Source organism: Mauremys mutica, chromosome 23, assembly GCF_020497125.1.
Source record: "Mauremys mutica isolate MM-2020 ecotype Southern chromosome 23, ASM2049712v1, whole genome shotgun sequence".
Classification (NCBI taxonomy): domain Eukaryota; kingdom Metazoa; phylum Chordata; order Testudines; family Geoemydidae; genus Mauremys; species Mauremys mutica.
In genome coordinates this window covers 20283245-20425821 of record NC_059094.1, presented here as the reverse complement: position 1 = coordinate 20425821, position 142577 = coordinate 20283245, and the positions used below count along the sequence as shown (strand labels likewise).

The 142577-nt window shown below is 49.7% G+C and overlaps 1 protein-coding gene across 7 annotated transcripts; it reads left to right on the top strand.

The window, feature by feature from the left end:
- Positions 1-28560: 28560 nt before the first annotated feature.
- EPHA10 (EPH receptor A10) lies at positions 28561-129836 on the top strand. 7 transcript variants are annotated; one of them, XM_044997823.1, is made up of 19 exons: positions 28561-28701; positions 44303-44367; positions 46473-47142; positions 74715-74870; positions 76391-76732; positions 94686-94810; positions 100159-100321; positions 102230-102338; positions 104961-105016; positions 107671-107796; positions 111890-112075; positions 118421-118482; positions 118635-118838; positions 121550-121699; positions 122341-122534; positions 124142-124306; positions 125070-125178; positions 125660-126013; positions 127641-129836. In XM_044997823.1, exons 1-18 carry the CDS (start codon positions 28614-28616, stop codon positions 125681-125683), a joined length of 2994 nt encoding a protein of 997 aa, XP_044853758.1. In that variant the 5' UTR covers positions 28561-28613; the 3' UTR covers positions 125684-126013; positions 127641-129836. The 7 variants fall into 7 exon arrangements, with proteins under 7 accessions (XP_044853758.1, XP_044853759.1, XP_044853757.1 ...); XM_044997824.1 differs by having other exon boundaries at positions 125070-125318; XM_044997825.1 differs by lacking the exon at positions 125660-126013 and adding an exon at positions 44813-44944 and having other exon boundaries at positions 28682-28701.
- The last annotated feature ends 12741 nt before the right edge of the window (positions 129837-142577 follow it).

Below are 142577 nucleotides of genomic sequence, written 5' to 3'. Positions count from 1 at the left end.
GGTTTGCACCATTATACTTGAGGTGGGTCAGCTTTTCCATCACAGACCTCTGGACTCAAAGGATCAGACATGAGTTCTCAGTCTGAAATGTAATATTTTAACCAAAGTGGGGGAAAAATTAATGTCCTTGTTTTAGAACCAAGTACAAAAAAGCCTGTAGCAGTGACTCGGGATGAGATGCTATTTTGCCCATGTCTAGGTAAAGGGTGAGATTGGGCAAGTGACTTCATGCAACCTCAAAGCCATTGGGGCGAACTGTGCACAGAAAAGAATGCCAAAGTCCTGGCCAAAAATGCAGCACCATGGACAGCAACCGAGAGGCAGCCACTTTTGCCTTGTGGGCTGGGACTGTCCATGATTGCGGTAGCTGCTGGGAAGTTCATGGAACAACCCTCCGGGGAGAATCTGGGGCCTTTGTGAAATGCAGTTTCCTATGATCAGCCTTTGGTGGAAAATTGCAGCTTACCTTTTCCCTGTGAACGTGCTCCGAGTTCAGTGTGCTGGCACACGGCATGCTCCTCATGGCCTTCATGCCACACCAGGGACATTGCTTAGGGCACGAGGTGGTGCAAATGACCAGGTATCTTTCCTTAGGAGGAGGTGGCTCACAAGCTGCCTTGCTGTGCTGAGCAATAGAACCAGTTGGGAATTTCCACTGTAAAGTGTTGAGAACCAACAGACCTCCAGCCGTGCTGGGATTCGGAGAGCTCAGCTTGATCATGCTGGGCCAGCCTGAGCATCAGATCACAGGTGACCATTCTCTGCCTTGGTACCTTTATGCCAGTGCCACACGCCCCAGAACTGATCTTTCCAGACTCCAGTGGCTGGTGCTGTGAACGTCCTCTCCCCACGTTAATGATAAGCCTCTGTTTGTGCTGAGCCCCGGCGCTGATTCCCTGCCCATCTGCCACTCAGCAGAGCAGACTCTAGTTGGCAGTGGATTTGGGCTGCTCCAGATTCCAGCCTCACAATGTCTGAGCAGCCACCCTGCGTGGTGGGGCAAAACATGGACCAGTCAGCAGGGGCCAGGAGGCGCTGGCTGGTGGAGCTGAGGCCTTCGTCTGGTTACACTGGTGCAGTTGCCTGAGAAGCTGCTTAGGGTCAGCCCTGATGTCCTTAGTACTTAGGCCAAACTCCCTTTGCCTCCAGCAGCAGCAGCCCCTGACCCTGGAGTGACGGGGCCCTTCTGACACTCCGGGTCACACTGAACAGCCGGTTAGGGATTCCCAGACTGGAGTCCCTGTGCTGAGAGCACCTAAGGGCCCCTGCTAATCTCACAGTCATTGACTGCCAGGGTGACTGTGTCCAGCGCAGCAGGGTCCTTTTACGCCACCCTTCTCCTCAGAGTGCACTTGGGAGTGAAAAGGAGGCTTGAAATGAGCCTAGCGATGCTGAAAGCTCGAGGCACTTGAACTTGCCTGGATGGAAAAAACCCAATGTGGCTCTTGCTCATCCTCGCACAGCCCTGGAAAAGCTGCTGTTAAAACAGGCAACAATCTCCTCCCCTGGGAGTTTGCATCCCGAATTTACTGGCTGCTTTCAACACCATTGATCACTCCGTTTGGCTGGTATCGCAAGAACACGATTGGTCCCTCTGAACTGGTTCCACTGTGGCAAGCAGCTGGTCTCTGTGTGTGCTCCTGCTCCTTGTCTGGTGTTGGGTCCCGGTCTGCCCGGCTCCCAGCACGGGCACCGTCAGCCGCAGGGGAGTGGTTTCTGCTCTTGCTTGGCTGGGGTGCCGCAGTCATTATCCCCCAAGAAGCCAGCAGCTGATGGCAGAGAGGGCGATGCTCATGCTTTGCAGAGGGCTGCAGGCTCTGAGCTCGCCCCATGAGGCAGACTAGGATGGGCCATTTCATGTGCGGCTACTTATTCTATCAGGCCAAACCTACCCATTTCCTCTCCCCGAGGGGCCAAAAGCCCACAGGCTCCCTCCTCTGCTAGCCCGTGGGAGCCCAGCAGGAGAGAGGAGAGGGAACAGGCACCCTTGGGCCGTTTCTCCTGCCCACCCCTGGGAAGACCTCACTCTGGGTGACTGGGTGCATCTGGTGGGGGCTGAAGGGAGCCAAGCTACTCTTGATCCCCACTGGACAACCTGGCATATGATGCTCCTGGGTTGTGTTAACGTGCGTGAGGCTCCAGTCTGCCCTGTGATGCTGGTGCCCAGCTAGGGATCCGTGGCAGCATAGCTCCTGGGGATCAGCCTGCACAGGGCTGGCAGGCCCCAGCAATGGGGTTCTACTCACATGCAGCGTGTCCTTCAGTAACGCTCCAACAGCAGCCCCCTACAGAGGGCTGGGGTGGGGGCAACATAGTCAGCCCCTCACCCTGTGCAGCTGCACTGACTCTCCAAGCTCCTCCCACAGCAAGAGTCAGAAACCTGCTACCCCAGGGAAAAGCCCTCGGGAGGTGATCCCTGAAGCCCTGCTCCGGACCCAGGGGGATTGGCAAGAAAATCTCTGAAATACAAAGGGAAATCGATGAGGTTTCTGAAAGCAACGGAGTGCTCTGGATACCCCATCTCTTGGCCACATTCACTGTTATTTTCCTTATACCAAACTACCCATAGGCAGTGGCTTTGGGTAAATTGCTAAGTCTCCTTCCTCTCTAATGTCATCTGCTGCCAAATTTGGGAACTGACTGGTGGCTGCACCTGCTGCTTGGTGGATATCGACATTATCCGTTGCATTAGTTGCTGGAGCTCTTGCTATAAGGAAGTGAAATTTGGCCCTCTGCATGGGGCCAGCACAAGGCGTGTGCATTACTTCTCTTCCATGAGCTGTATTTGGAGATGATTTGTGGGAGGTGCCAGGGCCATGTGCTGTCTGTCTGCATGGGGACGACTCTCCCAGGCTGCACGGAAGTCTCTGTGTGGCTGAGGGGGTGCCTGGCTTTGCAGAGCTCTATGGGATGAAGGCAGGAGTTTTGCCAGCTCCAGAAGGAGCAGCTATGCAAGTAGCAGGAGCAGAGGTGAGACAAACTCTGCAGCACCTCCCTTGTGCTCCCTTCTGTTCCTGTCAGAGGCCTTCTCCACCCCTCAGCATACACGCTGGGCCGCGGGAGCAGGGAAGGCTTCTTATTTCAAGGAAACGTCGCTCCCTTGCTGGTTTAGAGACAGCAGTTCCGAAAGAGAGAACGGGAACAAGGCGTTTGTCAGCCACAGGGATCTGGGCTGTTCAAAGCCCTGTGGCTTCATGAATTGAAAGCCACTGAATTTGCTCCTTCTGGGTTTGCTCTGTGTTTCTATCAGTGAATTCATTGTAAAGCCGACAGGAGCCTTTTGAAAAATAGAGCTCTAATTTCCTCGTTTGCAGACTGTCCGTCTCAGGCCTTATTGTTTATGTGTATGTCGATGACCCTGCTCAGCCATTTGCATGTGCCAGTTCTGCCTGACTGGAGCCAGCCCTCTTCTCTACCCAGGGACCTGGCAATGGCTCTTCTGGGAGCACGGCTTTCAGGCTCTTCTATGCAGAAGGGGAGAGGAAGCCCTTGCAGAGGGCTGTTGATATTTGCGATGCTTCTGCAGTTTGAAGTGATAGTTTAACTCCAGGAAATTGTTTAACTCTATGGGACTGACCCCTATGTTGGTCTGGGCTGTGATTCTCTGGCCCCACTGAGATCCCTGGACAGATGTGAAGGCAGGTGGCTGAGCAGCTGCTCAGATCTCTGGACTGTGTGTTTCTCGGGCCTGGGTTTGCTTTGGCCAAAATTTCCGGTTTTCTCCCCTTGGCCTGTTCACCTTTTGTTCTTTGTGAATTTTTCAGAGAAACATCAAGTCAAATCTCAGCCTCTCTCTTTTTTTCAAAAGCCGACATTTCCATTTCCACGCACACTCAGTTATTCTCTGGTGCTCTCGAATCCAACAGTGCTTAGCATTTCTTTGATAGACCTCTGTGTGCAGTCACCAATCACAGGCACCCAGGTTCAGTGTTTACAGGCAAAGAAGGGTTTCCTTTGAAATGTTCAATGTGAACGTCCTGTAATAAGGATGGAGTAAAATGTGATTCATCCCAGCAGCCCTGCACAGTCGCACTAAACCTTTGTTTTGCTTCAGGCCCTGGAGGCTTCCTTTGCATAAGTCTAAACAGCTAATCCTCGTCTCCAGCTATTATTATTTATTTAGTGCTAACAGCGCTAGACACTCTACAGACATGCAGGAGAGAAGGCCCCTGATCCAAACAGCTCAGCAATGGAACAGCCAATGTGCCCGGGGAGGAGCCTGGTGGGGAGTCACAACAAGACAGAGACTGAGCAGGGAAGGGCTATGCTAGTGCCAGGACAGGAGTATTTTTAATTTCATTTATTTATTCTCTTGCCGGGAGCTCTAGGGTTACACTCTCCTCTCTTTAGGGATTGCTGGTCCTTGTATTGGATTCTTCTCTCTATATCACAGAGACTGGACTGTGGTTTTTTTTCATAAAACTAGAAGATTTTATGATCTGTAATAACTTTTGCAGCTGTGTGTCTTCCTGGGACATCAAAAATTCTGGTTCTTGTTCCTCCCATTCCCAGGCGTGTGGCCTGCCTTTCCTTCCGGGTTTCCCCTTTGTACAAGGGGCCACCCTTGGCTTCGTCCCCTGCCAAGTCTGTGCCCTGGGGGCTGGAGGGAACAGGGTGGGGCGCTGCTGCCTGTGCAGGGAGCCAGGGCTGAGGAGACCTGGGCATTCCCCTCAGGCCTGGGGCCCATCGAGGCTCAGCGGGGGAAAGTAGGGCCAGGCCCAGGTACATAGGTCCCATCACTGGCTCGGCGCTTTCTCCTCACACTTCTCCATGTGTTGCCATTTTAAAGGGTAGAACGTGGGGGGCGTGGCGGGAGCAAGCGGCACTGAGCCGAGCCTTCCCCCATCCAGTCCAGCCTGTCTACCCTCATGTCCTGTGTTTTGTACCTCAGAGCTGGACGCCCTTTGCCTCTGCCTAGGAAAGTGCCTGGAAAGGCCGCCACAGTTACCCAGTTCTGCCTCGAAAGCCTCGCAGCCCAAGTGACTGGCAGAGCAGTGCGCTTCCTGTCGCCTTCTGACCCCACAGGTCACTCACCTCCTCGGCTCTGTCGCCACCAAACTCAGGCTCTGCTCCCCCCGGGCGTGCCAGGTCCTTCCCGTGCCAGCGCACGCTTGGGGCCAGAGTCGATCCCCCCACCCGTGCCAAGTAGTGTCTCACAGGGCCTGCAAGCGGCTGCCTTGATTCCACTGCCTGGGCAAGGAGGCGGAGGTGCTGCTCAGTCTGACAGAGCTTGTCAGGCACATTATCTTGGTTGGGTCCCAGGATTCCTGTGGAGTCTGATTGTCTCACGGGTTAGGGAGCAGGTTGTTGTACCCAGGTGTATCCTATCACTCTAGGAAACAAGAGAATAACACCCCTGCCCTGCCCCCAGCCCCTGCCACACTACCAGTCTGAACGTAACAAGCTGGACTTTGCATTTCGCTGACCTGCACACCTCGTATTCGCACAGCACCACTGAATGCAGATACCTCTGCAGGCTGGCAGCCAGGAGCACAACAGAGAGGAGAGGGACGTTTGGTAAAAGCCCTGCTCCTATGAAAAGTGCCCAGGATCTTTGTTGTCCATGCTGGGGAAACGGGGACTTGAATTTTAAGGTCTTATCTGAGGGATCCATTCTCTGCCCGCAAGTCAATTCATCCGCATGAAGGGCAGAGTCCACCCGCCTCAGATTTGAATTGTGGCCTTCTGGACTCTAACCCTAAAGCCACAAGCTACCCTGAATCGCTGCTATGAGGGTACCTCCAGGGCTTAGACGTGCAGGCATTGCCTCTACCCTGGTATGGGGACCACAAATCCTAGACTGCTTTGGTCACAATATACGATGCTACCATTGACCCATTTGTAACCGGTGCCTAGAGCAGGTGTGTTCCTCTTTCAGGGTCTGATTTGTTTTGTGTGCCCCCAAGTTTCACCTCACTTTAAAATGACTTGCTTACAAAATCAGACATGAAAATACAGACGTGTCACAGCACACTAGTACTGAACAACATTCTTATTTTTCCCATATAATTATAAAATAATCCCATTGGGCTATAAATATTGTACTTACATTTCAGTGGATAGTACATAGAGCAGTATAAACAAGTCATTGTCTGTAAGAAATTTTAGTTTGTACTGACTTTGCTAGTGCTTTTTAGGTAGCCTGTTGTAAAACTAGGCAAATATCTAGATGAGCTGGAAGACCTCTGCGTATCCCTAGGGGTCTGCGTACCCCTGGTTGAGAACCACTGGCCTAGGGTGTATCTGCTCATCTGATTGTCTCTTGGGTGACAAGCTGTGATGGCCTCATGTTAAAATGCAAAGCAACAAATCAGTGATGGTTTGGATTCGCCCCAGATTATTGCTGGGTTTCGTCACTGAAGCACCGGGGGTGGTGGGGAGGTGGCTGCAGGGAAGGCCCCAGTTGCTGACTATTGAAGTGCAGTTGCCAGGAGCAGGAGCAGGAGCGGCCTCAGACCAGCAGTCACTGCTCTGCCCAAGCCTCTCTCGTAGGGGGCTGAACTTGCTGCCAGGGCACCCAAGTGGCGCGTTTCTCCCTGCTAATGCGATTTAGCAGTGGGGTGGCACAGAGCCAGGGCTCCTTTGGAGTCCACTTGCTTTTCATCCTGCATGTCAGAGAGGACAGTAGCCCGTGGCCAACGGCTTGAACCCTGAGCTCTGGCATCCCAAGGACTGAGCACAGACAGGGAGGAGAACAGGCTGAGCAAACCAGGAAGAGGAATGTACAGTCAGGTAAAATCTCACCCTCCCACCCTGACTGCCAGAGCAGAGAAAGGACTTGGGCCCTGCGCTGCTGCTGTGTGCGGAGGGGAGGGGGCACAGTGGCTCCTAGGCAAACAGAGCTCTCAGTGATGAGTGCCCTGGACAGATCGCTGTGGCCAAGCAGTGTAGCACCATGCCCACCCAGGGCATGCTCGCTGGGCTCTGTTTAAGCCTGCTGGGGGCCGGGGTGGAACAAAGGGACATGAGGCGTGTCATGAATAGTTAGTAAAGGGTTAAAGCATAGTACCTGGTGGGCATCTGACCTGAGGACCAATCAGGGAAGAGAATTTGAAACTCCTAGGAGGGAACTTTTCCCTCTGTTTGGGGGGGTCTTGGTCTTTGGCCGTTTGGAGTTCAAGAGACCAGACGAGTTAATCAAGTCCCTACAAGTTCCTCCTTTCTGAACTAATTTCTTCTAGTCAAGATAGTGAGTATTAGAAAGATACTTTGTGTCCTTATCTAATAATCCTATGTTTGCAATTCTGTGTGTTTGTTATTGATTATTCTTAATTCTGCTTGTACTGGTTGTACTGAGAAAGAGAGAGGATTCTCTCCAGAACTTAGCAAGGTTATACCCTATGAGTGCCCTGACATGGTGGCAGCGGTGGGATCATGTCAGGAGTCTACCCTCACTTGAAACTGGGCGGTTTCAAAGTGAGGACCCGCATGTCTTCCCCCACCCCAAAATCCTAGGGTAGGTCTCCCCTTCGGCTGCCACCACCCGGTCAATTCCGTGGGCCGGGACACCCCTGTTTCCCCCCTTGGGAACACAGATCAATTCACAGAGGAGGAACCTCCCCCCTCCTCCCTCTCTCCAGCCTGCTCTGGAGACAGAGGTGCCTGGATTCAAACGCCTTGAATCTCACACACACAGGGAAGCAGCCCACTTCCCCCTCCCCTTCCCCTGAATTTCCCCAAGGGAAGGAATTAACCAAGTCCAAAGAAAAGAAAAGAATTTATTAAGAGAACAAAAGAAAATATAGAATCTCTATGAATCCAAGCTGGGCACTCATAGGGTATAACCTTGCTAAGTTCTGGAGAGAATCCTCTCTCTTTCTCAGTACAACCAGTACAAGCAGAATTAAGAATAATCAATAACAAACACACAGAATTGCAAACATAGGATTATTAGATAAGGACACAAAGTATCTTTCTAATACTCACTATCTTGACTAGAAGAAATTAGTTCAGAAAGGAGGAACTTGTAGGGACTTGATTAACTCGTCTGGTCTCTTGAACTCCAAACGGCCAAAGACCAAGACCCCCCCAAACAGAGGGAAAAGTTCCCTCCTAGGAGTTTCAAATTCTCTTCCCTGATTGGTCCTCAGGTCAGATGCCCACCAGGTACTATGCTTTAACCCTTTACTAACTATTCATGACAAGGCGAGAGAGACCCCCAGCCCTGAGTGCTGAAAGGCAGGAGCTGACATTGCCTGCTCAGGCCCAGCATAGACATAAATTCCCACACAAAACTCTTTGCTGAGGAACAGCTGAATTCACCCAAGGGAGCTTCCCACTCATGCAAAACCTTCAACTACAGAGAACGAGGGGATAGACAGCAGATGCCACCTAAACACACAGACCTGTTCCTACCCACCAACAGGCGTAGACCCGAGCACACCTCCTCCAGCAAATGCAACAACGAAAGAGCAGCCTCAACCCAGAGCCATGGGGGTGTATTGTGGCTTGGTCTATGGGAGCTACATGGCATGGGGTGTGTTGTATCCAACAGGGCTTGGGGCATGTTGTATCCAACAGGGCTTGGGGTGTGTTGTATCCGACAGGGCATGGGGTGTGTTGTATCCAACAGGGCTTGGGGCATGTTGTATCCAACAGGGCATGGGGTGTGTTGTATCCGACAGGGCATGGGGTGTGTTGTATCCAACAGGGCTTGGGGTGTGTTGTATCCGACAGGGCATGGGGTGTGTTGTATCCAACAGGGCTTGGGGTGTGTTGTATCCGACAGGGCTTGGGGTGTGTTGTATCCGACAGGGCATGGGGCGTGTTGTATTCAATAGGGCTTGGGGCGTGTTGTATTCAACAGGGTATGGGGCTTGTTGTATCCGACAGGGCTTGGGGCGTGTTGTATTCAACAGGGCTTGGGGCGTGTTGTATTCGACAGGGCTTGGGGCGTGTTGTATTCAACAGGGCTTGGGGTGTGTTGTATTCGACAGGGTATGGGGCTTGTTGTATCCAACATGGCTTTGGGGCAAAGGGTTGGAGGTGGAGGCTGGCAGGTATGTGGCTCTGCTGAGGACGATGGAAGGAAAATAAGGGTCAAGATTTTCAAAAATGACCAATGTTTTCAGGTGCCTGGATTTTTGGGGCCCAGCTGAGGGCTCCTTATATTCAGAGGTTTTGTGGCCAGTCTGACCACCTGGGCAAGCCAAGCCAAAGAATCTCACGCTGCATCAAGCTCAATAGTTCTGTTTGGGCTACCATGTAGCATTTACACACACACGTTGATTTAAAGAGGTCAAGTGACGGAGAGGCCACCACATTCCTAGGTAAGTTGTTCTTTGAAGTGCCCTGATTTTCAGAGAGCAGGTGCTCAGCACTTTCTGAAAATCAGGCCCGTTTAAGGTGTGTGAATTCAGGCTTCCAAAAATCATGAGTTACTTTTGACAGTCCAGACGGTGGCAATGGGCTGGTGTTTCAGGATCAGTGAAGGAGCTTGAGGAGTCTGGGCTATGAAAGCAGCTACAGTAACTTCCCCTCCGTGTTGCTGGCTGACAGACTCCTTATGGCTGACAGGTTTCAGAGGGGCAGCCGTGTTAGTCTGTATCAGCAAAAACAACAAGGAGTCCTTGTGACACCTTAGAGACTAACACATTTATTTGTTAGTCTCTAAGATGCCACAAGGACTCCTCCTTGTTTTTCCTTATGGCTGGAGACACACCCACGTCTGGGGGCTTGTGGCTTTCAGGCTCTGGGAATACAGGAATTTGATAGTCATGACAGTGTTAGTTCAGAAACTATTTAAATGCGTAGAAAATAATTCAGTCCCAAATTCAATCTGTTTACTTTAAGTAACTGGACATTAATTAGCACTAAATTACAAGCGGGTTCCCCTGGAGTGCTAAATTACATTTCTATTAGCACCCAACGATTTCCCCTTGAGTAATATCATCACAGTGAATATCAGAGCTGTTATTAATGGCTGAGCAGTTGTCACTGCAGGGGCACGTAAGAGGGAATGGGCTAAAACCCTCCTTGGGATAAATCCATTGGCTTCAGCTGGCCTGTGTTCTCTGCAAAGTCTTCAGAGGCCTGGCAGGGATGGGCAGCTCTGTTTGTCTAGCAAGGTGGCAGGTTCCAAGCATGGTATAGGCTGTGCAGTGTGAATGGGAGTGGAAGATGGCAGGGAACCAGTATGTTCAGTAAATGAAATTCCCAGAATCTCCCCCGCACTGGAGGGCTGGTAAGTGTCCTGCCCAGTGCAGGGAGGATGAGCAGACTCCATCTGTAATGCCCAAGCCCTGGCCCTGTCACATTTAATTGCCTCCTCTACTGTCTGCCACAGTGGCTGTGTCCACACGCCGTGCTTACAGTTAGTCCTTGCTAGTGACGGGTGTTAGCGAGCGACATTACTGCTCCGCAAACAGGTAGGGCTGTTCCATAGCTCAGCCCTCCCCCAGCTCCTCTTCCAGCCCCCTTCTTCATTGCTCCTCTCTTGTGTTTAATGTCAGTGGCACTGAGATTACATCCCTGCCTGTGTCCGTCCCTGAGTGGGGCACACTCTGAGGCCCCGGAGCGCTAGTGACACTGCATCGGTCCGTGCTGTAATGATGCTGGCTGGCCAGGTCCACTCAAAGCTGCAGCTGATTCATAGCAATGCTTTCGTTTTAGCCTTCCCCAGTATTTACAGCCCCAGGCTGGTCCTGAGCCAGGGGCTGCAGGTCCATTATGAGCTGGGATGGAATTGGATTTGTCTTGCTTTGTTGCTATCTGGACTCCATCAGCTCTCCGGAGTCAGTAATTTATATCCCATTGTGTGACTCTGACTGAAACCTCCTATCAGATAATTGATTCCCTGTGTTTATTCTTAATCCTGTAAAATCTCCCTTCTGATACTAATTACCTGTCGGGGTCTCTATTGTCCAGCCAGCTCTACACAGCTCCAGGGGCTCAGGACTTATTCACCAGCATCTCACACCCGCTTTCCTCCCACGCCCTGTCCTCAGAAAGGCAAAGCCGGGGCAGCTCGGTGCTTTGGCCAGCAGCACTATAGAGAAGTGTGAGCATGAGCCAGTGCATCCTTCGGCCCATGCTGCTTCCCACAGCCCCCCTTGGGCTGGAACGGCGAACCGCGGCCAGTGGGAGCTGCGATTGTCTGAACCTCGGACGCGGCTCGTAAACAAACTGGCCTGGCCCACCAGCGGCTTTCCCTGATGGGCCGCATGCCGAAGGTTGCCGATCCCTGTTGAGGGTGTCATTAAAGTGACTGAGAAATGCATCTTGGTGGAGCACAGTGAGAGTGGGGGGTGCTTTTGCCACCCCTCTTCCTCCCTGCGGAGCCTGTGTTCGGCCAGTCCCTGGGGCTGCTGGGAAGAGTGTGTCCCCTAGGGCAGGACTCTAACATGCGTCTCTGAACAGGCCAGCCAGGGAAATGGCATGAGCCAGAGAAACTCGCAGAGGCCTCTCTGCTGTGAAGATGAGAATGGACAGGAGGAATGAGGCCTAGAGGAGGAGGTGTGGGGGCTCGCGCTCTCACTCAGCCTCCACAGACTCTCTTTACCATTCGTGCCTGGAGGGCCACGGCCCCAGGTTTGAATTTGAGCCACGTATCCAGGCCTCCAGGCCACACTGGAGCATTCATAAGGTTTTCCCCCTTTCCTTCCTTTCTCCTTTTTTCCCCGTCCATTTTTATTTCCTTCTCACTTTGTAACTGCAGGGGGCTTGCATCCCAGGGCAGCAGTGCCCCGTTTGCTCCCTTGGCTCCCCCCAGAGCTCTCTGCTTTTCCTCCCCAATCTGCTTCTCCAACAGCCTGATTTTCAGGGGCGCCAAGTACCTACACGTCCCAGTGAAGTCAACGGCCTGGGCTCAGCACCTCAGAAATTAAGGCCAAAAATCGGTCTGAACACCCCTCTGAGAGAAATGACCCAGCAGCAGGTGCTGGCGGCCATGACCACCAGCCGAAATCTTTGGGTCCCAGTGAGGCAAGCTCAAGCTCAATCATATGGATCCTGATGCCGGGGAAGGGTGGCGGGATGTAAACAGGCTACGGGTATTTCTCCCCTCGGAGGAAGTTGCCCCATGTTGTGTTACTGTCATGGCAGTGAGTTAAAGCAAGTGCACTGCCATAAAGCAGGGACATCCGGATCCTTCCTTTCTCTCTCTGCTCCCCAGCAATGGACCCTGCCTGATGGCCAGGGCCAGCAGGGCACAGGAGGGTTTATTTCTGCAGGCTACCCAGAAAGGGCTGCTGCATTGCCCATCTCAGGCCCCTCTGCTCTTCTTAAGGAGATGTGGCTCCAGCCTTGAACTGCTCTGCAGACCTGAACTCTAACCTGCATTTCTGGAACGCTGCCTGCATTCAACGAGTTACCTGCTGGGCCGAGTCCCTCAGGACCTGGACCAGAGAGTCTAATTATTTTATATATACTAAATCGGCAGAATTAGATGCCCAGTCCACACTAAGGCTTCCTAAGTCCCTCCTTTGAAGAGATAATTACAGCGGACAGCTCAAGAGACAGGGAGCTTTTTCATTTAAAGGGATTTTGTGATTCGAGTTTAAAGCGAGAAGCAACAATAGAGCAGACAGAAAAGGAGAAATGCCACCAGAGACTCCCCAGCTCTCCAGTGAGCCAGCTCCCCTCTTACAACCCTGCCTTGGCTCAGGCAGGCCTCTCCTCCACTCTAAACATGGGGCAAAAAAATCCAGCAAAGCCACCTACTCCCCAGTCTCTCCCCGTCCCTCTCTCCAGATGCTCCTGGGGGTTTCAGTTGGAAAGCAAACACAGTGAGCTAAGACCTTGTCTACACAGAGCCCCCACCCAGTGCTGTAGCTGAAAACCCGGAGTGTTGGCATGACTTACACTCATGCAACATGTTTTGAAAGTGGAGTTAGCTGCTGCTGCACCAGTGCGAACATGTCCACACAAGAGGCACACTGTGGTGCAGCTGAACCCCAGTGCATGCTAAGCTCCATGGTGATCTGGCTCTCCCTGCAGAGCTCTCCGGGATGTGAGAAGCTGCTGTACATTGGCTGAAGTGAAGCCACTACAGGAGCCTGTCTTAATGAGCTGCTAAGGGAGAGGCAGGAACACAAAGGGTATGGCAGAGGCTTGGCATAGAGCAGTGCTTCTCAGCCTTTTCCATACCAGGACTTCTCCACACCTAGCCAGGACCCCCCTTCCGTTTAGCAACACAGGAAGGACAGGGGACTCCTAAATCCAACTCAGGAACCCCTGCCACAGAGGACTGAGCAGTTTATAACCCAAATGCACCTGTTTCCCCTGGAGTCCCCCCATGATGCCCAGCTGAGAATGCGTGAAATAGCCCCAACACCCAAAGACTCAGCTATGCCAAGTGGAGGCCTTCTATCTCCTTCACATGAATGTTGGCCTCACAGGAGTAGAGCTGCTAAGTCTTGGTATGGATCCAAGGAGACGCCTGCTCCAGCCACATCATCCTTCAACCAGACCCAGCAGCCCAGAGGCAGGCGACACACACAAGCAGGCTGAACAGAGTTTGCTTTTCTCCTCAAAGATTCACCCAGGCACTTCATGCAGCAGCAAATCAGGTACCGGCAGGGGAGTCTCATAAACTCACAGACTTTAAGGTCAGAAGGGATTATCATGATCATCTAGTCTGACCTCCTGGACATCACAGGTCACAGAACCTCAACACCCACCCCTGTAATCGACCTCGAATGTCTGGCTGGTTACTGAAGGCCTCAAATCATGGTTTAAAGATGTCAAGTGACAGAGAATCCACCATTTACACTAGTTTAAACCTGCAAGTGACCCGTGCTCCATGCTGCAGAGGAAGGCAACCCCTACTCCCCCAGCCTCTGCCAAATTGAACCCAGGAGAAAATTCCTTCCCAACCCCAAATATGGTGATCAGTTAGACCCTGAGCATGTGGGCAAGACCCACCAGGCAGATACTTGGGAAGAATTTTCTGTAGTAACTCAGAGCCCTCCCTATCTAGTGTCCCATCACCAGCCATTGGAGATATTTGCTGCTAGCAGTCAACGATCGGCTACATGCCATTGTCGGCAATCTCATCATACCATCCCCTCCATAAACTTATCAAGCTCAGTCGTGAAGCCAGGTAGGTTTTTTGCCCCCACTACTCCCCTTGGAAGGCTGATCCAGAACTTCACTCCTCTGATGGGTTAGAAACCTTCACCTAATTTCAAGCCTAAACTTGTTGATGGCCAGTTTATATCCATTTGTTCTTGTGTCCACATTGGCGCTTAACTTAAATAACATCCCTCTGATGTATTTATAGAGAGCAATCATATCTCCCCTCAGCCTGCATTTGGTTAGGCTAAACAAGCCAAGCTCTTTGAGTCTCCTCTCATAAGGTAGGTTTTCCATTCCTCAGATCATCCTAGTAGCCCTTCTCTGCATCTGTTCCAGTTTGAATTCATCTTTCTTACACATGGGAGTCACACTGGACTTGCCTACAGCTGGGACATTTCACCAACCCCCCAGTGCTGCTAACACGATCGGTTCCTCCAGTGTCAGTGACATGGGGAGTCCATTTCTCCCCACTGCTGCCCAGGCCAACATGGGGTCATGTCACCCAGCTCCGAGCAGGCCCAATGCGTGCACAGACAGCAGCCGTACCACCCTCAGCCATTGGTCACACCCCTCAGGGAACACAAGAGTCTGATTTGTTCCTTGGCATTCCTGTAGCGTCTGTCACGAGAATGACTTGTTCAGGGTTACACAACGAGCAAGTGGCAGAGGTGGGGATAGAAGCCAGGCATCTTGATGCCCATCCCAACTGTAACCGTCACACACCCTGACCCCACGACAAGGAACGTGTGGGCTGGGACACTGTGGGTCTCCTGGTTCTTTTCAAAGAGGGAGGTTTAAATTCCTCATGGGCAGCAGCTTCCAGAGATGGGCTGGATGGAGTCCTGTTTGCTGTCTCACTGCTAGCAGCGCTGCACCGGGGAGCCAGCCCCGAATCAGGGAATGAGTCCTGGAGGCTTATGGCCACCTGCAGCTGGGGCCGTGCAGACACGCGTTCCACTTGGCTAGTCATTGTGGTTTCTTTCCTAGGCGGGAGGGCTGGGATGCTATTCGGAGAAGAACCCCTGAAAGTCAGATTAATGTGAATCGGGCCCTTGGGGTCAACAGACCTGCTCTACTGAGATCCTTATTTTATCTATAGCCCCTCTTTTATTTTGATGTTTAAGGGGATGTTAGACTTCACTGAAGACAAATTGCCTCTTTGCCACAGCCGCTTATAGCATTTCCCTCTTGTGAATATGGGCCGCGTTCAGGCAATGTGGCTGCTGGGACAGGCCATATGTCAGATAAAGTGGAAAGAGAATGAGTTAATGTATTGTATTCTAGACAAAGCAGTGGGACATTTTGCATATTAACATGTAAGAGTCTAAATGCAGAACAAGAGTGTTTGCCTCTCTGAGATCTACTGCCCCACAGGAGAAAGATTCCAGCTGGTATCTAGCTATCTCACACACACACGGCGAATACACCAAGTGTCCTCAGTATCTTTACATGCCCCTATACGTACCACAACATCACATAGCCAGTGTGTGTGCTAAGCGAAGAACTGAGATACTATGAATCAGTCTCTCTTTCTCCCCCAAGTTTTTGCCCTGGTGATGCAGTTTAAATGGTGGTTTTTCCTTTTTCAAAATTTTCTCAGCAAAGGTTTATTTAAACATTTAAAAGAGGCACTAAAAATGCAGGAGACCGTCTCACCGGATCCTAACCAGTAAGGTAGGGTCTGAGGATTAACCCATGCAGGCAAGGAATTGACTGATCGGTATTAGAGCTACCGTACTGTTCCGTGTTGCCCTGCCCTTCCCTCCAGGGTTCTGGGGGACTGCGGCTTTACCCTGCCATGTGTTCTCTCCTACTCCAGGAGATTTGTCTCAGGACCGTAATGTTCTTTCAATGAGCTTTGTGCTGGGTGAACTGTCTCAGTGAATCACACTGCCAGGAGGTCACAGGTGGGATTGTGTCCTGGAGCTGCAGGCAGAAGTGGAGTGATAGCCATGTGTCAGCACGGAATGGACAGAGCACAGAAGTTCGTCATTGTGCTTTCACCTCGTTATCTGGTTAACTCACTAGCTCCCTGTTATGAAATCCAGAGTTGAGAAAAGGACCATAGGCTGAACACCAGGAATATTACTATCCAGAAGGGTGCTCAGACTATGAGACATGCATTGTAGAGATGGTGCAAATCCACCCCTGGGTTTGTCTACACAGCACCCCGGGACTGTTCTTTAGGGAACAGGGACAGGCTAAGTGATCTCCTAGGTCTTTCCCATTTCGGAAACCTCTTCAGTCCCCTTTCACGCTCCAGCTGTCACTGAGTCAGGGAAGCCAGTCACAACCCACTGCAGAAGGGGTTGTGGATTGGCCAGAAAGTCTTGGACTGTCTAAGTTTTTTACCTAGTTACGAAACACAGGTAGGGCCTGAGTACAGCACCGGTTTTAACCTCGGTACCACAGGTCCCCTGGTGGGGTTACAGCTGTAGTGTAGATGGGGCCACAGCCTACCACCAGCTTTTGTTACAAAATGGCAGTTCTTCTAGCATGGCTGTTACCTGCAGAACCTGCCCGCCACCCTTTGCTAATTGGCTGCTTATCTGTCTCCAAGCTTCCCTAGACACTCTCCTCCTGCAGTGCTGTCACCCTTCAGACACCTTGAAGCCAGGAATTGTGGGAAACTCAAGGCCCAAACCTGTCCCTGGGCGACACGTCCCGAGAGCACAGGGGCTGACTGAGATTTTCAAAAGTGGCTAGTGATTGTTACCCCAGAGATGTATTTGGCTCAACAACAACCTCTCTTGTCCTGACCCCACTCTCATTTGGTGTCTCTCTCAGCTCCTCCAGCAAAGCGAAGTCTGGGTGACCTTTGCATCATGCACCAGACACATCCCTTGCCATCGCATGGTAGCAGTGCATCGTGTTGGGATGGAGTTGGGATTCAGAAAGGGAGAGATGGTTATTTCTTTTGCACCTGCTTTAATTAACTCCAGTTTGTGCCTGGATTCAGAGCTTTGTCCAAGCTGCTGCAATGAGTTCACCACTCCTCAGAAAACACCCCTTGAGGTAACAGGAGTTGCAGTATTTCCTTATGGACAACCCAAGTGGGCTTTTTGTGATTCCTGCTTTTCCCTACATTCCCCTTTAAAACTCACCCCAGTGTAACCGGAGACAAATACATCCAGATGGGACAGAGCCCAGCAGGACCAGTTGCTAATGCAGCGGAACAATCCATCTGCCAGAGGTTACTCAGACGGTCTCTCTCCAGCCTGCCTTTCAAGGGCAGCCGATGAGAGAAACAGAGGTGACTTGGAGAGCTGGGCTCCCTGTCTGACTCTCAGGCATAGACACAAAGTGACAGGGGCAATAAAGCAGGTTAGTTTAACCCATGGGTGACGTGTGAACAGCCAGTTGGGGGAGGCTAGACCCCTACCCCGCCCCTTCTGCACCCCTCCCCGCACTGGAGGCCAGAGCCCCCCCCCACCGTGGCTGCCTGCGGCGGCCCCTGCCCCAGGCTAGCAGCACCCCCAGCCCCGGAGCGCCAGGAGGGCGGGCAGCATGGCCCCAGCCCAAACTGGGACCCCCGCACAGGGAGACTGGAGCCAGAGAGTGGAAAGCAGGAGGGGGAGCTAGGGGTGGAGTGTGGGCGGGGCCACACCTGGCTCTTTGGAGAAGCACAGACCCCCCCCCCCCCCAGCCTATGATACCTGTCGCCCATGGTGATCTTGCAGGCCATGATGTTTCCTGGGAGACCTCCCCACTGCTAGAGCTGCTGGGAGGGTGAAATCTGAAAAGGCCCTGGGCCTGGATACATTGCTTCTGAAAAGTGCCTATATCTGGATACTCTGCATACACAGCTCACCACCAGCACAATGTGCTGGGACGCCATGTGCATAAACACACACAGTCATCTGTACTTGGCTTCAGAACCCCTGACAGGAGCAGCTGGACCCACCTGAAATGAGAAGTCTGCCCGAGGTCACCAGAAGCCAGCCTGGCTCAGGAGAAGGCTGCCAAGCCTAGGTTACCTTCTGCAAATGTGGCCCAAATTTTGGTTGGTATTGAGACCTGAAACTTCATGATGAGACTCAGCAGATCAACTTCCAGAAACATCGACATTCTTTCAGACATGGGCTATGGGTGTGATTGTTTCCTGGCTCATAAGGGCTGTGAGTAGCAGAGCCTGCATCAAAGTCAATAACTACCCTTGTGAAATTCCACCTATAGGCCATTAGAACTGATCTTTCTTCAGAGGAGAAACCTCCTGTACACTGGCCTTGGGTCAGACCCTCTGTTGTGTCTAATTTTTCTGATTAAAACTTGCTTGGCCCATGTCTCTATTTTCTCAGCTGCCAGTGCACTTGCTTTGGCTTCCCTCTGCTGCTTTAGAAGAACATGTCGTAGAGTTGTGAACGTATCCATCACAATGGGAATGGGGTGCAACATATTTTGCTATGAACATTTGTTAGGCTGTGGAAGCCCTGCTGTAAACTGCAGATGCCAAGGAGGATAAGTCCTAGCGCAAGACTCTCAGGGCAGCAGGACCACGCAGGGGATGCTCTGGGGTTTAGCACAGGTAGCAGGGACTGCACCAGCCAAAGTAGCCATATGGTCACATTGTGCTATGACCATTTATGGGAACTGCTTCGCTCTGGGACGTCCTGCCATGCATCATCTTTATATTACAGCCAATTAGAGAGACAAGGTGTGGGAGGTGATATCTTTTATTGGACCAACTTCTGTTGGTGAGAGGGACAAGCTTGAGAGCTACACAGAGCTCTTCTGCAGGCCTGGACAACGTGCTCACAGAGGCACAGCTAAATACCAGGTGGAATGGATTGTTCAGCACAAGGAGCTAAAGGATCTATGAAGGGACCATTCAAGGTGAAGTGGCCCATTAACCTCTCTCCAATAATAGGGGAGAACGGAGGAAAGAAAGCAGGTTGGTGAGGAGTTTAGTGGGTTACAGATGGTCGTAATAAGATATAAATCCAGCGTCTCTATTCAGTCGGTGATTGTTAGTGTCTAGCAAAGTTCTGAATTTGAGCGATCAGGCTCGCCTTTTGTAGGTGTTGGGCAGGTTTCCTTTGAGGATGAAGACTGAGAGGTCGGAATGGAGCGATCGCTTTTGTGAGACGTGTTCACCCACGGGTGACAGGGTGTTTTTCTCTTTTATCATTTGTCTGTGTGAGTTCATAGGGAGTTCAAGAGCATAGTGATTGTCTGGTTTCACCCTCCTTGTTGTTACTGAGTATTTAGTGCCCTGGATGAGGTGCACCACATGTTGTGACAGGTGTGCGTAAGACTCATGGATTTAGAAAGGTGTGTTGTGGGGGGTGCAGCTCTGCCAATACATGTTTGTAGTGTAGACCTGCCCTGAGTACCTTTCCCAGACCTGAAGAAGAGCTCTGTGTAAGCTTGCAAGCTTGTCTCTCTCGCCAACAGAAGTTGGTCCAATGCAAGATATTACCTCACCCACCTTGTCTCTCTAATCTCCTTAGATCGACACAACTACAACAACACCGCATATCACAGCCAATGTCATCTGGAGGAAAGAAGAGAGATTGCTGCATGACTGATGAAGAAAACCCTTTGCTGTCAGGGTGCATATCCTCGAGACTAGGATCTCCTCCTCTGCAGGAGCATGTGCCCTCTGCTCTTCCCCTCTCACCCACTTTGGGTGGCACAGCATGGAAGCCAGGGCAGAATTATACTTTGTTCATATTCTTATACTGTGCCCATCACCTGGGTATCTGGCTGCATGGACGGATGCACCAGACTAGCTGTGGTTGCTATATTGATGAATGAAGTCTCTGTAGGAAGGTATGGACCTCATGGCAGGTGGCCAGAGAGCATGCAGAGTGATGGGAGCACTGCTTTTGTTTACATGGAGAGAAGGACAAGGTCAGACGGGCCTCTCGCCTTCACAATGCGCGGAACAAATGGATCCATTCTCTGTATGGGGATTTGCCTTTGACTCTGAATCACTGTGAAAGTCATTGAATTAGTGGAACAAAATAAAGAGTATGTGGTGTGTTGTTCTTATATTTAAATGGTCTGTGCAGAGCCCTGAGAGCCCTGCTGGGATGGAGGAGGTGGGGAGAGGGAGGGGAAGGAAGGGCAGAGGCTTAATAAATAAGATGATTATTATACAAGTCAATCTGGAATTTCTGAGTCCTGGACTTGTGCCTGGTTCGAACTAGGTCACCGGGCAGCTGCCCTGAGTTAGTGCTGGCCTGCCATTCGGTGCTGATATTGCTCTGCACTGATTATCCTTCTACCCAGATTTGATAAGTGAGTCTGAAAAGGAGGAAGGAAAACAAATAGAGATGCTTGGAAGGATACAAGGTCTCACGAGCTACAGAAATGGTTTGTACTGACCCCTCACCTGAGCCAGCTGTGGTTGGCTGACTGGCTCTGCTGGCTTCCCAGCCAGGATAAATGATAGCAACAGCATTATTCTCTCCAAGCCAGCATGCTGATCCTAAAACACAGTCGATAAAGGGAGTGGAGGTTGTCATTTTCTTTCTGTGCAGGGCTCTGGAGCGGTGCGAAGTGCTGGGAGCCTGCACTTCAGATTCAAACACCAGATTGCAAAACCCAGAGCCCCACCTGGCTGGCTCTAATTAATAGCATGTGATAATCTGTCTCTGACTGAGTTGGAACGTAGCACTGGGTGGATCCCTGCCCCCAATGAAAGTCCGGATTTCATATAGACAATGATAAAAAGGCATATACATTCTAGGAATATAATGGTTTTACGCTGCCTACAGCTGTGGATTTTCTCATTTTATGACAAATGTGAGGCACTTCAAAAAAACACAAGACACTCACTATATTTTACATTATTTTCTGGTACATGGGTCCCTGTGGGCTGCCTAGAAATCCATTAGCAAGAAATGTAAAGATGCTTAAAGGCATTTACCCAGATTAGCTGCCTTTATTTAGTCAAGGATCTTTCCTATGATTACATTAAAAGCTGAAGGGCTGCCGTGAAACATTTATACTACAGAGATTCCATAGAGTGCAAGAAGAGCCTACATCTGACAGCAAAGTAGGTCATTAAAAACAAACGGATTGCACTGATTGCTTTTATTTCCAGTTCAACACCACAGAAGGTACAAAGAGTTAATCCTTGTTATGAGCATTTTCCTTTTGGAGCCTGCAATCAGGAGCTCTACTGCCTTTATCATGGGATTTATGAGCTAGTTTGACATTAATTTTTATTTTAGCTATGACTTCTGTCACTGAACTGTGAGAAAAGAATGCCAGTAATTAGCTGGCATTGCCACCTGCCCCTGTGGGGGCATTTATTGAGGTACCCTCTTGGAGACCTCAGAACATGTCTTGGGGTTGTGTATTCGGAAGATTTGCAGATGGTACAGTGTATGTAGGCTGATTGTTTAAACCCTCCTAATTTTTCATCATTCCAAGTTGACATATTTACTTCATGCCAAATAAATTAATAGATTATTCCTGTCCCCTGGCAGCTTTGCTGATGCCCTTCAATCCAGATGTGCCTCACCTCTGGCTACTCCCATCCTGGCCCATGCCCACACAGCCCTAAGAGTTCCCCTGAATCTAGACCTGCAGTGCCCCCTACTCTTTTAGCACAAGCCCTCCCATCCCACAGCTCTGCCAATACACCTGACCTGACCTGCTTGCAGCACCCTCGGCTTTTCCAGATTCCAGCTCTTTGCAGCAGAGACACGGGAATCTGTGCTGGAGTCTGTTGATTGTGTGACATGCACAAAAGAGCACTAAGACGACATGCGACTAATTAATTTACACTTGTGACTAAAACCTTTTGAGTCCACAAGGAAAAGTGCAGGTGCAAAACTACCATAACATCAAGACTTCAGTTTCTCTGTAGTCTCTCTCTCTCTCTCTCTCCAAGGGCATCTCCTGCCACCACACATCAAAGCCTATGTCCTCCCAGTTCCCTTACCCTTTATCCTAAAAACTCATTTGTCAGCAAAAGAAAAAAGTTCTGTTTCTTGGTCCAGCTGTGCCCATTCTCCCACCAAGACTTCCAGCTCTTTATCTCAGGAATTGATGGGCACGGAGTCTGATCCTTTGTCCTTGGTGTTTCTATCGATTTTTTTGTCATGAGGGTTATTTTCACTGCAGTTTCAAAACGATCTTTCTGTCTCCAACTACAGCAGCTAATATCTCATCTCAGGGAATTATAGAAGTGCGGGTCCTGCCAGCCTCATGTCTGCTGAGTTTCAGGGTAGTCCTTTGCTGTTCTGGAGTTTGAAGCAGGGATCATCAATGACAACTCAAAACTCTTCCATTGCTGTCACCTGGGGGTCTCCTAGTGCTGGGCAGTGGAAATCAGAAAGGTGGCAGAGCTGTGTGTTTGTATGACAGGAGTGAGCAGAAAACCCAGGAATTCTTTTCTAAGAGCTTTCCCCACTCAAACCTAAGAGTCTCTGTTTATAAAAGCATCTCTGTGCTCCCATCAGCCCAGCAGCACCTTTATTCCCTCCATCTGGCCAAAGAAAAACTCATGAGCTCAATTCCTCAGCACACCATGATGCTCCAGAAACATAATTAAAACACCTCTGGCTGTTCTAACATTAAGTCTTTACAGATGCCTGGAATAATGTTGTAGCCAAATGGAAAAGTTTGTATTTGATTAGTACGATGTGAGTGTGACTGGAAAAAACAATACCCCGAACATCAAAACCTTCCCACACATTTGAAATACACTCCACTGGTTAGGCTGTGAAATGAAATAAATGCATATGGCTCCCCTGGGTCTTCTTGTTGTGAATGAAACTATCCCAGTGGTCTGTATTGATTTGGTACATGACATTAATACCTTTCATTGTACCAGAAGCTTGAGCCTGTGCATGAATATTAAATGGCAGGCTGTTGTGCCCCAGAGGCTGCTAAGTGAGATCCTATATATTACAGCATGTGAGTCATGTGTCATATTAGAGCAATCTCATTTTAAAGGGCATCTTTCAAGCACAAACTAGCTTTTTCCCACACTTGACTGATCACACAAATAACTACGATTAAAGGTCAAGTGCCTGGGTTTTTCTATTTTACTCCTTAAAAATTTATATGCGAAAGAAAACCTAGAAGTTAACATAGCATGAAATTGTTATGCAGTTATGAGTCTTTAACGACAACTAAATATCACTTTGTTCCTGGGTGGCTTGAAAAATCTCCTGTAGTGATGGGTCACTTTTGCTGGTTTCCACTTGAGGAAGGTTATAAATAAATGCTGTCTTTTGCGTCCCTGAGCAGCAGTGTGATAGGACCAGAGTTCTCCCTCTATGAACTCCATGCCCTTCATCATCTGATAAAGGCCTTACACCTTCAGACACGGCTGGGATTTTTTAAAGACTTTTTGCTTTTCCCTTTGTGGTTCAGGACCTAGGCATGCTCCTGAAGTGGGGTAAATTGCAAGCACCACCAGAGTTCTGCCCAAACTGTGAAAAGAAAAGCAACGATTTTCTTGTGGCTTAACCTCAGCATAGAAAAAAGGTAGCAACAATAGTTGCAGAGAGGCTGAGGGATGAGGGGAGATACCATAACTGCCTATTTGGGCCTGAAATATCCTACAGGGCCATTTTTTACTCAGCTGGGTGTGTGAAGTATCACATTACAGCATTCCCCCTCCTCAGATCTGTCAAACTAACATTCAACTCGATGTCTGGACAGAAATGTTTAAGGCTGAATGGAGGGATTGGTAGGGGACTCTGGTGCTTTGGAGATGGAGGTTAGAGCTGACAGGTGTGGAAATCAAATGGAAACACTAGAGAGATTTATACTCCTCGAATCTAATGGCTAATCCTCTTTGTGCTTGAAAAATGTTTCCTTCATTTCAGTAGAATGGTCATGACGGCAGTGGACTTGTTAGCTGACCAGGCGCCTCAGGCTGCTGGCGGATTTATACTGGGTGCAACGCGTCCGACACCCTTCACGAGCAAACGTGCTTTGGTTTTTAATTTGTTTTGGAGACTGAGGGTCTTACTGATCATGTTACAGAAATAATGGGCTTGCAGTTTTAAACCTGCAGACAGACTCCGTTCAGGATTTAGGCCCCAGTCCTGCAAAGATGCACCCACAGGGTTAGCTCCATTCACATGAGCAGTCCCATTCATTTCAGGAACAGGGTGCCCAGTAACGGGACCGCAAGGCATGCACGTAGCTGCAATTACCAGATCCGATTTATCTTGCTATAGGATGTGTACCTTTGAGTCTGACTGGCAGCAGGCTTCACTGTGGGAGTCATTGCAGGATCTAGGCTTCAGTGCCTAACATTTTAGAAATATTTACACTGAGTGAATTGTTGTTGGCACAGAACGCTGCCCCTCACCCCCACCTGCCTCCTTCCCCATCGGCTTTTGACTGGGCATTTTTATTTTTCTCTGAACCCAGTTTAGGCAAAGTTCTGCTGCTGCTTCACCACCTGCCTCACATCTGGGCTTCAGCTGAGCCAAGTCTCTATCACAGGCACAGAGGTACAATGTAGTGAATCAGCACTGGCTTTCAGCCTGTTGTACCCAGAGACAGTGGCTGGTGGGGTGTCTCACTACTACTTCCCCTCGCACCTGCCAAGCCAGGCTTGGGTCCCTCACTTCCTCTTTGCTGGTTAAATCCTCGCTTTGAAAGGACTGATCTAATCAGAGAAGATGAAGGTTGATGGGCTTCCTATCTACAAGCAGCAGGGAGTCAGAACAGCAGAGTTCAGCCCACTATCTAGCTACACATCTCTGCCTTGTGAAGGGCTGCTCAGGAAGCAGCATCTCCCAGCCACACTGCGTCACTCAGGGACTCAACATTTGCATCCCAAACTAGCTGTCAGGGAGGTTACATTTGACTGTACAAATCCACAAGGAAGTAAGTAAATGTTGCTGAGGAATTAAGGACATAAACACCTTAGTCTTTATATTATGCAGGTCTCAGATTAAAGGGTTCCTGGGCTTGGGAGGGTTACATCAATCTCATATAAAACACAGCAATAGCAAACAAACAGTCTGTAGCCCTGGTGTGCGTGAGCTCCACTTAGGGTGACCAGACAGCAAGTGTGAAAAATCGGGGTGGGGGGTAATAGGTGCCTATTGTAAGAAAAAGATCCAAATATCAGGACTGTCCCTATAAAATCAGGACATCTGGTCACCCGAGCTCCATTGAGCGTCCTCAAATCATAAACAAACAAGGCAACAGACCTTCCAAAGCCACGCTCTGAGCTGGCCCTTTCCCCCAAGGGAAGCGAACACCGAGGAACAAGCAGAGCTAGCGCCGCACTTCCCTTTTGTAATGTGCTGGGGGAAGGCTCTAATTCTCCACAGCTGAGAGTCCTGCGACCCTCCCAATCAGGGTGCTCAGTGCATGCAGTCCTGCTCTTTCCCCGGCTCAGAGAGTGTTAACCCTTTCCTTGCCGGCCCCAGTAGGTCCATGTAATACTTGTGTTGCATTTCAAATTTCCTTCAGCAGCACCCACTAGAACGGTCACTCTCGCTGTTAGAAGTGCCCTTTCAGTAGAGAAGCCCAGTACATGAGCAAACTTTACACTCAAATCTACGTGTTTTCCTTTTACATCATGATTTCAATTCACCTGAAATATGTTGTAATTTAGTCTAGAATGTCCTCCAGGGGAAAAAAAAATCTCAAATTATACTGCAAAGAAATTAATAGGAAACAATGCAATGCAGTCACTGTTTCTACAGAGCCTCTGAAGTTGTGTGCTTCAGTGCTAGTGAGCCAGGACTCAGAAAGGGACCCATCACTCACTCAAATCATCAGAAACTACTGCTTCCTGTAGAGTCACCATGAGAATTTGCAACATGCTCATAGAAAATGTGTGCATTTTCTTTTGGGATCAGGAGACAGTGAAAAGATTTATGTGATTATAATAGAAAAATACTAGGAAAAATAGCCTTGAATGTTTTTGTCTTTGTGGGGGATGAGTGAAACAAATCCATTGTTTCCCACTTTTGAAAGCCGAGTTCCCCCTTCAAGAAAATCCTAGTCACAACCCCCTTTAAACTCACCATGTTAGAGGGGCAGCATGGAGGAAACTAGCTCTACTACTGTACTACATCCCCCCAGCTACTCCTTTGTGCCTCACCACCCCTGACATGCACCACACTGGTCCAGTCTATTCAGACAGCACAGAGAGCTTTTCTACTTGCATAGTCTTGGTGGAACTGTAAATTGAGCATAATCCAAAACACCTGTAACTCACCCTCTTAATTTAGCTATACATACATTTTCAAAAAACACTGTTTGGGTTGAAAGAGGACTGATTTCAATCAAGGAAAGTATAACATGAGGATTTGTCATAAGATTTTGCACATTTAGGTGCTGATCTTGCAATGAGCTGTGCACCGTCAGACCCCCTTTCTTGCATGAAGGCTTATTGACTTAAAATAAATATTCAAATACTTGCACTGCTTATTAGCAGGGTTACATAAAGAGCAGCTCCACATTTACACACCAGCACTAACAACACAGATTTCATTAGGCATATTTATTAATAATATTAGGAATACAGTGTTCTGTAACTAGGCCTCAAGGCATATTTTAATATGACTGCAATAACCGTATCAAATGAATCCAATTTATTATGACACGCAGAACTGAGTCTGACTGGTAACAGGCTGAGAAGCCAATCAACATTCTGTCTGATATCTGGGGATTTTAGTGAGTATCACTCTAGGATGATACAAGAGTAGTGTTCTCTTTATGGCTTACTATTGGAAACCTAAGAGACTTACTATTTATTAACAAATATTGCCTAGTTAGACCTGCTTCTGTTTATTGTTCAAAAGCAAAGATAGACAAAAACTGGAGCTACTCTGGGTTTTGGATGAATGGAGAAAAGATTTAACTCTCCTCCCCTGCTTCTGGGTTTGATTTTGCAAAATAAAATCCTGACACAGCACTTTTTGCAGATTACCCATTTACTAATTTTTCATTAACTGCACTAGGGGACTGAGCTCATTCAGTGGAGAGGGCCAAATTACATTTTTAATTAGGGTCGATGCACTTTGACTACAAGGACATATAGTACCCTCCACAGTAGATTTCCCCATGAGATTGAGGGCAAACTATGACCCTGACATAGTAATTAGATTTTTAAGACCACTGATATTTCTGCCCTTTGTTTAAGTGTCCATTTATGTGTGGGACTGAAGTAACTGTGCATATGAATTAGGCAGGCAGCTGCAAGCCTGTTCTGTATGCACAATTCTCCAGCTGTGTTTCTAGGACCCTGAGATGTACCCATTAGGCTTCAGAATCACAAACTCATCAGCATGAATAGGAGGAGCTCACATTTTTCAGAGATGTTGCAGTTGTATCACTCTGAACAGCACAATGACACCACCCCCAACTTACAGCAAGGGCTGTGGACTTGGCATTGAGCTGCTGTGAGCTGCTCCCCCTGCCCAGAACCTGGCAGCCTAGAGCCCCCTAAATTCCCAGCCCTATGGAGTGGCTACACCCCCCCAGGAACTGAGCCCCAGGCTCCAAAGTCCACTACAGATCCCTGAGCCCCCCCCAGCTCCCTCAACCCAATCCCAGAGCCTCCCCTCAACACACCCAGCTCCCCCAATCCCAGAGCCCCCTCAACACACCCAGCTCCCCCCATCCCAGAGCCCCCCAACACACCCAGCACCCACCAAACCCAGAGCCCCCCCCAGCAGCCCCCAAACCCAGAGCTGTCCCCCCCAAGGGATAGTTCACTGGTTTGAGCATTGGCCTGCTAAACCCAGAGTTGTGAGTTCAATCCTTGAGGGGGCCACCTAGGGATCTGGGGGGAAAATCAGTACTTGGTTCTTCTAGTGAACGCAGGGGGCTGGACTCAATGACCTGTCAAGGTCCCTTCCAGTTCTAGGAGATTGGTATATCTCCAGTTGTTGTTATTATTATTAACACACCCAGAGCCCCCCAATCCCAGAGCCCCCCCCAACACTCCCAGCTCCCCCCAATCCCAGAGCTCCCCAGAGCTGGCCCCAACCAATCCAAGTCCACCTGCACTCAACTCTGTTGATCCCAGAGCCCCCAGCTCCCCCATCCCAGAACCCCCCAACACCAGCTACGCTCCCCCAGTCCCCGCGGCCTCCCAACCCCAGGGCCAGCCCCCAGCCGAGGCGGCCCCGCATATAGACAAGACCCCAACTGAAGCTTAACCCAGACCGCCTGTGCCGCACCCTCAGCTCCGCCCCCTCCCTTGTAATTGGCTGGCAGGGACACCCGCCCCCGCACGCTGAGTCGCTGCTCCTCGCCCCGCCCCCTTCATGCTCCCTTGGCCACGCCCATCCCTTGTGCTCCTCTCCCCGCCCCTCCCCTCCCTGGCGTGAGGCCGCGCCCCCAATCGCTTTGCCGCTGACGCGCCCCCCGTCGTGAGTGGCTGCTCCCCATCCTCGCCCCGCCCTTCCAGCGCACTTGTCGCTGTGATTGGCCGGTGCCTCTCCTCGCCCCGCCCCCTCCCGCTCCGCGCTCCTCTCGCGGCGAGTGGCCGCGCCTGACCCCGCCCCTGGCTCCGATTGGCCCGGCTGCCGGGTGGGCGGGGCGGATTCTGACGGGCGCGGGCTCGGTGGCCGGGCCCAGGGAGGGCGGGGGAGCGGCCGGGATGAGGGAGGTGGCAGCGGCAGCCGGAGCCGCGCGGAGTCGCCAGCACCATGGAGACGGGCGGAGGCGGCGGCGGCTTCCTCGTGCCGCTGTTGCTGCTGCTGCCGCTGCTGGTGCCCGGGGCCGCCGCCGAGGAGGGTGAGTCCGGCCGGGGGATCAGAGACACGGGCAGAGGGGCGCGCAGGAGCTGTGTGGGGTGTGTGGGGGCAGGGGGGGTCGGGGGCAGTGGCAGGGGGGAGGGGGCAGTGGGACTGGGTAGGGGGCCTGGGGGACGGAGGATGGGGCAGTGGGGGGGGGGCTGGGGCAGGGTGGATGTGGGGCAGTGGGGGGATGGGGGCAGTGGGTCTGGGGCAGTGGTGAGGGGTCTGGGGCAGGGGGAATCGGGGGCAGTGGCAGGGGGGATGGGGCAGTGGGACTGGGTAGGGGGCCTGGGGCACGGGGGATGGGGCAGTGGGGGGGCTGGGGCACGGGGGATGGGGCAGTGGGGGGGGCTGGGGCAGGGTGGATGGGGCAGCGGGGGTTGGACAGTGGCAATGTGGAGGGGCGGCTGAGTGGGGGCAGCGTGCAGGCTAGGTGGGGAAGGGGCCATGGGAGGAAGTAGGGACATGGCAGCAAGTATCTCGGTGGGAGGATTGATGGGGGGAGGGGGTCTGATTGTCATTGAGCCATGAGCCGGGCACTGACAGGAACATCTTTAAGCTCCCTGTGCCCCATGTGGTTCCTCCCAGCTCGGGTGACCAGATGTCCCGATTTTATAGGGACAGTCCTGATATTTGGGGCTTTTTCTGATATAGATGTCTATTACCCCCCCACACCCCTGTCCTGATTTTTCACCCTTGTTATCTGGTCACCCTACTTCCAGCCTCCCTAGGAGGGTCCTTTGCCAAAACAGGTGCATTGAAGAGAGGGGAACAGTTTGGGGATCAGGAGATGGGGATGTGATGAATTAAAGAGTTTCTGCCATCTGCATATAAATAGTGTTTCCCGCATGTTTATAAATAGTTGTTATTGTAAATTGCATTTCCTGAGTGTCCCTTTAAACAGCAGCTAGTCCTCATCCTCCTTTCCCTTCCCCTTCCCCTCAGCAGAGAGGAGGGTAGCTGGAGGCTGAGATCAGGGGAGTGAAGTCTGCAGGAAGTCTTCCCTTCTGTGGGGCATCTGTCCTGGACTCTGGTTGCTCACCCCTTCCCTCTAGTCTCGGTGCCTGGTCCCTTTCTATCTTGTGCCTGGAGATTCCTTGCACAGATAATTCTCTTTGGCCCGTGCAGCTTTACAAGGAGCCCCTGGTTCTTTGTGCTAGTTTTGTCTGCTATGTGAAGAAAAAAGGCAGAATGGGGAAAAGCAAGCAGATTGCTCAAAAAGTCAACAGCTGGGAGGGTGCACATGTTTCCCAGTCTGCCTCCAAGATCCAAAACCTCCACAGATTATTATTCTGGCTATGTGAACTCCTCTTGGTTCATAATTTATGGGAGAATAGATCAGTATCTAGAGAGAACATCTATAATGCGAAATCATGGTAGAGCTGTCAATTTGTGGTTGTAAAGATGTGAATTTTTAGTATTGTACTTGTGGGGACAATAGAACATGCAAAGGTAGATGAGTTTCATTAGGCTGTGCAGTTATCATTCCTTTCTTAATTGACTGAATAACACAGAGAGACAAGGTGGGTGAGGTAGTACCTTTTATTGGACCGACTTCTATTGGTGAGAGAGACAAGGTTTTGCACCTACACAGAGCTCTTCCTCAAGTCTGGCCTGAAGAACAGAATAACATAGAGGCAGCTTAGATATTCCCTACAGCCAGAGATCGGAAAAGGTTATGGTGTAGTCTGGCCAAATCAGTGGATTTTCACTTCCTCTGTCCCTGAACCTATAAGTGTCTAATTTAGCTGAGAGAAGTGTGTAGCTTAAAGATTTGGACAGCAGTTTTATGGTTTCCAGGACCAAAGAATTGAAAGCTTCCATCCTTGTCTGATTAATTCTTACTGTGTTTGCTGGGTTGTAATCCCATGATTTAAGGAGAGAGTAGAAGATGGACAACTGGTGATGTGAACAGCAGAGTCACTACTAACTCTAAATTCCAAGGCAGACTGGCTGACATTGTGGGTAATCTGGTAAACTAAACCATGTAGATTGTGTACCTTAGGCACAATTGTCATCCAGGTGAACTAACATGAGGTACTGGTATAGAGCTTGTAATTAGTGCTGTAACCAGTGCATCCCTGTAGTATTGGTGAATAATGCACTAAGTGAGAACACGATTTATGATTTAGGCCCTATGTGATAAAAGTTCATAATTCAGGTAGCTAATGCAAGTTCCCCAATATGTTGTTGCTTGACTGGAGTTTTTTCCCTCTATGCTATGCACGTGTGTAGTTGGAAAACAGTTCTGCTTTTCTGTGGTATGCAGAAGTTAATTTAGAGTCCCGAAATTCTCCTGGTTACATGACTAGAATATTCTCTGGAATGGAAACTCTAGATTCAATTCCTTTTCCTTTCTTGAATTAACCCAGAGGAGATCCTGGTAATAAAGTCTGGTCAAGTGTAGTTTGTTTTGGCTTGAAATACTGTTTGTGGCTGCTAATTTCCTGTATGTCTAGGTGCCACATGCCTGCTGTTGCATTAACTGCATGACACTGTTTTGTTTTGTGCTGAAAAGTATGAACTGCTGCTTCTGTTTCCATTGCCAGTGCAGTGTGGGTACTCTGGAGTCCTACACTTCAGAGCATCCTTCATGATGGGTCGCCTGGAAGCTACCTGACTTTTGGCTTACAAAAAATGCCCCATGGATATTGTGTGCGGGTCCCCATCTGGTCACTTACCCAGGTGTGTATTTATCTGTAGACAGACACACAAGCTTGTCAACACTGTCTACCTCCTCCAGATGTTGAATAGATTACCAAGAGCAATGCTACAGACAGTGGATCTCACTGGAACTCTGCCTAGAGACTGAGTGTGCCCACCTCTGGGATGGGACAGTATCTGATCTAAATACACAACCCTGAGATTGGAAAGGGGGAAGGAAAGTGAACTCCTGGAGCTTGGGACTGTGCTTGCTGCTCTAAATGTATCCTGAGGCTTCAGCCTCCTCTCTAATCCCTCTGCCCTTAGGTCTTCCCTGTCACTGCCCACCTCAGCTACTGCCCCTTTTCAGACTTTTAGATCATGATGCTCCCTATGCCTGGAAAGACCCTCGCTCCCCCCATGCTCTTCATCACTGACCTCCCCTCCTGGACTTCTCCTCCTCCTCCTAGCTCAGTCTCTGCTTCAAAGCTGTGAGCAGATCAGATTTGCTTACCTCAGTTCCGTCTCTATAAAGAGTGATGAGAATCCTTCCTTTTGTCTGCTTCAATGGTAAACTCTTCAGGGCAGGGGCTGTCCCACTCTACGCTTGTGCAGTGCCCTGCACAGCAGGGCCTCTTACCGCTATCGTAATACCAATAACTGGCTTATATTTTAAGCTTCTTACCTTCTCCCTGTATCTATCACTGCTGTGTTCTATGCTTATCTCCTTGGGGCATGACCCTCTCTGGCAATCCCAGGAAAATGCTGTGCAAAGCTCTGATGCTGCATTAATGGTTAACAATATAAATAACAGGATGCATGTTGAAGCTATATTGAAAAGTGTGGTTCTGTCTAAGTGCTGTGATCACCTGGAAATTCTTGCTGGCAAGTTCCCTTTCTTTTCAGTTGGTTACACAGCAGCTCTCTGAACTTGCCCTCTGGAGGTACTTAAAAATGTCCTAGGAGGAAAACTCAGGCTGACTTTGTTCTAGTCTCATGTCTCTCACCCCTCTACCACCTTCCTGCTTTGCTTTCACACTCAAAACCATTGAATTCAATCTGGCTGTAGCATATTGATCGGCTTTCTGCAATAGTTTTCATTCAAATAAAGCAGGCAAATAAATGGCTAGGAGTTCACCTGCTTTTTTCCAGATGAGCCCAGTGAAGCTTAATTTAACAGCCTTTGAATTTCTGAAGAGCTGTAGTTAAAATACACCAGGGTCACCAGTGTTGCTGACATTCCCATTCACACCATGAAGATGGTGCTCAGTGTTGCACTGTGGTGTGAAGTGGCCCAAGTCCTAGAGGATGCTGAGTGTTGTAGTCAATGTTCTGTCTAGAAATGGCATGGCAAGCTTGGGTTCTTTCCCCATTCTGCCTCTTGCTTTCTGGTTACGTTGGACTCTGCTTTTCCCCTAACATAGAGCTCTTTGCTCATGTTGGCCTGTGCTTTCCACTTGCATGGTTTTAGTGATGGGTAGTGGTTTGATTTATCACTGATTGATCTCTCTGTTCCATCTCGCATGAGCTCGCTGCATTTACAGACTCCCGTGGGGGAGAGGAGCCTGGACTCTTCTGAGTGTCTGTGCCATTCCCTTCACAGCAGAGGGCCCTAGCGTGGGTGGCTGGACAGTGAATCTGAGATCTGACACTCTAGGCAAGATAACACTTAGGACTAAGTTATATGCAACCATTTGGATCCGAGAGCTGTTGCTTTTAAAGGCACGACCTGGTCTGCTGTGCAATAGTCTTCAGACTGCTACTTATTCTGTGGCATTCAGATTTGACTCAAAAATCTTGTGCAATCTGTGCCTATAGTGTGGTTTGCTTGAAAGGAAATGTTGAGTTCTTACTGTAAGAGCAACCTGGGCTCTCCTGCCGTTGTAGGTGAAATACACTCCTTTTGTAACTAAGAAGCAGTGGGACTTACACATGCAGGAGTTGAATCCTAATCCTGGGCTCTGTAGAAGTTTCTCAGACTGAGAAGCAGTCCCTACATTATTGAGAATGTTCCTGCATTGGGTTGCTCTATTTCTTCTAGGACCATAGAGGATAGAATTGGCCGCAACTTCTCTCGTTCAGTGGATGAAAACAAAATTGAGCCCTGGTCTGACCCCCTTTCTGTTCTGTGCAGTAAACCTTGATCCTGGCTGCATGGTAGAATCTGCCCATGGTGAATTCTTCCTCTTTGAAGTTAAAAATATCCTGGTGGTTTCAGTGCATCACAATGTCTCTATTATAGCCCTCTCTCTTTCCTCTTGCCCCTTTCACAATTCATCCATGCCCAAAACACTATATTGGTGCCCCAAATCTTACAGAGTGGTCCTTGCCACCATATCCCTCTGGGAGTGCGGTGGAAGCATCAGAGTCTGAACACTGTCCACCAAAAAAGGTTACGGTACGTGGATGGAAACGTGCTGAAAGCCCAGCTGGATCTGGTGGTCGTGTGGGGTTGCAATGTTCATATTAACAAAGCCTGATTTCAGCCTCGATCTGCAATTAAAACGACCCCCAACATCAAGTTGCAGCACTGGTGTTCAGCCAAGATCATTTGACTGAACAATCTGGCTCATTTGAGAAGGCTCCTCTGCCTGTCTTCCTCTCTCGGTAATTAGGGCAGGTGGAATAACGCAGTTTACTGTCCCCCAGCCTTGCATGTTTTTAGCTCTGCTTCACTCTAGTGACACCCTCTGGTGGCTGCAGCTTTTTCATTCCAAGTAATCCCACTGATTGCACCTATTTACGGTATTTCCTGACATGGGTTGCATTAACCTCGCCTGTTAGTCGGCTCCAGCCTTTTGCTTTTCCTATAGGAGCCTGAGGAATTTGAAACTTTGTTTACACTTCTCAGCCTTATGGGTAGGGAGACCAAAGAATGACTGAAATGCAGTGGTGGTGTAGCTTTGTCGGTCCCAGTATATTACAGAGACGGGAGGCGGAGGGAATAGCTTTTACTGGACCAACCTCTGTTGGTGAGAGAGACAAGCTTGCGAGCTTATGCAGAGCTCCTCTTCAGGTCTGGGAAGCTCGCTGATGAATTGATCATAATGCTCCTTTCTTGCCTTAGAGTCTATAAATCAAGGATTCCTACGCTGACTGTGCTGTGGGATTGCTTTCATATTGAATGCAATAAATACCATGTTTAACTCATCTGCAGAACTTGGCACCACAGTGCCATGGAGCCTAGGGAGCTTTGCTGCAGGATTTCGACCCTAGTGTGCCATAGTGTACACGGGGCCATGTATGTTATATAGTGGTATCCCTGCACTCCCGCCCATTGTTGGAAAGCTACTGAACTTTCACAATGAACTGAAAGATGAAAGAATTTTGCCCAATGTCCTAATTTAATTTCTAGACACCTGACTGTCTTTCTGGGTGTCCTCTGTCTCTTTTCTGGGGTGATATGTACTTGGTGGGAATCAGTATTCGCTTCTTGGCTTGCCCTATCATTTTGCCACACTCCTTAGAAGTCCAGGAGACAGAACCACTTGCCTTGAGGGGAAAGAGCTTGAATGAATGTTGTAAGCAAGGGATGAGTGGAATCCAACAGAATAAACTGATTCTTAGTCTCTGGACGATGATTATCAAGAGAGTTTGTATGCCAGTGTCTTCAAGATGTGTGTTTCAACGAGAGCCTCCTTATTACCCAGATATATAAGGAATGTACAGACACTGAAAGGCAGAAGAGAAAAATATAGAGAGAAGAGTGACACTCAAGTGTCTAACTGTAACATGCAAGAATTCTAAGGAACCTCTGTAGCACTTCAATCATCAGATTCCTAAGAACTGCCAGGAACTCGGCCAGAGTTCAGGTGTGCTCTGTATAATGCTGCACAGAGCTCTCCCAGATATGGGTAGAGCTAAGCTGACTGTGACTACGTATTTTGCCTATTTTTTTAGATGCATTGGAACAGATATGTACATGATGTCCTAAGTATAAAACTGCCTGGCAATCCAGAAATGGTCAGTGTTAACCCTTTACACACTCTGTCCCAAGCCCACGCCTTCAAGCATAGCTGTACTCTGGACCAATAGCTCCATCTCAGCCAAGACAATGAGATTTTGTGTATGAATCCTGAGCCGTGACAGCTTCATGGCACCAGAGACCCAGGGGCCCGTCTGATAAAGGAGGTTTCATTATTCTGTTCAGATGTCTCACAGCCATTGCTATTACACTGTGATAAAGTGCCCTCCTCCAGCAGGTGCAAATCCTTCCTAGAGTAAGTTAGTGGGAGCAGACACAGTTTTACAGCAAGGCTGACGATTTAAAATGATAGACCATCATAAACATAGTTTATTACACCAATATGGAGGTTTTCACACACTCCGGTTTTTGCAGAGTAGGAGCTCTGGCTATTCAGCTCCACTGATTTCACAAATTAAACAGAGTCGCCATCCCATGTGCTGCCTCAGAGAGCAGGGTTATTTTTATTCAATCTAATACAGCTTGTAGGTCAACTCAAGCTCCCTCTTGGCAGGAGAGAGTTAGTATTGTACAGCAGTAGTGGGGGAGAATCACTGTCCTCAGCAAAACACAAGGAAGATGAAAACCTGTATTGCAGCTAACCCCACGAATGAGCCACCCACCCAATGGACTGTGCTCCCACGAGACTGACTGGAAACTCAAGAAGTTGGGACAACAGTCTTCCTGTGTAAACCTACTTTATCGGCCTTCCAGTAGGAATATTGCAGCACTTTTCTCTCAAGGTGGGTTGTCATTAGATGGTTTGAGCTCCTGGGCCCGGCTCTCCCCAAACGGAATTCCTGCAGCTGCCACTGGAGCCAACCTCCTAGTGACCAGGGGAGCTGAGCCCTGTGGTGCATTAGGTGAATAGGGTTCTGTGAGTACAGAGCACACCTGAACTCTGCCTTGGCTGACCAAATTGATGCTAATGCACGGTTACAGGAGTTGTGGAGGGATGAGAATCCCTGGCAATCCTTAGGGGTCTGATGACTGAAGTCTTGCTTCATGCGTTCCTAAAATTCTTGCATGTCATAGTTAGAAACTTGAGTGTCACTCTTCTCTCTGGATTTTTCTCTTTCACCTTTCGATGTCTCAGACGTCTGCCTGTAGATTCCTTATGTATCGGGGTCATAAGGAAGCTCTTGTTCAAGCACACATCTTGAAGACACTGGTGTATAAACTTTCTCCTCAGGAGGCTGCCCAACATGTTAAGGGGCTTGATTATCATCATTGAGAGACTAAGAGTCAGTTTATTCTATTGGATTCCACTAGTCTCCTGCTAACAATGTTCGTTCAAGCTCTCTTGCTCTGGAGATGAGGGCGTCTGTTTCCTGGCCTCCGAAGGAGTGCGAGTCTACGAGAGGGAGTGCCAAGCCAATAAGTTAGCAAGTATTCAACAACTCTGCTGCTCAATTAAATGTAGGAGTTGGTGCCATAGCAACTGTAACACTGTGGCGTAGCCTTCTCTGTGCTGAGCTGGTCAGAGACTTTGAGGCCAGAAGGGACCCAAAATCATTTAGTCTGACCTCGTGCGTGGCTCAGGCCACCAGTACCACCCAGCGCCCACAAGCTAAACTCAACAACCAAAATTAGGCCAAATTATCACAGCCCACAGGAGACTAGACTGTTACATGCCGCAGGCAGAGAATAGGAGGGACTGAGGTGCACCAGAGCCCGAGACCTGTGCAATTAGCAGGGAATTGATTAAGTGAGAGATACCTGGATAATCCTGGCAAGTGACCCTCACCCCATGCTGCAGAGGAAAGAATAAAAAAACAAAAACCCAGATCACAACCAATCTGACCTGGGGAAAACTCCTTCTGGAGCAATCCGTTAGACCCTGAGCATGTGAGCAAGAACCAGCCAGGCAAGCACCTGAGAGCGAATGCTCACCTGCCCACCTGTCCAGTGTTCTACCTCCAGCCAGGGCCATCTCTGAAGAAGAAGAAGAACAAAAAGCTTGGCGCAGAATACATTTTGGGGTGTGTGTGGTTGGGGGGAATCCCTTCCTGACCCTTGCAGGTAACCAGCTAAGTCCTGAAGCATGAGATTTTACGAACACGAGGCATGAACCAGAAGAGTCCCCGAGGACAGCTGAGCCCTGCTCTCCCCACAGTCACAAGCAACCCTGCCATCAGGGCCGGATTAACGCAGGGGCTTTAGGGTCTGCAGCCCAGGGCCTCAGGCTAAGAGGTGAACTATCAGGTTCTAAGTGCTGGGGAAGATGCTGCTTGTGTGTAGGTTCTGCAAAGTACATAACACAGCCAAAGTGTGGGGTGGAATTGGTCTAGAGTTCTCGCATGCTGCGTGCTTTACCTGGCAAACTAGGTAAAGTAGGTTGGTCAGAAATACCTGGAGCTCTTGGGGAACCCAGCTGGCCAGTCCCTCGAACAACCAGCTTGAAGATACCGTTAGAGTCCCCTTTATAAAATTACCTGGTGGATGTGCTGCACCCTGGGATACATGAATTAGCTAGCAGAGCATGCTGAACGACACTGCCATCAACTGGTATACAGAGAGCATTCAGTCTTCAGCAGACCGTTCTGAGGGCCCGTTGCCCTGTGGGGAGGCCAGGAAGAAGGAATGAATATGGATACTTCTAACCTTCCGCTCTGCCAAACACGTGCAGTCAGTGCTCCCCACGGGGCTCAGTTACTAAGGCAGGTAATCGTGGTGGCACAGGCCCCTGTGCTGCACTGGAATCCTTGCACACTGACAGGCCATAATAAACTCTCCTGAAAATGAGAAATCCAAGAATTCAGCATCTAACCATTTATAAATCACGTGATTTTTCCAAAACATCCCTTTGTGTTTTTCCAAATATTACAACACTGGACATCTCCGTCTCACTAGGTTCATGTTCTATGACAAGCTAAATGTTCTCTGAAAGAAAGCAGAGATTTTCTGCACCTTGGGGTATTCTGTAGCCCATGGACGAGTGGGAAGAGTGGAGCTGCAGCCAAATGCGAGGGGAAGGATGGGCAGGCTAGAGCATGTGGGATGCTGGCTTCTGGGACCCCCACCCTGTCTCTTTGTGTCAGTGCCTATGGGACAGGGATGCATCTGGGTGAAAGGTAGATCGTATTGTTTGAGAGGGGAAAGAGGGTCAGAGGGCAGCTAAAGCAACAGTGTGGGATGCTGGGGTCTGAGAAAGCTCCTGCTTGTTCCTGTCCCGAGCCCCAGGGCTCCTAATGACACGGAGGTGTGGTGTGTAAGAGAAGATGGAGCCAAGGAGCACAGAGGACTGTACCCAGAGGGGCCCCACAGATATTTCTGGGACTTAAATTTACTGTACTTGTTACTCCACTGCAGCTCTGAAGGCTGATTTGCATGTGCCTGCTTTCTTAGCTGCTGTGCAGTGGTAGTGCGAAAGCGAGATCTGAAATCTCAATACTTTCCTGTCAGGTTGTGGTGCTGGCAAGGTGCAAATGAGTGCTTTGCTGTGCTTTGAGAAACATGCTTTATTGCCACTGCACCAGGAAACAATATTTGAACATCTCATTACCTTTTAAGGCCTCTCTTTTATGTGTTTTTATTCTGTTATCCAGATGTGCATATATTTGCTTAATTTCTCTATTAAGCTTCAGTAGCAGAAACATCTGTCTCTTTGGTCTTTGGAGATGGTCTGTCCCAGGGGATCTCTCTTCAAAATGGCAGCACGAGTGGATTTTATAAATATAATGTAAAAGGGCAAATAATTAATTTTGTAAAATATTGATTGCTCCTTTGAGAGCTCCCAAATACAATCATGGCATTCTGTTACCTGATATCAGATCTGATCAATCAGTGGGTCCCTTGGAGAGGGGATTACATATTCCATTACATTTCAGTTACAATACAGCCAAATGGACTGCATACAAATTTGCCTAGCAGGTACGATGGTGTGTTGCAAATATGGGAACTCAGCAGCATTGCTTATTGGTTGAAGCATGCGGTGGAGGAAGGAGAGAATCTAGCTTCTGTTCCTGGCTCTAGAACAAACACGATGTGCCTAGGAGAAGTCTCTTCCCGTTGTCGGCTGAGCATGACACCCACTGAGGTCTGACACACTCAGGTTTATTAATTCAGACCTTTGTTTGAACAGAAGCATGCCTTGGGATTGCGATTACTATTAAAGTAATGAATGACATATATACACAAAAAGACAATGGCCAGCTATTTTCTCCTGGGGCATCAATGGGGCACAATGGGTTTCTCCTACAAAGCTCTGACTGTCTCTGATAATCTATCCTGTATTATATGCATCCAAATTGCTTATTCATTAGTTCTCTTCCAATAACCGTTAAGTATCATGAATATTGCACATCTTATGTAACTCATACAGTACATGTGTAAACTTGAATTGGCATAACTTCTGCTTATCTTTGCTATTTTCCTGTTATTTCTCTTCTCTAATTGCTTTATTGCCATTGATCATGCAAATTTGGCCAGGTCACTTTGACCCTTTACTCTGTGTAGGGACTTTTTACCTGTTTTTCTCTAATTGTATCTCGGCAGTACGTTTTGCGTATCTGTTGTTCCAATAACTCCCTTCAGTTTATGTAATATCTGTGGTCAAAACATCCCCTTTGTCCTGTGCAGCCTCTGCTGTAAGCAAGTTTGCTGACTAAGAAGCTCGCTAAGAATACACTCGGGTCAAACAAAGCTGAAGCCAGCCAGTCAGTACAAACATCACCTCGGTCTGTCCAAAAATACTCATCAGACACAACTTATAGCACTTCTCACAACCTTCTTTGCCTCTGTTTCTTCGTCTGTAAGGTGAGGACAATGTGCTCCTCCCAGGGATGATGTGTGGCTTCATTCATTACTGCTTGTAGAGTGCTTTTGAGGTCTTTAGTAGAAAGGTGCTAGAGGACAATGAGTTGTTAGTGTAAATTGTGTAACGTTCCGCATTATTGACTGTTTTCCTTGTTAGCCCCTGTGTCTGTCAAACTTTGTTGCAATTAAATCCAAAGCAGCCCAGAGTAACACGGTTGAGGCAGGGAAGGAGACCCGGTGGGGCTCCCTCTTCATCCTCCACCCACCTCTCTCCACACCCATTTTACTTCTAATACTATAAGACTCCCTTATGGGCATGTCATGAAGCTGCTGGCTGGGTCGTTTGTGGGGCATGAACCCAAGATCTGTGGATTTAAAAGCATGAGCAGGTACTGCCTGAGCTCCAGGTCTGTGTCTATTAGCTGGAGGTAACAGGAGCCTCGTACCTGCCCTTGTCTAACCACGAGAGGGACACCCGCAGCCAAAATGTGTTAACATGGGTTATGAGCAGATGAAATCTAGATCTTTTGCCTAATACTCCCCCTGGAATTGTGGGTATGGTGAGATAGCTAGAGTATGTCCTGCCGACATTTTTAACCACAAAGAGCTCTGTCTGGAGAGGGCAGAAGAGTGTCTAAAAAAGTGATGTGAAAACTGAGTACTCCTCCTTCCCCCCACCTCCCCGAATCAGAAACCCCTGAGCCTAGAGGAAGAAACTGGCTGCCAGTGACTTGCTCTTGCGGTCTGTTTTTTAAATGGTCATTCTTTTGTTGAGGGTTTTTATTCATCGCTCTAGATTTTCAAATAACGAATGCCCCATCACTGGGCTATTTGGTGATTATGTAAATAGTCCCACGAGTGTGGTTAATAATAATTCCTCTAAACTCAGTCGTGATGTGGAAGTATAGGTGCTTCATTTGAACATTCACAGTGCGAAATGAAAGCTGCAGACCATGACATGCAGGGAGGGAGGTTATTTGTCAGAATTTGTTGCTGTAAATAATATCAGCATCGCTGTAATCCGCTCTCCTATAATGTAGGAAAAGAGCATTAGCTGAACTGTGCCCAGTGGATGGTGGCCAATTTGATTGGGCTTTGGAGTCAAATGTAGGGTCTGCAGTGTAACCAACACCCCTCTGCAAATGAATGATTCCAGGCTGGAGAGAGCCAAGGTTTGTTTTCAGTTCACTCTGAACTTCACTTCATTCACGTTATGGTTTTTTAAAGTATTGCTCGTTGTGCTGTCCAGAAACAGCCCTTTCTCTCAATTTGCTGCTCAGATACTGAGAAGCCTAATGCCGCTGAGGACTGTTGGTGGTGATCAGCGGAATTTATGAAGTGGTACAATATGGTGGGTCTGGCAGGGGGCATAGCAAATGGCCAAATCAGCAGTAATATCATTTGATGGAAGAACTAGCATCTGCTAGGAATGCACAGCAGAGGCTGGCAATGTAACTAAACTTGATGGGGGGGGAATTCTGCATGTGAATTAAAACTTCTTTGATTCTATGGAAACGGAAGGTAGAGATGAGACTAGTTATTCTCTGCTGTTGAGAGGCAAGCAGGTCATGGGCTGTGTTTTGTCTGAATCTCTGCTCCCCCCCCCCCATCCTCAGGTTGGCTTGGGAATCCCTTATTCTCTGGGGAAAACTTTATACCAAGCTCACAGTTTGCAAAATCATGAGTAAGTCTACGTTTTAGTCACGGGTATTTCACGGGCGGTAAACCGGTCCATGACTTTTACTATATACCCCTAACTAAAACTTGGGCTGGGGGACCACAGATGCTTGGGGGTGTGTGTGTGCTGGGGGTGCTTGGGGGGGGAGGGGTTGGCCCACAATCCCCACTGGTGCTGGGAGTGGGGAAGGGTTGATGGGGCTGGCAGGCTACCTACCCGGCCCCAACCGGCATGCCCCTGTAGCAACTAGGGGGAGGGGTCGCCGGGGGTCTCCGCGTGCTGCTCCCGCTACAAGCGCCAACTCCGCGGCTCCCATTGGCTGGGAACCGCAGCCAATGGGAGCTACAGAGGTGGTGCCTGCGGGCACGGGCAGGGCATGGAGCCGCCTGGGCCACTCTGTCTAGGAGCTTCAGGGACATGCCGGTGGGAGCCAGGGAGCCCCTCCCAGGTAAGCGCCGCCACACACCCCAACCACCTGCCCCAGCCCTGAGCACCCTCCCACACACCCAAACTGCTGCTGCTGGAGCCAGCACCGGCTGCTGCGAAAGTCACGCAGGTCATGGAATCCATGACCTCCATGACAGACACGCAGCCTTACTCATGAGGGAATCAGTAATTTAATTTTTTTTTAATTATTGTCCATTAACTGAATAAACCAGCTACTCTCTGTTTGTCTGTGACTGAAGTTATAGCCACAAATTCCTGAGAGCTAGCAGTTATCCGTAATATCTTCATTGTATCGGTTTAAATGTTTGACAGTCTTTATATTCTAAAGTGGATATTAAAAATGAACATTTTTATTATTATTGGTGATAGTTTCTTCCAATAAAAGGCCCATGTGCAACACTTACACCAGTGAAATGTTTATCACTGTGATAAAAATACAGATGGTTCCAGCCTACTATTTTTGGCATGGGCCTGTGGAGATGAGCCTTTATATCCTGTTAGTTTTAGAGAGAATCCCACTACAGAGAGATGGTGTGTTTATGACTTTCAGAGGGGTGGGTGAATTTGATCCTGCCTCTCTTGGGGTACGCTGCCAAGATACTTGGTTCATTTCTACACTAGAATCAATGAATGACTTGGTAATGCCCCAACAAGGAAATTACAGCTACTGAGAGTAGAAAAGACCTGTTGGGTCATCTTGACCATTCCAGGATCTGTCCCTGCTGGGGACCTGTGATGTTTGGCCATTACATATGGGAATCAAAGTGGGCGTTTATATTTAGTGTAAATGATATCTAGTGTCTCAGGCCCGGTGGTGGCAACAGTGCATTTGAAAAGGGCAGCACCGCTTTCCAAAGTGTTGGAAACTGACCTCGCCCAACCCCTTTTGAGTAACTTGGATCAGAAAATGGGGGAATTTCCAGCAATTCTGCCGTTGTAAAGGTTTTGATGTTTGTAAAGTGGAACACTGCTTTGCTCCAAGGAGCCGGGTGAGCTAACCTGACCTAATCTCGAGCATTAAAGTCAATTTCAATGTGGTATTTAATGTCAAGTGGTTGTCATGGGATTAGTACTGAAAATCACTTATTCTAATGTCATGGTATTTCTAGACCAGACTTACACACGTGAGTCATGTCCCTTTGCTGATATTTTGATTGTAGTATGAAGAGCTGTGTTGCAAGACACTACTCAGAGCCCAGTGCTTAGCTGTCTTTAGCTAGCTAAAGATTTTTCTACTAGTACCATCGCCATGGTATCTGAGCATTTTAATCCTCTGGGATGAAGGCTGTGCCACACTGAAGTTAGTGGGGGTTTTGCCATGACCCTCCGTGACACCAGCATTTCATCACTCAGGTGCAGTTGTGCGCTATAATGTGTATCCTGGAATTCTTGCCACTGTAAAATAGACGTCGCTCATAGATCCAATCCCAGTGTAGCTGGGTCAGTCTGCCGAAGCTGGGTGAGGTGGCTCTACCACAGCTGGTTAGTCAGCGGTACACAGGGAAGTTTTAGAAATGAGATTAAAGACTCCACATTAGCAGCAGTAAGTTATTGAATTTAACAGTTCTCAATTCACTTACACGTTTGTAACAAAATATTGGATGGTCTGTTTCCCCCCCTCTTTCTCACCCCACCTGCCCCATTTCAGGGCTCTGTGGTTACCCTGAGATAGGTGCTGAGCTTCCAGACCCCCAAAGCAGCATGTTCTCTGGCAGTTTTGCTGCTGTTGTTGGCACAGTAGAAGTGGGCAAATGCAGAACCTGGAACTCTGCTCTCAGCTGGTCAGGGAAGGCAAAATGGCCTTTGAAATAGTTTGCAGATGTGACAGTTGTCATCATTACGTTTCTAGTGTCAGCTGGTGACAAACTGGGATTTTAAGCTGTTTCAGGGTTTCCTTTAGAGCAGGGCAGTGTCACTCCTGTGAAACTGCTCAGTGGGGTGTATGTCTGAGGCACACTGTGCCCTTTTAAAAGTGCGAAGTGATCTGAATACTGTCTCCAAATGGTCGAGCCAGTTCAGAGGCTGGATGTTCAGTGTAGTTCGTCAGGGTGGCTGAGATGGGTATGAGTTCTATAAATTCACTTTTTAACACCTCTGTCTCCCATGCAGTTGTTTTGCTGGATTCTAAGGAGTCCCAGGCCGAATTGGGCTGGACGTCGCACCCATCGAATGGGGTAAGTGAAAACATATGCAAATAAGTTTTGTCACTATAATACAGCTCCAGCATCTCACCCGTCCCAGCCCTGGGCAGCCTGGTTAACTCTGCTTTAGAGCAATGGTGTGCGTCCAGCAGTACTCGCCACTTACACGTGTCACGAATCTCTCCTGATTCTGCATGGTGATTCCAGGCTATCTGGATTTATGGGAATGGCTTCGTGGCTTGAGCAAACTAGCTTCAGCAGCTGAGTAATGCCACCTGTGGAAGTGCATTTGCTGGTGCTCTCCCTTCAAGGAGATGAAGACGGAACTCTTGATCCCGATGATCTCCTCAGGGGTGTCAAATGCTCTATACTGTGGAGGGCCTTTGCTTTTGGCCATTGCTTGTCTAGATCGGTATCTGCCTTCAGCCACTAAACAGTGTTAGAATGATGGGTAGACAAAATTCTGCTTAAAATCCAGATCCCAGAGGTGAGCTGAGAAGCAGCGACATGTCTCTGTGATGTGAACAGCAGGCTTGACAAGCTGACACAATGCTGCCTTGACGTGAACGGTGATGTTTGTCAATCCCAGACAGCCGGAGAGAGGAGCTGAGTGAGTGTATTGATTATGTCAGAGGAACACTGCAAATTGAGCATAGCTCATGACAATGCGCTTTGCATTCTTGTACTAAGAAAAGGAACTCAAGTCAATTAAAGCTTTTCTCTCTAGTTCACTTTCCAGGCCAGTTGCCTTAGGGGATTCACTCTGTTCCCTGATGAGCAAAAAGGGCAGGATCTCTGGAATTCTTGGGGAACTTGACCCCAGACTCCTGCATGATTTGTAGTTTGTTTAAGTGAATGGCTGCGTTGCCGCCTCTGTCTGTAGCTGTGCCCACTTTCACCTGAAAGGGCAAATCAGTGAAATCAGGTGTTTCCTGCTGCTCTTAACTCCCTCTTCAGAAGTGACACTGCATGTTTGGAGCTTGGCTCAGGGGTCAGCTGGACTGGAGCCTGTGGAAGGAACTCCATGAGGGGATTTCTTTGGTTATCTCACTACAAACTCTGCCACCTGTGGAAGGACTTGCTGTGAGCAGCCCTCAGATCACTTCCTTCTCAGGGCTGATGGTCTAATCACCATCTCATCAATCAACACTTCCCTGGCTGCTGCAGGGAAATGCCACTTCACTTACACTTGGGGTGAGCTTGTTCCTTGAGAACATCGATGTCCTTGGCCTGCTTTCAGGCCGGAGATTGTCCCTGTTGGGTTCATCCCCAGCCATCTCTAGCTTCTTTTGATATTTGGCAGTGTGAGCTGCTTCTGGGTGACAGGGCAAATACTACCTGTCCAGGAGGGTAAAGCCATGAGAGACAGTCGGCCTTGGGGACTTTGCCCCTCATTCTGACCTGAGTTGCTCAGCATTGCCGGAGTCATTCTTGGCAGGGAGGGTGGAGTCCTTCCTTCCTTCTCCTGCCCGCCAAATGACAGGCGAGGAGAAGTTGGTCTGACACTTCCTCTCTCCTTACTCTCCTTTCCCCCCCTGCCCCCCCCCACCGGTACTCTCTAATTAGGAGGGTAGTTTCCCCACTGGGGAGCTGTAATTGCTGCTGTGCTATACTAAAATACAGCTTATGACCTAAAGCGAGTGGAGTTGCAGAGAGACTAACAGTCACCACCTTTCGAACAGTTCAGTAGGTGCTTGGAGAGAAGAGGTCAGTCAAATGGGATTGGAAACTGGCCCTGATAATACACTTAACTATGACATTAGTCGCTAATACAGCGAAAGCCATCCCTGGCCCTGCGGGAGCGGACTGGGGGGTAGTGCACCTTGCCTCTAGCTTTGCAGACAAGACTTTTCTGGCTTTTAGAAATTAGATCTTGTTTTAGACATTAAATCCTGTGTCCATCCTCTGTTACTGGCTGTGTTTCTCCCTCCTAAATATTAGAAACTGGAAAACACTGCAGAGTGGCTGTGTTGGGATTTGTGTATTCTGTGGGCTTCAGTTTTTTTAATATCTGCTATAATGATGCATAGGTTAAGGGGTTTTTAGTGGCTGTATTTATAATCTCAGTACAAAGTTTTACCTGGAAGACTGGTTCTCACTAAATAGCAGTTATCAAGACGTGTGTGCTCCTTTTATAGTGGGAAGAAATCAGTGGAGTAGATGAAAACTACAAGCCGATTCGTACCTACCAGGTCTGCAACGTCATGGAGTCGAATCAAAACAACTGGCTGCAGACAGGCTGGATTGCCAGGCACAGTGGCCAAAGAATCTTCATTGAGCTGAAATTCACCCTGAGGGACTGTAACAGCATCCCTGGAGTGGTTGGCACATGCAAGGAGACCTTCAACCTCTACTATGTTGAGTCAGATTCTGATCTGGGCCACAGCATCCGTGAGAACAAGCATACAAAAATTGACACCATTGCTGCCGACGAGAGCTTCACCCAGGGGGACTTGGGCGAGCGCAAAATGAAGCTGAACACAGAGCTGAGGGAGATTGGGCACCTGAGCAAGAGAGGCTTCCACCTGGGCTTCCAGGACGTGGGTGCTTGCGTGGCTCTGGTTTCCGTGCGGGTTTATTACAAAAAGTGCCTCTCCACGGTGCAGAACTTGGCAGTGTTTCCAGACACTGTGGCAGAAGCAGCATTTGCAACCCTGGTGGAAGTTAAGGGCACCTGCGTCAATCATTCTGAAGTAGACCTGGATAGTCCTCCCAGGATGCACTGCAGTGCGGAGGGGGAGTGGCTAGTCCCCATTGGGAAATGTACATGTAGTGCTGGCTTTGAAGAGAAGGATGATGGGTGTGAAGGTAAAAATGGCCATTCGTGCTCTATTTCAATTTCAGGCCCCAATCAGTCCATCTCATTGTTATACTGTGTCCAGCACCCTGGTATCAGAGCACAATGTAAACTATTGGAATTGCATTTTGTCAATCTTGTGTTGTGGGTTTTCTTTTTTTTTTAGTTCATTCTGATTTACTAATCCAATAACCAGAGCTTTATTTGGGGACCAGGGAATAAGGTCTATTGGTTTTTGTGGTGGTGGTTGTACTGTGCCGACTGATTCAGCAGCATCTTTGACTAAACAGACATGCCAAAGGCTCAGAATAGCTTCAGGTATTTTCCATAACTTTGTACGTGCCATAAAATGACTCTAGAACATTAATATCCCCATTGTCGTGCTTAACGCTCAACTTAATAATTCAGTGACTTTACAGCTTGCAAGGTTACATTTAATGACAGCTGTAAAAATGGGTATAACCCCTACGTAACTAGTGTCACTTTAATGAGTCTGATGCTGAAATTCATGTCAGTTTCTCTCTTTTAAAATGATGGTAAGAGAAACTCGGAATTACCAAGGGGCTGAGTGAGCCGGGGGGCTGGTGCTGTCCTTGGAATCAGTGTTTGGAAACGCTTCTGGAATGGAAAAGGATTGTCTTGTTAACGTCTTTTTCTTAGTTCTTGTTCAATACCGACTCTCAGCCCAGCATTGTAGCAAATGCTTCTGTAAATCAAGTTTAAAATGTCAAAGTAACTAAGATGCATCTGTTCAAACAATGTCAAGGGCAGGATGCTTTGAGTGGTGTTATCTGTGCAAATACTAGGAAGTTCTTGTGTACCCTTTTGTCACAGACCTAGTCAAGTGTCCCCTCTTGAGCACTGTCCAGATTGCTGTGAGGGGAACCAATTGCCGGATCCTGAGTGCTTGAGGCCTCACAAGTTCATGCACTGCCCTTAGTCTGGGGTCCCAGCATGCAGCTCCTCTGTCTAGCTACCCCTCTTGAGAGCTGGGGCCTCCGTGTCCAACAGTCCAGCCCCTGTGATCAGTGCCGACTCCCCCTCCCACTGTACTCCCCCATAGCTTAAACACACCTTCTTCCAGAACTCCGTCTGTGTGAGCATGCTGGTCCCACAGGTTAACATTTCGAGGGCCTGAGATAGGTGTAATACAGTGCACATATGGCCTTTGCACAGGAATCTAACATGATTGCTCTTAATCATACAAAAAATACACGGATCTAGACAAAAATAATAAACTTTTCATGCATTTGCCTTAGTTTCCTCCCTGCTCCAGAGCATTCTTTGGGCTGGGGTCAGTCTTCCCTGCGGGCCTCCAGGGTCCTTCTACAGCTGGTTTGTCTTCCCAATCATGGCACCTCTCTCTCTTTCTCTGTCTCTTTCTGTCCAGGTCAGCTTGCTTTGACTTTGCTTGGTCCCACAGCTAAACTATGGATGGGACAAGTAAGCCATATGAGCAAAGTCTGAAGGAACTGGTTATATTTAGTTTGGAAAAGAGGCGATTGAGGGGGAACATGGTAGCAGTCTTCAGCTACTTGAAAGGCTGCCATGAAAAGTTGCTGTCTTGCCACAGAGGGCAGGACAAGAGGCAATGGGCTCAAACAACAGCATGGCAGATTTAGATTAAATCTCAGGAAAAACTTCCTACCTGTAAAACCAGTAGGACAATGGAACAGATGCCTCGGGAAGTGGTGGAAGCTCCTTCGCTGGAGGTTTTTTCAAAAGGAGGCTGGCTAGCATCTGTCTTGGATAAATTTGACACGACAAATCCTGTATTGTGGCTGGGGGTTAGACTAGATGACCCTTGTGGTCCCATCTAACCCTGTGATTCTATGATTCTAAAACCGAGGTTATCTCGGTGACTATCAGGGTAACTTTATTTTTAAGATTGCAGTGGCTCTGTAGCTATTGCCAAAATGCAGATTGGGTGAAACCACTGCTACACTCTGCTTCTGGAAGGCCATGCAGGGCTGCAGAAAACTCACTCAATGAAGAGGCAAGAGGAGAAAGGACGTAAATATGTCCTAAAGTGCTAACGTTTCTCTGTGGTAGAAATGCACTCGTGTGTTAGAAGAGTGAGCTCTGCCTAAGGATAATAACCCTTCAGTTGTCAAATGAATATAGGATGACCAGAGGGCAAGTGTGAAAAATCGGGACAGGGGGTGGCGGGTAATAGGTGCCTATATAAGAAAAAGCCCCCAATATCGGGACACTCCCTATAAAATCGGGATATCTGGTCATTCTAAATGAATACTTGGCGCCATGCAAAGCTTAAATTCCCTTTACAGGATGCAGTGTGCCGGCTGTCTAACTCTGCTCCCTCCCCCCCCGGAAGGCGGGAAAGCCTTTAATGGTGCTCTTGGTAGTACTGATTCACTTAATGCCCTCTTTAAGGAGACCATAATAAAACTATTGAATTGAAATCTTGGTATTGTTCATTGCTTCAGTGCTTGCGTGGCAGCTTGCCATGCTCTTCCCATCTGTTTGGAGTGGGGAATTTACATAGCGAGTCCCAGAAGGCTCTTGCTAATGTTTCAGGTTTCTCCGTGTTGAGTTTAAATAATTCATATTATCTTAAGAAAAATATTTGAAGTAATTTAATGGACATAATTAAGTTTTGTTTTTTTCCCATTCACAGAAAGCAGGTCATTAGTCACTCTCTGTGGAGCTGCGTCTGATGTCTGGTCAAATATCAAAATAATTTTGAAAAGTGGAATTTTCTTTAAACCTTGCATTAGCATAGTGCTAAGTGAATAATGTTAAAGATTTATGATGAAAGCATCCAAGGCCTCAGGAATTCTTCGACAAGGACAAAAAAATTAGCTTCACTTGAAGGCAAACAACAATGGCTTTTTGTGGATGTTAAAATTGACTAGCTGTGCAGCAAATCTGACTTCAGTGCTTTGCTCCCAAGATCTGTTCTGAGAAGGGCCCTACTCCAGGTTAAAGTTTTCCAGGGCCTCCTTCCCAGTGAAACTGTAACTCTGATCTCTGACAGCAGTGCTTTTGCCTACCAGTGAGGGAGAGACTCCAGTGGAGGCTCGGGGAACTTCAGGGATGGCAAACAAGTGAGGGAGAAGCAATTCCAGCCCATGTGATTGCCGGCCAGCTCAAGCAGGCGTGCTCCTGGGGAGCAGCAGCTCTGACATGAAATAGTGGGAGCTGCTTGGACCTGCAGCAAAAGTCCTTTCCCAGTATATCATGATGGTTGCAAGCCACCGTGCTGATGTGTGGGCTGTGTAAAGGCCGGCATCTAGGGGAGAGTGTGTGCAATGCTGTCTCTCACACACTGAGCTGGTCTGCCAGAGCATTTGCCATGATCTTTTCTCTCCCCCAAGGAGAGGGCATCATGCAACCCTGCTGGGCTATTCTGCTCCTCTGTCTGTTGAACATCTCCCCCGCCCTTTCCCTCTGGGGCCATGTCTGGAACATATGGCTTGACTGATTTGCGATGAGTTGCTTTGAGGCTCCATTTGTCTGTGGGTGTCACTGCCTGATTTGGTGCGGGGGCTGTGAGCAGGGCCCTTACTCCATGAGGTGACAGGTACAGAATCCTAATCTTAATGGGCTTCTCTTGTTCATTCTTTGTTGGCAGCCTGAAGTACCTGTTCTTTTGTTCAAGGACAGTTCCCAGTTAAACTGGGATACGCCCGGGGCAGACCATGTGTCTGGTGTAATGGGGGCCTGGCAGTTAGGAGGCCCTGCTCTTTGCCAGGCCTTTCCTCATGTTACACTTCAGAGCTCTCTGGCCTCTGTCTGTTTGTCCTTGGAGACCTTCTTTGACATCCTTCTGGCTGCACCTCGTGTTTGGAATTTGCTGGGAAGAAGCAGCATGTGCAGGACCAGCAGTCACCTGGCATCACGTCTGCAGTGAGCTACCCAGGGCTGGTAACTCTCTGAACGCGGGGAGAGTGCGTGTGTGCGTGTGTGTGTGTGTGCGTGTGCGCGCACCAAGCACGAGAGGGAGAACTGCACCCGCAGTACGATCCTGCAGGATCCCGCAGACTGGCCAGCTGTAATGGTGACCTGCCTGGGGGCTCGGCAGTAGGAGGATGCCAGGCCACGAGAGCACTTCAGGCAGGAGGCCATAACTGCGCCTGAAACGTGGCTGCCGAGGGCCCAGTTCTGTGTGCGTGCTTGGCACCAGGCAGTGGGCTATGGAGGTGGCAGTGAGCTGGGTCAGAGCCGGCGCTGCCCCATGGAGAGGTCAAGCAGCTTCTTGCGGCCTCCCAGCTGCTCTTCCCACGAGAGCTGCCAGTCGCTATGGACGGAGCTATGCGGTGATAAAAAGCCATGGTGTGCCAGACCAAATCCAGCCCTGCTGGGAACAGTGGCAGCCCGACTGGCCTGGCATTGCACCTACTAATGCAAGCTTGGATCTGGCCCATGTCTTGTTTTAAAACATGTGGAAACAAGAGACCTTGCAGCAGGGCTGTGGCTCAGACAGAGCAATGAAATTATTGGAGCAGCACTGCTGGAGTTACCATCTTCTCAGTATTCAGCCTTAAAGGGGAGTGCTGAGCAAAGCAGTGTCTGTCTGATCCCCATCCCCAGCCTCTGCTGCTCTCCCCCTACATAAGCCAGGCCCTAATGTTTCTTCTGATTACTCCCTCTTCCAAATGCTTCCTGCCTGCCCCGGCTCTGACGCTATTCCAGAGAGTGCACCTACACTGTGCCCTGCAGGGAGAGTGCAGAATTAGGAAATGATAAAGTAACTAAACCTGGATGCATCTGAAAGTGTGTGTTGCCCTTTGCAGATGAAAACACAGGGCTGAGTCTTTCTCCCTTACCAGTGGCATTGGCCCTGCTCTGGACTGGCCTTTAAAAATGAGCCCTCAAAGACAAGACACAAGCTGGCTCCTGAGTTAACTCTAGACCCAGGTAGCTGCCAAGCCAGGAGCCTTTCCCAATAAATCAATTTTTAATTTGAAAAATCTGCCCCATTCTCCAGCTCACAGTAAAAGCGAAGAGCGGAGTCTAGTGTTTTAGATTTGTAATAGGCTGGGTGCACAGAGCCCACGGACAGGTGTGTTTGATTAACTCTAAATAGGAAGAAAAAATAAATTAAATGGCAACCTCTAAACCTGAGCTACACTGACCCTGTTTGCAAGCATGATGCACTACATCCAGATCAGAGTCCTGTGAACCAAATGAGCACTGGGGTCTGTAGGGAGTGTATCAAGCCTTTTGGTCAGTTTTATTTCCTGCCTTGCTGATCAGTACCTCTTTAGTTGGGCGCTACGAGATTGGGCGTTAAAGCTGGCATCTCTGGCAAAGCAGAAGGGATGGGGATCAACACAATGAGAGTTGGATAAAATAAGTAGGGCGGAGTCATGGACTTTGAGTGAGTGGGGAGGATGCAGAGCTTAAACTTGATGTGGTGGAGAAGGAAGCTCTTTTAAGACGTGCTTTTCTCAGTGGGGACTAAATGGATTTCTGTGTCTCCTTGAATTTGCAAGGCTGGGCTCTAATTAGATTATAACTCTCTAGTATTCTAGTACTGAAGTCATCATTGTGCTGAGGTAACATTAATGTTTTAGCACAGTAATCAGCAGAGATTAAAAAACGGACTAATAGTATTTCTAGCATGCACTGATCACTGCTGCAATAAATCCAAATCTTTTTGCTGTTCATCTTTCTATACAGCTCCTTTCATCCTAAAGGATCCCAAGGCAGGTGACAAACGTTGTATGTGTTCTCATATATTCTAAATCACTTCACCAGTCACTGAAATGCAGCTACCTCTAGTGTAGAATGAGGTAGCTGTTGACTATCTTCTCAAATAAGATGAGGTTCTGTCACTAAATACATTTGAAACACTCTTCTTGTTTAGCGTATGTCTGAAGCCAGATGCTGCTCTGTGCTTATCTTGATTTTGAAATCTAGCTCCAGTGATCACATAGTGAGTAAATTATAAGTCTTATTACACTGCAGCTGATCAGACCTGTCCACTCCTGCCTTTTTCCTGACAGGCTCTTCAGCAGCTGTGTCCTTTTACCCTTAATATCATGAGACACATGCATTGGCCCCCTTCGTATAATTTACTTTCCAGTGTATGCAACATCTTCTGTGTAACTGAAGCCCTAACGCAGAGACTGTGCCTGACATTTGTTGTAAAGTTGTCTCTGCTTCGTCTTCTCCATCCTTCTCCTCTTTGTATCTGCAAGGAGAATTTCAACAAAGCCCAAGGTTAATATTTACCAGCCAGATTTGTTGCAAATGAGACAACTTTCACCAGAGGGTGAATTAATATGATGAAGACCAGTTTCCAAAAATAGCTGTCAGCCACTTTTCTTTGACAGAAACGTAAATTCACACTCTAGCTAAGTTTTCTTTTCAATTTATTTCTGCCCAGTTTTGACAGCCCTGCTGGGAGCTGGCTGCGTGTTAGTATTCTGCTGGGCTTGCAGCAGGCACTGGAGAAATAGCCTCTTTGTATGTAGTTCTTACTTCACCTCTATCACCTGCCAGTCAGCATCTTTTTCCCCCAGGAGGCTATGATCTAATTAGCAGGCAATTCCACAGGCTTTAGGACACCTTCCTCATGGGGATAATGGCACGGAAACCAATTTTGGGAGGGATGTGGAATCTCTACTGCTTTGTCAGGATTTTAAAAATCCTGTTAAAAAGGTGGATTTAGTGCTGGTGTAAAGGGTCAGCTTGACAGCTTGGGATGGTCTCTTGTTGCAAAACCATGCTCGGAAGTGTCCTCTGTTTGTCAGAAGCTGGGAATGGGCAACGGGATGGATCACTTGATAAATTGGCCTGTTCTGTTCATTCCCTCTGGGGTACCTGGCTTTGGCCATTGTCGGAAGCCAGGATACTGGGCTAGATGGACCTTTGGTGTGACCCAGTATGGCCGTTCTTGTGTGCAGAACAGGTACAGGGACAGGAGTGATACTGCATGCTCCTAACTCCTTGATCTGCCTCAGGGTTAACCTGGCAGGACTGATATCCGCGGAGTTCAGCCTTGTCTTGTATTTGCTGTGTTATAGGAGCCAGCGAGATGATGAAGGGACAATCCACATTACAAGCCACCACTATAAAGAAGCTGCCTGTGAGCAGTGGATCAGTCTGGAAAGTGTGTGTGTGTGAGATAGAATGTGCCTGGATGTGAACCATTGCCGAAGGGTTAAATTATCTATAAATGCAGCAATGCTGCTTTCTCCAAGTGCCCACCTCATTAACCCTCTTTCCCTTCTCTATCCTTAGTACACTGAAAGCAACACTTAAACTGGGAGTGGTCCCCATTTACACTGTGCCTTGCTGCCCCTATCGTTCACTTCTTCCTCCTGATGCCAGGGAGTTGGATTTAGTCATTCCTGGTCCCAGGTCACTAGGTCTTTTCCTTAAGAGGTGCTGACAAGAACTCAAATTAAATCAAATACTCAGGTGACATTAATTAGAGAGAGAGTCTTGACACTAAGACCCAGCCTACCCTTAGAAAGCATGGCCATGACACAGACCATCAGTGTGCATTAATGATGGGAAGAGCACACCCTTGGACATGAATATGGAAATGGCTTTAATATTAACATAACAAAGAAGCAGGGTGTGTGCTAATTGACTGTCTTGCACTCTGCACACTGAGATGGAAATGTGGATTTTGCTGCTGGACACCTGAAACTGTGCTAAATTTTAACCAAACTTTCCAACAGCTTTCCACTAGTGGAACATCGTCGGGTTTAGCCCAGTGCTCAGGAACACCACGAATGAGATGGCAATTAGAAATGGACATGCGCGCTTGAGAACATCAGGGCACCATCCCAGAGCGGTGATGGGCTAATATTATATTTTCATAAGGGAATTTGCACTCTATTTTGTATCCCTTACAGAATGCACCTTACATAGACCATCAGGGTTGGAAGGTACCTCAGGAGGTATCTAGTCCAACCCCCTGCTCAAAGCAGGACCAATCCCCAGGCAGATTTTCACCCCAGATCCCTAAATGGCCCCCTCAAGGACTGAGCTCACAACCCTGGGTTTAGGGGGCCAATGCTCAAACCACTGAGCTATCCCTCCCCCAATTTCCTAGGCTTGGAGACCTTTGTGCTTCAAAGGGCTTTTAGGGAGGGGGGGCTCAGCTCATGAGCTGCCAACCTGTTCATGGGAGAGATTCCTCTGATTTCTCCTTTATTTGTTTAACATATTGAATGAATTACTGTGGTAACTGGAGCCACGTGTACTACAAAGGAGCAGGCTCTGGAGACACATTCTGTCAAACGCTTGATGGTCATGAGTTCTGTCCTGGGCTTATCCTAGTTAATGCAGAGGAGGAAAATGTACATAAACGCTCTGTTTTGCTGTTGAGGGACATGCGTGTCCCACAAGTCATACTGGCAACTTACTGGCCGCATCAGCTCATTATCTAAATTGTTGTTGGGTAACCGATGTGAAGCACATTCTCTTCCCAAGTTGCTGATTGGATTTTTGAGCAGCAAGTCAGACTTGACACAGCACAGAGCACTGGAGATGTTAATTCACTGTGTGAGTAATTGCAGATGTTGATTACTCACTAATAAATCTACAGCAAATAATGGCCCAAATCTCTACTGACCCATGAACTTGGGCTGGGACAAAAACCTCTTACATATGGATTTTTTTCACTTCTCCGGTAAGACATGTTCACTGTATTTGGGGGGCAGGGGAGTCTTGTGGTTCCCCCCTATTCTCTATTGGCCATTGACACCCCCCACTGGTGATGGAGATTCTGCCCTCTACAGGAATTGGTCAGTGGTAAGATAAGCATGTTCAGTGATAGTGGGTCTCACCCTTTCACTAGTGTGTAGTGTGGGGTGGAGCATAAGTAACCACACTTGTTTAAGGGAGATATTCAGGTAACTAACCTAATCCCAGTTTGAAAGGTGCCCTTATAATTGAGGCCATGCAAGTCTGGGCAGGAGTAGGGGCAGCTTTAGTTTTCTTTGTTACACTCTGCTCAGGTTGTGTACACAACTATCAATAGGCACCGTTGTAGTACCTGCTGGGCTGTAATCCTGTAAAATAAGCCATCCAAGGCTCTTGTGTTCCCATTACCACTCACTGAAAAGTGGCTGCAACAGCAGGACTCTGCTTGACCACTCATCTCCTTTAGAAGAGCGAACGACTCGTTCTGCTGATGGTTCGCTTTCCAAATCCACATCACCTTCCTGCCCTGCAGAAGAGCTATGTAAGGGTCTAGTGCTCTGTTGATCCCTGAAGCTAAAGGTTTGCCCTATTGTCTTTCAAGTGTGTGCTGAGGTGTCCTTGCCTACATATAGTGTTCTCTTCCCACCGCCCCCTGTTAAGTTAGATTAACAAAGTCCTACAGGAAATTCTAATAACCCAGTAATGGACAAAATGAGTGACGGGACAGCCAAGCAAAACTTCCCGCAGAGCTGAACATTTGCTGCCAGGCTTGGGACTGCTGTGCTCAAACTGCTACAAATGTCACACTGCTCACTTGGTTTGAGTCCCCATAGAAAGGTCACCTAGCCCCCAACTCTCCCCCTTCCTCCACTCAGACACATGGGTCAGCCGCTCTTCTGTGTCCACACTCGTATTGTAAATGTGACGCTTCTCCCAATTGTCCCTTCTGAGAAACATTCCAACTAGTTAAAAAGGAGCCCAAGGAGGAGGGAAGGGAATGTGGTGGAGCTAGTGGGGTTGCTGATACAGAACTTTCACCAGTTGTGTAGATTTTTGCAGTACACACAAGTTTTTCCTAAATTCTGTAGCTGGGAGATGAAAGCTGTGCCCCGTGTTGGGGGAGGATTCTGGCCAGTCACATCACTCTCTCTTGCATTCCTATCAGCTTGGAGCTGCTTGGCATGTTTGTCTATGTGGGAACTGATGTATTGGCCAGAGTCTGTGGGACTGAAGGTAAAGTCATTAGCTGTTCAGGAGCTAGGAGGCTGCTTTTCCAGCTGAGACGCTCCCAGCAATGCTGCTGGGTGCTCTGGGGAAGGGATTAGCAAACGGGATAATTAACAACCCGCAGATATGGTGTGCGCCTTTGGAAGGTTTCCTCACTGGCTGAAACGGGCCCTGTATTTTGCAATGTGTTTTTAATTAGTAACAGTACTGTGCCCTTTCTAGCACCTTCCACCTGAAGGGTTCCAAGGACTTTACAACAGTAACTCAGCTAGCGTTGTTAGCACTTCCCGATGAGAGACAAGGCCCAGGTCAATGGTCATTCCACTTACAAGCAAACGGTCCCAGAGAATGGTAGGTGCCACTGGCACTTGCTCAGAGCTGTGCAATGGGGACAAACAGCTTCGTGCTGGTTCTGCAATGGGATTCCGCAGTGGGCGGCATTGTACCTCTGCTGTGTGATTAGGCCAGGGCATGTTATTAATAGCTTGCATTGGCTGTTGAATCTAACCGTGTGCACAGTATAATTATGGTCCCTGACAGCATGCAATTGTTGTTGGTAATGACGAGACAAGATTTACAATGGCAAAGCCTGGCTTGTTATCGGAGCTCCCCACCCATTCTTTACGTCCTCCGAACACTGAACATCCAGAGACACGAGGGGGCGGGGGCGGGAATAGCTTTTACTGGACCAGCTTCTGTTAGTGAGAGAGAAGATTTTGAGCTTTTCACAGAGCTCTTCTTCAGGTCCTGAAGTCAAGCTCTGTGTAGCTCGCCAGCTTGTCTCTCTCACCAACAGAAGCTGGTCCAGTAAAAGCTATTCCCTCCCCCATCCCCCCGTCTCTCTATTAGCCTGGCACCAACACAGCTACAGCTACAGCAACACTGCACTGTGCAGCTAGACTATTGCCTGAGACTGCAGACACAGCAAGGAAACCTTCAGCCTGCCTGTGCTCTGGGTGTTTCCTTCTCTTCCTCTGGCAGTTGTTAATGGCCCAGCTATTTCTCAGATGCTGCCATTCTGCCTCAGCCTTTGGGGAAATGCCTCTTGCTGAGCAGCCACCATCTCTGCCCAGTGACCATCCCTTTGCAAATCAAAGTCCTTGTTGCATTTGACAAATACCTCCCCACCTTTCCCCCATCGTGATTCAACCAGCGAAGATCCTGCTGCAGCACACTCTCAGAACGGTGGTCTGCAAAGGACAATGAAATTGAGCCACGGCCTTTCTTGCACTGATATATAAAGAAGGCCTGAAGTATCTGCTTTGCTTTTTACTGCAGAAATCTCAGGCAAGAAGTCTTTTCTTTCCTGCATTTGGCTTCTTGAGCTTTGTAGCTGAAGAGTTGGTGTGCAGAGCCCTTAACAGAAAGCTTCCCTCTGTAGGACTTTTCTACAATTCAAATTGGTTGTGGGTCAACTTGAATCTTTGTGTTAAAAGTCCACACAGTGTGATGCAAATCTGGCTTTTTAACACGCATTATCAATCGAAGCGTGTGTATAGCTGCAGAATGAGTTATCCCGCAGCTACAACAAAATAGCTTTAACTAAATAGGGAAACAAATCTTCTTCACGGTGTTTAATCAGGCCTTATTTACATACAGAGCTGGTTGAAATTTTTTGACTAATTTTTTTTTCCTGTCAAAAAGGGGATTTGTCGAACTGTAACAAGAAAATCTCACTTTGAATTAAATTGTTAGACTTTTTTTTAAGGAAAATTTTTAAATGAAATTAAAATTTGGGTATTGGTCCTGCTTCGAGCAGGGGGTTGGACTAGATGACCTCCTGAGGTCTCTTCCAACCCTGATATTCTATGATTCTATGAAAATTTTGTTTCATTTTAGTTTTTGAAAACACATAATTGGTGTGTCTCCATCTTTCTCCCCTCTTTGCCTCCCCCCCTCCATTTTGCCACTGGGTGCAATAAAAAATGTATCATGCCCAGGGCATGTGTGGGGTTTTGTTTTATTTTATCATTTTGTTGCTTTTCAAAACTTTCCCAACTTTGGAAGAATTGCAGTGTGGCAAAGTTAGGGTTTCAGTTTTCCTTTTGCTTTTCTCTAACTTGTCCAAAGCTGGGGAAGTTACAGAATGTTAATGGGGGAAGAAAGAGTGGGAGAAAACCTAACCTCTTCCTCAGGCTATGTCTACACTACGCAGTTTCTAGCGACACGGCCGGCCATTACAGCTGTGCTGCTAAAAGGCGCACAGTGTAGCCACTGTTTGTCGGCAGAAGAGAGCTCTTCTGCTGACAAGAAACTTCCACCCCCAACGAGCGGCGCTTGTCATCGACAAAACTTTTGTCTTTCGTGTGTGCGTGTGTGTTTTTTTTAACACCTCAGACCAACAAAAGTTTTGTCTTTCACTTGCCAGCGTAGACGTAGCCTCATTCATTCTGTTACACTCCATGCCAAAAAGAGAAGAGACAAATCCAACCTTTTGATTTTTTTTCTGTTTTTGAATACTGATTTGAAACCGCAAAACTGATTTGAATCAAAATGAAGTCTTCCTGCAAAAAAAGTCAAATTTTTGAATGAAATTTTTCATGTTGAAATCTTTCATAGGGGGACGGGGAGAGAAACTGGGTTTTCAACCAGTGCAACATGCAGGAGTTGTCCAGTATCTTAACCTTGCTAATTTTCTGGTCATCCATGGAGACTTTTAAGATAGGTTCAACAAGACCTGAATGTCTGTTGCTCTTAAAAAAGCAGCGATGTCCCCACTGTATTTGAAAGGGGGAGATTAAATCTTTCAGGCCCTGCAACCCATAATAGAGAAGCAAATAAAGACACTCTTTTCCTGCACAGACCCTAAGATGGGGAACTCAACAGAAATGGAAGAGATGGCACAGCTGCAGGAACTGAGTTGAGCATCGGTGCTTGCTTGACGTGTGAGAGTCTTGACACAGTGAGCTCCTCACTGAGAGGTTAGTGGGTGCTATAATCGCTTACTCCCAGAGGTCAGATGAGGATGAGGTAGCAGCAAGTAAATCACAATGCCTCCCCTCCAGGGCCTTAAACTCAGGACTTGATTTAGTGTCTTCTGCCAGAAGCTGGCAGTTAAGTTTCTTCATACAGAGGAAACGCAAACATCAGCTTTATAAAAGGCAGTTGCTGGCACTGAGTGAGTTATTGGCAATGTCTTTCCCGTATTGGCACTCAAATGCGTACTGCGCTTGTGTCCTTGTAAATCTAAGGGTTATTTGTTTGCATTGCACATCAACCATTCTCTCGCTGTCCTCAGTATTCAGCCTGTACTTGAGTGTCAGAATTACTGGAATGTGGAACAAATAAAACTGCACTAGAGCCAAGATGAGAGAGGCAGATGTGGGGATTCAGGAGCTGCAGAAATGGAATATTTTTATTTATATAAAATGTGTGGGTTTTGAACACAGGTGTTTAAAGAAAGACTCCATCTTAGCTAAATAGGGAAAGTGCTTTTGTGGCATCTTTCCACGTGGCTGGGACGGTGTGTCTGAATAGTACTTCTTTAGATGGGAAGCCTGGTGCAACATCTGTCTTTTTGTTTGTACATTGCCTAGCAGAGCGGGGTCCTGGTCAGTGTTCGGGTTCCTTGGCACTGTGACAATACAAATAACTCAGGATAATAACACCTAAATCCTGGCGTGCTGCATGCCATGCCGGGAACAGAGGCACTTGCATTAGCCAGGTAAGAAAGCAGACTTCAGAAAGGTTGAAGACGATCTGAGCCTTAGATTTGATGGGGGCCCCGTGCAGGTCACCTCCCCTCCAAACAGTCTTGGAAGTTGGGGGACTTTTCCAATAAATACTAGCTGGTGTTATAGCCATTGGAATGAACAGAAACCCAAATCTAACCTAAAGCAACAGGAAAAGACACACTTCTTATTGTAAAAGGGCAACAGGAACAATGGGGCCTCTTGACAGAGCGACCGGCAGACGTCCAGAGCCAGGCAGAACCAAAGCTGGCAAGCCAGGAGAAGCCCTTCTGTGACTCTGAGTGGGAAGTGAAACGGGAATGCCTAGGGAGGGTGTGGTGTTTGTAGTCATCTTCCAATGGAAACCAGACAGCACCTGGTTCCTTAGTCCAGTGTGGCCGTGCACTGCATGCACATAGGGGGACCAGACAGCAAATGTGAAAAATCGGGATGGGGATGGGGGGTACTAGGAGCCTATATAAGAAAAAGACCCCAAAATTGGGACTGTCCCTATAAAATCGGGACATCTGGTCACCCTACATGCATGTGACTTTCTTCCTAGTAGAGTATGTGTGATTGCCACAGCCTGAGAGAGGTCAGAGTGTCATGGGTACGTGCAAGCCTTAAGTAATCCAAAGTATGTGTCTGATACAGCCTCCTCCCATCTGTCCATGACTTCCAGGTACCACACATGGTTAGGCCCTGGTCCAGCAAAGCTCTTAAACATGTGTCTGACTTTAAACACATAGGTGCTTTCCCAAACTGGGGTCTTTCCCGGCTGTGTCAAAGCATGGGGTGGAGGATAGTGTTGGGGGCCTTTTTGAAGGCTGTATAGTTTAGTGTCACATCTTTAATTTGAAAATTCTCTAATTTTTAATGGAAACATCATTTCCCATCGCAAGAGACGGCAGAGATGCAATAGGTCACGAGAGGAAATAATATTTTAGTTGAAAATTAGAGAAATTTTTAATTTAAAATGGGGTTCTTGTCGCTCTTTAGTGCAAAAGTCTTCTGAAGCCTCAAATCTGCTTTTTCATTACAATAAAGAAAGGGATCCATATGTACAGCACTTTGTTTTTTAATGTGTTTAGCTTACAAACCTGTGTGAGGTTCCTAAGTTTATTTTGTCTTTTGGCTAAAGCCTGAGTATTATGCATAATCAACTGCATATAGTTTAAGGACTTATTTTTCCCTTGGGATTCTGGTGACTTGCACTGAACACCCAGGCTTTACTTTCATGATTTATCCAGTAACCCTCACAATATACAGCTTTGCATAATTTCCTTGGCAGATAGAATTCTGTGCATTTAAAGAGACATTCTTTACATATACATTGATTTAGTAACACTAGTAAAGGATTTTTTTTGCTTAAAAATAAAGCCACCTGAGTCCACGTAATCTCAGAGCTTTTATATTGACTCTAACTTCCTTTTTGCTTCATGACTTTGTTTTGGCATCTTTAGCAACTTGGACAGTAAAAGCAGACAGGTCACTTTCCCTATTCAGGTTCTGCATATTAGCATAGTGTGGTGGCAGTGCTTTTGCAACCCAAGCAAAGCAACTCTTTACACTGCATTGAGAACTTCTGTCTTACTGAAGCCCTCCCTCATCCGTTTAACAACCTACAGTTTGAGTCTACCCTACCCCGTAACAGGTGCCTCTCTCTCCCACACACACTTTCTCCTGTGCCTTTCCTTATGATAGAGGTTTCTGCTGTAAATTCCTTTTTGGAGTACTTATCAAACTTGGGGATATTTTATGGTCCTACATATTCTATCGCTATGTTATGGTGTGTCTGACATAATTAGGGCCCTGGAAATCCTGGCAGAGCTAGACACAAATTACTCAGTGACTCTTAATTTTAGCATCAACTACTCAGAAAATTACAAGAATCATAACTTGTTTGCAAAATTCCTGTTAAGCTTAAGGTTATAGATATTTGTCTCCTAGATGGACATACTGATTGTTCTGCTGAAAGGCAGGGCAGGCGATAAGTATTGCACTCTTAGCCAGGGGAACGCTGGAAGGCAGGTAGGTTCCAGGTTGTTATCGGGGGTAGGCTGGGGATATTCCCGTGCAATGTATGGACTGACCTGTAACTTGGTGAATTACATTACGAAATTGAAACAGACAAACAGTAAACTACAGTTGGCCTCTGTTGATGTCTCTGCTTTTATGTGGCCTTGGGGAAAGCTCTACATAAAGAGAAATGTTTATAAGGTTTTTGTTCAGTACTGGGGATTGCACTGAATTAGGGTGACCAGATGTCCCGATTTTATAGGGACAGTCCCAATTTTTGGGTCAATTTCTTATATAGGCTCCTATTACCCCCCACCCCCTGTCCTGATTTTTCATACTTGCTGTCTGGTCACCCTACACTGAATTCAAGTGAATATTTTTGTGGATTTCACATCGTGGGATATTTCAGCGCTGCCATACTGATAATACTTGGGGTATTTAATTTTCTTTTAGATAAAATCACTGAATTTAATTTCTCCTAGTAAGAGCTTATTAATATTTCAAGAGATGCACAAAATTCTGGCATCTGCACACAGTTTATTTCACTTGTGTTCTTAAAATTTTTTAAGAAGGGCAAAAAAATAGACTGTAGTGTTGTGCTAAGGGTTTCAAAGATACTGAGAACACATTAGACTGCAGACTTTGAAAAGTATTGTTGAAAACCAGTTCTCTAACAGAAGAAAAACTACCTTTGATTTCCCTCCTGTTCCAAAGTGGCGCAGTCTGAAAGATCCATTTTAACAGTAAGGTGCCAAGATAACAGGAGTTTAAAAGGGAAGAGCATGACTGTCCCTTGAAGAACTGATCCACTGCTAGTATTGATCTCTCTTTCCCACAGACTTTGTCCCCCTTCCACAGGCACGGAGATTGTACAAGATTTTCTTTTCTTCCTCACAGCGGGGCTCTGTACCAGTATTGCTCACCGGCTGCAAAATGTTGACGACAGTTTTTGCAATAAGACAAGGCAAGATTGCAAACCCAGCATGTATGGGGAAGACGGGAGAGCTCCTCTGTCAGACAATGACAATTGTTGACTAGGCTTTTTCCCCAGCTCAGGAGCTGTACCACTTACACTTTATCATAGATTCCAAGGCCAGAAGGGACTATCGTGATCATCTAGTCTGACCTCCTGTATGGGGGAGGGGGAGAAGCCCGTAGAATTTCCCTACCCCTGCCCTGCCCACCCTCCTCGAGGGGCTTCCCACAGTAGGTGCTGGAGCAGCATATAAATAAGACATTCAATAACAAGCCTATCTGAGCAGAAGAAATTGCTCTGTAGAGATTGGTGTGTCCTTAACTAATTGAGCCCTCCTGCCGCTGCCTGTCTCTCCGCCTCTTCCTTGCAGATGTCAGGTGCCGCTTGCTTAGTTACAAGAGGGCTGGTGGTGTTTCGTGAGAGGTGCCCCTAGTACTGAACAGCAGCTCAGCTTTGATCTGCAGTGCAGGGGCAAAAGACTGGACAGGAAACGTGAAGATTATTTTTCCTGAGCGACCTGAGGTTTCCTCTCGACCAGGCAGTGTGGCCGCTGTTCCATTCAAAAGGCAGTTTCAAAGGAGCTGACCCTTATTTTAAAGTAAGACCTGCTGCATTAAGTCATTGATCGACTGCAACAGTTTTAAGGAACAGATACCCAATGGGGTTGGTTGTTTTTTTCTCAGAAATATCAGGGAGGGGCAATTTCAAGTGGTGTAAATGCCAGTTAGCTCCATCAGTGCAAGCTACACTGATGGGTCAGCACTGGGCTAACCGTACCGGGTGTTGGGCATTGATTGCTGAACAAGAGCTATTCCCTAGCGTAGACCCAGCCGGGGATTAGGAGCTGGGCTCTGTCAGACTTCGGAATGAGTCTGCGTAGAGAGCAATGACATGAAGGCTTCTCTTCCAATTTTCCTCCAAGTAAATTTCCAGTAATGATAGCAGGTGTGACACATTGTTATCGGCTGCGTCTCCCTCAGGATAAGTGTCCTGCACACTCTCCTGGTATTTCTCATCTTGATGTAATTGGTGTGTGTAGCCCAGGAGTAAAACACAAGAGATCGCAGCCCTAATGAAAATGCACTTGAGCAATCTCTCTCACCTGAAATTACTTCTAGCTGAAGAATAATTTTTTTCTCTTCATAGGTAGGTGTAGAGAGTGGAACAGTTTGTTCTCGTGTGGTCAGGGGCTGGGCCAGTTTGTGTCTTGAGCAGCCACATGGTACGCTAAGCAGCAGGATTGTGGTCTGCTGTATTTAAGCTTTTTCTTGCAGTACCAGAAAATAAAAGATTTGCAAGAGCAGACTCGTGTGCTGCCCAGAAATCTGCCCCATAGCTGGGCGTACCCAGGGGCAGTTACCTCTGCTGCCTGGTATTGTGAATTACTGTCTGAGTGTTCATTGGCGGGGGAGAAGGGGGAAGGGCCAGAGCCCTGATGTCTGTTCATCCTGGATCGTTGGCACCCAATGCCACAGAGCAGACTGGAGCGCTACAAAGTAGCTGACTACGGAGCTTTCAAACGTCATTGTGGGGAGCCACACACAGCTAAATATTGATTTTTATTTCTACTCTTTGGCGAAGAGCAAATTAATTCCAGCTCACGTTGTTTGTGGCTATTGGATTAATAGGCAGCAGCGCTACTCCAGCTGGGACAGTGACATTTCTCTTTGTATGAATAGATGTCAGCTTGAAACATCGTTTTATCTATACGACAGAGTTGAAATTTGCAGCAAATGCTCTTGCCTTAGGGGAAATGATGTCACTGTTTTACCGCCGTGCGACAGGAGCTGGCTTTGGAATAGGGACTTTGAAGGCACTCGGCGTGTGTGATTCATCATGAGGCCTCGACACAGCAGCACAATTATCCTCTGTGAAAGCCAGTTCCCCTTCCTTCTAAACCTCCATCCTATGCAACTGATGGATTCTAAGGAGAAAATTTGTTTAGTGCTAAGTTCTGCCCTGTCCCTCACCCACGGGCAACAAAGAACTTTCTCCTGCAATGTTGTGCACTGGTGTGCTTCAAAGGGGTCTTTCTACAGTCTCTTGGGACCTACTCGGTGATGTGTTAATTTGTGTGTAATACCTAGAGCTTTGGGTGAGCCCTGTTAAATGAGCAGAGAGTTGAAGGGTCTAGTTTCTGAGCAGAGGTTAAGGAGAACCTGAAATGTACCACAACCCACTCCTCATTTGCCCCTGCCCTTCAGTGTTTTCCCTGCAAGAAACACCCATCACCAAGTGGTCATCCATGTTCCACTGAGAACAGATTAGCAACAAGCCTCAGAATGAACCTGTAACCCGCTCCGACTGCCGAATGCAGTAATGGGGTGTTTGATGATGTGTGTGGCACTTGGAGTGGATAGAGCAGGTTAATCCAGATTGGTTTGCATTCCCTCTCCAGCTAAATAGCTCCTCTGGCTCCACGCCAGGGACCTGTTTGAAGGAGGCTCGGCTGCTGGCTCTGTGACTGGGAGGATGTGAGGGGATTGAAGGTTCCAGGTTTAACTCGTGAGGACGTGTACACGTGACCAATAACAGTCCATAAACATACTGGTCTGAATCGCTAGTTTTGGTGCGTTTGTCCTGTCATCTCTCCTTTATGGCCCTTTCATGAATGCATGCTATTAAACATCTCAGCACAGAAAATTAACACACATTAAACGTGTACGAACTTTGTCAAATACAATTTCTCACAAAAAAATGAAAGGAATTGATTTTAGAAGACTACTGAGCTGTAGTGTTAATTATAAATGATCGGATAGGCGTTTGGGGGAGAAACTGCAGGCGTTATTGATTTGTGCTGGCAAGCATACAACACTTCCACTATAGCTATGAATTAAACAACACGAACAAGTTCAATAGTGCTAATGCATACTGTGTCCTTCAGGTTTTTTACCTCTCTGCTTTAGAGATGGCTGTAGGGTTTGTGGGTGAACAAAGTAAGTTGAGACAATGAGAAAAATACAGATCTGTCAAAAAGTTCAAAAATTAAATGCTGAAGAGATATATAACAAAACAAAGGTAAAGGCGACCATATTGAGCAGCAGAAGAGCCATTGTTAAGGGAAGTGAAGAATTCCAGAAAGGGGGAGTCTGATTTCGCAAAGACAGCTATCTAGAAGAAACAAACTCATGACCAAAATTTGGCTGCGCAGCTACAGTGAATGTGGGAAAATCCCAAGGGGGAGATAGATTTATCATAGGAGCTCAAGTAGAAGGTGAAAAGCCAGTCTGGCAACTGCTCCAGAAATTGTTTACTGGTCTGAGGATTGGGACAGTGTCCTCAGGCTGTTATGGAAACATGATTAGGAAAAAAGCAATCTGTTTCCTCCTACACTTAGAGCTAAAGAAACCCTCTAGATGTAATATATCTGAGCCTCACACGAGAGCAAAAAGGGGAGAGAAGAAAGAATAGAAGAAAACGTGTTTAATTACAAATTCAGCTTCTGTCAGGGCGTTTGAGCGGTAAAGCTTTACCCTCGGATCTGACCCGCTGCACATCAGGGGGCAGCTTTCTACCTTCTATGAATGTGTCACTGCCGCGTGATGCAACAGGCGTCCTTAGCTTTGGCTAGAAAAAATGAGTTGGATTCGAGGGTTTTTCTGTTCAAGACTCTAAGGGACCGAGTGATCTAGCTCTGGCATAACTTTCCCCGCCCCAGGATCAGGCCAGGCTCGGGGTACAGGGGTACCCCCTGCTGTCCTGTCCTGTGAACGACCTGTGAATGGAAACTTCAGTGGGATTCCCACATGCAGATCAGGCCCCAAAGCCACAAAAATGGTGTTTGTGTGAGACCAGTGAGTTGCATTTTGCAGAGAAATGTGTGTATGGTCCCCTAATGATGCTCTCTCTTTGGTGCGGGCTGCTGCTTGACTTTGTGGAAAAACATTTTTATGTGGCCTTGGGGCGTCTCCTGCTGCTCTGCCTTGTTTGTGGAGGAGCTAGAACAGGGGAAATAACAGGGGGGAATAAAGTTTGGAAAATCTCTTGTAGGTACCTTTGCAGAGAAGGGTCTTGAGAAGAGGAACGTGGCTTTCTGCATCGGTTCAGGGTTAGCATTCCATGTGAAGCGCTCAAAGGCGCAGACGGTCCAGTGCCGCTTGTTGAGAAGCTGACAAACAGGCGGATGTAGGGCTCGGGGCGGTGGCCCAAAGAAGATGTCTTGCTAAGCGACAAGGAGCAAGAGCAGCGGTGGAAAAGTGAGGCCAGTAAGCGTGGATTTTTGGTGGCATGAGAAAGGGGAGCCAGTGGAGAGACTGAGAAGGGGTGAGGTGGTTGCGGGAGAGGGGCACTAGATAGAACACTGGCCTGCTCTTGTGTTCACCACTCAGATGGGGGCGTGTCCAGACTTCCCACCACACGAATGCTTAGGACGCCAGTACCCGAGCAGTCCCTGCAGTCTGAGTCACCTACCGTCACCCTGGGGTCTTGCACTCCCTCCCCCACCATTTCTCTAAACCAAGTAACTTTGCCACTTTAATAATCTGAAACTCAAGCTGGGTTCTCCGTAACTGCAGCAAATCAGAGCTCTGAGTCCCTGCCTGTCTGCCCCTCCCGCCAGTGCTTGTGATGTCACAGTAGTGTTAGATGCAGATCTAGTAGGGAGGCGAGTTGGCAGTGGTCACAGTTTGTTTAAAAGCCGTTCTCTGAATGCTAGGCGAAGCTGAATGCAACTTCTGAGAGTGCCTCCTTTTCACATCTGTGGGGGTTTCTGTCCCGCGCCGGAGCCCTGCTAATGCTAATACCCCAACTCCTGCTCTGACAGCTTCCTGGGGGGTGTGGAAGGCTGGCAGTTGCACTGAAATTTGGAACTTCACAAATAATTTGACCTCCTGTGAGCTAAAGTAGCTAAACTTCCTTTCAGTCAGATCCCTCCTGCCTTCACCATGCCGCTCTCCCTCCTGCGGAGGGCTCTTCCGTGACATGAATCTTGTGGCTCCTGCCACGTGCAATGCAAGCTGCCCCCTCCAGGCTAGGGTGTATGCTGAGAGTTTGCCCAGCACGGTCAGTTATTTTTTGATGAGGGCAGAGCGTGTTTCGCTGTTATTGCTGATGGGAGAGATTGACATAACTGACTTCATTTCTCAGTTCTTCTCTTATTATTCTGGATTGACCTTGCCATGAATTCGGTGCTTTCCATTTCCATCTCTACTGTCCGAGTGCTGGACTGGCTACATGATGCTGTTTTGTGAGGTTCTGAGCCCTGGCAGTATCCACAACCATTTAGCCTTTTACAAATGCTTTAAAATGCCTTGCAAGGAGACGGAGCTCCCCTCACAAAGCCCACCTCAGTGTGATTACATCTGAAAACGGCTCCATGGAGGAAACGTTCAGAACATCCTCCTCTGTCCTGCGGCTTGGAAAGATGAAGCTCACATTCAGTACGGGGAGTTCCAGATTTTGACTGGACAACACACAAGGCAGCACAGCATCCTGGGCGGGGGGTAGTGGCCAGAGGCTTCGCTCCCAGTTTCAAGGAAAGAGCTACTAGTACGAGCCACAGAAGAAGCTCTTGGTTTTTATAAGCAGAGGTATCATGCAGGTGGGCTCAGAAATCCAGCCTCCACCCCCCACCCCCCAACAGCAGACAGTTGTGATCTTCAAAGTGCTTGTCCTGAAATTCACCCAGAAGGGGACTCCTCTCCCAGCCCTGCTGCCTGCTGGAGCAATTGCTGATTTCCATTCGCAGGTCCCTTCTCTCTACAATATCAGCCTGCCCCTTCTGAAGGACGGTGTGGAGGAGCAGACTGTCTCTGCTGTCGGGCGGAGAGGAAGCATATAGAGGAGTGTGTCCTTGTTTTAGTATTAGCATTGGGTTTCATTCCTAAATCCATAATAGGAAGTGGCTTCCTCGTATTTAATCTCCCCTCTGTGCTTATCCTCTTTATTTTATGCTAAGCTGCCATATTTACTCAAGTCCCTGCCCCACTCCTCTTTGCAAAACAATAAGCATGTTTCAGTTAGTCAGGTGAATGGTAAGGCCACAGAGAATGGATTATTGATTTTCACTGGACTCTACTGATTTGCTGGGTTAGTTTTAGTGGGTTTTAACATGCTCATGCTCACATTTGTCTGATTAAATACCATTGCATAATTTAGAAAGCGCTTTGCAGCTGCTGCTTCTGCATTATGCAGAGCCAGACAGACTCCGCATGAACCTGAGAGAGGAGGGGAGGTGTACTGCTCCGCTGCAGCTAGCCAAGCCTATCAAGGAAGGGTTCTGACTTTACCAGTGTAATAAAGCTGCAAACATTTACATGTGACAGCTGTAGCAAGCAAACAGCTGTGGAATCCGGGCAGAATGGGAGGATTTCTGACCGGGGCCCCTCTCTGCAAATAAAATGTACTTCCACAATGGACCTTTGTGTACAATTTAACTCGGTGAACCCAACAGCACAGTGGTTCTCGACCTGCGGCCCAATCAGCACAAAGCTGAGGCCCATGTGACATCCTCAGGGCCATACAGGTAGTATTGGATGTGGCCCGAATAACACACATGCGGCCCCCGATGGTAAACAGGTTGAGAACCGCAGCAGCAGGATCACAGCCCTGCTATTACTTACCCCTGGCAGGTTTCCACTTATTTAAATCTAGCCGTGTCTCCACAGTTCTTACAGCAAGATGGCAACAGAAAACTGGCTGTAGATTTTCCCCTTCGTGAGAGTGGCTGAGATTCAATCTCTTTAATCTCTTGGCCGAGTTATAAGATGCCACTAGCATTATCCCAGCCTGTCCTCCTGTCCTCGTGGAGAATTGTCTTTCCCCTAGGAGCCACGTTACTGCCAATACAATTCCATGCTGAGAGGAGCTGCTCTATGCTGACGTCTGCCCCGATAGGATTGTGAGCCGCAGATGGGACCGTGGGCAGGAGAGCAGATGCTGACAGTAGCTGAGTCCTGCACTGCACTGTTAGCCATTAGGCTGCAGGACTCCTAGAATTTCCATCTCAGATGCTATGTTGGCATCAAATTAAATCCCTCTGCCACCATTTAATTAACAACTGGACTCCATCACTCAGCCAGGTCATGATGGGGCACGGTGCAGAGCCTGGACCTTTGAGTGTGTCTGTGTCCCCTGGAGGCCTGGGGGGAGGGTGGTTCTCATTCTGCAGGTCACAGTGCCCCAGTTACCACAGGTGCCGCTGTCGAGCAGTTTTCACTTGCCCAGCCTAAGGATTATTCAGTGTAGCTTTGTGTGCACTGGCAATGGCGTCATGTTGCTTGTGTCTAAGTCACTGTCTCATGCTACTGTACTTGCATGGAAGAGCTGGAATCCCATCTGTGGGTCTAGAGCAGTCTCTGCTCTAGGGGCCTGGTTGTGCAGACACTGGAGTGGGACTCCAGAGACCTGAGTTTAATTCCTGGTGATGCCACTCTTCCTGTGTGACTGTCAGCCAGTCCCATGGTCCATACCGCCATTTCCCTATCTTTGAAACACGGTTAATACTTTCCTACCTTACAAGGAAATGGAGGATTAATTTAATTGTTTGAGGCTCTCAGTTACTGTAGTGTGCTGTGAAATGGAGAAGATGCGGCAGTTCTGTTGGGCAGGGGAAGACACAGATGTCCTACCATAATCTGAGCAGCTTTGCCATGTGCTTCTGAATGCTGCATCCCTACTAGCACCTGCTTTCCTTCCAGAAAAGGTCAGGCATGGAAGTTGATGTCACTTTCTTCCTTTGATAGAACCATCTCCACTCCTCCCTTCACAGAAATGCAGCAGCTGTGTATGTAAGAGCGAACCTTCCCACGGGTGCATCTGCCAGGTTATCTATCTGCCAACCTACAGCACAAATCAATGCTGCTTGTTTTGCTACTATTTTGAGCACACACGGTGTTTTAACAAGATGGGAACAAGTGCGCTTGCTGTCAATGCAAACAATAAAGAATGCGAGTGGTCACTTGCATGGGCATCAGTGAGGGACTAGGAGGGAGGCAGACAGTTTGGTCTGCTTGGCACCACGAGTTTGGTCATAGATTATTGGGTCATTACCATTATTTAACATTTATATTGTGGAAGCACCTGGAGGCCCAGGAGTGGGGTGTAGACGACAATAACAATGGTGATGCAATTATGTAAATCGATGGTGTGTCCTCGTGAAATACTTTGTGCATCATTGGTCACCCCCTCTCAGGAAGAATAGTGCAGAATTTGGGGCGCGGGAGAAGATTGGAGACGGATTCCAGAAATGGTTAGGAGGCCTGGAAAAATTCTTTTAGAAAGAGACATTGAAAAGTTTGGGGTTGTTGTCCTTCGAAAGGAGACAAGAGGGGATTTGATAAAAGTCCATGGCGTATTGAATGGTCTAGAGAAGATAGGAGGTTGGGGGATTTTGTTCTCCCTAACACAACAAGGAGACATTCAAGGAAATTCTTCATCATCATCATGGCAAATCCCACAGGAATGTGGCCTCCTTGCAAATTAAGCACCACTCTCTTGCAGCAAGAAGTGAACAAACAGGAAGGGACAAATCCAGTAGAGGGGAAAACGCTGGGCTTGAGCTTTTTGCAAGGTTTGCTTAAAACAAAGACTGCCAAAAATATATGGTATTGTGCTCTCTTAAATCGATCCCAGCTAAGAGAATAAGAGCAGGATCCAATCCTAGTTTGGCTTCCTCACCACGATTAAGGGCCTGCGGTTTGTTATGAATTGGGAGCTCTGGGAGGCAGTTGTTGGCAACTGCAGGATGCAGACCCTGGTTTCCTATTTCAGTGCATCATCCTGCATCTTCCCCAGAATTCTGGTGAGTCCAGGAAGGACGACAAGGAGAGAACAACTGCTTCAGTGACAATTTCTCTCAGTTGCTCTATTTTTGCTTCCAAGAATTCTGAGCTGACCTGACTGGGCTTGGGAGGCTTGGCTTGCATCCCATGGAGAAGTAGTGTTGACAACGGCCAGGCAGTTGTTAGTTTTTTGCATGGCAGTAACATTGTGCAAGAATCCTATTTAATCTGGGTTTTCAGAGACAAGAGCAGATTCACTGGCCTTTTGCAAATAGGGAAACAATCCTTGTTTTAAGGTTGAAAGCTGCACAAGAAGCTGTCGATACCCACTACAGCAAAGCTCCTCTGCTGTACAGAGCTGAGAACAGGCAGCAGCTCAGTGCAGCGCCTGCAATACCGACATTATGCAATGTTTCAGTTTCTGCCGGCAGTTTAAGAGAAGATGTCTCTTACCGCATGACAAAGAGTGGGCACCTCTGCCTGAGTTACAGACCTGTTGGGAAAGCGCTGAGCTGGAATTCTCTCCCGTACTGAGCGGGACTTGCAGTCTAAGCTGTGAAAGCATTTTGTTGTTGTTACTGGCCACGTTTGGGGAAGCTCGTTGGCAAAGCTTGCTCCATTCTTTCTTTCCCCTGATGCTCTTGGTTTGCTTGGCTGGTATTGGGTAAAGCACTCTTGGAGGAGGTCTCATGGACATGTGCTCTGATTCAACACTGAAAGGCTATGGCTACTGAGCATGCTTCTCCTCTGCTCATGGTGCACAGACCTGAGTCTCTTGGTGTACCTAGACCTGAGACAGGACATTGCAGGGATAAGGGCATAAAACAAATGTGGGTTTGGGGCAACTCCTGAAAGGCTATTTATATAACATTAAAAAAATAATCTCTCATTTTCAGGGTAGACCTCAACTCTGCCAGGCAGCAATCCATACATGTGCCAGACTCCAGGGAGCATAGCGAATACCAGAGAATGGTTAGCTCAACTTTGCTCTCAAGGAAGAGGAAGGATTAATAAAATGCTTCATGCCGCACCTTGATTTGACTTGCAGGGTGATGTGAATTCCAAAAAGACTTTGCAATAGATGAAAATCTACCTTTCACTTTGAGTTGCCTGAGCATTCCATTGTCCTATGAATAAATGTCATCCACAGCTGATCCTATATCTCTGGTACTTTGTCCTAAGATCACAATTGTAGCTGCCAGTATTGTATTACGGTAAAAAATTAATGAACTGGAGTGCCCTGCAATAATCTCTTGTAAAAGGACCAATCTCAGCAGTGAACTCCTTAACAACGATAAGATATGGGTGTTTTGTGGAACTGTGCAGCTGGGAAGTTTAAAAGTGATTAAGTTTAAATATTCAAGAAGCTGATGAAGGGCTGATGCAGGCATAGCAGCAGCAGCACCTCACAAGTGAGAGGAAGGAGACGCAAGCAAAGTGTGGTGCTGAAAGTTATGTTCTGCTCATATGTTCGGCTTGAATTCCAGCTGAGTCAACCTCATTGCAGCCCCTATTGTCTCACCTGGAGGTGGCTCCTGCAACAGACAGAGGAGCTGCCCAGTAGGACAAAGGGGTCCTGGTTGGATCTCCTGCTCCATAAGCCGTGCAGGAAAGCGCGTCTATCCGAGTCTGTCTGGCTGATCGCACCACGACTCTCACACAGTTGTTTTCAGGCTTCTCTCTTCCCAAATGCTTTTAGGGTCACCATTGAAATTAATTACTTGTTTAGTTGAACCTCAAAGGTAATTTACAGAGAATACATGGGAACCAAAAGTTGATTAGTTTGTAAGTTTCTTTCCGTATCATTCAGTATCGATGACGATATCACTGACACCACCTCACCGCCCACAATCCAGCTCCTGTGTTGATAAAGCCACACTCCTCCTATTTGCCCAGGCTGGCAGCTTTGTGGCTTGATCCTCATTTATCGACAGGGTTCTGGCAGTGTGAAGGGGCCCTAGTGTCAATGCTCTGTCATTGTTGGTGCTTCCCTTTTTCAGGACCTCCCTCCCATTCAGACTGTGGCTAAATCCTGCTGCTGCCTCTGTGTCCTCTCTGGAACTTTCCCTGTCCCTCCTGGGCCGTGCATTATTCATCGCCTGCCTCCTCCTTGTCCAGGTGGAGAGCCCCCCACTGCTCTCCTCAGGCCTCTCCAACCTGCTGCAGCTAAAACCTGGCAACTGCCCAACCCTTTCCTTGACTCCGCGGAAAGGTCTCTGAACACTGAGACCCAAAGCAAAGGGGGCCTCAGGACTTGGGGAAGGCTGGTCACTAACAAATTCTCCGTTTGCTTGTGCTGCCAGAACTCGGCTTGCCATAACAGTCTGTCCATCTCTTCACAGCTTGCCCTACTGGATTCTATAAGCTGTCCTCCCGACTCCCTCTCTGCTCTCCCTGCCCCGAACACAGCTTCACACATCGAGAAGCCTCCACGTTCTGCACGTGCCAGAAGAACTACTCCCGGTCCCCGTCAGACCCGCCATCTGCCTCCTGCACCCGTACGTCTCTCTCCAGCAACATCCGTGGTTCGGGAAATGGAAGGGAGAGAGAGGAGCCAGCCAGAGCTGCCACTGCCCTGGGGCTGGCCAGGCCTATGACAGGCCAAGGAGCTGCCCCCCACCCGGGTGGCAAGGCCACCAGCACCCAGGCAGAGCTGCTTGGCCTCTGTAGCTGTGTCCCAGGGCATTAGCATCACCGGGAGTTATTCTGGGTATTTCAGTAGCACCCACAAGGAGCTCGGTGCTCTCCAAACAGCCAGGAAAAGCCAGGCCCTACTGCAGGGAGCTCACAGCCAGAGGTTACAAGGCCTGAAATCTGAGGCTATGAACATGCCAGTAAGGATTGCCGGCATTACCCCAATAAAACTAGGGCATGCTTGGATAGACGCAGTCTAGCACAGCACACGTTTTTAATTAAATGGCATCCAGTTAATTAAATTTGATTAATAGATACTACGGTGATGGGCACTTTAGAATTGCTTATATAATAATAAGCAGCAGCCTTTGTGGGGTGACTGACAGCAGCCCGAGTGAGATGTGTCTTATTCTTGGCCTCGCTGCAGAGCCAGATGGCTTGGCTCTAAGCTATTTCACCGTGTGAAACAAGCAAAGCCAAGTCTCAAGCTTGGAGCAGCGTGAGGAGCTGGCATGTGTCAAGTGTCTGCAGGTATCAGACACTAGGGCTCTGTCTGCACCGCAAGGACAGTGCACCGTGTCCTTAATCTGGGTTAAAATAGTGAAGTTACGGCATCTTGGCTTTTCACTCCAGTTAGCAGCTTGAGTTCAACCCCATGTTGCCCTACAGGCATTCATTTAAGCTGCTAATGCAAGTTAAAAGACAGGCTAACATAGCAGTGAAAACACAGCAGTTTGAGTTAGCTAATGCGGATTATCTAACCTGAGTTAAGAACACGCCTTTTTCTGCAGTGTAGACATACACTTTGGCTTTGGCTACACTTGCATTTCAAAGCGCTGCCGCGGCAGCGCTTTGAAGCGCTTAAGTGTAATCAAAGCGCCAGCGCTGGGAGAAAACTCTCCCAGCGCTGTCCGTACTCCACTTCCCTGTGGGGAATAACGGACAGTGCTGGGAGCGCGGCTCCCAGCGCTGGGGCTTTGACTACACTGGCGCTTTGTAGCGCCGCAATTTGCAGCGCTGCAGAGGGTGTGTTTTCACACCCTGCTGCAGCGCTGCAAATTTGTAAGTGTAGCCAAGCCATCAGACTGCAGGGAGACTGATCCTTAATCCCGTTCTGCCTTGCTCAGAGCTTTCTTTAAAACTTTGCCTCAGTGTGGACACTCTCCGGCAGCACACATTGCACAGGGCTGAGGCAGCGTGACGCCTTGTGTTACTGGATGATACTACGACTGCCCTAGAAACAGGCTTTCTTGGATTCAGCTTTTCCTCTGTCATTCTGTAACTTCCCCTGAATCCCAGTGCCAGTGTGGTTATAACTGTGACGGCCTCGCACTGGTGCTGCTGGAGGTTGCACCCAGTGAAACACTCACTCTTCTGCTTGCAGGTCCCCCATCTGCTCCAAGGAACCTCATCTACAGCCTGAAGCAGTCCACGCTGGTCCTGGAATGGAGCGCACCAGCAGACCTGGGCGGCCGGACCGACGTCACCTATAACCTCCGTTGTGACCGCTGCTCGGCGGCTCTCCGGCGGCAGTGCGAGCAGTGTGGCAGCAGCGTTGGCTTTGTGCCCCAGCAGACGGGATTGGTGGACAGGACCGTTACCCTGGTGAACTTGCTACCACATGTTAACTACACTATCCGTGTGGCAGCTGTCAATGGGGTCTCTGATTTCAGTGCCTTGTCAAAGCCGCAGTACGTGGAAGTGAACATCTCCACCAGCCTCACAGGTACGGGCCAGGCCGAGCTGCACTTGCTGCTTTCCTCCCCCCGCCCCCTGCTCTTTCCCGTGAGCGTCTGGGACTTGCACTTTGTGATGCAAGAATCCCAAAGGGGTAGAAGGGGGAGAGGTGTGGAGAGCCCCCCCCCCCCCGCCCACGTCCAGTGAATGACCCCTGCAGGGAGCAGCCTCTGAACCTGCCCCCGCCCACTTGCACTATGAATAAGGTTCCAGTCTAAGCCCTTGATTGCCAAGCCCACAGCCACTGGCTTTAACTCCCCTCAGTTTCTATGTACTGCACCCGACAGCTGGTGGGATGGCTGGGCACACGCAGAGCTGGGGGCGTGCGCGCGCAGAGCTGGGGGCGTGCGTGCGCAGAGCTGGGGGCGCGCGCGCAGAGCTGGGGGCACACGCAGAGCTGGGGGCGCGCGCGCAGAGCTGGGCACACGCAGAGCTGGGGGCGCGCGCGCAGAGCTGGGGGCGCGCGCGCAGAGCTGGGGGCGCGCGCGCAGAGCTGGGGGCGCACACGCAGAGCTGGGCACACGCAGAGCTGGGCGCACACGCGCAGAGCTGGGGGCGCGCACGCAGAGCTGGGCGCACACACGCAGAGCTGGGCGCACACACGCAGAGCTGGGGGCGCGCGCAGAGCTGGGCATGGCTCTGTAGGCAGCTGTTCTTTAATACAAGTAACTAGTGAAACCAGCAGTGCCCTGCCCCTGTAAGGGCTAAGCAAACGGAGCCGCCCAGTGGGGTTACCGGAAGGGGACGGCTCAGCCTGCTAGACAGTGCTAGAATGCCACACTGGCTCCCCTCAGCCCCAGGGACCCCCCAGCTTTCTGCTGACTCTAATGGGAGCTGCCTGGCTACATGCAGTGCCGCTCTGGCCAGCGAGGCATGCAGCTGACTCTGCGGCCTGTGGCGTATTGCCCAGCATGGCAGTGGCACAGCCCTGAAATGAAGTTCATTGGCTTAGATTAACTTCGTGCTCTCCTGGAAAGCCCAAGGTTTTCTGAGCAGTTCTGCAGCACTGAGCCCCAGGGCCCCCGGGCAGGAACAGTCAGGTTAGCACCTGCAGCGGCCGTCACTTTCCCCATCTTTACAGAAGGGGGGTGGGTCATGTTCACTGCTCCTCTTGAAGCAAGTGACGAATACAGGAGCCACTGGGCCTGGTATGCAGGAGTGTGATCCAGAGCAGCTGTTTCTGGAATCCCAGACATGCTCTGAGGACAGTGCTGGGGCGTGACGTTCCTCGGCAGAGCTCCTGGGAATGCCTGGTTGGATGATGTCTCCCCAGTAACATCTGCCCCTGGAACTGGCCTGTCCAGTACTGCAGCTCTTTCTGCTGCAGCCTGTGCTCCATGCCAAGCCCTCAGGGTCTGGGCTGGTGCTAGCTGAGGGAGCAGCAGTTTCCATAGTCTCTGAAAGAACTGCTGACCCGTAGGCACTCGCTGAGAGCACTGGGCTGGGAGGCTGGGGGGATACAGTGGACAGGGCTGCACCCCTCGTCCTCTCCTGCACCCCAACCTCCTGTCGCAGCCTGGGGCCCCTTCCTGCACCCAGACTCCCTCCCAGAAAGAAACTAAGATAACAGCTGCTCTAAGGGAAGCAGCGGGATATTTTGAATTAACTTAACTATATTCTACATATTTTAAGACTGAAATGTAACCACCGAACGGCTTTGTTAACCAGAAGGCGAGTTCAGTGCAGCGTTAGTAGCCTCAATGCCATAACTGGGATCGTTCTGTTTTAAATTAGGAAAAAGACTTGTAGACGGGGCCCCACACAATCCAATAGCCCTGGGCCCACAGGAGAGTCCTTAGCCCTCCTTGTCCTGTGCTAGTTCAGAGCTATTCTGACAGTGAGGTTCTGAGCTCCATGGAGCTGTGAGTCCATCGCGTGATTAAGTTACAGTTTGAATTTATGGATCACAAAAATGTCTTCAGGGAATCAGTTCCTGCAACCCAGCCATGTGAAACTCCTTAACAGAGAGTGATTCAGGGGCTGGCTGTCCCACAGGAATAGGAGAGCGTTAGAGTTGTTGGTTACATTGTTTTCTCCAGGCCACGTTCAGGGCACAATTTCCCATTGTCAAATGTCTTCCTTCCCCCAGGGGCTCACACCTTTAATTTCCTGACCCGAGCAGAACGGAGGAGCCTTTCTCTCTGCATGCCAGAGCCCTTCCCTGGTGGAGAGGGGCTTGTTCCCATTGCTCCAATCCCGTTATATTTCTGCAGGTCCCTCTCCATGATTTAAACCTCCCTAAGGCAAGCCGGAGAGGGCTCCTTGTGTCCTTGTCTCTCCCTCGGTTGGTGTTAATTTGCATGAAAATCCATTCCCCAGTCACAGTTAATGGAGATGAGCCATCTCCATGTCCCTCTCCATAGGAATTGGCCAACAATTTAATCTTGAGAGATTAAACTTTGATCTTGTTATGAATAATTTCCCCACCATTTGATCAAATGTTTTTGCTCATGTTGCTGCTTTTTCTTTCCTCACTCAGTAATTTCTATGACTGTGCAGTCTAGATGCAAGGCCAACGTGGACCCATCCTTCCACACAGGAGACCTCCTCTGGTCAGTGGGGAGTCCTAGCTTGGGAAAAAGCTTTTAGCGCCTGAGCTCGTGTTAACCCCACAGGCCCAGGGAGTCAGGCAGCCAGATGGCTTGATTCGAAAGTAGACAAGTCAGATTAGCCCCGGGGGAAATGCTGTGGCTGCAGGCGAGCTTGTTAGGGAGCTCTCGGAGAGGCAAGAGTGGAAGGAAAGTGTGTTTGAGCCACTCACAGGCACTGAGTCACAGATTCTTGCTGCCATTGGAAAAAGACTCTTTCCTGGCTTGGCAGCAAACAGGCAGAATGTGTTTCCATGTTGCTTTGACTTCTCCACAGGTGGGAAGCCAACACTGGTCACAGCTGGCAAGTGGGGAAGGACAGGAGGGCTGATCTGCAAGTTTCCAGAACCAGAGCGTGTTGGACACGGGGACTGGGTGGATCTGTTAGCTGCAGGGATGAGAAACAGAGAGAAGTTTCTCTCAAGTAGTGACTCTCAACCTTTCCAGGTGACTGTAGCCCTTTCAGGAGTCTGGGGTTCTCCGCAAACATGCATCTTCCAGGCAGCCCCCATTGTGGGGAGGGATGTGCTTCCCTGTGCTGCCAGTGGAACATCCCTTACCCAAGGGAAAGACAGTGGCCAGAGGAGAGCTTGGGGCAGTTTATATTAGCTACTGAATGGCCGGGGCTCCTGCCTGCCTGCGGGGAAGAGTTTCTTTTTCAAGAGCTTTTAAGCTACTGGTGGGATCCTGAATGTGCACTGGTCTTGGTGGAGGTGCAATAGAAAAGAGCAGTAACCAGGAGTTTGGGACTATAGCTCATCGCTCTGAGCTGTTCCTAGGAGCCTGGGTACGAGACTGGCTGGACTCCCACTGATTTCAGAGCAGCAGAGACTTCGGGGACTGAGCCAGGCACAGGGAGGCCGCAAGGGGGTAGGCGAGGGAACAAGCTGGTGCGATTTAAGTCCACCTGCCCCTCTCTGGGGGTTCTGCCCTAGAGCCTGGCTCCCCGTGCGGCACGCTCTGGCTCTGGCTCTGGCTCTGGCGACCGTGAGATGCAGGAGGCTTTTCAAGGCAGCAGCTTAGCGCGTGTGAGGAATCCACCATTATGGCTGGGAACCCTCGGATACAAAACCAGCAGCGGCTGCGCTGGGGTCCCAGAGCTGTCATGGAGGCAGCGCTGAGAAGCTCTGTCACGTCTCAGTTGCTGCAGGGTTGTGAGACCCTTTACAGGTTCCTGGAGCACCTGTGAGAAGGTCGAGCCTGAGCATCCCCGGCTCTCGTTGGGTGCCTCAGCAAGCCCAGGGCTTTCAGACCATTCCAGGCCTCAGCTAGTCTGCGTCACAGGTGAAGAGCATCCGGACTAAGGGCCTGGAAAGAAGCCGAGGACCCCAGGCTTCCTCCATTGCTTCAGTTCCTATCCGAGCACAGGTGCATGCGTAGGCGGCTCCTGGAGCTAAGGAAGGGGCTGTTCTCTTGTTGGCATAGGCGGACGGTCGGGTTTAGCAGGACTCGTTGGAACAGGCATATCTCCAGCTGTGTCCTGGACTGCCCGAGCTGCTCTGATTCCCCATGACAGTGTAATGTGGACGTCTCTGTGGGGGCGGAGAAGTGTGGAAAGAGAAACGCCAGGACCCAGTGGAAGATGCAGAAGCAGAAGAGACCTTGTTTGTGCCTGGGACGTGGCAGCTTCAGGGGATGAGATCTGCAGCAGCAAAGCTCCGGCTGCAGATAAACAGATTCAGAGGAAAACTTAAAAAATGAAACAAGGTCTTAGTTAGCTGCCAGGTCCCCAGGGCCGGCTGCAGAGCCCAGCGGGGCAAGCACCCGCCTGGGGCGGCAGGCTGGGCCGGCGGACCTGCCGCAGTCATGCCTGCGGAGGGGGCGCTCGTCCCGCGGCTCCAGTGGACCTCCCGCAGGCATGACTGCGGCAGCTCAACCGGAGCCGCCGGACCAGCGAACTGCCCGCAGCCGCCGGACCAGCGAACTGCCCGCAGCTGCGGGCGGTCCAGCCGAGCCGCGCGACCAGTGGACCCTCCGCAGTCATGCCCGCGGGAGGTCCGCTGCTCCCGCGGCTCGGGGGCGCCTCCCGGGCATGACTGCTTGGGGCGGCCAAATTTGTAGAGCCGCCCCTGCAGGTCCCTGTACCTGTAAATAGAGCTTTGACTAAAGCCTTCAGCTCTAACCACTTCCCGCCCCTTCAGTGTTCACAAGAGGTTTCATTAACACTTCTCCATTGTGTCTGCAGGGGGGGGGGAGATGCAATTTAGTCCACAGGAGGCAAAATTAATCCGGTGTTTTTTCTAATCTGGCCCAGCATGGGGTAAGTAAAAGTGTTTGAGGAGAGAACGGAGCTGCTTACCTGCAGGGGAGGAGAGCATTAACCATGCAAATGTACACTAGGACAAGGTCTTTTACGTTCCCGGCAGGTGTTGGGTTCTGTCTTTTTAATTTGTTGCAAATTAATAGTGCGGCCGTTGCTGAAATACACTCTAATTTCTGTGTCTGGGGGGATGTGATTTGTGCCCAATTAGGGCCTGGTAGGGAAGTTTTATATGGCCACACGTGGCTGGCATGCTCCTGATCACCCTGCCCAGACATGAGGGTAGCCAGGTAACCAGACTTCTCCTGGCCTATTGCACAAGCATGAGGGTTAGGAGACACTGGGCCAGTCTCCTGCAGAAACACCCCCGGGGCTCTTCCCTATCTGCTCAGAGGAGAGGGGACTTTGGTTTTTTGCACCTATTCTGAAAGAGCCTCCCAGTGAAATGCCTGGAGCTTCATTTACAGCTTAGCTGGCAAGTTCCTCGTGGCACGAACTGTCCTGTGCAGTGCTCAGTTGGCCAAGGGAAGAGTTCATTACCACAGGCAGGCCGTTCTGTGGAATGTTTGCTCGGTTCCCTGACGTTCTCCCCACTTATCTGCAGCCTCCAGCAGGAAAGTGCCAGTTCTAGCGTACGCTCCCTCGCCGTTTCCTCACTGATCTCAGACTCCCTTTGAACCGGCAGGGGGCTGGCCATATGCTCCCCTTTGCCACAGTTCAGCTGGATGTGCCAACCACGGCAGGAGAGGCAGCTGGACTGTATTAATGAGGAAAACTCCCTCCTGGATTTGAGTAACCGGAGGTTTGGACTATAATTACAGTGCTCTATCGTCACCAGCCAATAACTCCTCAGAGTGACACTTATTAACGAGGAAATTCAAACGTCCTCATTCTTCCCAGTACGGAGGTAACCAACAGGAGCTGGGCACAGCCCACTTACAGCGTCGGCTCAGCACATAAAGGGGAGCTGCTGTTCCCTGCAGAATTCTCAACAGGCCTTGGCTTCTAGCCAGCTGCCTCAGCTGAGACGCCCTGCCCTGCCCGAAGCAGCATTTCAGTCCTGGCTCCCAGGTGCTCCTCACATGCCTGCACTGGCCATTGTTGCTAGATACGTGGATTCAGTTGCTGCTGCGTTTAATGGGCAGCTTTTCTAAATAAATTCAAGAGCTCTGTTTGTATTAGTCCAACACAAGCCGTGCCCCTGAGCGCTAGCTTCACTCTTTGGATCTTCTGGAACAAACGCAGGCTCCTGAATGGTTCAGAGGGGGAAAGAGAGTCAGGACTCCCGAGTTCTATTCGTGGCTCCGCCACAGGTTTCCTGTGTGCCTTGGGTGAGTCACTTCCCCTGTCTGTGCCTCAACATCCCCATCTGTAAAATTGGCCAGCATGATTATCCCCACGTCCCAAGGTGCTTGTGTCTGTCAAGCACTCGTTTGCTGAGCGCTTAAAGTTCTCACTGAAGTCAGTCCCCCTGCTCCCAGGTTCTAAGTGTCTGATTTTCAAATACCCTATGGAGGGAGAAGTGGGGTTATTCCTGGTAAATCCACTTCCTCTGCCCCGATACCTGGTCTGTGTGCATAACTGGGCCAACTGCCAGGCCAGGAGGGTCAATGCAGTGCCTTTCAGGGACACTAAGCACTAGATTTATGGCTCACAGAGGCCATTTAATGTCACAGCCTGGAGTTCTCTGCAGCCAATTCACACAAATTAACAGGTGCAAATTAATGTTTGTGGCTTAAACTTCTGCTGTGTGTCCCTGTGGCCATTTAGGCTTCCTCTTGGCTCTCTTATGGCTGCTGAACACAATCGGACCTCAGGTATAGAGTGTGCAATAGCTGAATGCTGATTTTGTAAAGCAATTCACGAGCTCGGAGTGAATAGCTCTCAGCATCACACATCCTTGAGCCATCTTTTCTTTGGCATGTCTCTGTGGCTGTTGGGCTCTGTCCAGGTTGAGAGATCAGCTGCCTTTCCACAAAGTTAACTCCAGCGTTAGTTCTCGTCCCTTCCTGCCTTCGCTTTGGGACCCTCTCGCTAATTTCTTTGAATGGTTTTGGAGTGTGACTTTTCGGTTGCACTCTGGATGTGCTTTGCTTCATAGCTGTGGCTCCTGGGGGTGCTGAGCTCTGCCCCTTTAGGCGAGAGCTCTCTCCTGTACTTCCCCTCCCCCCGCCAAGTGTGATAACTTGGAGTGTGGAGCCTGACTTGTGCTTATCACACATGTTCTCCCTGCATGCCAAATGGCAACAGAGACAGACAGACAAATGTCTGTGGAAAATAATATTATCCTCTAAAGATTTCTTGAAGGGCCCCTCTCAGTTCCTTAGCTATTAAATCACACGTTAAAAGTCCTTTTGCAAAGAATCCTTAAACACCATTAATTTCCCTGCTGTGCTTTCCTGGGAGGCTCCACTATGATTCCAACATTAACTGTTCATGTGTTTTCCCACTTTTGGTTTCTGGGATTTTTCATACTGACACAAACTGGGCAGGATTTTCAGGGAAGATTTGCTGAAGTTTTCTAATAACACGATGGCTCATGCCATGTTAAACCCAACTCCTCGCCAACTCTGCGAATAAACTTGGATGCCTGGGCTCCTGTGTACTGATAGCGTGCTGTGCCGGGAAGCTGTCCCTAGGTAGAGAGGAGTTTAGGCACTGCACTCTATTAACCATCTCTGGGCATTAAACCCCAGGAATAGCTGCACGTAAGGGTGTGTCTACACTGCACTTAAACACCCACGGCTGGTCCATGGTAGCTGATTTGGGCTGTGGGGATGTAAAATTGTGGTTTACATGTGCGGAACCCTGCGATGGGGGAGGGTCCCAGATTCCAGCCTGAACCCGAACGTCTACACTACCATTTTACAGCCCTGCATCCCGAGCCCCATGAGCCCCCCTCAGCTGACGGGGGCCAGCCCAGCCACAGGTGTTTAATTGCAGTGTAGACACAGGCCGCCTGAAACTGCATTACCCAGAAAAACGGAATCCTCCTGGCTCTGGATTTGTTCAGTTTCAAGAGAATTAATGCCTTGCACATTAGCCAGTTAGGCTATTTCAGCCTTTCCCAACAGCTCGTTGCTTTTAAAATGATAAATACCTTGGGGGGAACGAGAATGGGGAGGAGGGAATCTCTTTTACTGCCCTATTAAAGCAATGTCCGTCCCCCCCCGGGAATTCTTGAATTATAAATTGTGCAGCCCCAGAAACAGCTGCTTTCTCATATAGATGTTATGTTAGTGAAGTGCTCTTTAAATCTGCTGACATGATGCCCTCTTGGTGGGTGGGTGGGAGCGTTTAGAGCAGCAGTTTGGACTTTCTGTTTCCTTAGGGTTGCCCTGGGCAGTCTCTGGCGGCATCTGCCTCAAGTCACGTTCCAAACCTTTGCAAGCGTGTTCATCTTCGAGATGTTTGGCTTAGACCTTTGTTCCATGCAGAATAAAAACCTGATATTTCCCTGCTTCTGAGGACTTGCATGATGCCCACAATTTACAGGGAAAGATGCTAAATTAATGCTGCATTAAAGGACGCAGGATGCCTATGGGAAGTAATTGAGCTGGAAAATGAAAGCTTCTCTCTCAGAATAAAGGTGAGTTGGTGAACTTGGAAGAGAGATCCCAAAGCTCTTTCTTCTGCCATGTAGCCACCCATGTGGCACCTTCCCCAGGACGCAGACTAGTTTGCCTCTCGGATTGTGATGGAGCGAGGGGATTTGTCTGGCACCCCCACAGATCTCCTCTGTTTCCCTATTCTCTCCTTTCTGAGCCTCCGCTTCCACTCCCAGTAACACCACAAGAGTTGCCCATATCCACGGAGAGGAGACTAAGCCCCAGAAATAGTTATTCTGATTCCTTGGTGGATCACGTCTGAATGTCTTTGCAAAGCCTCCCTCTCAAATCCCCCTGGGGAATGGATTGGTGAGACACATTGCAATGAGTGTGGATCTCAGCCTCCCCCAGGTCTCCTGGGCGACAGGAGGCAGGAGCCCTCCCCAGGTATTTAGGACATCTTTAGACATCTCCTGCTAGAATCCATATTTCAGATGCAGTTCTTTTCTCAGCAGATGGCTGCAGTGAGTACACCTATTTTTATGCCTTTTCTGCTGGTTTGTTTGTTAATTAAGAGGAGCAAAGCCACGCACAGTGAGATGGAGTTTATAAAATCAGGCAGAATGGTGAATAATTTAATGTTTGCTTTTCAGAATAGAGGCAGTGTTAGGGAGTTTAAAATATTAATAAGAAACATTTTATTCACAACATAAATTACTCTATAGCGGTATGATTTTTTAATTCCCTTTTAATGCATCTGGGGCTTTACTTTTTAGCTGGTATCTACCATATGGCACGAACGAAGAAGCCCCACACACTGGTCTGCAGCAGATCACTGAGTTACCAGAAAAAAACTTAACTATGATTAGCAATGAATAGGGTTTATTAACAGCAGCAATGATTAGAGGCCATACAGAGGTGGAATTGTGTGGGTGGCTCTGATTGTTAACAAAGACAATATGACTTTTCCCAGCTTGTTTGGAAGGAGAAGGCCCAGGAGAAGAACTGCTGTTGGTCACTGCTAGGAATATGCCCAATTTTCAAGACACGAAGGCTCCGTCTTTATTTAATTTATAAAAAGATAAAAAGGCCCAGGCCCTAGGCCCCCTGCCCAAGTTAGGAGAGCAACACTGCAGTTCAAAGAGCAGGCTGCTCTCCAGAAGTCAGCAAAACTTGACCTCTTACAAAGCACAAAGATATTTTGTCCTGTGACTGTAGGTTAACGGGTCGTTTGCCATTGAGGGGTCCCTTAGAATATATGCTAACTTCTTAAGCTAAACTATCTGTTTGAGCTTGTATTTAGCTGAGAGTCCCTTTCCCAGACCTGAAGGAGAGCTCTGTATCGGTCGAAAGCTTGTCTCTCTCATCAACAGAAGTTGGGCCAATAAAAGCCATTACCTCACCCTCCTTGTCGCTCTAAAAATACTACAGGCATGCAGTAGCCACTAAAGTATGGGGGAGGTGGGCATTTTTCCAGCTGTTCCAGTTACTGCAGCTGAAACTGTGTGTGTGTGTGTGTGTGTGTGTGTGTGTGTGTCTTTATCTTTGCAAGGCGGGCAAAAAATTGCCATGGTTTCATCTAGAATATTTCTGTTTTTTCTCTATTGTTGAAAGACTCTTTGCAGATAAAAATAGTTTCTCCTCTTCCACCCTCATCCCTTAGCAAATATTGCACTTGAATTTTTGCCATCACAGAAAATGGCTCTGAGGAAAATGGGAGCCAGGTGTAATCTGCAAGATGCGGTATACGGAAGTACGGAAGCGGCCCTAATCCTGTCATATTAACTATTGTTCTCTGAACTACCACAAGGGGGCAGCAGGCTTTGTGCCATTCATGTTATTCCTGAAACTGTAGCTTTTAGTGTCTTTGGTTGGATGGGACCCTTTACTGCTGACACTTGAAGTTTTCAAATACAGCTCCGTACCCGAGACGCTGGGTAAAGGAAATGCCAGCAAGGTGCATGTTGCAGGAATTACAGATGGAATCTAGTATCAGGGGGTAGCCGTGTTAGTCTGCATCGTCAAAAACAACAAGGCGTTCGGTGGCACCTGAAAGACTAACAGATTTATTTGGGCATAAACTTTCATGGGTAAAAAACCCACTTCTTCAGAGCTGTCCTCTGCCTGTTGTTGTGATTACCTGACAGACCAGACAGGATGCAGAGTTAGCTGCAATGGTGATGCAGGCACCGGCGCTGCTTCAGACCACACTTGGACATCCACCTGCAGAGCGGTCGCAGGTGTGCTTCTCCGGCTTCATGCTCTCACTGGAGCTTTAATTTCAAACACAGCAGAATCCCTTCCTCCCTGCAGCACTACACAGGGGCTTTCATCTAGGAAAAAGACTTGCCAAAAGTTGAGAGCTCAAGATGACCCAGATGTTTGGCTTCAGTAATAGGCCAACCTCTGTCTCCGGTCTCAGCTGAGCTGTGGGAATGATGAAGCTGACCCTGGTGTCTATGAAAGTCCCAAATTGTGCCTTGTAATTCTGGGCCTTGAGCTGGATTCCAACCTCTGCATTCATTCCTGCTGCTCCCACTCAGGGAATCAGGCCTGTCAATATGTTCTGAAACATTAATAACCTTTGTTATCCTCTGTCTCCATTGCTAGAGTGAACTTGCTCCACCCTCTTCACATATGGATAATTCAATATCCTCCTAAAGGTCAGTGCCCAGAGCTAGTGTGTTTACTTGGAGAATTAGTTCTTAAAATGTCAAAGAACAACATCTTGTCAGATTAGAAGTAAATGACAAGTGACCTGTGCAAAGAGTGCGCGCGCACGGGCAAACAACCACTCCCTGGCTTGCTTTTGCTGGTGGCACCTGGTCTGGCCTGTGCCAGCTGTTTAAATAGAGGCTGAAAGGACCAGGAGCCAGTCAACATGAATAATTCATCAGCAAGACTTTTCCCAGCGAGATTAATGAGCTCCGTAATAAATTCAACGTTTCACAGCTACTTAAGTTTGCTTTCCAGGGACTTGTTCCTCTGACCGGAATTCCCTGTAGGAGAGTCAGGCTCTAGCAAGCTTCCAAAATCTGGGGGAGAAGGAAGACAACACAGAACTAGCTAATTTCCCAGGCAGCTTTTCCTCAACAAGGTTCCTTTCAGGCTGTCAGCTCAGCCCAGCCATCCCCTGGGCCAGCTAATGGATGGGTTGTGAGAGACTCTTGCTCTGATTAACAGAAAATAAAATCTGCCTGGGCTTTAATGATTAGGGATTTGTGTTTGAATGACCTGGCAGGATATAAATGAGGAAGCCAAAACTGACCCTGCATCCGTGCAAAGTGACCTAGGAAGAGAGACAGAACCTGTGAGAACAGGGGAAATCTTTCTGACCTGCCCCAGGCTCCCCTTTCCTGTCAATGAGCCATGGGCTGGGGGGCAGGCGAAATCCTAGGTGTGCTGATGTATATAACAATGCTGGGACTCCCCAGAGGAAGGATGCTACAGAAGGGCAACGTAAGGTGCCAGTTCAGTGATTAAAATTCACAGCGCTCCTGCTGTGAGACAGGAAGATCCTGCTCTCAGCTTTCCAGAGGAGGACACTGGGGAACAAAGATGAAGTGTCTTGCCAAAGGCCACCCACAGTGTGGGTGGTCGAGTTGGTCTAGAACCCAGGAGACCTGACTCCCAATCCCTTGCTCCAGCCTCTCAGACATGGCTGCTCCCTCTGACTGTGAGTGACAGAATGTAAACGCCCAGTTCAGTGGGTGTGCTGGAAAATGGAAGCAAACCAGGACTAGGGAAACAGCAAATTCCCTCCTTTGGGGTCTGACCGCGGAGACTGATTATCGCTGCTGTTCTCTGGTGACCACTGAGGATCGGGGGAAAGGGACATCAAAGAGTTTGTGTCCCTGATTCGGGGCCATGGTTCAGCCTCTTCATTGCTCCAGCAGCAGAAAGGGGACAGGCGCAAGCAGTGTCCCCAGTGGGGAATTGGTTGTGAACAGCCACCAGCAGATCAAAAGTTCCTCAAAGCAGCTCATTTCAGAGGATAAATCAGTCAGTGTAAAGTCTCTGCTCTGCTCTTGCCTTGCGGCTCCAAGGGGTGAAGTGCGATGCTCTGCTCCTTGGCCATTCCCAGCACCTAGATCTTAGAACCAACAGCCTATGGCTGGGGAAGGAGGGAGGTCTTGGCAGCCCAACAAGCTACAGCGAACTGCGAAAGAGACTTTGTATTAGGAGGAACACGCCAAGAACAGAAAACGTTTTCCCTCTCCTGTCAGAGCAATCGGTGCCGCCTCACGGGAGAGGCGTGACAGGCCGTAACTGGCATGGTCAGCTGCAGGGGAGAGTCAGGGGCTTCAATGGACATTTGTATCCAGTGTGCTACAGACAGATTTTCACTGCTGGACTATCTAGCAAAGCGGTTGGCATCCCCTGGGCTTCTCCAGCCCAATCAGCCCATTCCCCTGTTCCTGATAAATCAGCAAAAAACCCGTCAGTGGGGAGGCTTTGAGTGTGAGGCCTCTATCCCACAGCGTGTGCCCTGGCGGGTGTCCCGTCCCTGGCCCAGCTCCTTGTGACACTCTGACAGCGCAGTCCGGGTCCCGCTGGCCCCTGGCAAACACTGCTGGTATCTCCCGTCCAGCAGCCGAGTACAGGACAGTTAGTGCTCTGCCATGCCGCACACAACGAGCCCGGGGAGTACAAGTGCCATGCTGCCCGGAGGGCACCAAGGGCTGGTTTAGCAGGCGGCGGGTGAGGAGGGGCAGCTGGCAGCAGGCGCCGGGGAGAGGAAATCCGTGCAGCAGAGGGAGGCGGACAAGTCGATCCCTTCTCCCTGCCTCGAGTGCTGGGGCAACGGCTGAGCTGCCAGGGGAGGGGCCCAGGGTTAGCACAGGTTGGTCCCAGCTCCACATGGCTCCGTTTGCTTTGGCTCCCAGGCAGGTTAACACGAGTGGGAGAACTAGACGTGACCAGCGCGGGGAGGGAGGCTGGGCACTTGGTTCTGGAATCCTGGGCTGGGGGGTTCGTTCCCCGTTACCCTGCTCACCACTTCAGGTGTCACACTGTGAAACAAACCAACAGTTTTTATTCCCCGTTGGGATTTTGCCCCGCCTGGGTAGGCTGAATTCCAGCTGGCTCTGCGCTCCTGTGCCAGTAGTGCGGGTGCCTGCCTCTCTCTCCTCATCCGAAGTGGGGTGGAACCAGGCACTGGTCCTGGGGCAGGAAAGCCTCTTTTTTGCCCTCCCAATGATTTCTGAGTGACTTGCCTTCGGCTAGACCCTGCTAAGGGCTTGCCAGATGCAGTCACTGCTGTTGCTGGCTCCTTTGCTTTAGGGAATTAAGTACTCTGCACTTTGGAGTGACACCCAGCCAGTGCACAAGAGGCCCCAATTTACAGGAAATTATCCTTAGAGTCGGATTGTCACATGGGACTATCTGGCCAAATAAAGAGCCTGATTTTCGTGTCACTGGAGCAGCAGTTCTGTGCTGTGGGTGATGACTGGAGGGAAGCTGTCTGGTGTCAGACTCTGCCCCATGTCTGCCGTTCAGGGAATGCCAGGCCCTGCTACGCTGAGTTATGTCCAGGCAGAGATTTGCTTTCTCTTTACTGTCTGACGGGTTGGAAGGGCCTGACCCCGGGCTCTGCTCAGATTTCCTCTTCTAGTGCCAAGCTGTCTAATGGCAGTGTTGCTATTTAGTCTCACTTCCCGTGGAGTCTGAAGCTTTCCAATTGTCTGCCCAGGGGGCCGGTTACTGCCTATTAACAGCACAACAGGAGGCTAATGGGGCAATAAACAGCTGAACTCTGGTCTCCTTCATCTACTCTACATTACAAAGCGTCCCTCAGAGCCTACCCGAAAGGCTCAGAGTGAAGAGATGCCAATGGGCTGTAGCTGAAAATACCTTCCCGCTCTGGTACCTTGCCAGAGAGTTTGCTCTAAGCTTAGCAACAACCTGTAGCCGCTGATGGTCTGTACATGGGTGAGTTTTGCACTTCTTTCCCAAATGACTGGAGCTTTCTCTTCAGAAGCTTTGAAATCCAGCTAGTTGCTCATCATGGTAAATGGCAAGACACCTGCTCTTGCCTGCGTCCCCATGGCAGTAATGCCGCCCTGGCTGTTGCCCCAGTGAACGTGTGCATCTCTCCAGTAAATACTGCTAGCGCAGATGGTTCCAGCCATGTTCCCTTCAATTGCAAGGCATACGCCTCTGGAAAAGAACCCCAGGCCTTCCAGCGGAGACAGCCTTGCTGGTTTGTTCTCAGATCTTAGCTCTGCTAACACCCAGCTTCTGGTGGAGCTTTGTAATTCCTCTGGCCATAACAGTCACTTCAAGGAAACTGAGCTAGGAGTTAATTTATACTGTCTGTATTTTGTGGGCCAGATTTTCAAAGGGAAAGTGAAAAGGTCTAAAAAACCCTCACTACCGGAGATGAAAACCAGGTGCTGTGACCCTGTGGGGCTGAACTGTGGTACAAGTATCTAGGGAAACAAAATACTTTCAGGAGTTTGTGCAAATGGACCTGTGTATCCACTGGTATCTGTTTTAAATGTGCGACTATGGGCTCCTGACTCTGGGATGCACCTCACTCCTGGGTGTGCTGCACTGCACCCCATGTCATTCCAGTGCTGGAAGCTGCCTGTTGTGGAGTGATTTTCTGATAGGCCAGTGTCCTCTAGAGACCCCAGGAGACTCATTTTCATCTGTGACCATGCAGCTCCATAACACTGTCTGACTGTAGTGAGAGTTCACAAACTCTGACAGGCAGAAGGTCCCAGGAAGTTGTGTGCTATAAACCCCAGCCCCACTCAATCTCCCTCCTGCAGATGACTAAACAGCCCAGCACAGACTGACTAGCCACTGATTTATCTGCTGGCAAAGAACAGTGCTAAGCTAACCCAATGGGCTCAGGCGAGATTCCCCTCCCAGCTCTGCACTGCAGAACACTACTTCAATCCCTGCTTTCCATACACGTGCAGAATTCCTGGTGACAGTGTGATGAACTGGGAATCTTCTTAATGTTTTCTCTGAATACTGTGTTGGTGCCTCAGGCTTTGGCTACACTTACACTTCAAAGCGCTGCCGCGGCAGCGCTTTGAAGCGCTAAGTGTAGTCAAAGCACCAGCGCTGGGAGAAAGCTCTCCCAGCGCTGTCCGTACTCCAGCTCCCTGTGGGGAATAACGGACAGCGCTGGGAGCCGCGCTCCCAGCGCTGGGGCTTTGACCACACTGGCGCTTTGCAGCGCCGCAATTTGCAGCGCTGGAGAGGGTGTGTTTTCACACCCTGCTGCAGCGCTGCAAATTTGTAAGTGTAGCCAAGCCCTCATCAGTGTCCCCTCTGCAGTTCTTAAGTATCCAGGTGGTGGAATAAGGGTGTATGGTTGCTGCAGAGCAAGGGGCCAGTGCACCTAAATGCCTGACACCCTGTCTCCTAGCAACTGATGGCCTGGGCCCCTCCTCTGCAAGGGTGCCAACTGAAGGTGTTGGAGACAAAGAGATCAGATGACCTCCTGGCCTGGGAAAGGAACTGAGCAGAGCAGGAGGGATTGGAGGGATTTTCAGTCTGGAGCTGGCTGGGGACGAGGAGTGAAGTGCAGACTTGGGGGTCTGGATCACTGCCCCCCAGAATGGACCCGGCCGAGGGGTCCGGTTCGCTGTATCTACAAACTCTGTTTTAGACCCTGTTCCTGTCATCGAATAAACCTCTGTGTTACTGGCTGGCTGAGAGTCACATCTGACTGCAAAGTGGGGGTGCAGGACCCTGTGGCTTCCCCAGGACCCCACTGGGGCGGACTCGCTGTGGGAAGCGCATGGAGGGGCACATGCTGAATGCTCCAAGGTCAGACCCAGGAGGTGAAGCCGTGTGAGCTTCTTGCCCTGAAGACAGTCTGCTCCAAGGGAGAGGAGGCTCCCCAAAGTCCTGACTGGCTTTGTGGGGAGCAGTTCCAGAGCATCGCCCAGGGACTCCGTGACAGACAGTCAATGCGGGGGCATGCGTGTAGCAAGATGGGAATGCTGGAGCTAAGATACAGAGCTGGGAGGAGAACTGCTCCTAGTATGGACGGTTAATGCAAGTCCACAGAGCTAAGCTGGCTGGCTGGAGATCCCCTTAGTGCGACTGGGGGGATCTGGCTCAGGGTGCTTGAGTTCCACATTTAACAAGGTCCTTTTTTAAGCAAAGAGCCTGTTTGTGTTGCCTGGACTAATTGACTGGACAGATTCCTGTGCGTTAAGCTACAAAACAATTAAATGCAGCAGCAAAGAGGGTCCCAGAGCCCTGTAGTTTTTGCTTCTTCATGTTTAAAACCAGTTGCCAGAAGTTGAAGCAGTTTCCTTCTGTTTTAATGCAAAAGATTTTGGCTGTAACAAAGCTGCTTCATTTAAAAATGTTACCCTTTGAACTTGCCTTCGGATGACCTTTCCTGGGTTCTGCCAGGCCACCCCTGACAGGGGCAGTGCTTTTAACCAAAACTGAACAGACGAATGAAATTAACAAAACAACTAAGGTTACAAATTCAGCCCCTCTCCATGTATTTCTGCCTGTTTCATCAGTTCTTAGGGTTGTAAATGCAGGCAGCCAGGCCAGGATCTAAGCAAGCCCCAGGGGATGTGACTGGCTGACTGAATATTATATCAAGAAGAGCTGATTTCCTCTGCTCCATGTTTATACTCTGAACCCTGAGCATTCCTGCACATTTCGTGCAGGACAGAGCCCCAGGGTTTGTAAAATTGCAGACAGGGTGCAGCTGGAAGGCAGATGCAGTTGAGTTTATTTCATGCCTTTTAAGTGCCCTGTGGAAAGGTCTTGTCTTCTCAAGGAGCTAGCTCAGGGCCTCTCTCGTCAGCATAGGATACAGTGCAGGGGAATTACCTGGGCAGCAGTGACTGGCCGGTGTCTTGTGACTCCCCCTGGGCCCCTGTCCCCGCATGGCTGGTCAGGAGTCCTAGAGAAGGACTTGTACTCCAGGGTCTTATTGCCCAAATAAAACCCAGTCCTCCTCTGCTGTCTCACTTCTTGGCCACAAAGCAGGTGCTTGCCAGCTGGGCAGCAGGCCCTTGCTGTGCTCAACACCCTGGTTTTATGGCACAAGAGTGAGATTTTCTCTCTGCCCTTCCAGCCTCTTGTCTCAGCAGAGAGAGAAAAACAAGGCGGTTCCGTGCAGGGGGTGTGTGTGTCGTGCAGATGCCCACTAGCCCTTTATTACAACACAACTTAGGCTAATGTGGAGTGAAACTTATTGTGTCAAAGGGTTTGTCTGTGAAACTCTGTGTCAGCCCAAGAGCGGACGTGCCCTTTGTGCTGCAGAAGGAGAGAGTATTTCTGACATGCATTCATAAGTGATCTGTCACTGGGGCACACTTGTATTTTACTGCTGTGACCAGGCATAGAAATGAGTTGATGATACTGTTCCTCAAGGGCCCAATTCTGGCACAGCTCTGTGCATGGAAGTCTCCGTGAGATGTCTCCGCATGGCGCAGCTGCATGGTCAGACGCTATAATCGGGGTGCTGTGTTTCTGGGGTGAGTGGTGGGGGAGCCCAGCCTTGTGGGGCGATGGCGTTAGTGATCTGCTTGTTTCTTCTCTCTGCTTTTTCAGCACCAGCTCTTGTTGCTGACATCCGCACAGATAAAATTGAACAGAAGAGCATTTCCTTGTCATGGCAGGAGCCGGGCTTCCCAAGTGCCAGTAACACTGAGTACGAAATCAAGTACTATGAAAAGGTAGATCCTTTGGAGACTTGTTTCCCATCTGTTCAGTGACATGCCAAAAACTCCAAATGAGAGGTTCCCCTGCTTCCCAGCCAGATTTGTGATACATAGAGCTGTCCTTACCGATGCTGTCTGCATGCCTCCCCTGGAACGTTTGCTGTGACCCACTTGCTTTGTAAATCCTCAATAATGGAAAGTGTGTGTGTGTGTGTGATTGATTGATTGATTACTGGCATGAGTTTGGGTTGCTCCTGCTCCTTACAAGTTCCACATTCCCTAAATCACCACTACACAATCTGGTTACACGCTTTAAATTATTTTAGCTATTTTTAGAGTTTATTTTAATTGGGTTTTTTTCTGTCTCCACCTGTGAAGCCAGGTTACGTCAGTCCTAATATATAAACCTCCAGGGAGAAAGAGTCGAACTTGATCACTTTTAGAGGTTTTTAACAGCTTTTCCTTAAGTGCATTAGAATTCTGAGACTTGGGAGCGTTAGATATATGCGCTTACTCCCTTTGGATGAGGGGCATTCCCAGAACAGCAGCAGGATGAGGCTGATATTTTTGGCACTGCTGGATCACAAAATACTGAACGACCTTAAAACTTCAGTGAGTTCAGGACTGACTATTACCAGTCCTGGATTTCAGAGCAATGATTTGTGAGTGAAATTCCACACTGGAGGGGAATGAAGCAAATGTTTTTGTGATTGTCTTTTAAATTAAAAAGTGGCCCCTGTTTGATAGCTGTTGTGAGGTTTGAGAATGTTAGAAGTAAAACTAGGGCAGAGAACAGGGGAATATGTTCAAAGACCAAATAAATGCAGTTTATCACATGGGACTGTAAATTATCCTGTCAGTGTATGGGGATGCTCCTTATGAAATTCCTTACATGCCAAGCAAAAGGTGCAGTGACATGCTGAAATTCTTCCCCTTGAAACAGATGAGTTTGAAATAGATTCACATTAACTTGCTCTTTAATATCTGAGAGTTTCCAGGAGAGGAATTTGTTGTGAGGTCAGGTGCTGAAATATAATATGATAATTTCTTAGCAAAAATACTATAGCCACGAGATTTGGAGCATATGTGAAATAACAATCGACAGCCTCTGAACTTGGTTAGTAAGTTTAGCTCTACAGTTCAGCAGTTGCTCACATGTAAACAAATCAATATTTGATCCGACTCCAGAAAACTGGCTTGTACCTAGTCCTTGTATTTAAGGACTCAGTTTTTTCCTGATTCTCTACTCAAGGGCTCTGAGAAAAAACAATCTCAAATAGATAACGTGTTGCACAACAACATCTACAGACCCTGGAGAAATGTAACGAACTCTATCCAGGCTCTGGCATTAAGGCTAGAAACTAGGGTTTGAGACATTTGTTAAGGTTAGTTATTCAGCATAAATAACGTGTGAGAAACCCAGGCTTGAGCTCTGCTAAGCCTTTGACACACAGTACAGCTGTATTAATCCTGGAACTCACAGACCGCAGTAAAACCTGGCCTCAGATAACTTCTACCCGAGCTTTGGGTGAAAGGAGACTCCTGTTTGCCAAGCAATTTGTTCCAAAATGTCATTGTTACCTCCCATAAGAGTGGTAACCCATTAATCATCATCATCTAATGTCCCAGCTTTACCAGTGCGTTTCCCCACATCTCTCTCTCACGCCTGCACACACAGCCCCAGTTGGCTGGGAATGCCTCCTTCCCACCTTGGAATAGCAAACAAGGCAGTGAAAATCCTTCTGTTCTCACCTTGCTACCTACTCTTGCTATTACTTACTTTACAACACCCTAAAACATATGAGGCACCTCACAGAACCCCCCTAAGGTTAGTTCCTGCTCCAGGGTGCTACAGTCCAATCGATGGGAATGTAGCACACCCCCCTAACAGGCCGGGGCAGGGAAAGCCAGAGGTTCTGGACAGGGGCGTTTGTGTAGTGGGGGTGCTGAGATCCATTGAACTAGACTAAAGCCTGTATATGAATCGGGGTGGGCACTGGCCAATGGGAGCTGGGGGGGCAGTACCTGCGGGCGAGAGCAGCGTGTGGTGCCTCCCCCCCCGCTAGGAACCGGACCTGCTGGCCGATTCCAGGGCACAGCGCAGTGCCAGGACAAGCAGGGAGCCTGCCATAGACCCTCTGCGCCGCTGACCGGGAGCTGACCGAGATAAACCCCTGCCCCAGCCCTGAGCCCCCCGCCCAAACCTGGAGCCTCCTCCTGCACCCCAAACTCCTCATCCCTGGCCCCAACCCAGAGCCAGCACCTCCAGCCCAGAGCCCTCCCTCCCTCCCACGCCCACCCTAGTCTCCTACCCCAGCCCAATGACAGTGAGTGAGGGTGGCGGAGAGCGAGCCATGGAGGGAGGGGAATGTAATGAGTGTCGGCAGGGCCTCGAGAAAGGGGCGGGGCCTTGGGGCAGGGGCGGGGCTACGGTGATCGGTTTGGTCCGATTAGAAAGTTGGCAACCCTATATATGATGAAAATCACTTCAAGCCAGGGGGGTGCAGCAGCCCCCCAGCACCTCTAGTCCCAGCACCTATGGGATGCTACGTATGTCTAGATGATTTGAGTGGTTTGTTAAGCATAAGCTCCTTCTCTGGTGGTGCTGTGCGGGTGATTGGATTGAGGAGAGTGGAGGCTTGTCAAATTTGCTTTGGGAGGAGCTTTCCTAACATGAGGATCCGCCTGGGAGAAGCATGAATATACCCAGGGGCCTGGGACTTTGAGATTCCCAATGGAGAATGTCACCTGGACTGTGGCAACATGTGCCTGCTGCAGGCATGTGGAGGCTGCATCTCTGGAGCCCACTGAAAGTTTGTCTTTAAGTTCTGTGTGATTCCTCAGGACAAGGAATACTGCAAAGCCCTCGGAACGGCCATTCTGCCCCAGTGAGACCTATTGCCTTAGGAGATGCTACGTCAGAGCTTTTCTGTTCCGGGCTGCCATGCAGAGACACAGCTTCCCACTCTGACATTTGTCAGCTGCCGCTTGAAAGGTTCTGTCCATCTCAGTCATAACAAGGCAGAAATGCGGAGCTAGCTGGGTAGGCGAATGACATTCCTGGGCCTGGACTCACTAGACAATGTGCCTGCCAGCTCTGATTACTCCAAGTGTGCTAATACACGTTTATTTAGTCTTGGAAACAGCTCGCTGCTGGTGCCAAGAACAGCCTGCGTCCGGGAAGAGCTCTGCTCTCTGCATTCCAGGCTGGTCCAGCAGAGCTGCTCCAGTCAAACATGCCTGGGAAGCGCCGGTGGGTTTAATACCATCCCCCCGTCACGGCACTGGTTAGTAACAAAGAAATCAAGTTAGGCTGTTTGCAAACATCCAGGGTGCTGCCTTCGCATTAGCCAGAATGAGAACAAGTAACTATTTCCCTCTGGCCAAAGAGTAGAACGTGCAGTCCCCAGTGGACTCGTTATGCTAACGCTGTGTGAGGTCCGGGTCCATCCAGGAGAGGCTGCATGAGTGAGGCATTGCAGGGCGGGGGCAGCTCCAGACTAGCTCAGCTAAGTGGACGTGTCTTTGCTGTAGTTGGTGCTGTGGCCGAGCGATTCCCACTGATGCTATTTGCTGGAGCAGTTTAAAATGCTCTGTTCTCTCCAGGGAACCTGGTTTGTGCGCCAGGCACTAGGCCACACTGTACAGTCGGGAGGAAGGGCTTCGATCTAGCTGTCCAGCGGCTCCGCTGGCTGTCAGCCGATGGCCCCGCTGGAGTGTGATGGGATTCTGGCACGGAGATGGTGAGCTGGTGCACAGAGGCCTTGTTGGTCTGGGTAACCCAGGTCTCCCGAGCCCACCTGCCTGTAGCACTGCCCAGCATTCAGAGCTGGCTCCAGTTTGCGGAGAAGGCCCTCTCCAGCTGGCCTGGTGGTGGCAGGTAATCAGATTCCAGCTGGCGGACGCATCCTCCTCCTGAGTAGTGCAGTGAGTACAGGCGCTGTCTCTGGCCCTCGCACCTCCACCCTGCTCACTGCTTTTCAGGGTCCTGCTGGGCTCTGGCCCGGCTGCAGCCGGAGCCCTCTTTGGGTGGCCCCATCTTGGTGACGTTCACTGAGAACCTCCTCATTGCTCAGCCTCAGCCCAAGGCTGAAGGTCCCTTCTCCTCTCCTTGGAAATGGCTCATAGCACCGCCCCGGGGACACGCAGCAGCCCCCGTTTAGTTTAAATCAACCCCTCTCTGGGGACCCAATTACACATTCTCACCCACTGTGCCCGGTCCCAGCCTGAAAGGCCCCTTTGTTACGGGGGAGCTTAAAGAGATGGCCATGCTGCTGCCAGGATGCACCAACTTGCCTCTGTCCTAACCTGCCTCTGCGCTCACTCAGCCTGCCCCTGCCCCTGCCCCTGATTCCTCCAAGAGCCTCTCTGTTCGAGCAGCCCCCCCCCCCATCCACGGTACTGAGCATGGGACTCCTTGGCCCCTCAGGCGACTCATCCCCCCAACCTGCCCTGATGCGTTCGGGGGTCATTTAGTACCTTCCAGCCTGTCCCTCCCTTTGGACTCTTCTCCTCTGATATCCCTTTGGGACGCCGGCAGCTTTGGCCAGCAGTTCCAGTGACTTCCCAGGCCTGCTTTGAGGCAGCGCCGTTGTGCACCCCAGTCCCCTCGAGGAGCTGGGCCCTGTCGCTGGCTTGATTGTGTACTCAGCGCTTCCCCCAGGACATGCCGCACAACCCCTCCGAATGTCCTTCCATAGCCAGACAGGGCTGCCCAAGGTACATCCACGACCAGCCTCTGCCCATCTCTCGGGTTCCTTGGAGATGGTAACTGGGGCTGCGAGGGGCGGGGGGGACAGGAGTGCGCTGGCTGGCTGGCGCCTGAGTGATGCATCCAGCACCCTTTGCTGGCTGGAATGCCAGGCCTGCTTAGCTGTTTATTCTCAGCCCCGCCTGGTGGAACTACTTTCTGCTCTATGGTGATTATTAATCCTGAGGTCCCTTCCAACCCTGCTATTCTATGATTCTATGATCTGTAGAGCCATGCTCAGGACCTCCTTGGAGGTAGAGGGGGAGGGGCTTGGTGTGCACTCTCCCAGCGTGCAAGGTGGCGTGAAAGAAAATGTGAAGAGGTGAATGGGAGAGGACAGCCAAGGAAGCTGGTGTATCACCCCTTTTATAACACCTGTTCCCCAGCCTCTCACCTGTCATGTCCGCTAGGCCTAGCCGCGTTTATTCGCCCTTCTTGTAACTTTTCAGTGTAATTTCTATTAATGAGGCGTCTAGAAAACGTTTCATTTTCACTGATGGTCTAGTCAGACCTGCTGGGACCCAGAGGCACAGCGATAAGACAGCTGCTCCACAGATCAGCTAGAGGACAGCTGTCAATCTCCTTAAATCTCCTGTGTTTCATTATTTCATAGGATCAAAGAGATCAAAGTTACTCGACTGTGAAGACCGCGTCGACAGCCGTGACAGTCAGTAACCTCAGGCCTGGCACGCGCTACGTCTTCCAGGTCCGGACGGCGTCAGTCCAGGGTTATGGAAACTACAGTCCTGGCATCGAAGTGGAAACCTTGGGGGAACGTAAGTGCTAGCAGGCCGGTGGGGTGAGTATCGAACACAGAGCACACGTCAGGTGCGTTACTTTGAGCTGGAGCAGCTCTACGGCTCACGGTTCATGTCTGAGACTCAACTGACTTCAAGCAGCAGAGTCTGTTCTGGGTGTGGGCCTGTCTCCTAGGGAGGGAGTGGGCCCTTCTGTTGAGCGAGGGCCTATTCCTTCATTCCTAGCTCCCCGTTTCCTTCCAACGTCAGAGATTGATGTAGTGCTAATGAGGGTGCTGGCTTGACAGCCTTGCAGGCGGATGTCCTCAGATTGTCCACAGAGCAAGTGCAGCGTTGACAAGGGCACCCGCCTGCCCGCTTCTGCCCTGCCCTCAAGGGAGCCCCTCGGCAGTGGGAGGGGAGAAATTAACCGGACATCTCGGGGGCTTCTACTGAGCCTGCCAAGGAGGATGCCCAGTAAGGCCAATTGTGACTTGGTTTTTGTGACATTGACATCTGGATGGATCCCCCCAGTTCCGTTACACAGAGGCCACCAAACAGCTGTCAGATGGGAACGGCTGTGGGTCGCTGCCTGCTGAACTGCACTTTCCCTGTCTTTCAATCCTCTGAGCCCGGTGGCCTTCACGTAGTGCCACAGAAGAGAGGGGTCAGTTGCACTATTGTCCAGTGGAAACAAAACCAGGATCCTTCAGATCATTTCACATGGAAGCAGAGCTGGTCTCGAGCCTGTGTCCAGATCAGAGACGGTTGCTCTGCTAGGGCCCTGCTCCATGGACCACTTAGGGTGTTTGTCACTTTGCTGACTAGCTGAATCGGCTTCACTGGATTTTGTTGGGGGTTTTACTTTTTACAGCTTCCATGCAAACCTGTTGTCAAGAACATCTTATTTCACTGTCTAAAGGAGGGGGTGGGCAAGATGGTAGGTTTCAGTTTAATAACCTGCCCTGGCTGGAAATAAAGTCCAGGGATGGCTGGTTCAGTATGAAGTTCTACAGATTGTGTTTAACAGGGCTTTAAATTGCATCCATTTACCACATGGAGACGTTTTCAGAATGAATCGAATCCAGTAAAAGTTGTCTATCGAATGTCGCTATCTCAGACCTCTGTTTGCCAGCGCAGGAGAGGAAGGTATTGAACTAGTGAGGGAGATCATTTGTATGCTATACATTTTCATGTGTCTCCCCCATAACCAGGACTATTTCCTTAACACTGGCTAACAGAAAGAGGAGTCCGCTAAGGCTGAGAGCTAGAGGTTCCTCTGCTCACCCTGTCAACACTGCCCTTCACGCTGCTCGCACTGGCTCTGGCTGCCAGAACGGCCTCTGCACGTGAATTGGAGAAATAACAATAAGCAGCAGCTTGGACCTGCAGAGAAAGTTTCTTTGCTGGAGGAACCTGAGCTGGTTTAGCAGGAGCAGGGGCCGAGCTCTGGGACAGGGAGATGCTCCAAGGGAGCATGGCAAGATTTGAGACCCAAGTGCGTTTACAGCCTTACCAAGGTGCAGCAAATCCTCTAGCTTTTGTCTAGCTGTGCAAGGGGAATGTGCAAGGGGAGGCTCTGTCCCTTGTCTTGGTGCTTTATGATGCAGAAAAGCCTGAACGATTTTTCACCCTACCTCAGTCTCTCTCTTGTGTTTTGCCCTAGAAATACCCAGAGTTTTGTTCCCTTTTCCGGTTGTGTTTAAACACGAGGGGCCTATCATACACTGCCAGTGATGCAGGAAGTGCTGTCTGGTGCAGGAGCACCCTGCAGCGTGGCACTCTGGCGCACACCATTGCATTGCCAGGACCCTGACCTTAGTGCTAGAGATGGTGCAGGAATGCAGCACAAGCCAAGGCAGGCTGATCTGGAGTTGTAAACATGGTGCCGGGTACGTGCAGAGGGGAATACAGGCCTAACCCCTGTTTCGCTTCCCTCCTTGGCAGTGACTGTGGCTCCCAGCGAGCAGAACCCTATCATCATCATCGTGGTGGTTGCAATCGCTGGGCTGATTGTGCTGGTTTCCATGGTTATTGGTGTGATGATCTGGAGGAGGTGAGCAGACTTCGCACCTCTTCTATTGTGCATATGGCAATAGACCAAGGATTTCTGGGGGCGGCTTGGTGTAGCAAATGCTCCTAATGCTGCAGCCGGGGGTCGGGGGACACTGGGAAAGAGACAGGTCTCTGTAACAGCCAAGTTCTGCCCTGTGGGCTGCGTGTTTGGCTGCCTTAGGGTCAAATCTGCTCAGCGAGAGGGCCAGCACGCGGCCTAGAGCTGGGAATGTCACCTTCCTGTTCCAGGCTTGGACTAGCCGGAGTTTGTGCCAGGGGATCAAGTGGGGTTACAGGGTTTGGTAGCTGAAAAATGCTTTGGCAACTCACGTGTGACTCTGCCCATGGCCAGGAGCAGCTGGTGGCATTCAGAGCTCCCCCAGGGACTGGCTGGCCAGTGTTACAAGCTGTCCTGAGTCTGACATAGCCCAGGCTGTGCTGTTGTCACACAAGTGAGTCACTTTCCCAAGGCCAGAGGGTTTTGTGGAACGGACAGTGGGAAAAGCTTAACCTGAGCTGTGCATCTGCAGCCATTGTGGTGCTCGGGGAACTAGTGATGTGACTGTGAAAATGGGCCTGGGTGGGGGGAATCTGGGAGAATTTGTTGGCTCCAGTTGATAACAACTAAACCTCCAGGATTCTCTGCACTGTTTGCAATGTGGCCACCATGCTGGCCAACTGGAGACCTTCAGAGAGAGCACAAGAGTCTCTGCACTCCCAGCCATGTCTTGGAACTGTGCCAGACTCGCATCATCTGTGGTTCGGGGTGTGCGTCACCAGTGGGTCACACTGGGACATCTCCAAACAGTGTGAAACACTTCACTTTTCCAACTGGTAAATCAAGGATAGAAAGTCCCTTAAGTTAGTTCAGCATTTTTAAAATCTGTATTTCTGTTGATCTTCCCAACCTGGGGCTTTTCTAAGGCTCAGGTTTTTGCTTTGGTTGGGTCTAGCTCTGGAGTTTAAGGACGGGTGAAACCCAGACAGCTGGAGTTCCACACTGCATGGGGAAGTATATGAAGCAGATAATTGTGCTATCTTTGGAGCCACTTGCTCTGATCTCCATTCCTCCTGCCAGGGCTGCTGGAACAAGGGAAATGGTTCAGAGAGGCATCGGTATTCCTCTGACAGATGGGTCAGTGGAACGATCTGTAATTTTTAATTTAGAAGATTAAATTGAGCCCCAAATGAGACTAATTTAAATAAATAGAATAATAAAAAATTACAAGTGAAGACTCAAGTGTTGTGTAACAACAGGGCTGGGGTGGGAGCAGGCCACTGTCACTCACTTCACCTCGGAAATCCCAGGTCCCTGTGCCCTTGTCGGAGCGGCTGGGGCCGGGGGGAGGGGGCGACTCTGGAGCGGCAGGCTGACCTCCAGTGCACAGAATGCCAGGCTCACACAGGCAGCGAGAGTTCACTCAGCTCCCCACAGCGGCCGAATGCCCTGGGGTGGCAGAGGAGCAGCTCCAGGGGTGGGGAGGCTTGTTTCCTTTGTTTAGAGTTGCACCGTTTGCACGTGCAGGCAGCCCTGGTGCAAGGCTCTGGGCCCCTGCTTTAGAGCTGGGGCCGTTCCTTCCTCCCTCTGGAGTGGAGCTGCTGTCAGTGGGGGGCTGAGGTGGGAAGTTGCCAGAGGAGCAGGAGGGCGTGGTGGTGGCTTTGCTTTATTAACCAAATGGCATCTGGGGCAGCCTCACGCTCTGGCTCGGTCCTCACTGGGGCTCTGCTCCCTCGGACACCAGCAGGACTTTTGCCACTGCCCGCAGCCAGTGCAGCATCAGCCCAGGGAGCACAGCTCTGCCCTGGGCAGCAGGGAGGGGTTAGGTGATGACTGGCGGTCCATAGGAGCGCAGCTCAGCTGGCTTTGTGTCTGTGCTAACAGGAGTCTTTGAAGGTCAGAGCAGGGATCTGACTGTCGCACTGCTAGTGCCACGTCTGAAATCCTGGTGATTTTGTTGCTTGCCACACTGGGGCGAGTCCGTCCATCCCATGGCGTTTGACTAGCATCTTTGCTAAAAAAAAAGATGGTGTCAGGCTGAGATTACAGGGGTGTGGACACGCGAGCAAATATCCAGCCTGCAGCAGGGCTTATCTGCACCTGTCACAGGATGTGGACATCTGAGTTATCCGCATGGCTGGGCTAGCAAATGCTCTCAGTGTGTCAGGCGTCCGGCTCAAGCGTGCTGGAAATGACCTGGAGACGCAGCTCTGTCATTATACCTGGGAGTTCGGAACTTGCCTTCATGTTGCGGCTCCAGATTTGACCTGCCCTTTGTTGGCTTCCACCCCAGCCCTGGATCAGCCGGTGCCCACTCTGCATGGCTTGCGCCTGTCATTTGCTCATCTGCTGTGCTGCAGAGTAACCCCTACGCTCTTCCACGCCCACCGCTGAAGCTGCAACTCCACATCCAGCCCCTGTCTCAGCAATTGTCTCCTGTCGGGCTTGGGATCACAGAGACCACAGCGGTTAAGCATACAGATTTGCTTGGCCCTGGCCTCTGGCTCCTTGTGCTGGTGTATTCTGGGGCATTGGACAGCACTCTCGGGCCCTGGCGTTTGGGGCTTTGGATCCAGTGGGAGAGTCACGCTCGAGGCCTAATGTGAATATTGCTTCTCATTGCAGACAGTGTGGGTACAGCAAAGCCAGCCAGGACGGAGACGAGGAGCTGTACTTCCATTGTAAGTGATGTCTGGCCACTGGGCTGTGTCTGATTGTGTGGGGAGCTCTGCATTTACTGTCATTAACAACCCTGCTCTCTGCAGAGCAGCCCAGAATCCTTCCTTTGAAGTGCTGTCATCCCGTGTTAGCCCAGAGAAGGCCAGCTCAGCACAGCAAGGCTCTCCGGAGACAGCTGGCTTGACAGTTTCATAAGCCAGTGGCCGTCCTTCCTGCGCACAGAGCACTGGCTGCTCAGGGAGGTCACTGGCCTGCCACAGGAAATGGAGATGCTTTCAGCTTTCTCGAGGGCGTATGAATTATTCTGTCAGCTTTTCAGATACAGCTACGGGAGAGCGGGGGTTTGTTTTCTGGGGCATCTCTTGATTATCAAGCAGTGATAATTTTACAGACAACTGTTGTCAAAGGAAATGCAAATGTCAGAACTGCCGAGTGTATTTGAATCCTGGCATATGCCGGTTAAGCACACACCTACTCTTCTGCTCCCTGCAGCAGCTGAGAGGCAGCAGAGCCTGTACGCTTTTCAGACAAGCCTTTGCTGCTGTCATCCGCTTTTCAGGATCTGTGATTATTGCTGAGCCGTGCTCCGAAGCTTGCTGAGAGTTTTCCATACAACGCAGGGGGAGATGAAGGGCAGCAGCTGGAGTTTCTTAGGCTACCTGTTAGTGATCTGGGTAGGGAGGGGGCTGCTCCTGGTGCCCTGATCCCAACCTCAGGTGCCGTCACGCACAGGCAGGACGCCAGAGGAACCGCGGGCGTTATATTTACGCTTTGGAATTTGTGCTCAGTAGCCGTGGGATTGGCCTTCGCTGCCAGTCTGGTTCCCCAGTGGGAGCACCACGTGCAGCAGACGCAGCCCCCTGCCTGTTCGCGAAGTGCAAGGCAAACCCCTGAGGTCAGGGCACCTGGTGCTGTTGTGTTGGGAGCAGAGGCCCCAGGAGCAGCAGAGCCAGCATGCTCCTGTCTTTGTTATTTGTTCTGGGAATTTAAAAGGAAGGTTTACAGGGAACCCACACGGGGCTGCTACAGTCCCCACCCGCGCTGTGCAATGTTCCTTGTAGCTGGGTCGCTCTCACTGCACTTCGATCTCCTGGGCTCGGTCTGGCAGCGTCAGTTACCATTTAGCAGATGGTAGCGGCCTGTGGGGGAGGCTTTGCAATCCATGCTGCTGATCATCGGGGCTTGGAACAGCTCGTGGTTATAATGATCCCTGCTGGGGGGCTTGGACGCCGAGCCGGTCAGGTAGGGGAGGGTTAACCTGGGAGGCAGATCTGCTCAGACTCGAGGGGCTGCTCCTTGAGTTCAGAGGCATCATCCCTGTTGGAGCTGGGCTGTGTGAGAATGAGCAGAGGGGACGGTTCCTTTTCTCCCTGTAGGAACTTGGTAGCAAACTGACAGAGCCAGGTTTCTCAGCGGTTTTAGCTAATGCAGCATGTCAGTCCCAAGAGGCAGGAGGTTCCTGCTGAGGCAGATCAGGGGAAAGGCAGCACATTTGCTCCATCAGTCCTGATGCTGGAAGCAAAGCTCCTTCCGCGTCCAGACCCGGAGAGAGCACTCCCAACAATGCTCCCAGGCCTGTCCCGATGGCAATTCTGACCAGCCACCCCCCACCGAGAGCAAACCTGACCTGTAGCCGGAGCTGGCTGTATCTCGAGAGTGCTCTGGGGCTAAAGCAATGAGGAGAGGTGCCCCTGTCTATTGGAGCAGCGATACTGCTGGTGGTTCAGAATCGCACTGTGGCAATATGCTGTAGCCTGAATGGATAGAGTGTCCTGGGGAATGGAAGCCTGGTCCCTGGCTTCAGTTATTGTTTCATTAACAGTGTACAGAGAGGAGAGGACAGTCTATTTGCCAAATGTAGTTTGGGGTTGTGAGCTAAAGAGCAGCGCCTTGCAAAGATCTCCCCAGTGCAGGAGTGCTGGGAGCAGCGGCGCATACTGTAGATTGCAGAGCCGCGTGTTCTTTTCCACATCACTTTGCTACGCAGACAGGAGAGTGGCTCCGCAAGAGGCCCCAGGCGGCACAGCTAGAGGATACAGATCTGTAGGGTCCTAGGGAAGCTATTGTCGGATTTCGTTAAGCTGAAGAGCTAATTGCCTGTTTAACAGCAATGTTTTTTAGTTAAATTAAACCCAGATGGATGCTGTTGCTCCAGTGCTGAGTCCAGCTCCTGCTGCTCCTCCCACCCGCTGTGGAGGCCTGCGTCCTGGCGCTCTGGGTGCTACAGAATATGGGGTTTTTCTCTATTTAGCTGAGATGTGAACGCCAGCTCTGGTGACTGTGACTGTGACCAGCTTTCTCTGAGCTGCTCTCTCAGATCCTAAAAGGGGACACGGTGTCCAGAAGGAAATCTTGGGGTGTGGATTAGCTGTGCAGGGCGCCTCGGTGTGGGCCCAATTCGTGTCCTGAGCCCCAAAGCGCAGCTCAAAGCCCGGGGAGCAAAGAGCAGCAGCAGGAGTGGGCTGGGCTGGAGACGGCGAAGGGGGTGGGAGCTGGAGGGGGTTTCACAGTGCTGGCAGGTAAAGAGAGGGGCAAAGCTCCTGCCAGTTCACACTCTGCTGCCTTTCTCAGTGGGGTCCTGGCTGGGCAGAGCTTCGCGGAGGTGACACAGGGTTTTCTTCTCACACACTCTGTTTATTCCCCCTCTTTGCTGTAGTTAAGATACCAACCAGGAGGACGTACATTGACCCTGACACCTGTGAAGACCCCACGCAGGCCGTGCACCTCTTTGCCAAGGAGCTCGACAACTCGAGTATCAAAATTGAGCGGATCATTGGAACAGGCGAGTATTCTTGTTTGAGACGCTGCAGCATGGCTCCCGGGGCGCTCTGCAGAGAGGCATTCCTGCCGGGCCGAGGACCCTGTGCCCCAGGGACACAGCCATCAATCTGAAGAGGAGACCGTGTCCTCAGCCCATCGGACGGGCGTCGGGTGTGGATTTACCACCTCATGGGGAGGGAGGGTTTCTAGCTCCTCTTTCACCCCAAAGGGGTAATTCCCAGCAGGGTTCCCAGGGCTCCGTGCTGCAATCCAAGGCGGAGGCAGGATTTCCAGGTGGAGCAGGTCACAGCCTAGCTCCCAGCTCAGTTCTTCCCCAGCCTCTGCCCTGTAGCCCGGCAAGTGCTGCTGGCACCTGTCCTCAGGAGCTCAGCCTGCCCCCAGCAAGGAGTCAGTGGGAGTGCAGTGACTGCTCGCTAGTGCTCTGGCAGGTGCTGGCAGGCCTGCGTTCTGAGTGACATCGCTCGCCCCCCCCCAAACCCTTCCGCACGCCCAGGTGAGGGAGTGGGGCCCAGTTCTGTGTAATCCCCAGTCTGGCCTCGGGGTTTGCTGGGCACGGAGCCCTGGTGCAGCTCTTGCCATTAGCAGGGACTTAAGCAAAACTGTAAATCCATTTTGTGAGCAGTACGTTGCGTCAACAGCCAAGAGTTTTCTGTTTTAAAAAGCAGACGTGTGTGTCCGACTGGCTGAGCTGTCAGCCGCTGACTGGCCCCTCCTAGGGAGCCAGCAGGGTGGAGAGTATGAAACAGACACACAAACTCAGCAATATCTGAGACCCTGCCTGTTCCTCCTGCTGACTGCGAGAGACAAGAGACTGGTGCTCAGACACTACAGGCATGGGCTGGATAAGCACCTGAATGGAGAGATCAAATGTCACTCGAGCCTTTTCTAGATGACAAAATGATCCTCCAAACCCTTGTATCTCAGCTGCCTGCAGGGACTCAGGGAGGCTGTGGATGTTACTGGGGTGTGCAGAAAAGGCTGGCTGAGGTGTGGATCTGGGTTCTGGGTCACAAGTCTGACACTGCATTCAGGGTTGTGTCAGGTCGTTGTTCTGTGCAGCTGTAAGGAGCTGGTTCCAGAAGTGCTACTTCTCCATCTAATGCAGCTCATGAGATTTAGACAAGTCACTTGTGAATAGGCTCCTGTCAGAAATCAGCAGTGTCGTGCTCTGGGGCACGGAGTCCTGCTTAAACAAGCTTTTAACCCAGACCTTTTCCCTGCAAATGAGTTCCAAGGTGCTCCTCCCCCACCCAGGAGACTGAGCCATATCACCCTGTTCACAGTGCTACTTCAGGGCCGGCGTTGGGAAGTGCGGGGCCTGATTCGAATCCCCGGCTGCAGTCCGGGTCTTTGGCAGCACTTTGGCGGTGGGTCCTTCACTCACTCCGGGTCTTCCACAGCACTGAAGGACCGGCCGCCGAAGTGCTGCTGAAGACCCGGACTGCCACCGGGTGAGTAAAAATTAACAAGTTAGGTGCTCTTCTTTAGGGCACCGGGCCCTCTTAGGCACGGGCGTGAGGCTATCTTAGGCGCGGGGCCCAATTCGGGGGAATCGGCCTAAAGCCGGCCCTGCGCTACTTGGCTGAAATCGACCGCAGCTCCTGGCTCCCTGGCTCTGCAAGGTGATGATTCCTTGCATATTGCCGGTGTATAAATACAGCCCTCGGTTTTCTTTCCATGGTGAGGTTTCTGCGGGAGCTGCCATGTGCTAGGAAACAGACACCTGGCCCTGATTGGGGGGAGGGGTGAACTGTGCCACACACTGGGTCATGGCAGGACCTCGCCAGCGGTAAGAAGGGCAGCAAGTGTAAACACCTCACTTGCCCCATAGCCCTCGCTGCCTTGTCTCGCTGAGTTCTGGGGAATGAGGAGGAACTCACAGTGCATCCCACTTGGGCTCTGGATTGTTCAACCCCACTCCTCCTGCCGGAGAGGAGGAGCTCACCTGAGACAGGCCTGGGAGGAAGGTGGAGAACTGAGTCTCAGCAGCAGCAGTCAAACCCGTCAGTGATTGTAAAGGAAGGAGGCACAGCCAAGGCAGACGCACAAGATCCCTGGGAACGACTAAAAGGATTGTGACTTTCACTTGCTCCCTTGAACCAAGAGGACAAGGGCCGCGGTGCCTGTGAATTGCTGCTATATGCACTGAGGGGACCGCAGCAGGTACCAGGGTAGGAATGAATCTCAGCAGCCCATTGTTAAAAGGTAATAGGTAATAAAAAAGGTAATAATTGGAGATATACCAATCTCCTAGAACTGGAAGGGACCTTGAAAGGTCATTGAGTCCAGCCCCCTGCCTTCACTAGCAGGACCAATTTTTTGCCCCAGATCCCTAAGTGGCCTTCTCAAGGATTGAACTCACAACCCTGGGTTTAGCAGGCCAATGCTCAAACCACTGAGCTATCCCTCCGCCCCTATTGTTACCTGCCTGGCTCTTTATAGGATTCTGGGAGCCTCATCAGGGTTTTTAAAGCCATTTCCATATTTCCTGCTACCGGCTTCATTAGGGATTTTCAGTCTCACTGTGCCCTGGCCAGCTCTGTGTGCTCGTAGCAGGGAGAAACAGAGTGTGGTTGGTTAGTATGTTGAACATGGGCTTGATTTAGTGTCCTCAGGCAGAGCGTACAGTGATGTGACCAGCATCTCACAGAGAACGTCGACAATTATCTGCTTCTTAGCAGCTTGACAGCAGCATAAAAACTATTTATGAATATGCTAACTCAATGATTTATTGATTTTCATCGACTTTACGGCCTAAAACGTCAAAGCAAATTAAAATCCCTGCAGCTTCAATTGCTAATGCAAGCGAGATCTGTGGAGGCCCTGGTATGCTGGGTGTCATCTTCCCAAAGAGAAGCTCTTTAAAAAACAAACAAACAAAAAACGACAGTTGCAGGGGAGTAGCTTAACTAGCAGCTTAAATATTAACATGGAAATAAAAGGTGATTGTCACACAGTGGAGAGCAGAGGAATCTTTGCAGCCATCTGAGCAGAGAAACTGGCCCAGTGATTCTGAACTTTTAGCAATCGATAATTAATGAAAAGGAAATCCAAGTAGGGTAGGTCTTTTAAATAGGAGGAACGTAGAAATGGTTTGTATTAGTCTCCCGTGGGACCTACCGGATACCTCTCTCTGGGATCAATAAAGCTCTTCATATCCATTGGCTTTCCCTGTAAAACCAAAATTGGCCTTTTCTCATTAAAATGTGCTGCCGCGTTTGTGACTGCGAGGAGCAGAAAGTTCTGTCTCAAGGGCTGATGAACAATGCGTGGCCCTGACTACACTTCCTGTGGGCAGGAGGTTTGGGAGTGGAGAGAGTCGGAGCCCAGTGAGGACTGTCTTGATCTCTGGGAGATAATCTTCCAGTCATGGAAAGCACTTCCAAAGTGCAGCGTGCACTTGGCTGGTGCATTAGGGGAATGGCCTAAGCAGCCAAAGGGAGGAAATTGCATCATGTGTTACTGCACCTGCTAGCTGGCACTAAAGTGTTTCAAAGTCTGTGTGTTCACAACAAGTCACGATGCCCCCCAGAAGGGGGGGAAGATGGTAAACTGAGGCTAGGGTGAGAATTTTTAAAGAGACCTTAATCCACCTTCCTGTGTTGTGGGTGGATGTTTCCCTGAGCGTTTCTGGCCATACAGTTCCCTGCTATGTCAGAGCAGAGCTCATCTGCCTGATTAGCCAGGTACTCAGACACCGGCTGCCCACCCCCAGATCACAGTGTTTGCAGGGCCAGAGGCAGAGGTCCTGCTGGGGGATGTGGGGCACGAGGAAACGCTACGAGAAGGGGAGCGGATTTTCTAGAAGAGCAGCACTGCTCCTTGTCCCATTGCACAGCAGCAGATCTGTGCAGCGCTGTTCTGCGCAGTGATATTTGAAGATTTGAGAAAGCCATAAATAAAATCAGCGTAGCAATCGTTCCCATTTTCAGGGCCTGTGAGTGACCGAGAGAGCAGCGAGCACAGCTCCTAGAATGACAGTATGAAAACAGTCCCGTGCGGCGTTCTCTTGGGATGTTCACTCTCTCAAATGTCTAAACGGCTGCGCTCCTTTAGCTGGAAACACTCTAATTCCCGTCTCTCCTATGGCACAGGAGAGTTTGGAGAAGTCTGCCGGGGATGCTTGAAACTTCCCAGCAAGAGAGAGCTCCCGGTTGCCATCCAGACCCTTCGAGCTGGCTGCTCAGACAAGCAGAAACGCACCTTCCTGGCAGAGGCTAGCACCATAGGCCAGTTTGATCACTCCAACATCATCCGCCTGGAGGGCGTCATCACCAGAGGTGGGGCTCATTAACTCTGCATGCAAACTCCTTGCCTTCCAAACAGACCAGCTGTGTGCTATGCCTAGTGCTCCTGGCGTGCACAGCACCCACAGCGCTGGTTTGAGCTAATCTGGGTTCAAGCAAGGCATGTGGGTGAGCCTTCCCCTTCTGGACAGTAGCTCTGCCACCCACTTCAACCCCAGACGGCACCACCATCTGCTGATTTGGTCCTAGGTCTCTGTGGCACAATCCCCCGTGACTTCCTTTCTGTTCCAAATTGTGTGTGGTTTGGGGTTTTTTTAATGACAGGGCCAATTAATCTAGGACAACATTCGCCAAACCCATTGTGACTAGATCCTAGAGCTAGATCTGAATCCAGTCCTCATGCACGGAAAGCCTAATGCACTAGGTTCACTCACCCCTGCATCCACCCCCTCACTTTCAGCTTGAAAAGTTTGGGATTCCTGTTCCCTCTCTCGGAGAGAGGGCTGAATCCAGAATACTGGCAGCTTTGTGCTGTGTTGTGGTGGCTTCACTCACTATCCTTGCAGTTTTAATAGTGTGCGATTCTCAGAGTGAAGGCAAGAACATACAGTGAATGCTCACACAGACCCCTTCATCCAGGGCACCCGAAGCCCTCCACAAAGGCAGGTGTGTATTGTCATAGGGAAACTGAGGCATGGGGAGGGGCGAGGACTAGACAACACAGACTGTGCCTACACTAGACTTTTCTGCCAGCTGTTTCCAAACACACACTCACCAGCTGATCACCACTGTGGTAGCAATGCTGGGAGCACTTGGCTGCTGACTTGTATCCCCTGCTCAGAGTAGGCCTGCATGACGTGGGGGTGAGAATGCCGGTGGCTGCCGGTGCTTTGGCTACAGCTAATGGTAATAACAATAGGAAATGTTGAGGACAAAATAGTGCCACAGACCAGGAGTCTGTCAGAGCTACAATGGAGGCCAAGTGCCCAGGCTCCGGCTCGCCGGCTGCGGAATCACTCCATGGAGATGTTCCAGACCAGAGAGATGTGCGTTACATGATGAGACTTTATGCTTAACACACATACGAGACTGCTGTAAAAACACCCTCTCCACACACAGTTTGCTTCAGGTTACGACACAATTCCAAGTCCTGTGTAACTCAGAGCGTTTATGGGCTGATAACGATGCAAGTTGGGCAGCGTAAGGGGGATGTGCACAGACAGCCGCTCTGCGATTGCATGGCACTTACTGTGATCGATAGATACAAAGTGATTCCAGCATTATTACACGGTTATTAGTGCCCAGCAAAATGAAGCGATACGCTCCCTGATCTGATTTTTTTGTGGCACCAATGCGGCCTCATTTACTTGGTAATTTAAAAGCAATAGAAAGCGATTGTCCTGTGGAAAAGCAGGAAGAATGCTGATTTTTTCTTAATTACCCACCATGGAGTTTGGGTCATTAATGCAGGAGTCTCGCCTTTGAACTAATCTGGTAATATGCTCGAGCATTTGTTTAGCAATGTGATTATCTGGTGGTGGAGATGCTGGACAGTCGCCCTCTGGAAGCCAAATGTTTGCTTGTGTTGGTTTTTATTATTTTATGGTTCTGATGCTGTTTAATCAAATTTTTACAGCTAGATTAATAAAGCCAGGAAGTCAAACTGGGTTAGCAGCAAAACCCAACTCTTGTCACAAAAGCAAATTAAAATGAGAGTTTTGTTAGCAAACAGATGAGTGTGTGGTTGCTGTCTGTCGCTGGGGGAGTGGGTGTTCTCTGTCAATCTGAGGAAGGTGTAGTTAAATATGGAGAAACATGAACACGCATGTTGTTAACCGTGTTATTTATAACACAGGGGATCAGCTTCTGTTTTAACATAGGGCCCGATCCAGCTACCCTCACTCACATACTTTTCTACTCAAAGTGTTCCCAGCAATAGTATTTAATATTCCTCCCCAAATCAAGAGCCAGGGCCCCTTATGCTGACTGCATTCCTCGGGGTGAGATCCATGTCTCCCTCTGAGATGCCAATCTTGCGCTTGCATCCATGCAGGCAGAGCAAACTGCAGGATTGGGGTCGAAGGTACGAGAGAATCAGGCCCTTAGCGTTTAAGCCGCTGTGTGCAGTACAGATGCACAGAAATCTATCCTCTGATGGTCAAGTGCTTAAGTACCCCTCATTATATCCATTCCATTTCCTACCTTTAACTAATTTCTTCTTCAAAATACGAGGTATGTGCTGGCTTTGTGGGTGTGTGAATTATGCCATTTAGATGAACAGCTCCACCATTGATAGTTAGGTAATCAGAAACACTAATTAGTTGCTTTCATTATATGTTTGTGATAGAGAATAGCAAGTCTCTCGCCCTGAGCAAACGCACCCTCCTCACTGTTAATGGCCCTTTTTCTATGTAGTTCCCTCCTTTTCTGTTTGGCAGATGTGATCTTGTTTCAAAATAAATGAATCATCTAGCTGTGACTCTGGAGACATCTCAGGGTCTGATCGCCTCAAAAACCCACATGAGCGTTGTGTTCCCATCATTCCCACAGCTACTTGATATTCATGAAGCATTTCACCATATAGGAATTGTATAGTAAGCCATGCTTTTGAAAGCCCTAATTCACTGTTCTCATAGCAGAAAGTTGGTTTGTGGATGTAAAATCTGAAGGATGGCTGGGAGCTTGTTGAAAGGGGAAAAGAAATGTGTTTGTGCTTTTTTCAGCTGCCTGGTGATACTGGAAGGAGGCCGGGATTATTGCTATTTATTTATTTTAAGGTTTCTTTTTCTGCTTTTTTACCGGAGAAATATCAGGAGTATGAGGTCATGTTTGTCTTGTTTTTTGGAGGTCCCACTGCAGCGGTGGTTCTCAACCAGGGGTACACATACCCCTGGGGGTACACAGAGGTCTTCCAGGGGGAACATCAGCTCATCTAGATATTTGCCTAGTTTTACAACAGGCTATATAAAAAGCTCTAGCGAAGTCAGTACAAACTAAAATTTCATACAGACAATGATTTGTTTATTCTACTCCATATACTCTATACTGAAATGTAAGTACAATATTTATATTCCAGTCGACTTATTTTATAATTGTATGATAAAATCAGAGAGACAGCAATTTTTCAGTAATAGTGTACTGGGACACTTTGTATTTCTATGTTTGACTTTGTAAGTAGTTTTGAAGTGAGGTGAAACTTGGGGTACGCAAGACAAATCAGACCCTGCAAAGGGTACAGTCATTTGGAAAGATTGAGAGTCCCTGCACTGGAGCAGGACCTTTCATAAATTTGTAGAGTTTATAGCCAAAAGGGACCATTCCATCATCTAGTCTGACATCCTATATATCACAGGCCTGTAAATTTCATCCAGTTGCACCTGTACTGATCTGGATAACTTCCAGAAAGGCATCTAGTCTTGATCTGAAGATAAGAGAGGGAGAAGCCACCACTTCTCTTGGTAGTTTGTTCCTTTGGTTAATCACGCTCACTGTTAAAAACGTGTCTGATTTCTAATGTGAATTAGTCACCCATTGGGTCTTGTTCTGCCTTCCTCCACTAGATGAAAGATTCCTTCAGTGCCTGTTATTTTCTCCCCTGAAGGTCCTTGTAATAGAAATCAAGTCTCTTCTCAATCATCATTTGGATAAACTGAGGAGACTGAGTTCTTTTAGTCTCTAACTGTCAGGCATTTTCTCCAGCCCATAAATAATTTTGTGGCCCTTTTTTGCATTCTCTCCACTTTTTCAACATCCTTTTTAAAATGTGGACACCAGGAGTGGACACACTATTCCAGGGCTGGTCTCACCAGCGCCGTATACAGAGGTTAAATCACCTCCCTGCTCCTTCTCACTCTTCAGCCAAGGATTTCCTTAGCCCTTTTTGCCCAGCATTGCGCTAGGAACTCCTGCTGAGTTGCTTGTCCACTGTAACCCCTAAATCCTCTTCAGAGTTGCTGCTTTCCAGGAGACCAAACCCCATTCTATGGGGATCGCATGAATGCTTGGTGCCTAGAGGGATAACTTTGCATTTGGCTGTATTAAAACATTGTCTTTAGCTACCAATGGAGTGGAAGGTACTTCATCGTCCTCATGTGATACGAGCACATGATCCTGCTTCTTTCAAAAGATAGAACAGAAAAATTCATTTGACACTTCTCCCTTTTATGAATCATTATTTACAGTTTTATCATCTGCTTTTATTAATAGGCCTATAGCATTGCTAACTCCTCCTAACTGTCCTGAGCCTTGCCTGCCAGGGATTCTCCTCTGATGTCTTTAGCTTTTCTTATCGATTTCCTACACTCAGTCACATTGATTGCGTTCTGTTTCCCCCTTTTCCCTTTCCATATATGTTGCTAATTTATTTCTAATTGCTGCCTTCACTTCAGCTCCCGAGCCAGGATGGGCTTTTACCCAGAGTTCTCCTCTTTCTTGATTGTGGAATTGTGGCTTTTAGGCCCTGTAATAAACTCTTCTCAACGAACTCCCAAACGTTCTGTATTCCTGGTTGGGACCGTCCTCTGTTTGCCCGTATTGAATGAAATTGGGTCATTATCACTGGCCCCTAGGCAAGCACTAACTTCCAGTAACTTCCACCATAGTAAGGTCCAAATTAGAGGTACCTTGCATTGGGTGAATACCTTCTGTGTGACGTTTTACTGCTGGTTGCTTGAGACCTCCAGCATATGACTCCCAGTAATGATGCGTACTCCCTGCCAGCAAGCCCACTTGTCTCAGGGTACCGTGCTGTAGGGGTTTCCTCTCCAGTGCCCCCGCAGTCTGTCGGTCTTTGTGCCACTCAGCCCTCTGGCTGAGAAGCAGCTGGTCCAAACACAATGGCCAGGTGCAGTCCAAATCCCAAAGAATCAACCTGCCCTCTGGGCCCTGGGCTTCCACTGCCTTTCCCTGGCTCTGGTATCAAGTCCTGTCCTGCCCAGCCTACCTCCTCCTGAGGCCGCTAGCCGCCAGCGTCTCTGGCCCTTCAGCCTATCACAAGAACCAGCAGCTCCCTGTGGCTTCTCTCCCTTGGCTACAGGCTCTCAGATTATGCAGAAGGCCCAGGTGACTGTTATCACCTGATCCGTCCTTAGTCTCACCTCCTCTGACCTCTGTCTGAGGAGTAACTACCTAATTACCACCCAGGTGAAGTGACTGACTGACTGGGCTGTTAACCCTTTCTCGCCTGGCTTGGGGGTGAAGTCTCCTGTAACACCACAGTTTTATTTTCCACACATTGTTGGTAAGCGCTTCAGGAATAACTAACTCATCCTGCTCTCTGGTTTGAGCTGGTGTCTAACTCACCAGTACCCCACCCTGGACTTTGTTACTTAACACATTGAGTCATATGCATTCATGGTCCTGAGACTCTGAGTTGTATGCATCCGAAGAAGTGAGCTTTAGCTCACGAAAGCTCATGCTAAAATAAATTTGTTAGTCTTTAAGGTGCCACAAGTACTCCTGTTTTTTTTCCGGATACAGACTAACACGGCTGCTACTCTGAAATCTGAGTTGTCAGTAACTCTAAGACTGGTCCTGTCTATCGAATAGAGTCCTGAGTAGGGTGTAACCAGTGATTTTAACATTCCCCTCATGGACAGTCTGCCCATTCGGGAATACCAATTTTATCAAGTTTCTTCTCATCAGAGAGAATTTCCAGTTCCTTTTTCTCGTTACCCAGATTCCCAGCATTGGTTTTTAAGCCACTGAAAATTTTCTTCTCTTCACCTTCTTTGTCACATTGGTTCAAATTTTTTTGCGATAAGCTAAGTTTGTGTTTGTTCTGCATTTGTCTTCTGAGCACCCTCCCCTCTGTTGCTCTGACTGCTCCAGTTAGTCTCCAGCTGAGAAGATTAGCCCCCTCCCTAATGTAGGGATGTAGACTGTCCCTTGGTACAGCCCCCTCTCCCACAGGACCAAAACCTTCAGCTTCATGCCCGGTGAGCAGCCAGCAGCTCAGCTCCGGGAGTGCTCCACTTTGGCAGCAGGAGGTGGGGTTGCTGAATCTTCAGGAGAGATTTTTCTCCCCACGGTTTATCAGGCATTTGAGTTTGAGGTTTTTAAAAAGCTGGTTCTAAAGGGTGGGTAGAAATCCCTTCCCCAGCTCCCCTCCTTTGCTCAGGGGTCCTGTCCTTTGAATGTGGCCGCCTGACTAACTCTAGTTATGCACAGATTCCCACGACCGACAGAGCAGACAAGACCCAAATCTCTCATGTGAAAAGCAAGCAGAAAATGATCTTTCAAGGGGCAAAGCATTGAGGGCTGGGCTGGGCATCTTTGGGTCTGGAGGCTTTGCTGGGTGTATGTATTTATATCTGTGCAGAACTGTGCTCGATAAAAACCAGGGTTAGCTAAATACTCCTCTTCTGTCTGTGCGCCCAGGAAACACCATGATGACTGTGATGGAATATATGGGGAATGGAGTGCTGGATTCGTTTCTCAGGGTGAGTGTACCTGGGTGTCGGTTACCCCCTCAGACCTTGGCTAGCAGTGCTGCCATTTTCCTAACTGAAGAGTCACAGCACGAGCTGTTTGTGCGACGTGAGCCCAAGCTAAACCTCCCTGAAATGCAGCCTTCCCTACTCCTGCCTTGCAGAAACATGAGGGCCAGTTCACAGCCACCCAGCTGACGGGTATGTTACATGGGATCGCCTCTGGCATGAAGTACCTGACCGAGATGGGCTACGTACATAAAACCCTTGCTGCCCACAAAGTCCTCGTGAATAGCAACCTGGTTTGCAAAATATCAGGCTTCAGACAGTCCCAGGAAGATAAAATGGAGACCATCTTCACCACCATGGTAAGCTGTGGGGGACTGTCAGTGCGGTAGCTGTGCTGTGACAGAGCTGGATACTCACTAACTTTGGGGGAGCGGGGAGGGTTGGGTTTGAAGGTGCATGAGATGGAATGTCAGGGACAGTCAGTCACTGAGGAATATAAAGATGAACTGCCAGGGTAATGTGGTTATTAGACCATCTCTTGTGCTTGGAAATGGACTGATATGTTAGTGCAGCGTAGAGTTTGAGAAGCAAAACTTTCCAACATAGGTTCAGAAGGCAGGAGGAATTTCCTTGTACAAAGTACGAATCATGGAGGTTCTGGAAACATAAGAATGGAGAAGCCTCCTTCTGTGGACCTGGCAGGTGACAGAACCACGTTCCCTGCAAAAACCTGATAGAGAAAAGAACACGTCCAGATCCCTCTGAGATGCCGAAAGCCCCTTCCACGATGGAGCCAAGGGCATGGGGCTCCTTGTGCAGGTTCTGCTGCCACCCATCAGAACAGGAGCACAGTTCTGTCATGGTAGGGAGTGTCTTCTTGCACCGCCCTGCCCCTGAGAGAGATCTAAGATCCTTCTCCCAGCAGCTGGGGTTACTGCTGGAGCCATAAACCAATCTGGTTCCACTTCACAGGGTTTGTGAGAAAGTTTCCTTTAGCTTTGGCTTCTGGTTCCAATGTTTCCCAAAGCAAAGAGCAAACCTTGGGCAGAATGGCCACGTTCTCATACTGAATCTTTGCAAAACTGGATCTCTCCTGGTTTCGCTGCAAAGCCGCAATAAAGATAACCTAAAACTAGGCCCAGCATCGCCCAGGAGGTTTGCAGACCTGATCTGAATGTTGAGTAGGGATAAAAATCTGAAGCTAGCTGAGTTTCACAGCTCTAGTTAATACCAGATGCAGCGAACCTGCTGCAGAAGCTGTATGTTTTCTGGTTGCCTGGTTTCTTCCTGATACATGAATCCAGTATTTGCATGTAAAAGAGTTTTCTTTTCAGCTGGAGATAAAAGTAAATGGCAGTGAAATGCTAAGGCTTTCTGCATAAACTACCTATGAATCTGAATCAGTGCAGCACAAATTCTTCCCCTCTCATCGTGTGTGTGTGTGTGTGTGTGTGTGTGTGTGTGTGTGTACACATGCAGGCACTGGGAGCTGTAAGCAGCTCGCACAGCCTGGGGGTTAGTTGTGTGTGTTTTATCAGTTGTAATGAAATTCATGGTTTTCAATTAAGAATTTAAGACCTGTCTGATTCACACACGTGCCTATTCAGCGTTCGCAGCCAATAGGCTTCCTGAACACACACACTCAGAGCCATGCAGAGATGGGGCTTGAGATCCCGTTACATTCCCCCAGAAACACATCCACACCCAGGGCCGGCTCTAGGCACCAGCAAAGCAAGCACGTGCTTGGGGCGGCACAATTGCAGGGACGGCGTTGTGGCAGTTGCACTCTCGGAGGTTTGTTGGGTTTTTTTTGCTTGAGGAGGCAAAAAACCTAGAGCTGGCCCTGCCCGCACCCCAAACATGGCACTTGGAGGGGGGAACTGTCCTGCAGACTCCGTTAGGAACGACGCACACTTCCCCACGAGCACATCTTCAGCATGGCAGTATAGCGCTGCTCTCACTAATTCACTCACAGTCCAATTTAGAGCGTTTCACTTGCCAGTGAAGAAATCAATGTACAGTATTTTTAACTGAAAAGCAATAAAAATGGTTTTGTTTGATGTCCCACAGCCAGCATACGTGAGCCAACCCCATTATATCATCCCATTAACCATTTGTATTTAAAAACGACAATGGATTCTTCACTCCAAAGAACACGTACTGTCCCAGGCAGTATTCTGGTCGCACAAAGCACTAGTGGCTGCTGACACACTGGCTTCAGCCGGCCCTTGGACCGAGGGTGTGACTCTCCCGGCCTGGTGGCCTGCGCGGGGAGCTGCTGACGCAAGCCTGGCACTTAAAGACCTCGGTTAGTCTGAGTGTCTGATGCTGGTGGAGTGTTCAGTGCGTCCCCCCAAGCCCGATCGAGTGGCAGGCCAGGGGAGACCCCGACTTGGAGTCTCTGTGGAATTGGAGGGGAAAGCATGTCACTCGGAGCTATAGCTGAGACTCTGAGTCCCAGATGTTATGGATGGAAACCTCGTTGGCGCTAACGAGAGAGAGGGGCCAGATATGCCCCGGCTGAGGAAAGGCTGGAGAGACCTGCGGAAGCGCCAGGGTCCCCTCTCTCTAACAAGCAGGGTGTGTGATTGCTGGAGTCCGTCTCTGTCCCTAGCAGTTAATTAGTATTCACCCAGAGGAGCCCAGCGCCTGCTGTCCCACGGGCAGCCGGAAGGGTTCTGCAGACGCAGCAGAGGCATTTGCTAGTTACAAGAGAGGTGAGGTGGGAGGGAGTGGCAGTGTGTTTGCCGGGTTCTGAGGGTGTTTTCATTCAATATTAATGGATAAAATGCCATCAGCTCCTTTGGGGGACTGTACCTCCCATGTTAATGTTTCAGGACTCGCCCTGCCCTGCAGACTAGCACTGGTGCTTGTTCCAGTGTTAAAGAATTCGGTGCAGAGTTTTTCCCTCCCGTTAGAACTGCACACGGTGCCAAGGTCTGTGTCACTAACTGCTCCGCGACACAGGTGGGAGGCATGCTGATCGGAGACATTAGTGAGCCTGTGTGAACGTGTCCCTCGTCCTTCTGCTGCGGAGAACCTCACGTCTTCCTTTCTTCTGCCTGGCCAGAGTGGGAAGAGCCTGGTCCTGTGGTCAGCCCCCGAAGCCATCCAGTACCATCGCTTCAGTTCTGCCAGTGACGTGTGGAGCTTTGGCATCGTGATGTGGGAGGTGATGTCTTACGGGGAGAGACCCTACTGGGACATGTCCAACCAGGACGTGAGTTGCTTTGCAGCCACCGTACTCTGACCCTACGGAGACAGCGGCACTTGATACGTGCCCATGTTTCAATGACGGGTATCCGGGAATTGCAAGCCATGCATGTCGCTTGAGTGGCTCCGTATTTGCATCTTGGGTTAACGTGGTGCAGGGGGACATTTGTCATATTTTTGACCTATAAGAGCAGAGCCATGCAAATAACCCAAAAAGTTTAAAAACAATTGTTTCGGGTTAAACAAGACATTTCTCTTCAGCCTGAAACAAAACTTTTCATTGACTTTTTTACTCTGATTACCCTTTAAAACATTTTAATGACATGGAAAGAAATTTTGAAACAAAATAAATAATTTTGAATGGATAGATTTTGTTTTAAAATTTTCAAAACAAAACCTTTTGCTTTTTTCAGGGTTTTTTTCCCAACCAAAACCAAACAATTTGGCAATTTCAACACCAATTCACTAAATGTTTCCGTTGACCCAAATTTGTGGTGAAAAATGTTTCCTCTGAATGATTTGGCTCGGCTCTCTCAAAGCACTGGGCATGTCGTACTCCAGTAGTGCTGACAGACAGGGACTGCTCTGCTGCTCTTCAGTGACTCCTCTGTAGCTGTCTTCTCTTCCTGCCCCCGTGTGGGATTTCAGGTGATAAAGGCCATCGAGGATGGGTTCCGGCTGCCTCCCCCGATGAATTGCCAGCCCCCGCTTCACCAGCTCATGCTGGATTGTTGGCAGAAGGAGCGAAATGAGAGGCCCAAGTTCTCACACATCCACAATATCCTAAGCAAGATGCTTCAAAACCCAGAGCCACTGAAATGTACCACCTCCACTTGCACCAGGTGAAAATCTGCCTGTATCACTGATCTTTCTCTTTAATTCTAGAACGTTCGCCTCCATATGTATCCCATAGGCCACACCAGACCGCTCACTCCTGGGTGACACCAGATGCTGAACTCACTTACGCTGAAGCAAATCCAGAGCCACTCCATCTAAATCATTGCAATAATTCCCAGACGTGCGCTGCTGTACCTGAGATCAGGCTTGGGCCCTCTGAGTGCAGTCTGCCTCATGGGATCTGGCTGGATTGAGGGATTCCTGGTCAGCTGAAGCTGAGTTCGCAGACCGCTGTGTGGCTCTCACCGGGCTGACACCAGTAATATGAACCTGCCAAGCCTTGGGTCCAGCGCGGTCCCCGAGGGGTATGTCTGCATTGCAATTGGACCCTCATGACTGGCCTGTGCCAGCGGGCTTGGGCTAACGGGCTGTTTAATTGTGGTGTAGACATTTGGTGGCTCGGGCTGCAGCCTGGGCTCTGGGACGCTCCCACCTCACAGGGTCCTGGAGCCTGGGCTGCAGCCTGAACATCTACAGCGCAATTAACAGCCCCTTAGCCTGAGCCAGCTGGCACCAGCCAGCCGAGGGCTTTTAACTGCCGTGTAGCCAGACTCTTGGAGAGTGACCCCTCCTGCTCCTCTGGGAACACAGGGCCCTGGATGCACAGAACCAGAACAACCTCACTGCACAGGGTGGGTGGCAGGATTCCCAGGGGGTCCCCAAGGCGTCTGTGCCCCCACCCCCCATCGATCTGTGCGGCATCCTGCGTGCCAGTGCAGAGAGAGGTATCGCGGGAAGTGGGATCCTGCACTCTTGTGAGGATCCTCTGGCCACGCCCTCGTTGTTTGATGTTTTCTCCCAAGCTGCCTCTGCTGCAGAGCCAAACCTCTCCCCACCTCTCTGCCTCCAGCTAATGCAGCGCTGACGGGTCAGACACACTCTCCTCAGCCCCCCACAGGTGGGTCTGGGAGCTCTGGCTGGAGGAGAATTCTGCAGCTGAAGTTGACTAAAAGCAGAACCCTTCAGATGAGGAAGCAGGGCTTTAAGAGCAGCTCCTCTTCCAACTTGTCAGCAGAGACGCTGCACGTTGGGGTGTGTCTGTGTCATGCTGTGCTCTGTGACTGAATTACTTCATAAGCCATTGGTGGTGGTGCTGCGTGGCTACGCTGGCGGAGCTGCAGGCCATCGGGGACTTTCGGGTGACCTGCTCTGCTCCAGTTCTTGGTGGAGGGGTCAGACCGGCTCCAGGCAGACTGAGCCTTCTCTACTGTTGGATCACTTGGGAAGAAGGTGAAGTGCCCAGTAACCCGGGATCACAGCCAGACACAGCTCCTGATGGAACTGCAGAACATTCTGTGATCCCAGATCCTCACAGAGTGGGTAGGATTAAGGAGCCAAATAGCCACCATCCCTCAGTTCTCCCCTTCCTTACATGGCCAGTGCTCAGGTTAAATTTCCATGTGCCTTGCCTCAGTTGTTCCCTGAAAACTTGCCTGGTCCCAGCCCACTTTCATGCCTGCTAGAGAGGTAGCTGCCAGATTCCATCCTATGGATGGGAGCTTAACCTTGCTTTGGTGTGATCTAACTGCTCGTGTGCTGTTTGAGTTGGCAGGCCTCACAATCCATCCATCCCCCTGGCCGAACGCACTTTCTCAGCCTTCCCGTCTTTCAGCTCCGTGGGTGAGTGGCTGGAAGCCATAGAGATGGGCAGATACAAAGATAACTTCACCGCTGCGGGGTACTGCTACCTGGAATCTGTGGCAAGGATGACAGTCCAGTAAGTGAAGAGTGTTCTAGGAATAAACTAAGAGAATAGCTGCAGCTTAAAATAGCCTGCTCTGAAATACCAGCAGCTGCTATTACATGTGAGCAAGAGATATGCATGGAGCATCTGACCCCCGGGAGAACACGCTCCAGGAGAGGTTGGAGCTGCATGTGTTTGTGTGTCTCTCTGTCCTTTGTTTGACCTGTTTAGATTTTAAAGCTGGAAAACCGGAGGCCAATTATAGTATTTCTGGGTGAGTGGCTGGCTGGCTGGCTACCTCTCCCAGCACAGCTCACATCATACCTGGAGTTCATAAAGCTCCAGATAAATAGTCCTATTCCCAGATAATACAGGTAGCACAGCCCCAGGTGAGCTCCTGATCTCACTGTGACCCTTCTCCTCCAGCCTCCTTCCTTTGGGTTTGGCTTCTCTCCTCGTGACTCCTGTCACTGGTCCAGTCTTTCTGTTGCATCCAGTGGAGATTACAGTGTGGGACCCCGTCCAAAGTCTGCAGGGCAGAGAGAGCATCTGTTGCCTGTGAAGTGCCCAGCATGCTGCGGTCAGCCATGGGTGCTGAACAGTCCCTGTCTCCTTTGGCTGGGACTCCATTTGTGGGCTGCTCCAAAGAGAACTGCACGAGGCCTCGCCTCCACACGAGCTGTACCGCTGAGCCACAGCTGCATTTTAGTCTAAAAATCTCCATTTCCACCATTTGCTGGTGGCCTTGGGGGCCTGATGCTGTGAACTCACCTCTGCTGTGGGGCTTGTTTTCCAGAGATGTCCTGAGTCTGGGAATCACCTCAGTGGAACATCAGAAAACCATCCTGAGTGGGATCCAGACCCTGCGAGCCCAGGTGATACAGATGCATGGTCGAGGCGTGCAGGTGTGAGCCCAGCAGGGACGGACACTTTCAGAGCACTGACTTAAAACTGCCCGGGGACAGTGGTGCAGCAGGGCTGGGAGCTGGCCTTAAACTGGACCAAATCTCTGAGACTTTACCAGGAGCAGCTGTGTGAGTGGGAGGTAGGAAGTACAGGTCTGCTGCAAACTAGTCGTTCCAGAGTAGCGAGGGAGTCCAGGAGCTGGCGTTTCCTGTCCTGGGGTTCTCCCAACAGCAGCTTTAGTGCAGTGTGCTTGGTTGGTTGTGTTTTTCCCCAGCAATGTTTTGTAGGATGAGAGTCAAGCTCCAATGATGCCGTTTCACATGGTACCTAGGTTAACAGGGTGGACTGGACACTTGTGTACTGGTTTTAAACTGGATTTGACAGTGGTTTAGTATCTAGCGTTCTACTGATAAATCCATAGGTATTTTTTATACAAGCTGATGTGTTTTACTGACCCCACAAGTACCTTCTGTTTTATAGAGTCCAGAGCACAGCGCGCTCTAATGGCCCAGCTTTGAAAGGTGACTTGGCCCGGCCCATCCATTCCTGTCCTTCCAGAGGAGAGTCTGAATTCCCACTTTTCCCCAGCGGGAGCCATTCCATTCCAAGAGTTACCTCATTAAGTCGCAAAAAGTGTGTGAAAAATAACTAATTCAAATCAAAGTGGCAGGAAAAAGTCCACAAATTCTGTCAGAAATGGGACATAAAATTAGGGAGTCAGTCTGGAGTTATTGAGAAGAATATGGCATGTATCTGTTCTTCTTCGACTGGACTCTGTCCATTCCCACGCCTGGGATGTGCCCACAGCCACCGAAAGAACAACTCTGGTAACAGGTGAGTAGCCTCCATTTCTCCCCCAGAGACTGTCCCAATTCCTGTTCTCTGGAGCAGGACTAGAAATGGCTGGTCAGAATCACCGTGTTCATTCGTAGTGCAGTATTGACCTTTCACATCACGGATCAGTATCACACTATGTCAGAGCCAGAAGGTGCATCCCAAAGCTTGTCGCTGGATGTGAGACGTGCAGTGCTGTCGCACCAGGAAGGGTTGGGCCGTGTGCGCTGCCTGGGATGAGAACGCTCTACACTGCTTGGGGCTTGGTTTGATTAGCCACAGTCGGGGTGTCAGTTTGAGGTAATTTTAATGGTGGTGTTGCCAGATTAGATCCCAAGACAGGAAATTCTGGCCAAATGGTGGAATTGGGTATCAGAACGGAATCAATGAAGCAATGGGATCTCTGAAACTGTCTTGAAATCCAGACAAGGCAGGCTGTATCTGCACCTTGTTTTGTTGTGCAAGGAATGCAGGACTGGGCCTGTTATTTGCATCAAACGCACCCTTTGTCTTCAGTCAGGGATCAGAGCCTACATCACAAATGGCATTTGCTTAGCAGTACAAGTTTCCTTTAAGTTAGTTAATTAAATGGATTTTTGCAGCCTGGATTCAGTTAGATGTACAGAGTTTTGTAGGCCTTTGATTATCATCTATAAGCATTACAAGTGAATTATTGATGAGGAAAGACAAAGATTTACAAAGGGAATTAATGCAGTGGAAAGTATTCGAAGCACATTTAGAAATCTGTTTGCATTGTGATTCAGATGTGCCTACTAGACTGCACCGTAGGGATAGAAAACTAAATTGAAACTAAATACAGGACCTTAACTCCTCATATGCCCTGTAGTGTTGGCACACTATTTACCCCCCTGCCTGGGCATCCTTCCTTCTGCTGTCATAGAGGTGATGAAACAAAGAGGCAATAGTATGTTTTAACTTCTCTCACTGACGTGGTGACCCTTGCAGAGCCTGTTACGTTGGGGATCTAACTTTTTTATTTAGAAAGGTTTACTCGATGGTGGGCTTTTTTCAATTGTCCATACTTAAGTAAAATTCTGTTTTGGCTGAGGTGCTGTGATCTGTTCAGATTCCGGAGTCCTGGAGTCCAACGGTTTTGTTGGCAGGATTTAGTTGTATCCAACTTTATGTTGGTTTTGTTGCATTCTCAAACCAAATGGGAACGTTCTTCTCGAGAGGGGATTTTCTCAGATAACATCTCACGACCACTGCCTGTAAACTGGGCAAGGATGTGTGCACATTTTGTAACTCTTTGACAGCTACGTGGGACTTGGCTGGCTTGCTTTCTTGGTTATTTTTGTACTGCCTCCTTGTGTCATCAGGCTGGATTTATCTGTTTTGTTCCACAGAGGGACAGTTGTATGGTCCTGGGGATGGGTGTACAGATAGTGTTCATCATGTCACTACGTTAGACCCTCCAGATGTGGCACCAAGAGGGTGTGTATTTTAAATACAACAGAGGTCCCAGCTAAAGCTCTTTGTAATGTTCCTGCCCATATAGAAGCTTTCAGGCAATGTCACAGCCGAACTCTCATGTCAAAGGATCCTGAATCCCGGCAGCTCAGACTGTGTGAGCTGACCTTAAGGAAGTTGCCTCCTTTCTTTGCAGGCTTGTGAAACAAATTTAAGCAATTCCTGGTAGTAAAGATGAGGAACAACAGAGTAACCAGAGCACAAATTGTGTGCAAAGCAAGAGATAAGAAATATTGCCCCGTGGAGAACTGGACCTGTAATTTGTGCTACAAATCAACAGAGCATGCAGAAATCAAGATGCCTTTCAACACACCATTTCTTGGGGGAATTGCTGGGGTCAGGAACTCTCCCTGAGGTAGATAAACTCTCTTCTCTTTGTCACTTCTTCAGTTAAAAAAAATACACCTGCCCCAATGTCACCTGGTTAACTTTTAATGGAAAGAATTTGTCTTCAGGGTTCATCTAATTCCAGCCCACTTGGTCAACCTCCTGTTGTTTCCTACCCAGACAAATAATAATTGTGAACTGAAACCTTCATTTGGTAGAAATGCCAGATCCTAAGGATCAAGTGCAATTTGTTTGCTCTTTATGTTTACATTTTATCTATAGAGAAAGTGTACTGTGCTCCTCCAGCTAAGACATTGAACCAACTTGATTCCTGATCATTCCCTTGGGTTCCCAGTATCTGTAACCTCTTGGCTGTGATCATTTCTAAGGGTCAGCTGCGCTCTGGGTGGTGTGTAGAGAGGCTGTGGAGACCATTGCTGGAATAACTGTGTCCAGCTCTGGGGTCTGCTCTTTAAATAGGTGTTGAAAAATTGGAAAGGGCCCAGAGTACAGCTACACAAATGAATTAAGGTCTGGAAAACACACCGTACAACAGGAGTCTAAAGGAGCTCAACCTCTTTAGCATATTGAAGAAAATGTTAACAGGTGATTTGTTCCTGAGCTATAAGTACCTGCACAGGGAAAAGCTACCTGAGGACTCAAATCTAGGCGACAAAGGCATAACAAGCTATAATGGCTAGAAATTGAAGTCAGCAAAGTTCAAAGTGGAAATCGATGGCAGATTTTTAGCAGTGACTCTAATCAGCCATAGGAGCAGATTGCTAAGAGTTGTAAATTCTTCATCGCTTGGAGTCTTTAAATCAAAGCTGGATCTCATTCCAAAAGATGGGGTTGAACTGGAGCATAAATGGTTGGGTTAGATGCAGGAATCGCTGAGTGAGGTTCTCTGGCCTGTGTTGTGCAGGAGGCCAGACTAGGTGAGCATAATGTTCCCTTTGGCCTTAAAATCTACCAGGCTGGCAGAGGAAGGTCAACACGAGCCCAAGGGCTGGAAGTTGAAACTAAACAAATTCAGACTGGAACTAAAGTGTGAATGAGGACCCATGAGAGTAATGAACCATTGGAACATGGTATCGAGGGTCTTGGTGGATTCTCCAGCACTGGCCATTTTTAAACCAATTGGATGTTTGTTTAAAAGATTCACTGTCAGGATTATTTTGGGCAGTTTTCTGGCCTGGGCCATGCAGGAGGTCAGACTAGGTGATTACAATGGTCCCCTCTGGCCTTGGAATCTAGGTCTCTATAATTGGCAGCTCTTGAAGCCAGATGACTTGTATTCTGGAACATGTCCTATTCCACTGTCTAACCAAGGAGCAGTGTACACAGTGGTACGGCCCCCTGAGCTAGATGTGTCCTGTGTTTATAGCCAGTAGGACACTATGCTGCCAGATGGCTGGACTGACCGACCGACCGCCTGGCAGACTGCCTAGAGGCTTGGCTGGAAAGTCCAAGGAGTGTTTCAGAAGCAATGCTGCTGCTTGCGGGATGCTAAAGTTTCTTGAGTCCTCACAGAACTGAGGCTGAAATGGGAGGTTCCCTTCCAAGAAGATTAAGCGTCATTCCCTGTTGCCTAGGAATGATTCAGGTTCCTGTTTTTAGAGAAGCCCTGACACACCTAAAATGGCACCCGTACTAACCTCAGATCTACTTTCTCGCCCATCACTGCAGAGGCTCCAGGAACTCATTAGCTAATAGGTAGGTGACAGTAGGCTGATTAAGGAAGAATCTAATTAATTCAAAGTCATCACGACTTGGGGATCTGAACAATAAACTTCTTTAATTGGGCTCCCTCATTAACAGTGCAGCCACTAAACAAGATGAATGGAAGCTGTTATAGACAGGGCCCTACCAAATTCACTGTCCATTTTGATGAATTTCACGGTCATAGGATTTTAAAAATAATAAATGTCATGATTTCAGCTATTTAAATCTGAAATGTCGGAGTGTTGTAATTATAGGGGTCCTGCCCAAAAAAGGAGTTATGGGGGGGGGTCGCAAGGTTATTGTATGGGGGGTTGTGGTATTGCCACCCTTACTTCTGCCCTGCTGCTGGCAGGGCGCTGCCCTCAGAGCTGAGCAGATGGAGAGCGGTGGCTGCTGGCCGGGAGCCCAGCTCTGAAGGCAGAGCTGCCGCCAGCAGCAGCACAGAAGTAAGGCTGGTATGGTATGGTATTGCCACCCTTACTTCTGCCCTGCTGCTGGGTGCCTGGCCAACAGCCGCCGCTCTCCTGCCACCCAGCTCTGAAGGCAGCGCATAAGTAAGAGTGGCAATACTGTGACTCCCCCTAAAATAACTGTGTGACACCCCCCCCCGCAACCCTCCTTTGGGTCAGGACCCCCAGTTTGAGAAACGCTGGGCTCCCCCGTGAAATCTGTAACGCATAGGGGGGTAAAGACACACAAAAGGCCAGAGTTCACAGTCCGCGATGCATTTTTCATGGCCGTGAATTTGGTAGGGCCCTAGTTGTAGACTATTGTTCTATTTTTAATATTAACGTCTATCCCATCAGTAGCTAACCTTTAGGGCTGTGTTCAATGCCTTATCATGCAATGAATTAGCAATACTGTTTGTCAGCTGCTCAACCAAGGGAATTTATTCTCTTTCCCACCCAACCTTTGGCACAGTGAGAACCAGCTTCCCTCCTGCTAGTCACAGGGATACTCTGATCACTTGGGCTGTAAGGAAGGTTTCAAGCTCCTGCCACAGTTCTCCCTCTCTTTCCCATGGGGGCATTAGTGTAATCGAACCTATTCAGCGGAGAATAAAGAACACTTTCTGGTAATCAGCAGGCTTTTCTGGAGCTAAGAAATGCAATTACAACAGGATTAGATTGTAGACGTTAATGCGGCCAAGGCACCTGGTGTGTGTGTGTGGCAGAATCCACCCCCAAGTAGGATTGTGCTCTGGTCTCCCTTCCCCTCCCCTGCTCCAGGAGTGGGAAAAGCCACTGAACCCAAACTGGAGTTTGTCCCATTGGCCTCGCTGCCCTAAGCCAGGCCACAGTTCTGTACCTCTAGGTACGGGGCTGTTATCCTGTATGTAAACAGCTGGGCACCCAGTGGCCAAAGGCTGGGAGCTTTTCCTCAGCCAAGGCTCTGGCTGCAAGTGTGAAACAAACAGAACACCCTTTAGATCCCAGATGTCCTTCTGCAGAGCAAAGCGACCCAAAGAGCTTAACACGCAAAGGCTCTGGGACCTTGTCAAGCACCAAGACCTTGTCAACATCTGCTTTGGCAAGCGACATGGTGGCCAGTGAGAACCAGCATTTCCCTGCTGGAGGGTGCTGAAAACCCCCAGGTTATCACCCCTTGGTGAGTTCCTTGTCTGGGTAAGTGAGGAGGCTGGTAGTGGGTGTCCCGGTTCAGCACATGCCCGAATGGCCAATAGGCCATGCTGCCAGGGATGGATTTTCTGCACCCATCATGCCTGCAGAACCTGCGTTTTCTCATGCAAGAGGTGCCCTTGGAAAGACACTGGTACCTGAGTAACCAAAAATTACTCCGAACTCACAGATCTATTATATTTTTAGTGCAAACAACTGGCCTTGAGCTGCAACTTCAATTCCCTCTTCAAAGAGGCTTATCAGCAATTGCTTCCTCTGTCCCCGCATGCTCCAGTGAAACAATATCTCTTCCGGGGGGTGAGGGGGGGTCTCCATCTGCCCACCTTCCAGACTGTCTGTTCAAATTCGCGCAAAGCTCCTTCGGGTGCCCCCTGCACTAATCTACTAACAACGCCGTGACAAAGGATTTTCTTTGGATGACGACGATTGGAACAAAAGTACCAGTGCAAAAAGCACTCGACAGGCAAAGCTGTTCTCGGCATGCTGCTAACCCAGGGTGATGCGATCGGGAGGACTTAATTCTGTCAACTTACAAAGGATAAACTTTAATTCACGTCTCAGCTGAAGGCTCAACATGAGGCCATTATTCTTGCACTTTGGCTTTTCCTTGTGTTGCTTAGTCTCTGGCTCCCTTCCGGCGAGGATTCTGTACCCGCATGGCTGCCAAGGCCAGGGGCTCAGGAAGTGTATGGAGCAGACCTGAGCGTGTCATCCCCATCTCATGCTAGGTGTCTGGGCATATTATTGGCTTCCTCACACTCATTTTTCCACTCCTTGCCCCTGGTAGCATAACTGCCACCTCAAGCCACTAGCAGGGAGCAACATTTAAGGGCTTTTCCATATAATCCCTAACTAATACCTGCGACTCTGCCAGGGTACAGGCAATTTGCCTGCGGCTCTTTGGATGTCCCTGTGTGGGGGGGGATAATTGTAAAGTGTCCCTGCTGTTCAGCTCCACCGGCGTTAGCTGCGTTGGGAGCCTGTGTGTGGACAGGCTGCCATCTGGCACCGGCATTCCCGGCTGTGCCAGTCGGAGCTGGTCTCCTCGTCTCTCCCATTGTTTGTTAAACCCGCTTGTTGCATCTTGTCTTCAGGCAGGCAGGCCCTGTCCTGAAGGACTTACCTGTGTGGGTCGTGCCCTGCACAATGTGGCCCTAATCTGATCAGGGTCTCTGGACACTCCCACGGTTCCCATGATCCCATACCAAAATGGGGCTGACCAAGCTGGTGTCTCTCTGCTGGGGGATAGTGAGGGGAGGTTTTAAAGTAGGAAAACTAGCATCATAGTCAATAGCGTCGGTACCCACCAGAGCTGAGGGAGGGGACAGCCTGAAATGAGGATGGTCCAAAGTGCTGAGCTTAAAAGCATTCAGTTCACATTAGCTCCATTCTTTAATTTAACAAAGTGCGTTTGTTCAAACTAGCAAGGTATTAGCCCCCCACCCCCCCAAAAAAAACCCACCAAAATTGGAATCAAGTTGGTTCAGCAGTTTAGGTTTTTTGATATTCATTAACCACATGTTGTTATATATTGTAAATACATATTGGAAAAGTCAATATATATTTTTATAAGTTTCAAACAAATGTAATATAAGAACACAAAGGACACTGTACATTTCACTATTTGAATTCTAGTCAGGCGTCTCCAGGAATCACTGTTGTTTTGGAATAATAATAATAATAATAATATAATTAATAAAGCTCTATTGACATTTTTGTTAATTTTGTATGTATTGACTCATGTTTGAAGATTGCAATAAAGAGATACTATATACATAAGTGAAACCCAATGCCAGCTGTGCCAGGACTTGTCTGTGTGGGTTTATTTCAGGTGCTCCAGTGAAATGCACCAATTAGCACAGATGGCAATTATCAGCCAATTAGTAGTTTAAGCTCTGGCAAGGTGTGACATGTGTCAATGGTTTATTAAGTAGTGTGCATGCTGAAAGGAGAACCTCCCCTCCTGCTGCAGAGCTGGCGGGTAAGGCGGAAGCCCATCTAGTGATATCTTTTGCCCGGTGTTCTACCTCAGCAATCCCTCCTGGGTACTTTCTTGGGTGAAGAGCTGTCTCCGTCTGCCTGTTTCCAGAAGTTGTTCAGGAAGTGAAGGCTCCTTCAGCATTATTCTAAAGAGCGGGTAACCGTGGCGCTATCAGCAGTGCAATCTCGCTGTCCGTACAGATGCAAACTGTCTATTATGCCTGTTGCTGCAGGGAGGGGAGAGGGAAGGATGCTTGGGGCAGAGGGAAAGCCAGTGCAGAGTACTGTGCAGAGAGCCGAGAATTGTTTTATTGAGTAAATGAAAGCAGCGTCCAGCCAGCACGTTAAATGCAAACTCAGCACAGAAACAGGCCTTTAGAAATAACCAATTTAGTGCGACTCTTCGTCAGCCCCGATTTCCTCTCTCAAGGGGCTTGAATATTAATGCTAATCTACAGAAACAAAATCCCCTTTTCAGCATCCTGACAGTAGCGACAGCTGCTCGAAGGAAGCTGAACGGAAGCTAAAATGGGTGAACTCCTCTGTGCTCCCCACAGTCTACCAATTAATTCAGCCAGCCTCCACCAGGAGCTGTCTCAGCAAATTACATGGGCACTGTAAGGAAATCATCGGAGGCTTTAGCAAGTCAAGGGGACAGTGCACTCGCCTCTCCAGCTGGGAAATAAGGCCCCAGTTCTACCAGCACTTTACTCCTGACTTCAGCAGGACTAAGGAGGTGCTTAAGTCACGTGTATGCTTGTTTGCAGGAGCGGGGGCCTACTGCTCGTCTCTCTAGCAGAGAAGCATCGGCTCCATCGGTTCTCCTCTCCTCTGTGCCAAGGGACTCACTGGTCTACTCTCTAGGATCCTGCAGAAAGCGCGAGTCCGTCTGCAGCCAGGAGAGGGGAGCGAGTATAGACCACGGATCGAGGATCTTTGCCTGCAGGCCACTTGTGCTCAGCTGCAGCCCGTGTGACATCCTCAGGGTAGTATTTATATAGTGTGCACGCTGGCCACGTAACACAGAGAGCTGCATCTGCAGCCCACAACGGTAATAGATTGAGAGCCACTGTCCTAGGGCTGCCCTCCTCTGGAAGGGGCAGGCTGCACCGGTGGGGCCTGACTCCTTTAAACATGGACCGAGGAGCTTAAGTTCATGCCTGTCCTGCACAGGTGGGCGTGCAGCTCATTAATCACTGGGTGAGGAAGCGCTTTTGCTACACCCCAGCGTCTCCAAGGGAGCTTGCCAGCTGCGTGGTGAAGATGCTGCCTTTGTAAATCAAGCCCGTTATCACTGAAATCTTGTCATATTGGGACCAACCCTCCACTGGCTGCATGTGGCAGCACGTGGAAATAACTGAAATCATTAGCGGCTGCCTCCCTGCACGCGAGGGAAAGGTCAGCCTGAAAGGAAAGGTTAGCAGGGGAGGCGCTGGGGCTAATTGGAGACAAAACCAAGGTTTAAAAAAATTGTTCAGGTGACGACACAACTGACCCCTGCCCTGAAATACAAACCAATGTGTGACCTTCGCCGTCCTCCAGGGCTCAGCTGGAAGAGCAGCCTAAACACTGAACGTCTGCTGGTTTGTCTCCCCTTGGGAGGGGGGCTTGAGCCAGAGGTGCCCAAGATATATCCCTCCTAAAAGATCATGACACACTTTCAACATCACAAACATGCATGGTTTGGACCTCCCAACACCCACGGCACACAGTGGGACGTACCATTGCTCCCATTGCACACGGTGAGCTGAGGCACAGGGAGATTAAGAGACTTGCCCATGGCCACCCAGAGAGTCTGTGGCAGAGCTGGGACTTGAACTCAGATTGCCTGAGGCAGAGTCTGGAGCTGTAAACCCACAAGACCAGCCCCCATCTGTTGCCTGACAAACCTTGTCTCTAACTTAGTGTTTCGTGTGGAGAAAGGAAAAAAGAAAGGAAAATTGCCAAGCACTGAGTTGTTTCAGCCCACCACCTGCCTAATTAGCTGGCATTAATTAATGGTATGAAATGGGCTCCTTCACCTCTGCAGTTCAGGCAATAGTTCCACAGCTATTGGATCTCCATCTCACTGAGCCACACTTGAGCAGTTCCCTGAATTGGCTAAAGTGGAGGCTGGTTTTCTGGCTTATTGGATTAAGCTCTCGTATTGAACAGTGTCAATGTCTCTCCGCTCTACTCGCATGGGACGCTTTCGCCTTATAGCTGTTCACAGTTTTATAACTGGCCCCACTGCAGGGACTGGTTACATAACCTGACATTGACTTTGGTGTTCTTCCCTCCCACCCCCTAGGCTGCTGCAGCTGACTGGTCTGCAAATATTTTCTGTACAACACACCAAACCCCCTGTATCAACTCACTTCTAGAACAGATCCTGCAGCACAACAGAGGACAGCATCACAGCCCCATCCATTACCATGTGTATGTCTTGCATATGCAACAATGTTCTTAGCATGGTACCAACCTCTCCCAGGAGGAAATTACCCTCTCAAAAATGTTTGCAACAAACATCCTGGCTAATTGTAGCTGTCCAGCCCACCAAAGGAAAGCCATTGTCTGCCGGAGCGACAACTGCTACATTCATGTTTGCCTTTGATAGCCTGGCTGGATCCTCCCAGAAAGATCTATCCCAGGGGTTCTCAAACTTCATTGCACCTCGACCCCCTTCTGACAACAAAAATTGCCAAAATATCCCCCCAAATCCCATTACATTCATGGAGCTGTGCCAGCATCCATGTGGGTAGGTCCGTGCTCCAGACTGGGTGAATGTGACATGAGTTGACCTTGGCATATTCCTTCACCAGAGTGTGATTACCTGCCATGGGAAGTAATGAAACAAGGTGGGGGAGATGCAATAAATACATTCCATGGGTGGCTTACCCGAGCCCACTTATCCACTGATGCGTTAAAAACTCCTGCACCCCAATCTGGGTCTAGGCTGGTTATGTGATATGTCTGTACCTCATGAACCTTGTAGCCGATACCTGTAACCCCCATAACACAAGCCTGACCCCAGATGTGCAGGACCTTCCCTCTTAACTTGTGTATATTTAATTTTAAACATTAACTTTAATAACCTCTTTAACTGGACCAACTTCTGTTGGTGGCAAAGACAAGCTTTCCAGAGGTCTTCTTCAGGTCTAGGAGAGGTAATCAGGGTGACACAGCCCTATAGGAGGTGGAACATATGGTTATGCATAAAGGGTTAAGGTTGCAGGAGACCAGTTAAAGTGAGCTGGGCCATTAACACCTCTGCAGTCACAGGACAAAGGAGGGTTAGTAGGTTACAAATTATTGTAATGCCATAAAACTAGTGTCTCTGCTGAGACCAGGTTTTTTGGTGTCGACAGTTAGGAATGTGAGTTCCCGGGCTCCTCTGTGGCAGGGGTTGTGCAGGTTTAGGAGGAGGACTGAGAGAGCCAATGTGGCGTGATCACGTAGTGAAAAGTGTTCGCCCACAGGGGATAGGGTGTCTTTATCTTTTACCATTTTCCTGTGTGAGTTTGCTCAAGAGCGCAGTAACTGGCTGGTTTCACCCCCGTTGTTGTTATTGGGGCACTTAGTGCACTGCGTGAGGTACCCACGTGTTGTGTAGGATCCTTGGAACTGGAACGCTGTGTTGACCGTCACAGCAGTGCAGAGATGGCTGCCGGTTTTGCATCTGTTGTTCTGACAGGGTCTGGTGCTGCTTTGAGTTGGTGGGTCTGTGTCTGTGGGGGGCTTGCTTCTGATGCGGAGCTTGGCAAGGCTGGGGGGTTGCTTTAAGGCCAGAAGAGGGGGGGTTGGGAAAGATTTGTTCAGGATGGGGTCCCCATTGAGCATGGATTTTATTGGAAGTAAGAACGCGTGGGAAGCCGGCATGGTGCTTCAGTATTCCAGTGAGGAGAGCTTTAGAAATAGCGCCGCTAAATTAGTCATGGAGAGCAAGGTGCCCAGATACCATGTTGATGGGCCTGGGGCAGGCAGAAAACCATGTCACACAGTACCCATGCCATCCATCATCTCTGCTGGATGCCCTGGGAAGGGGCTCCCGCTAGGGAACCAGACACTGTTAGCATGACACGAGAGGGAATGGCTAGCTCCGCTCCCCGGCGTTCGCTGCAGCCTCCGTGCTGGAAGAGCCATGGGGATGCCCTGCACCGGAAGCTGCAGAGGCAAAGGTTGGCAGTGAGGCTCCTCCCCCAGCACTCTCCCGTGGAGGCATTCCCAGTGCACTCACCGCCGGCACTCGCTGAGTCTCACTGACCCTCAGCGGGGGGCGAGGACGGAACCTTTCCCTTGGCGGGCTGGGATTAGCTGGTTTTACCAGCTGCTCTGCTTCAGGGAATGGAGCTTAAACCTTATTAGCCGCTCCAGCACTTGGCCTGGTGACCTGAGTAAGAGAGAATGGGATGCTCTGAACAGGCCTGCTGAATGCCACTGTGACACTGTTCTGAACTGAACCGTGGCCGTAAGAACAGCTGCTCAGCATGCGTCCGGCCCCGGACGGCGGCGGCTGCGTCTCAGAGGCTAGCCGGGCAGAAGGGAATAGGGACTTGCTCCCTGGGCAAAGCGCTGACCTCTGGCAGCCCCCCAGAGGTGCAAAGGGCAGACACGGCCTCTTGCACCTCCTTGTTCTGCTGTCACAAAGAGCGATAATGGTCCGGATGAGACCAGGCCTGGGGAGCAGCCGTGCTGAAGGTCAAAAGTTTGGGCCTGTCCACGTAGCAGCCAGTAGCTGTCCCCCTCCCCCAGATCCCACCCTAGCAAGGAGATAAATGGACCGTGGAAGGGCCATCACCCCGAATTTGCTGCTACAGCCTCTCGTCGCCCTGCACTGACAGGTGTAACTGTACTTGGAATATACATTTCTCTGGAGAGGAGGCGAGGGATCGATAAGCCGTTATGGCAGAGATGACAGGAAAATACAAGGTGCATCACAGGTTAGTCAGGGGAAGGACGTGGCAGTTTGCAGGTGCCACCTGCTCTGGGAGGATTTTTTGATATATGTATTGAGTGTTACTGATCAAAACGAATGGCTGGCCATGCCCAGCACTGAGGGCAATGGATTCTCCTTCCAGATGTGCTGTTCTCGCTGCTAGCTGCAATCAACTCTGCAGTTCTCTGTGTTTAAAGAAAAACGAAGGAAAGACCCAGATTTCTCGCCTTTAACCGTTTCCGAAATGCAAGTCGTTGGGCAACCAGCTTCCCTCTCTTCAACAGAGATTTGCTTAAAAACACAAAGCACCACCATCAAATGCCAAAGCTGATGTCAGCTTTCCCGAGTGTTAAACTGCAGCTAGGAGCAAAGCTGCTGGGCAGAGGGAGCCCTTTGGACTGCAGCAGAACTGGGCAGTGTCAGCGACTGGCCCAAACAAACTGGAAAAGTGGCTGCAGCAGAGCAGCAGACTGGCTGGGGAGCAGAGCGTGTCAGCCAGGTCGGGGCCTCCCGGAGCGGGGAGACACTAGGCCTCTGCCACCAGCTCCTGACCAGTCTGGCTTCCTTTCTGGAAGATGCGTTAGTCAGAGACGAGTCACTGGGCTCGGTGCAGGGGTGACTGGGTCGCTGTGCAGGAGATCAGAGGGGCTGGGCTAATGGTCCCTTCTGCCTGAAGCTCCACGAAATGCCCCGAGGGCCCTGCGACTGTTGCCCTGTGCTCGCTCCTTTGTGGAGACGGCTCGCGCAGGGGGATGAGGGCCCAGCACGCTCAGCTGACCAGGGTACCCAGGTGAACCTGCCAGGAGCTCTCCTCTCCAAGGCCATTGCCCAGCGTTATTGCCACTGACCCTCGGCCTTGCTCTGCATGGAGCGCGGTGAATGCCCTCACTCAGTGGATGCTGAGACTGTGGCCAAGGAGGCAGAGAGAGGAGCCAGGCCAGCCTCTCCCTTGCCATAACTTCCCCACAGTGGGAAACCCTCAGCTCCAGTTCCTAATCAGCACTCACAGGAAGTTACTAGCAATTACCTGAGCCATTATCACTGGCTTTATGGCCTCATTAATAATCATTGTCCAGAAAGGTGCTGGGATATTTTCACAGTGAGAATCTATTAACCCATTAGCTGGAGGTGAACTGCCCTATCTTTGAAGTTCCAGCTTGTTAATTGGCCTTTTGTAACAAACAGGGACATTTGCCTAAGTTTCTGGACGTGCTGGGCCTGTCCCATGACCGGCATTTGACCGGTTCCACAGCACGCTGCCTTAGCACAAAACCTGTAATGAGCCCTGAGCGATTATATGGGTAAGTCGTGCTTCCCCCGCCACTCCTGCAAATGGACTGTACAATCTGATCGTCCGAACAAGCCGAGTAATTTGCCGGGATGGTGGCTCCGCGCATGCTCACGTGCTGGGCTTTGCTGAATGGTCCGTGTGCTCTCAGCCACGCAGAGAAAGGCAGGAAGAGGAGGCCTCTCTCAGTCAGAGCGGGCTGTGGTGCAGGAGCAGAAATGGGGGTTCCCTGCAGTAAGGGGAGTAGGGGTGAAATAAATGTCTGTCACCTCTTCCACCTGGAGCAAAGGCTGGAAAAATTGCCCGTGGGGGCATGTGGCTTGGCTGTGGAAGGACAAGTTCCAGTCCAAACAGAGAGATGCAGGCTGGTCTTGTGCCCTGGCCTGGGGTTCTGGTGAAGTGGGGTCAAGTCCCAGTTCTGCCACAGACTCCCTGTGTGACCTTGGGCAAGTCCCTTAACCTCCCTGTGCCTCAGTTCTCCCCCTGTACAGACTCTGATGCACCAGCTCCATGGTTCGTGCGGAGGAGTTAACCAGACTGTAATGGTTTCATTGCCACACACAGCAGCTTGACTAAATCGCGTTCTAGTATCCAGAAAAAGGTGTCTTCAGGTGAGGCACAGCTCTTCAGCTAGGGAAACCAGCGTGGCTGGATTGACCAGCAGAGCATGCTGAGGAACTGGACCATGGTGCGCAGGGACAGTCTGTTTGACACCTGGCAACAGAAGGGAGTTTGGAATTTCACTTCCCAACGGTGGAATTATTATCGTTGCTATTATTAAATAATGAGTGTTATGTGCAGTACAATGGAGCCTAGAGGCCTCATACTGGTGGGAGGGGCCCAGACCGACCCTGTCCCACAGACAGGTAAAGGGTGAAGGGGAAGGACTTTGCCCCAGGTCACCCCGCATGTGACTAGGATATTGTAAGTGTGTGTTCTGTGGTTCTTCCCTCTGCGACAGTTTTATTTATTCCAGATGCATCATTGATTTCCTAACTCGGTTTCCCTGTCAAGTCCTGGAATTCACAGGAAACCGGGACAAAAAACGAGTTACCTGAAAATGTTAAAGATACAGTAGAAACGCCCTCAGAAAAATGATAAACAATGAGGAAGAGAAATGCTGTAGTTGCAGCCTCTGAGATTCCTGATCAGTCAAGATTAAATGCCCCGGCAAATGCAAATGCCTTGAGCATGAGACAACAACAGCCAGGCCGAAGATCTGCAAAGCGGAGGAAGGGCAAACAGTCGGGTTTCCATTACACCGTTCTGCTGAATTGTGTTTGTTGCAGTAGCCTCTGGATGCCCAGCTCCGTTGCTCTCGGGCGGCACACACAGGTACCGCGCTCAGCCCACGTGGTCTGTGGGCGGGACTGTCCCGGGCTCTTGGCTGCTATCGTTGCTCTATACCTGGCAGTGTGGCTAAGTCACCGCTGCTGGGGAACATTCACGTTTAAACAGTAGCAGGGCACAGAGCTTGCTGCCAGCTGCCCAGAACCATGGCTGGGTTTGCTGGGGGAGGCGGGAATGGCCTTAGAACACAGGCCAAAGCTGACAAAAGGGGCGGCCGGGGGGTTGGGGGGATACACCTGCTCCCGAAGAAGGAACTCAGCTGGTCTCCCTGTCGGAACACCCCTCCCCCCCCCAGGAAGTACAGGAAATGGGCTTCTTCCTCCTAATCTTGCTGCAACACCACACGCCTAGGCCTGTTTGAGTAGCAGGGACCCTTGGGAAGGAGCAGTGCCGAGTGTGGACAGACTGGCCCCTGGCTCCCGGAAGGCAGCGATGGGGCCGGTCGGATTAACCGCCCGTCTCAGCTCCGTGGGGCCATGGCAGGAGAGCGCGGGGAGGGCAGGCTGTGTTTTACAAGGCGCTGCAGGAGGGCTGCGCCTGCCGTCGCTGGAAGAGCTGTCGCCGCGGCTCCTTGGCTGCGCTCAGGGTTTGCCGGGGGGACAAGGAAGAGGTCCACACACAGGTCACTCGAGTTGGCCCCCGGGAAGCGGCCCCGTAAGGGGACAGGATAGAAGGAGACGTGATTCTGCGGACTATTAATGAGCCCAGGTCCAGAGGGAGCGTAACATTTAAATATGAACAATTGCTAATTATCATGAAGATCCTGCACCATCCATCATCCTAATCAGCGATTTGTCAATGCGAGTGTCAGGGAAATGGCTGCGTCTTCCCTATTCGTATTAATCTCCCAGCATCTCCATGCTAATGAAGCGAGCGCGTCACTCGCTGGATCCTAGCCAGCTGCTTTCCAGCTCCCGCACCCTCCGCCCCTGCTCTGTGGCTCCGGGGTTGGGGCCAGTGGCTAATACTTCGGAGCTTTCTTTACGGCCAACTTTCAAGCTGCTAACTGCACTTGGCTAATGAATGAAGCTTCGTGCTCTCTGCTTCCATTGCGACCCTGCAAAGAGGGACCAGGCCGTCTGCACTGACAACACACACCTGGTGAATGCCCAGGCCAACAGCATGGCTGGCTCCCAGACCAGTGATCAAACCCCTGGCGTGACGGGAAGCAGGGAGTAGGTTTAAAAAAAAAAGACCCCTGCAGCTCTCACTGCAGATGGGTCCCCTCTGAGCGAACAAAGCAACGTCCCTGAAGCAGTGTCATTTGGGAGCCACCGTGTTCCCGATTAACACACAGCTCCGTGGTGTTAGCACCAGGGCCACGCGGCTGCGTCTCCCTGCCCTGCAGGCTCTGTGCACAGCCTGGATCTCTGCTGGCTGGGCAAGGGGCGAGGGGGGGGCTTGGCCTTGCTGGATGAAGCAGCCGGTGAAGTCCAAGTCTGAAGTGACTCTCTGGGGCTCATCTGGTGTCTGCAATGTCTGTCCCAGGGCAGGTGGCCTTTGCAGGGGAGCTGGTGCACCGGGCATCTGCGCTATCAACCCTTGCAGGGCAGAGGGAGCCTTGGGGGTCTTGCCATTTCCTGCCAATGGTTGACAATAAGCCTGGCAGCCGGAGATGCCCTTCGAGCACAGGAGCTGTTTAACTGCACAATTAGAAATGAGGTTTTATCACAATGAGCTTGAAAAGCATCTTCCACATCCAACAAAGGGAGGCCTTTATCACTGCCACACACAGCCGCCGGGGCAGGGCAGCGGAGCGGCTCTGAATGGGTGTAAACAAAAGCCAGCCGCAGCACGGGAATGAGGCTGCACTTATGGCACCGAGGGAGGGATGGTGGGTCATGCAGC

Excerpts from the sequence above, each read along its gene's own strand:
- EPHA10 (XM_044997822.1), top strand. The coding sequence starts at position 28,614 with ATGGAGACGGGCGGAGGCGGCGGCGGCTTCCTCGTGCCGCTGTTGCTG. Across the intron at positions 102,339-104,960 it reads GGTGTGATGATCTGGAGGAG|ACAGTGTGGGTACAGCAAAG; the intron begins GTGAGCAGACTT and ends TTCTCATTGCAG. Across the intron at positions 124,307-125,069 it reads GTGGCAAGGATGACAGTCCA|AGATGTCCTGAGTCTGGGAA; the intron begins GTAAGTGAAGAG and ends CTTGTTTTCCAG.